A 133,840-nucleotide genomic window follows, 5' to 3' on the forward strand; every position below is an offset into this window, starting at 1 on the left:
TGAAACCTTCGTTTGCCCTCTTGTGGCTACTTGCATGAATGTGCACACACACATAAAATAAAATAAACATTCAATAAATAAAAATAAAAATCTTGACCCCTGAATCTGCTCAGGCCTGCCCTCTCTTGCACCCCCTACCCCACCCCCGTTAAGCAACACCTGGTGCACCTCTGTTCCCACTTGCCAAGGCTTTTTCCAGGCAGCACCCTACTCCCTGGGCATGCATATCTCGCTACCCTGCGACCTATCAGAGCCTCTACAGTCACCTGGGTTACATCAGGCTTCAGTCAGGAACCATGAAGGCAGAGGCCCTGAGTCTTCACCATCAATAGGCCAGTAGAACACCTTGCCTAGGAGGTGAGTGCCCATCTAGGGGAAGTCAAATGCAGTCAGCGCTTAACTTTTGTAGTGTCAAGGCGTCTAGAATCCCAGGAAAGGTAGGCACCGCCTATTCAATGGGTGTTTGTCCTTACATCTTATGTAGCATGCATGGACCATGTGACTACCATACTTGTGAAGAGCCCTGAGCCTGGAGTCCACCCCAATCCGTTTTCATCCTTGGGTCTCCAACCTCTTGCAGTGTGCCAGGTGGAATCTGCGGTCCCGGGTGGACCTGCCCTGGTGCTCTGGGGGCCTCTGCTGCCCTCTCCTGGGGCAGGCAACCCCCACAAGGGCGCTTCTCCTAAGAACTCGGGAGAGAAGGCCAGAAGGCTCACGTCCCTCCGCTTCTGGTTTCAAGAAAGCTCAGAACGCTACACAACGATTGGCTGAAGCCATTTTTCCTCTTCTTCCGCTGCATAGTTGGGGAAATCAAGTCCGGGTTTACCTAAGGCCATGCAGGGAATGCTCAAAGACCGCTAGGGCGCAGTGCTAGCTCTGCAGGCCTGAGCCCTAAGGTGCGGGGGTGGGGAGCTGGCTCAGCCCTGCAGCCGGGCTGCAGCAGGGACAGGCCCGGGTGGGGCTGCCGTTTGCTTAGTCCGGCAGAAGTCCGCTCGCACCCAGCCAGGGGCAGCTCCAACCAGCAGTTGTGGCCGCTGGAGGTAATCTCTGCTTCACGGCCGAGCGCCAGACAAGCTGGAGGACAGCTGCGACCGTGCGCTGGGGCGCAGGAGGCGGGCCGGGGGGCTGTCGGGGCGGCACCACTTAGCGGGGTTTGTTCCCAGTACCTTCCTCGGAGGGCGACATAGGGTGTGGCCGGCAGCCGTGCAACTCGAGCTGGGGCCTTAGTTAAAAATACCCTTTGCCCTACCCTCCGCCTGGCCGGCAGAACCCTTCTGTCCCAGCCCGACCCTTCTCACCCAGACAAACGCCGGGCTCCTCCCGGGGGACAGCTCTGTCTTTTACCACTTTGTCCTCTCTCAGAGCCTGCGGAGGGAGGGACTGAAAGGCACCCTGAGTAAGAGATAGTGGGGGGAGGGGGGAAGCTATTGGGAAGTTGCGGGGGAGATAAGAGAGAGCCTAGAAGGAGCTCCGTAAGAGCCTCAGGAGTAGGTGGAGGACCACGGAGGGAGGGACCAGGGCTGTGGGGCGGTGGAGGGCGGGGTGGAGCTCTCTTCCTGGTTGGGCCCTGCCCTGAGCTGCCACCAAGGAAGCAAGCAGCGGGGACCGCAGCAATCTCCCAGACTCCCCTCCCCCAGGTAAGGAATTGGGTGCCCAGACTAGGATTGGCTGACCTAAGCCACTGCTTCTGGGGCTAGGGGGGCTGTCGCTGATCGGCCGGTGTCCTCTATGTGTCTGCGTGAGGGATAGGGGTCAGGAAGCCGCTCACCCTGTCGCCAGGATCTGGGCCAGTGTCCAGCGCTCTGATGTTCAGCCTGTCTCAAGAGCCTGCGGAAGGGCATCAGTGCCTGGACTTTTCAGCTCCTAGACTGAGGAAAGGGGCAAGGGAGCTAGACGCTTGACAACTTTGTGGAGGGGGGGAGGGTGTGGGGGTGGGTGGGTGAGGGTTACAGGCAGGCACACAGAGTCAGAGATCTTACCTGGAATACCTCTGCTCTCCTACTGTGGCCGGCCTCCACCCTATACCACCTGCCTGGATGGATGACACAGAACTGTCAACCCTCCACAATGGGATTAGGGAAAAGGAGAGGTGATGGCCAGGGTACCTAGAAACTTTACGCACCTTTTCCCAGATTCTGGGAGCCTAACAAGGTGGCTGAGAGTCCCCAGACTCCATAAATGGGTCAGCGGACCGTATCTGGGGAGAAATGAGTCCAGGAGAGCTCATCCAGGTTTGAGTTGTAGCCTATTCCTGGGAAGGCCTGTATTTCTAGTAGGCCCATGTGTCCCCCAGGATGTCAGAGAAGCTCATCACACCTGTGTATTGCACTGGGGTGTCAGCGCAAGTGCAGAAGCAACGGGACAAGGAGCTGGGCCTGGGCCGCCACGAACATGCCATCAAGTACCTGGGCCAGGATTATGAGACTCTGCGAGCAAGATGCCTGCAGAGTGGGGTCCTCTTCCAAGATGAGGCCTTCCCCCCAGTTTCTCACAGCCTGGGCTTCAAGGAACTGGGTCCCCACTCCTCTAAAACCTATGGCATCAAATGGAAGCGTCCTACGGAGCTGCTGTCAAACCCCCAGTTCATCGTGGACGGGGCCACCCGAACAGACATCTGCCAGGGAGCACTGGGTAGGCCCCCGGGGGGGTGGGGTTCTGGGTGTGTTTTTTTTTTTCCCCATTGTAGTTCCCTATTCCCGCTCCATTGGGCTCTGCTCCAGCTCCTCCCTCCTGCAGGCCCAGACAGGCTTTGGCTATCTGCACAGGTGCTGGTTTGCCCAGATTCCTGGGTCTTTTCTGTACGCTGAGGGGAGATGATGGGTACCCAACCCAGGGAATCCCAGGTTGTCCCCAGCACCTCCCCTCCCCAGCACCTCCCTTCCCTGAGCAGATCCACAGCGCAGGCGCCTGATGAGGTCTTTTTATCCCAGGGGACTGTTGGCTCCTGGCTGCCATTGCCTCCCTCACCCTCAACGAGACTATTCTGCACAGAGTGGTTCCCTTCGGCCAGAGCTTCCAGAATGGCTACGCCGGCATCTTTCACTTCCAGGTGAAGGTCCTTGTACCCTCTTGGGGTAGAGGCATAGCTGGCATTAGAGAGATGTGAAAGGTGGGATGGCCAGGGCCACACCCTGTGGGGGCAGCCCTCCCTTTGGAAGGTATTTGACCTCTCTGTGCCATCTCTGGTCAGTCATGTGTAAATGGCTGGGCAGGTATTTCAGCTTGCAGTTTTCTTAGACAAGGTTGTGCTCGGCAGAGGAGGCGTGGAAGGAGAAAGCCTTCTGTGCTTTGGCTGATGACAGCAATCCTTTACTTCACCCAAGCCTCAGTTTCCCCAGCTGAAGATGGAGCGAGTGTCCTGCCATCTTTATATGTCAGTTCCCCCTTTTCCCAACTTCCCTGCTTTGGTGGGCTCTGGTAGAGTCTAGGAGAAAAGACGGACTCAGGATTGAAACCACCGTTTCTTAATGTTTCTCACATTAACCACTTTTCAAATCACATTAGTGCATTCTCCAGGGGGCTGGTGTTGAGAGAGGCACATCCAAAAGTCTTGGTTGAGGCCTTCCTGCCATGATGGTCTAGGCCGTGCCTGGAGGAGTCCCTGTGTCCCTTCCTTCTGCCTAATTAGCCCCCTACGTCACTCTGCCCTAACCCCCTAACCGAGAAGCTGGTATTACTCTGCGCTGAGCACCCTACACCTGCCCAGCTCTACTCAGCCAGACCGTAGACTCGTCTCCCTTTTCCCCGCCCCCTTTCCTCAAGTCTCCAACCCACTCCTCTACAGCTTCTGATTGGTCCATTTCAGTACCTCCTCCCAAATCCTTAATGGGCCTCTTCGTCATTATTCTGGGCTTCCCCGTGTGACAATTTTCAGCGCCCTCGGAAGCTTCTGTCCCTAGGTACCCTGGGCCTGCACCCCACCTCTGCTTCTAGTGGGTTCTTTGGCACCGCTGGGGCAAATCCAGTAATTTCGGGAACCAGCCCCGCCCATTTGCAGTCGAGGGTCTGGGCGCAACATTTTCATTCCACATCTCCCACTTACTTCGGTACTCAAGCTTAAACTAGAAAGACTAGCAGAAGAGGACAGACTTCGGGGTTGCTTTGATGAAGAGCACGGGCTGGAGGCCTTGGTGCCATCATCCTGGCCCGTATCTGAAGGGGAGCCTTGTCCCGTTTCAGTCTTGAGTTATAGGTGTCACCTGCATTATCTTAGATTCCTGTTGGGACGCTAAGGTGTTGTTGCCCCCTTTTTCTGGGTATGGAAACCGAGGCTCAGACTTAAAGCAATGTAAATATCCCATCAATAGTTAGGCTCTTTGTTTAGGGAACAATGTCCAGGAAACAATTGTTCATCTAAACGTTTTGATTACATTGCTTTATAATTTTTGCAGGTGTCTGCATGTGCCTGCGAGCGTACGTACATGCGTGTGTGTGTGTGTGTGCACGCGCGCGCGCGGGCGCGCACATGAGCATTGATGAGGATTAACTGTGTGTCTCTGTGTGTGTCATTCCACCACGTGGACCCTGGAACTGAACACAAGTTTCAGGCATAGTAGCCAGCACCTTTACCATCCATCCATATGGTCCAGATGTGGTTTTGAGGAATTGTGGTTTGGTTTGGTTTTTTTTTTGAGACGTGGTCTTACTATGTAGCTGGTCTGGAACTCACAGTGTAGATCAGGTTGTCCTTGAACTGACAGACATCACCTCCTGATCTCTGAGATTAACGGTGTTTACAGTTGTGGTGCCCGGGTCTGAGGAGAGCTGACTGACCGTACACTCCAGTAGGCATGCTTCTATGAATGTATGTTACCCATGTACCGTGCATGTTGGTCTAGACTCATGCATTTGGAGCTGAGGCCTGGGGGACCCCAGAGCAGGCGCTCACTTTGCCCCTCGCCCTACCCCCCCCCCCAGCTGTGGCAGTTTGGGGAGTGGATAGATGTGGTTGTCGATGACTTACTGCCCACCAAGGACGGGAAGCTGGTGTTCGTGCACTCTGCCCAGGGCAACGAGTTCTGGAGCGCTCTGCTTGAGAAGGCCTATGCCAAGTGAGTAGGATCCCCAGGGCACATGTTCAGCCTCTGGGGGGGGGGGGGAAAGTGGGGGCAGCAGAGGGGTTGCTCCTAACCCTCTCACCTCATCCTGCTGGATGCTACTGACTGACCTGGAGCTGCCCACAGGGTGAACGGCAGCTACGAAGCCCTTTCGGGAGGCTGCACCTCAGAGGCCTTCGAGGACTTTACCGGTGGGGTCACTGAGTGGTACGATTTGCCCAAGGCACCCAGCGACCTCTTCCAAATCATTCAGAAGGCCCTGGAACGCGGCTCCTTGCTGGGCTGCTCCATTAACGTGAGTGATACCCCAGTGCCTTGGCTAGCCCTCATCTCAGCCCAGGCTCTGCCTGAGACACGCCCCTCCTCACCTCATCGCCCATCACCTCCACCCTATTGTCCACCTCCAAGTCCACTCCCTGTCCCCCACTTCTTCCTTCAAACCTCTGGCCTCAGCTGTCACCCAGACTTGCTCCCCAACTTCCTCCTACTCCCTTCCCTCCTTGTTCTTTTCTGTTTGTTTTTACGATTTACTTATCTTTAAGTGCATTGATGTCTTGCCAATGTATGTCTGTGAGGGTGTCAAATCCCCTGGAGCTGGAGTTACAGACAGTTGTGAGCTGTCATGTGGGTCCTCGGAATTGAACCCAGGTCCTTTAGAAGAGCAGGCAGTGCTCTTAAACAGTGAGCCATTCCTCCAGGCAGCACATATACTAAAATTGGGATGATTACTGAGATTAGCAAGGCTCCTTCTCATTATTACCTTGCCCTGTTCTAAGGCCGTCACAGTCCAGTGCTTCTGATAGGATCTCTTTCTACTCTCAGACTTCACCCTCTCCTAGCTCCTCCCTCTCCTAGCTCCTCCCTCTCCTAACTCCTTCCTCTCCTAGCTCCTCCCTCTCCTAGCTCCTCCCTCTCATAACTCCTCCCTCTCCTAGCTCCTCCCTCTCCTAGCTCCTCCCTCTCCTAGCTCCTCCCTCTCCTGGCTGCCCCACAATACCTCCCTGGTCCTGTCCTTAATCATCCCACACCAGCGTCAAGCAGTCTTCCAGGCCGTCCTTGCCAAATACTTGACTGAGCCAAGCTAGGTTCCCAGCACCTGCATCAGATAACTCACAACCTGCCTGTGACTCCCACGCCAGGGGAATCTGATGCCTCTGCCTGCTGAGCGCATCTGTTCTCACACGCACATACCGACACACAGTCCTGGAGACTTAGTTAATTATTAGATAAACTTTTTTTGTTTGGTTGGTTTTTTTGAGACAGGGTTTCTCTGTGTAGCCCTAGCTGTCCTGGACTCACTTTGTAGAACAGGCTGGCCTTAAGCTCAAGAGACCCGCCTGCCTCTGACTCCCTAATGCTAGGATTACATCTGTGTGCCACCACGCACAGCCGAAATAAACTTTTAAAATAGCTTATATGAGCCAGGTGTGGTGGCGCACAACTTTAATCCCAGCACTCAGGAGGCAGAGGCAGGTGGATCACTGTGAGTTCGAGGCCTGCCTGGTCTACAAAGTGAGTCCAGGACAGCCAAGGCTACACAGAGAAACTCTGTCTCAAAAAACCAAAATAAATAAATGAATAACTTTTTTTTTTTTTTTTAAGATTTATTATTTATACAGTATTTGAGCCAACAGGCCAGAAGAGGGCACCAGATCTCACTATAGATAGTTGTGAGCCATCATGTGGTTGCTGGGAATTGAACTCAGGACCTTGGGAAGAACAGCCAGTGCTCTTAACCTCTGAGCCATCTCTCCAACCCCTATTTTTTGTTTTTTTAAAGACTTATTTATTACATATAGTGTTCTGCATGCATGTACACCTGCACACCAGAAGAGGGCACCAGATCTCATTATAAATGATTGTGAGCCACCATATGTTTGCTGGGAATTGAACTCAGGACCTCTGGAAGAGCAGACAGTGCTCTTAACCACTGAGCCATCTCTCCAGCCCAACTTATTTATTTTTATTTTGTGAGCATTGATTGGTGTTTTACATGTGCACATGCCTATGTAAGGGTGTCGGATCCCCTGGAACTGGAGTTACAGACAGTCATGAGCTGCCCTGCAGGTGCTGGGAATTGAACCCTGGTCCTTCTGGAAGAGCAGCCAATGTTCTTAACCACTGAACCACCTCTCCATCCCCCTAAAATAAACTTTTTAAAAAAGGGCTAAATGACTTTGCAAGTTTAGCCCTACTATATCTGTCCTTTTCTCTCTCTTTCTCAGTGCTTGTCCCATCCCTGAGCCCCTCTTGAGTGTGTGTGTGTGCTTGATTATAAGCGTGTGTGTATATACACACTTAACAGTCTGGCCAGCCCTAGCCAGTAGCAGTGTAGTGACTGCACTGGTGGGGTACCCAGGACCGGCCCAGCGCCCCAGGACGGGCAGCATGTGTGTGCCGCAGTGGAGTGGATGGGATAGGAGTCTCTGACAGTTTCTCCCATCAGCTTTTCGGGGGGGGGGGGTGTTGTATGTGCAAAGGCGACAGTCTGAGTCCCATGAATGCTCCAAGCAGGGGTGGCACCTCATCTTCTGACCTCAGTGCACGCTTCCTTCCTTAGATCTCCGATATCCGGGATTTGGAGGCTATCACCTTTAAGAACCTGGTGAGGGGCCATGCGTACTCTGTGACGGACGCCAAGCAGGTATTTCCCCCGGATGGAGCCTGTCCTGTGGGGTGGTTCTTACTTCCATTGCCTCTCTGGCATCTGACCTGGACTGTGGGGGGTGACTTCTGCTTTTGTGACCCCCTGGCGTAGCCATCCTGTGGTATGCGTTGATGCCTGTGTCTAGTGTCTGTGGTTCACATTATCAGCTGCCTCACTAGGCTGTGAGATCCCGGGGGACTGGGACTTGGTGGCTGCTGGGTACTAAGTAGGGCTAGGTGGTAAGGGAGGCGGAGCTGGGAAGGGGTGGCAAAGGGCATGGCGCTGATGTGTGCTCTGGGGAACAGGTGAGTTACCAGGGCCAGCGGGTGAGCCTGATCCGAATGCGGAACCCCTGGGGTGAAGTAGAGTGGAAGGGGCCCTGGAGTGACAGGTAAGCAGCGGGCCCTGGGCACCGGGCAGGGAGGTTTGCGGAAGTCCGGAGATGTCCCTGCCATCTCTGCCTGGGCTCCAGCAGGCTGAGCTGGCCTCAGGGTTGAGTTGAGGGGTCCCATCTTGGGTTTTTTGCCACGACAGAGCCCACCCAGGCTGTGGGGACTCGGGCAGCCTGTGGATACACCCAAGGCATCTGACTTGACCCTGATAATAAGTCATCCCCCTGGCTGGATGTGGTGGTTTGTGCATGTAATTCCAGTGTTCATGAAGCTGAGGCAGGAGCATCACTACAAATTTGGGGTCAGCCTGGGCTGCACAGTGAGTTCCAGCTCACCTACGCTACCTAGTCTTAAACGGGGTAAGAGTATGGTAGCACATACCTTTAGTCCCAGCGGGGATAGGCATATGTGTGAGTTTGAGATCAGCCTGGTCAGTTCCAGGTCAGCCAAGGTTACATAGCAAGACCCTATCTTCAAAAGGAGGAGTGGGAGAAGGGTGCCTGGAAAAATGGCTTGTACTGGTCTACAAAAAGACAGCCACGTGTAGCTACAGCTCCAGGGCAGCTAACATCCTCTTATGGCCTCCACAAGCATTACACTTATGTGCACAAATACACACACATACAAATATATACACATAAACCGGGCGTGGTGGCGCACGCCTTTAATCCCAGTACTCAGCGGGCGGAGGCAGCAAGATTGCTGTGAGTTTGAGGCCAGCCTGGTCTACAAAGTGAGTCTAGGTCAGCCAAGGTTACACAGAGAGACCCTGTCTCAAAAAACCAAAAAAGAAAAGAAAAGAAAAAAGAAAAAGAAACACACACACACACACACACACACCAATATAAACATACACAAATTTACATAATTTAAAAAGTAAAAATTGGCATGGCCTTTAATCCAAGCACTTAGGAGGCATAGACAGGTGGCTCTCTGAGTTTGAATCCAGCCAGGGCTACATAGTGAGACCCTGTCTCAAAAAGAAGAGGGGCCCTTGAGTAGGGATGTATGAGGCCCCAAGAGGGTGGTCCCGGGGAGAGAGCCTGTTGATCTGGGCTCTGGAAACATGTCAGGTTGGACAGGACTCGGGGACAGAAGTTAGATAGGGTCCCGGTGTCCAGCACTGCCAGTACCTGCTTCCCGCAGCTCCTCCGAGTGGAACAGAGTGGACCCCTACGAACGAGAGCAGCTGAGGGTCAAGATGGAGGACGGGGAGTTTTGGTAAGCAACCCCTTTTCTCCACTTGCTCCCCTAAAACCCAGTCCGTGATGAAGGACTATGGTTCACCTCTGCCCTTGGGCCCTTCAGGATGTCATTTCGAGACTTCTTACGGGAGTTCACCAGACTGGAGATCTGCAACCTCACACCGGATGCCCTTAAGAGCCGGACACTCCGCAACTGGAACACCACGTTTTACGAGGGCACCTGGCGCCGGGGGAGCACCGCTGGTGGCTGCAGGAACTACCCAGGTGACCTGAGGCCAGAGGCAAGCTGAGAGACAGGGCAGGGGTGTGAGCAGGGCTATAGCTGGTTAAATCTGTTCTGTCCCTTGGGAGACAGATAGTCATGCTTGGGTGTTCCTCAAATCGCTTTCAGGAATACATCCTTAAATGTCGTTAATGGTGCTAACGGGAGATGCTGGACTCCCTGGGGCCTGGATAAGACAACCTTGTTATCCAAACATCTGATGGCCGCTTTTCCTCATTCCCAGTAACTCCTGACCCACTGACTTCTTGTCCTCTCACCTTTCCATCTCACAAATGGGTGACTGTCATGACTGCTGTGGCATGGCCTCTCTGTCTCCCTGACACCAGCCTTTTTCTCTACTCCAGCTCCACCCCGCCCTACTACAGAGCACTCTAGGGCCTTGACAGTCACTACCCACCTCAACCTGGGATACATCTGCCCCTGCCCAGGCCTGAGTCTCATGGAATTAACTGCTACTGCTGACTCCTGATTTTTTACATTTTGCTCTGTATGTCTCCCTCCCTTCTCTCCTAGTCTGTCTGTCCTGCTGTCTGCTGTCTGTCTGTCTGTCTCTCTCCCCCCCTCCTCTCCCTAGTCTCTCTCTTATTCTCATTTTTGTTTTGTTCTGTTTGAGTCAGGGTTTCAGGTAGCCCAAGCTAACCTTCGACTTGCTATGTAACCAAGGATGACTTTGAACTTCTGGGCCTTCTGCCTCCACCTCCAAAATGCTGGGATTACAGGCGGACATTACAACACCTGGCTTATGTGGGTCCCCTATGGCTGGGACCCAGGGCTATGAGAATGCTAGACAAGCTCTCCCAATTGAGCTACAGCCCCCCCCCATCCCCAGTTATGATTCATCATTTTAACTTTTGTTTGTTTGTTGAGACCGAGTTTCTCTGTGTAACAGCCCTGGCTGTCCTTGACTCACTTTGTAGACCAGACCAGGCTGGCCTTGAACTCAAAACAACTTGCCTGCCTCTGCCTCCTGATTGCTGGGATTAAAGGCATGCACCAACACTTTCCAGTCCATTTAAATATTTCTTTAAATTATATTTATTTTATGGGAGTATGTGTGTGCACGCACAGGTGAATTGCCCCCCCACCACACACACAGGGTTTTTCTTTGTGGCCTTGGATGTCCTGGACTTGCTTTGTAGACCAGGCTGGCCTCGAACTCACAGAGATCCACCTGCCTCTACCTTCCTGAGTGCTGGGATGCTGGGATTACAGGCGTGTGCCACCACACTGAGTTCATCTTGACCTTGCAAACATCCAGTTCCTTGGCCTCTCCTTCTCTGCTCCTGTCACCAGCACAGCCACAGTCCCCACACTGAGCCTGCCTTCCACTGACTCAGAGCCGCTAAATGTAGCTGGAGAGAAACCATACAGCCAAGGCTGTCTTCCCTGAAAATCCACAGCCACAAACCTCTAATGAGCATTTTGCATGATCAGTCCCCAGCATTCCACTGGGAACTCTCCAGTGGCCTCCACCTCTCTCCAGTTCCTGTCACCTAGCTACCTTGCATTTCATTGCGGCATTTCACTTCCTGTGGCAACTCATTCCTGCATTCCAGGGCTTGGGAGGTGGGCCCAGGAGGATCAGGAGTTCAAAGTGAGCTTTTGCTATGTAGCGAGTCTGAGGCCAGCCTGGCCTACATGAGGCCCTGCCAGAAAAGAAAGAGAGAGAGAGGAAGAGGAGAGAGAAGAGGGGAAAGAGGCCTCATGACTTAGGACACCTGAGGTCCCCACCTCTGCGGCTGTGTGTGTGTGTGTGTGTGTGTGTGCGCGCGTGCCTGCGCGTGTGTGTGTATACCTTTGCTCGGGACAGTGGCAGGAGTGTCCCACCTTCTGAGGAACCCTGTTGTTCTCCTATCCTAGTCCCCTTCTTCTCAGGGAGTACTTTGCGCCTTCACCCTTCCTCTCATCCTTGTGTCCTTATGGAAAAATCCCATCTTAAAACATTTGACCCTCTCTTGACCTCCCACCTCCCTCCCCTGCCTCCTCCCTCTCCGGCTCAGGAATTACTACGCTGCCCTTTCCTTCCTGGCGGCACTGACTTGGTCACCTTCACCCCTGTGGTGGGCTCCTGCCTGCATCCTCTGCCTGTCCCCTGGAGAAGCTCACCACTGTTGTGTTGAAACATTCTCCCTGCTTCAATTCTTCTCCAAACCTATGAGTACCAGTTTCCTGTACCACAGCTGAGAGGCCTGTGCTTCCCTCTCCCCGCCTAGCTAGGGCTATTGTACAGTTCCGGTGTCTTGGTTGATATTTCCGGTCCTGGTTTAAACTTCTATTAATCTCTCATTGATGTAAGTGTTATGGTTTTATTTATTTATTTATAGTTTTTTTTGAGACAGGGCTTCTCTGTGTAGTGTTGGTTGTCCTGGAACTCACTCTGTAAATCAGGCTGGCCTCCAACTCAGAGATCCACCTGCCTCTGCCTTGGAGTGCCGGGATTAAAGGCGTGCGCCGCTGCCACCTGTCATTGTCAAGGTTTTATAAGAAGTTCTGTTTTTAGACAAGGTGAATTCCTTCTTCAGTGGTGTCTTTGCTATTTTTCTTTAGGGTTTATTTTTAATTTTGTTTGTTTTATTTTATGTATATGGGTATTTTGCCTGCATGTGTGCCTGTGTACTACATGAATGCCTGCTGCCCAGGAGGGTCAGAGGAGGGACTTACAGAAGTTTGTGAGCCAGCAAATGGATGTTGGGGATCTAACCCCAGTCCTTTGCTCTCGATTGTAACTGCTGAGCCATTTGTCTAGTCTCTCAGCTTTGTGCCTCCCCCCACCCACAGGGAAACAAAATCTGGTAGCCCAAGTTGTCCTAGGGTTCAAGGCTAACTAGAACTCAGTTTGCAGCTGAGGATGACTTTCCCTTCTGACTCTTCTGCCTGTACCTTCTCTTGGCTTCTTTATCTTTTTCTTGTTATTTATTGGGTTTTTGGTTTTTATTTTTTATTTTTTCTGAGACAATGTGTGTGTGTGTGTGTGTGTGTGTGTGTGTGTGTGTTGCTTGCTGTCCTGGAACTCAATCTGTAGACAAAGCTGGCCTTGAACTCAGAGATGCACTTGCCTCTGCCTCCCGATGCTCAGGTTAAAGGTGAGTGCCACTACTCCTGGCTCTTCTTTTATCTTGCCTTTTGTTTTGCTTACAAATTTTAGTATTGGGTTACTAAATCCTTTTCTTCCCCCTTAACAAAAGTTGGGGATTAAGCTGGGCGTGGTAGCACATGCTTTTAATCCCAGCACTCGTTAGGCAGAGGCAGGTGGATCACTGTGAGTTCAGGGCCAGCCTGGTCTACAAAGTGAGTCCAGGACAGCCAAAAACAAAAAACAGAAACAAAAAAACATCGCTGTAAGTATAACTCAATGGCAAATTGTTTTCTGCTAGGTGCAAGGCCCGGGACTCCAGCCCTAGGGTAACCAAAAGTGAATAAATGAAATCTTTTATTTGATAAAGATTTCTGTTTGGTGCCTGTTGGGTGGTGGCTTAGGCTATGGAAGGGTGAGTCAGGAGGACTTTTGTGAATTCATGGCCAGCCTGGAATACAGAGTAAAACTCTGTTTCATAACTAAAATACAATGAGATCTAATTTTGAAATTGGTATTAGATCTATAAACCAATTTGGAGAAAATTGACATTTTTATAATTTGAACCTTCTGATCTCAGAATATGGCATATACACATATATATTTTGTATGTGTGCATTTGTGTGAATGCACTCCTGTATATGCAGGTACCCATGTGTGTGCAGATGTTGGCACATGTATATGCAAGTGGAATTCAGAGGAAAGCATTCGAGGTTCCTCCTCAGCCACTGTCCACCTCATTTTTGAGACAGGCTAGGCTGGCTGTCCAGAAAACTCAAAGATGTGCCTGTCTCCATCCCCTCTGCCCTAGGATTAGAAGTAGACAGCGCCATACCTGGAGTTTTTTGTTGGTTAGTTTTTGTTGTTGTTTTGATTTGTTTGAGACAGGGTTTCTTTGTGTAGCCTTGGCTCTCCTGGAACTCACTCTGTAGACCATGCTGGCTTCGAACTCACAGAGATCCACCTGCTTCTGCCTCCCCAGTGCTGGGATTAAAGGTGTGTGTGTGACAGATGCCCGTTAACCCAGGGTTTTTTTTAATGTGGCTCCTGGGAATTAAATTCACGTCCTGTGCTTGCAGGGCAAGCATTTTGTGGACTGAGCTTTTCTCCCAACACTTTATTCCGTCCTTTAATGCCTTTTTCACAGAAAAATATAATTTTTAAAGAGTTTGCACATCTTTTGAGGCTTGGTGCTCCATGTGTTACCCTCTACTGAAAGCACAGACTGACTGACTACCCTTTCCAAAACTTACCAGGAGCAGCTCAGAATTTATATATCTTTACATATTCGTATATGTATCTAGTTAGAAATCTTTTTTTTTTTTTAATGTATATGAATGTTTTGCCTGCATCATGTCTGTTCACCACACGCAGGCCTGGTGTCTGTGGAGATCAGAAGAGGGCATTGGTTCCCCTGGGTTACGGACAGTTGAGGGCCTCCATGTGGTTGCTGGGAATTGAACCCGGATTTTCTGAAAGAACGGTCATCATTCTTAGCTATGGAGCCAGTTCTCCGTCGGTACTGTGTGAGGTGGGGTGTGTGTGCATGTGCCATGGACAAACATGTGATATATCAGAGGACAATTTGCAAGAGTTTCTTTCTTCTGCCATGTTGGTTCCAGGGATCAAACAGGTTGTTGGGTTTGGTGGCAAGCCCCTTTACCCACAGAGCCATCTTCCAGACCAGTTTCTCCTTTCACAATCCCATCTCCCAGCCAGGCGTTGTGGCACACTCCTTTGATCCCAGTACTTGGGAAGCAGAGGCAGATGGATTTCTGAGTTCCAGGCCAGCCTGGTCTACACAGGAAGTTCCAGGACAGCCAGGGCTACACAGAGAAACCCTTTCTGGAGAAACCAAAGTAAGCAAATAAATAAGTAAAATTTCCTCTCAAATGATACTTATGGATACAATAACGAACAGTTGCCCTTTTAAGTGTCTTTTGTATCTAGACTCATCTCTTGCTAGATTCTTTGTAGTTTACTAATTGGCAATCAAGTAATAATTCACTTCTTTCTTTCTTTCTTTTTTTTTTTTTTTGTGTGTGTGTGTGTGTGTGTGTGTGTGTGTGTGTGTGTGTGTGTGTGTGTTAGGTTCTGAGACAGGTTGCTCTGTGTAACAAGTCCTAGCTGTCCTGGACTTACTTTGTAGACTGGGCTGGCCTGGAGGCCTGGACCTCACAGAGCTCTTGCCTGCCTCTGCCTCCCCAGTGCTGGGATTAAACACAAGTGCCATGCCTGGCTCACCTTTCTTCCTATTTCATTCTTCAACTTTTGTTACTTTTTCTTGCCTACAGCACTGGCTGGGAGAGCAGAGCAAACAGGAGCCCCCAATGAGGGATTCCTGGTTCTGCTTGACGTCTTGTTGTTGCTTAATTTCATAATGTGTTGTTTACTTTTGAGGGGAGAGGCTCGCACAGAAGGTCAGAGGGCAGCTTCTGGGAGCTGGGGCTCTTCTTGCCACCGTCTGGGACCTGGAGAGTGAACTCAGATCATTGTGCTGGATGGCATGTGTCTCCTCAGCCCAGTCATAAATAGTTGTAGGTTTTGTTATAGCAAACTTTTGAGGGGTGGGGAGTGAAGGGCATGTGTGTGGATCCCTTATTCTGTGGTGCTGGAGATTGAAACCAGGGGCGTGTATACACTAAGCAGTGATCTGCCACAGAGCCATGTCCCACCTACCCATCCACTTTTTGTTTGGTTTGGTTTGGTTTTTTAAGACAGGGTTTCTCTTGTAATCCTGGCTGTCCTGGACTCATTTTGTAGACCAGGCTGGCCTCGAATTCAGAGATCCTCCTGCCTCTGCCTCGCGAGTGCTGGGATTAAAGGCCTGCACCACTGTTCCTAGCTTTGATTTTGTTTTTCAAGACAAGGTTTCTCTGTGTAGCCTTGGCTGTCCTGGACTCGCTCTGTAGACCAGGCTGGCCTTGAACTCACAGAGATCCACCTATCTCTGCCTCCAGAGTGCTGGGAATTAAAGACATGCACCACACACTTTTTTTAAAGACAGAATTCTGTGTCCTGGAACTCATGGTTGTCCATCCTTCCCCTCCCAAGGGCTGAGTTGTAGGTGCACCTCTGTGCATGATTTATAAGACTCTAGGGTCCAGGCGTGGTGGCGTACCTCTTTAATCCCTGCACTCGGGAGGCAGAGGCAGGCGGATCTCTTAGTTCGAGGCCAGCCTGGTCTACAGAGTGAGATCCAGGACAGCCAAGACTACACAGAGAGACTCTGTCTTGGGGAAAAAAAAAAGAGGTGTGGGGATGGGACCCAGCACTTTATGCAGTGGGTGTTCTAGGAGGCAAACACTTTACCAGCTGAGCTACATCCCCCACCCTGATGAAAGTTTTCTTTCAAGGCCAGGTGTGGCGGCCCACGCCTTTAATCCCAGCACTCAGGAGGCAGAGGCAGGTGGATTGCTGTGAGTTCCAGGCCAGCCTGGTCTACAAAGTGAGTCCAGGTCAGCCAAGGCTACACAGAGAAACCCTGTCTCGAAAAACCAAAAAAAAAAAAAAAAAGAAGTTTTCTTTCAGTTTTATGTTTTGTGAATGTGTGTGGGTACTTTGCCTGTATGAATATCTGTGTACTACATGTATTCCTGGTGCCTGAGACCGCTAAGCCGTCTCTCCAGCCCTCTGCTTAGACTTCATACAGTCTCTCTCATGAGTGAGCTTTGCTTGGCCGTTCTGTGCTCATACTGACCACGCTGCTGTGGTGCTGTCTCTTCTGGTAGAGCAGCCTTGTTCCTCATGTTTTCTAGGAGAGTTTACACAAGGACAGATGATTTGTTTGCAGAGTGTATGGCTGTTGGACCTGCTCTTCCCTTTTCAAGATTAGCTTCTTTGATTCAGTCCTAGGGACAGTGCCTAGGGCCTCATGTGGACAGAGCAAGTGTGCCATACTGAGATACATCCCTAGCATTCCCTGGCCTATTTGTTTATGTGTTTATTTTAGCATTTATTTATTATTTGTTATTTGATGTGTATGAGGGGTTTTTTTGTTTTGTTTTGTTTTTTGCTTTTTTGAGACAGGGTTTCACTTTGTAGCCTTGGCTGTACTGGACTGACTTTGTAGACCAAGCTGGCCTCGAACTCACATCAATCCACCTGCCTCTGCCTCCCAAGTGCTGGGATTAAAGGCATGCGCCGCCACGCCCGGTTGTGTATGAGCCTTTTTGCTTACATGTATATATATCTGTGCACCACATGCATGGCTGGTGCCCACCACAGAGGCTAGAATCGGGCAACAGATCCCCTAGAACTGGAATTACAGACCATTATATGCTGCATGTGGAACCGGGCATGGTGGTGCATGCTGCACGCCTTTAATCCTAGCACTCGGGAGGCTGAGGTAGGCGGATCGCTGTGAGTTCCAGGCCAGCTTGGTCTACAAAGTGAGTCCAGGACAACCAAGGCTACACAGAGAAACCCTGTCTTGGGGTGGGGGAAACTGCATGTGGCTGTAAGAAGCTGAACCCAGGTCCTCTGGAAGAGCTGCCAGTGCTCATAACTGCTGAGCCAGCTCTCTCTAGCCCCACAGGTGATTTTATAATGATCTAGTTTGAGCACATGGAGGTCGGAGGACAACTTTTGGGAGTCAGTTTTTTCCTTCTACCATGTGGATCCTAGGAATCAAACTCAGCTCATCAAGCTTGGCGGCAACCACCTATACCCACTGACCTAGCTCACCAGCCTAACGTGTTAATATTTATTTCAGTTCTGTTACTTCCTTCCCTTTCTTTCTTTCTTTCTTTCTTTCTTTCTTTCTTTCTTCCTTTTCTTTTCTTTTATCAGACAGGGTAGTCCAGGTTAGCCTGAAATTCGCAGCAACCCTCCCATCTAGTAAAGCTTTTCCCACTGTGGCTTTGAACATCTGAAGAGCATGCTTAACACATTTTGCTTTGTTTCATTGAGACACAGGGTCTCATGGAGCCCAGGTTAGCCTTGAGTGGGCTGTGTAGCTGAGGTTGGCCTTGGCCTCCTTATCTGCCTCTAAGAGCTGGGATTACAGGCTCAGGCCACCAAGCCTAGCTTTCCTTTTTTATTTAGTTTTTCAAGACTCTGCAGCTCACACCTAGGGCCCCAGCCCAGTCCATCGTGCTGTGGTTGATCTTCTTAATAATGCAAAGACTGGCTTGCCCTTCCCTTTATAAGGTGGTGTTTTCATTCTAAACAGTTTCTGCTTACCATAAGTCAACTGTTGTCGCATCCCCACGGGAGCTTGGGGTGTCTATAAAATAATAGTAATTATCACATTATCAGACCTGTCATCTGGCCTCATGTTCTCTACTTAAAATATCTTTTTAAAAAGTTTTTGCTGGGCTAGAGAGATGGCTGAATGGTTAAGAAAGCACACTGTTCTTCCAGGAGACTTCCGGTTAGTTCCTCCTAACTTCCCCTGTGCTTCACAACTGTCTATACCTCCAACTCCAGGGGATCTCATGCCCTCTTCTGCCCTCTGTGGGAACTGCACCCACATGCACACACACACCCACACATGCATTACAACTTGAACAGCAAAAACAAAACAAATACATATTTGTGTGTGTGTGTGTGTGTGTGTGAGTGCGTGCGTGTGTGTGTGTGTGTGTGTGTGTGTGTGTGTACATGTGTGCCCCCATCACCAGTCTTGATGACTGACTGGTCAAAGGCACCAGATTCAAAGCCTCTTGTAAAGGCACTGAGAAAACCAGGCACTGGCTGCTCCTTTGGGGGCTCAGCTTCCTGTCTCTATAGCAGGCAGGCCAACTGCAGCTTGCTTCTTTTTTTTTTTTTTTTAGAACCAGTGCTCCCTGAGTTCTAACAAATGTGCAGCTCCCACAGCTTACTTTTCTTTGTAGTAATTCTGATAATTCACCCACTCCCCTTCTGGAAGACAAGCCCTGCCAGGCCGAGAGGTCACCCCGCCCATCTGCTTTCCTGTCTTCTGACACTCAGCGGGCATATACGTCCACTGTATTGAATGGGGTTATGAATGAGTCCACAGAGGACGTGCCTGAGAGGCTTGGGAAGCCGGCTGCCCTGCTTGCCTCTGACCCCTCTCTCTCCTCTCCTCCTGCAGCTACCTTCTGGGTAAACCCCCAGTTCAAGATCCGCTTGGAGGAAGTGGACGATGAAGATGACTACGAACGTCGCGAGTCAGGCTGCAGCTTCGTGCTGGCCCTCATGCAGAAGCACCGCCGCCGAGAGCGTCGCTTTGGTCGGGACATGGAGACCATTGGTTTCGCGGTGTACGAGGTTAGCCTGAGGGGAGGGCCCACATCCGCCCACTGCAGCGAGCATCCACCGGGGTGGGGAGGTGGGGGGCCGGGGCTTGGGGGTGGGGCATGACACGACTTCCTGAGAGCCAGAGAGTCTCACGGCTGAGGCAGTAGCGAGGGAAAGAACTCCTCCTAGATGGAGCTGCCGACTCCCACTGGGCTAGAGAGGGCAAAGGAAGTGGTTGGCTCCAGGAGAGGAAAGTTCTAGAATTCACCCTTCTCCTAGAATGTGGGCTGCTGCTCTGGGAAGAGGGAGCTGGGTTGATTGCTATGTGTGCCACAGCTTCTGCGGTCAGACTGTGGACTCAGCCTTGGAATGAAGTGGGGTTTTCTGTGAAGCAAGGGTGTGAGCAGAGGCCTCACAGGTGGAGCAGGTGGGGAAGGCCGGCTACCCCAAGAGGGGCCTGCTAAGTTCCTCCCCTGCCCCTGCTTCTCTTTTTAATTTTTTTTGATTTATTTATTTTTTGGTTGTTTTTGGTTTGGTGTTTGTTTTATTTTGTTGTTTTGCTTTTTTGGTTTTTCGAGACAAGGTTTCTCTGTGTAGCCCTGGCTGTCCTGGACTCGCATTGTAGACCAGGCTGGCCTCGAGCTCACAGGGATCCACCTGCCTCTGCCTCCCGAGTACTAGGATTAAAGACATGTGCCACCACCACCGCCCAGTTTGGTTTTTTGTTTTTGTTTTGTTGTTTCTTGTTTCTTCGGGGGAGGAGTCTTCAACATTGGGTTTCTCTGTGTAGCCCTGGTTGTCCTGGAACTTGTTCTGTGGACCAGGCTGGCCTCAAACTCACAGAGATCTGCCTACCTCTGCCTCACAAGCACTGGGATTAAAGGCGGCGTGCTCCACCACACAACCGCTTCTGCAGCTCAAGATAGAGATGTAAACTTCTAGCGCTCCCTTGCCAGGGTAGAGGGGGCCCATGGCCTCGGCCTGTACCCAGGACCCCTGGCAGCAGATGAAATGGAGTCTATGATGTCCCCGGGCTTTATCATACTGTGACTGGCCACCCCAGAGGGAGGCCCAGGAAGTGACAAGGACAGAAACTTCTGCTCTGTCCTTCCACTGGGAGGATAGGTCTGGGACATCACTGGCCCATCTCCTGTCCTCCGGGCTCCCTCCCTAAGAACTCAGGACCTCTACGCAGTATGTTTGTTCTCCCGCCTGGGCAGGCGTGTATTCATTATTCTCTCTGTTTCTCTTACAGGTTCCTCGGGAGGTAGGTGTGGCTCTTTCTCTACTTAAGCGGTTCATCACCCCTGAGCTTATCAGCCTGCCGGGGCCCGGAGAGGAGCAGCATGGCAGAAGTCAGCCCTGCCATACATAAAACATCAGCAGACATCACCTTGTCACTGCCCGAAAAACACTTCCTCGGTTTTTGTTCATCAAATAGGGCAGTCATTGTGACCCTGAGGGCAGGGTAGCAAAGATTGGATTTGAACCCCGGTCCTCAGATCCCCCACTCAGCAGGCACACAAGCCAGGCTCTCTCTTGCTGGTCACACTGAGGAAATGTTAATGAGGTGGGGGGCGGGGTTAGGAGTGGGTGTCACAGGGATCAGTGGTCTACACTCTCTAAGCCCTGCCGGGGGTTTGTACTGACACGTGACACTTCCCAGCTGTGCAGGGTGGTACATGCTCCTGATTCCAGGGCTTGGGAGGGAAAGGCAGAAGAATCAGGAATTCAAGATCACCCTTGGCTGTAAAGCGAGGTCAGGGCCAGCCTAGGCTACATGAGATGAGGCCCTGTTTCAGTGGAGGGAAACGGAGGGAACTAGAATAGCATTTCCTCTGGGGCCGTGAGGTCAGCAAAGTGCCACTGGTCAGGTTTCATGCTAGAGGGGACACAGGGACCACTCCAGGGCACGGGAAGAGCAGTGCATGGCATCTTAGATTCATTTTTGAGTGTGCGAGGCTGACCTTAGGACCTCTCACCGTCGGGGGAAACGCTGGACACTGGGCTACATGGCCCACCTGCATCATAGGTTATATATTTTTATTTTTTGTGTCTGTGTGTGTGTGCGCGCGCGCGCAGGAGAGTAAAGCACATATACCACGTCATGAGTGCAGAGATGAGGGGATAACTTTGTGGCTTGGTTCTCTCCTTCCTCCCTTCACATAGCTTTCGGGGATGGAACTCAGGTCACCAGGCTTGAGCAGCAAGTCTATTTGCTGGTTGAGCCATCTCCTGCATCGCAGTGTTTTAGAGTCCCTTACCTGCAGCCAGGTTGGGTACTTGTGTTTTCTTTTCCTTTGTTTCATTTATTTATTTATTTTTATTTTTGATTTTTTGATTTTTCGAGACACGGTCTCTCTGTGTAGCCTTGGCTGCCCTGGAGTCATTTTGTAGACCAGGCTGGCCTTGAACTCACAGCGATCCGCCTGCCTCTGCCTCCCAAGAGCTGAGATTGAAGGTGTGCGCCACCACGTCTGGCTTACACGCTTATTTTTGAGATAGGGCTTTATGTAGCATAGGCTGGCCTTAAACTCACTGTGTAGCTGAGGGTGACTTTGAGTTCCTGATCCTCTTGCCTCTGCTTCCTGAGTAATGGGATTACAGGCCTGTCTGATTAGCTGGGGGCCAAAACCAGGATCTGGGCTGGTGAAATGTCTCGTTAGACACATTATTCCCCGAGCCGGATGAGCTGAGTTTGATCCCTATGGTGCACACGGTGAGAGGAGAGAGGACAGACTCCTACAGGTTTTCCTCTGACCTCCACTCACACCTCCATCCAGGCATCCCCTTCACCAATCACAAAAAATAAGTGAACTGTGCTGGGGAGGTACCACCTAGTACCACGGAGTCGCATTTCCAGCCCAGGCACTCACGTTGTGCAGATAAATGAACCGAAGAGGTAAGGGGCTTCTCAGGGTCTCGCAGGCTGTGTGCATGAGCTAGCAAGCCAGGCCTTGCAGCCCGGGCTCTCGGCCTGGACCAGCATCTCAGGGTAGACGGAGTGGCCACTGCAGCCCCCGTGCTTGCTTTTCTCCCCCTGCCAGATGGTGGGTCAGCCTGTGCACTTGAAGCGCGACTTCTTCCTGGCCAATGCCTCTCGGGCCACTTCGGAGACCTTTATCAACCTTCGGGAAGTCAGTAACCGCATCCGCCTGCCGCCCGGGGAGTACATAGTGGTACCCTCTACCTTTGAGCCCAACAAGGAGGGGGACTTTCTACTGCGCTTCTTCTCAGAGAAGACTGCAGGGACCCTGTGAGTAGACTCCCTACTCTCTCCCACCTCTGCCATTTCCCCAGGCCCCTCTCACTGACCCTCTTCTCCCCTCTGCAGGGAACTAGATGACCAGATCCAGGCCAACCTCCCCGATGAGGTATGTGGTCCCTTCACCGCCCCTGGGTCAGCGATAGGACAGGCTCCCTCAGAGGAGCCCTCAAGAACAACACTAGTTTCCTGTCTGCCCGAGGTGATGACAGGGTAGGCGGTTCCCAAGCTAGGCCTGTGTCTCTTGTCTCTTCCCGTCACCACCTCACCTGGGTCCTTCATGGTTATCACCTTCTGAGTGGGAAACACAGGTTCAGAGAGGCGGATAGATTTGCCTAATAAGTTCACACAGCAGGGGACCAAGCTTTTCAACACCTCACAGACTTGGAGCCATCATTTAAGCTACGAGACTCCTGGGCAGAGGGCAGGTCCCATTTTACAGGCCGGAAGGGTGAGGTTCAGAGAGTTGAGTGTCCCAGCCCACCTCCAGTGGCTGTCCTTAACAGGCAGGAGCCGGGGCCACAGCATCCCTGAACTGATCTCTCTGTTTTGAGTACAGAAAGTGCTGTCGGAAGAGGAGATCGATGAAAACTTCAAAACCCTGTTCAGTAAGCTGGCAGGGGAGGTAAGTCAGGGCCGGGCAGGAGTGGTAGGATGGGGAGCCCCCTGTGTGAAATGGGGGGAACCTAACAGATGCCATCCTTCCCTTTCCCACAGGACATGGAGATCAGCGTCAAGGAATTGCAGACCATCTTGAACAGGATCATTAGCAAACGTGAGCATCCTCACCCGTGCCCTGTGCCCAGCTCACTCCGACCGATGCGCCCTTGCTCCCCTGTAGAACTGAACCCCTCACCTTGGTCCAAGTGGCTGGTGAGCCTTCCATCGCCTGGCCCCACTCACCACCATCCCTAACCCAGACTCCTCACTAGCTCTGCCTCACTCCATCTTCTCTCTTGAGCTCTGTGGCGTCAGCCAGCCACAGGTGCTCAGTGCTGATGAAAAGGCAAGGTCGAACCTCCAGGCTGGGCCACATGTCTTGGGAAGTAGAATAACACTGAATTCCAGGCCTTGGTTCGGGTGGACAAAGCCGCTCTCCTGGCTTTCCTTCCCTTCTACCTTGGCTGCTGCGTGTAGGTATTAGCCTGCGCTAGCCGCCTGTGGATGCTGGGCCTGACCTCTGACCTCTGCACATCTACCCTGCTGCCCACAGCCAGCACTGCTGGCTCCTCTTCTGCCTAACCTCTTGTGTGTTTGTTCCTCCGTACTTTCTTCCTTTCCTTCTGGGCTGGTCGGAGGATGTGGGCCTGGCTTCTGAGACCGGAAGTGCTCTGCTGTTTCTCAGGATAACAGCATTCCACCTCATGCTCTGCTGGTCTCAGTACCCACAGGCAGGTCTGGAGTCTCCCTATCACCAAGCTCCTGCCATGACTGGTTCTGAAAAACCTCAAGGTTGAGCTCCTGAGACTGGTCCATTCTCCTCCTCCTCTTCCTCCTCCTCCTCCTTCTTCTTCTTGGTTTTTTCTTTTCTTTTTTTTTTTAAGATTTATTTTTTATTATTATGTATACAGTGTTCTGTCCACAGGCCAGAAGAGGGCATCAGATCTCATTACAGATGGTTGTGAGCCACTATGTGGTTGCTGGGAGTTGAACTCAGGACCTTCGGAAGAGCAGGCAGTGCTCTTAACCACTGAGCCATCTCTCCAGCCCCTCTTTTTGTTTTTTTTTTTTTTTTTTTTTAAGATTTATTTATTTTATTTATTGCGTATGAGTGCTTTATCTGCAGAAGAGAGTATCAGATTACATTACAGACGGTTGTGAGCCACCATGTGGTTGCTGGGAATCAAACTCAGGACCTCTGGGAAGAGCAGGCGGCGCTCTTAACCACTGAGCCATCTCTTCAGCCCCTCTTTTTGGTTTTTTTAAGACAGGGTTTCTCTATGTAACCTTGACTGTCCTGGACTCACTGTGTAGACCAGGCTGGCCTTGAACTCATAAAGATCTGCCTGCCTCTGCCTCTGCTAGGATTAAAGGTGTGCATCACCACATTCATTCTTTATCTCTGTCATCTCTCTCATGGGAGATGAGGTCATCAGGTGTGCTGCTCTGTCACTCTACCCTATGTCCTTGACACAGGTCTCTCACTGAACCTAGGACCAAACTGGCAGCCAGCAAGCCTCAGCAATCTTCCTGCCTCTGCCCTCACCAGCACAGCAGTTACAGATTGTGTGAGTGTGTATGTGTGTAGAGTGTGTTTGTGTGTATAAGTGTGTGTGTGTAAGTATGTACATATGAGTGTGTGTGTATATTTGTGTGTGAGAGAGACAGACAGACTGTTATGTGGATGTTGTAGATTTTTTGTTGGTTTGTTTTGTTTCCTGAGACAGGGTTTCTCTGTGTAGCCTTGGCTGTCCTAGACTCACTTTATAGACCAGGCTGACCTTGAACTCAAAGAGATTCGCCTGCCTCTGCCTCCTGAGTGCACATTGTGGGCTTTAAATGTGTTATTATATTTTTTTTATCTTATGTGTATAAAAGTTTTGCCTGCATGTATGTAAAATGCACCACATGCATGAGTCGCCGCCCTTGCATCTGGAGTTCTGAGTGGTTGTGAGCCACCATGTGGGTGCTGAGAATTAAACCCACGTTCTCTGCAAGAGCAGCCAATGCCTCTAACTGCTGAGCTACCTTTCCAGCCATCTTCTTCTTTTTTTCTCCTTTTCTTTTCTTTTTTGGACAGGGTCTATATAGCTAAGACTGGCCTCAAACTCCTGGTCCCCCTTCCTTCTCCTTCCCGTTGCCGTGGTTACAGGCATGTACCACCCTGCTTAGTTTACGCAGTGATGGAGATCAAACCCAGGGCTTCGTGTATGCCAGGCAAGCACTCTACCCTCGAGTGACATCCTCAGCCCTTAGAACCGTTTGCTGTCTGTTTCAGACAAAGACCTGCGCACCGACGGCTTCAGCCTAGAGTCGTGCCGCAGCATGGTGAACCTCATGGATGTATCCTCACAGCTGCTTTTGTCTCTTGTGGAGTTTGGGGTTGAGGAGGATGCTGCCTGCCTGTCCTAGGAGCAGGGGAGGAGCTTGGATAGAGTTGGGAGGGTGTGGTGAGGTAAGGCCTCGTGTTCAAACACCATTCTGGATAGCTTCTAGCTGGCCAGGGAGGGAAACTGAGGCACAGGTCTTGTGGGAAGTGGAGCAAGACCTTGGTCTGCAATTGGCCCCAAGGTGGGCACTACTTTTGCATCTCTCCTCACCCTACGTCACTATATCCAACACAAGAATGCTGGCTGTGAGCTCCAGGTGACTGCTGTTGTATTTCCCCTCTGCAGCTGGGCTCCCTTCTCCCAGCTCCCCCCTTTTACACACCTACTCTAAGCTGTGCAGTTTCCTTCTTTTTTTTTTTTCTTTTCTTCCCCCCGCCCCCGCCCCTGAGACAGTTTCTCTGTTGTAGCCTTGGCTGTCCTAGACTCGCTTTGTAGACCAGGCTGGCCTCGAACTCACAGAGATCCGCTTGCCTCTGCCTCCCTCGGTTTCCTTCTTAACAACTGCCAAGCGTGACGGCAACGGGAAGCTGGGCCTGGTGGAGTTCAACATCCTGTGGAACCGCATCCGAAATTACCTGGTGGGTGATGGGTGGGTCCCTGGCTGGGCTCTCCTGCCCCTCAGTGACCGGTGACCGCAGAGCCCAGGCCAGCTGTGTAGCCAAGCCTTCCTCCACAACTTCCTTTCTGCATGAGGGGGGGGGTGGGGGGGTGGCGCTTCCTGGCCGTTCCCCTCCTCCTCCACTCTCCCTGTGGGCAGGAGGCAGTCATGAGGAGCTGCTGAGTCACTCGGTTCTCGCCCTCTACCCTCCACACAGACCATCTTCCGGAAGTTTGACCTGGATAAGTCGGGCAGCATGAGTGCCTATGAGATGAGAATGGCCATCGAGGCTGCAGGTGAGGCCCAGGGCCGACGCCCACTGCTCCTGAGCCTCAGGCTGCCTGCCTGCCCGCCCGCCTGCCTGCCTGCCTGGCCCTCGGCCCTGGGGGACAGTGGCGATGGGTGATGCTAAAGGTGTTGTGGTTACTAAGCTAAGGGCTTTATCTGTGTTCCTCCCTTTCCTTGCCTTGTAGCTTACCGGGAGCAAAGGTCTTTTAATTAATTTTTGCTTGCTTGAGTGTGTATGTGTGATGCATGTATGTATTTATGTTCATATGTGTGCGGACACACATAAAAGCCCGAGGTTGACATCCGTCTTCCCTCGTTCCTCTTACTGAGGCGGGGTCTCTCACTGAGCCTGCATCTCACAGATTAAGCTAGTTTAGCTAGCCAACTTCCCTGGAGCATCCCACCTGCCTCCCAGAGTGAATGCTGGGATAACTGATGGGCTACCGAACCCGCCTGGGTTTTAAGTGGGTGTGGGGATCCAAACCCTGGACCTCAGGTCTTCGTGGCAGGCGTTTTACCCATTGGGTCGTCAGACAGAGCCCTTCGTTAGCCCTAATGTGAAGAAGAGGAAGGTGATTCTCACAGGGAGAGCAACTGAGTTCAGGACACATGACCAGGGCAGGCCGAGAGAGGACAGGCAGGTTCGGGCTCCACAGGACTCTCCCACAGTGACTTGTGTAAACCCAAGTCCAGGCTGAGACCAGATGCCTAGGTCCTCTGTAGGCAGCTTGTGATCTTCTGGGGTGATGTCTTCACGCACCCGCCTGGCCCTCACTTGCCCAGCCCCTTCGGCTCCCCTGCCGGGAGAAGGGTGACCCTAAATACCCCGCCTAGACCGACTCCGCCTCCACCGCCCTGGCTGGCTGCAGCTGCACCGGCCCTCACTTGCCTGTCCTCTGCCCAGGCTTCAAGCTTAACAAGAAGCTGCACGAGCTCATCATCACCCGCTACGCGGAGCCCGACCTGTCCATTGACTTTGACAACTTCGTGTGCTGCCTCGTGCGGCTGGAGACCATGTTTCGTGAGTGTCCCTCACTGACCCCACTTCCCCACGGTGCCCCCCAGTGCTTCCTCACGAGTCAGTGGGAGACGGAGAGAGAGGCGAATGGGGTGGGGCGGAAGGGGAACAGATGACTCATACGTAGGTACTTGGTGCATGAAGTATAGGGATAGGGGGACCTAAAGAGGCCGCTTTGGGCCGGAAACTTCATGGCTTTAAGGGCCAATAACTTGGGGGTGCAAGGGAGGTGGGAGACAGCTTTGGCTGGATGTAACTGTCTGGTTGGTGTCCCAGACTTAGCTCATCTTTTCTTGCACACAGGGTTTTTCAAAATTCTGGACACAGACCTGGATGGCATCGTGACCTTTGATCTATTTAAGGTGAGATGGCCCTCAGTGTTCACCTGTCCCTTCCAGGGCCTCTAAGTCCTTGGCCTTAGAACCAGGCCTCAAGTCTGGGCCCTAGACCTGGCAGCCGTGGGTCAGGGACTTCTGGGGCCCAGGGAGGGATGAAGAGGGGGAGGCCAGGCTCCTACAAACTAGCGGGAACCAGCAGCCTGGCATCCTGGAGTCAGGGAAATAAGAAAACACAATCCCCCCACCCCCCACCCCCACCCCTTGCCACCCGCTGGGTGCGTGGTGGTGCACGCCTTTAATCTCAGCACTCAGGAGGCAGAGACAGGTGGATATCTGTGAATCTGAGGCCAGCCTGGTCTACAGAGTGAGTTCTAGGACAGCCAGGCTATTACACAAAGAAATCTGTCTCGAAAAGACAAAAAAGAAGGTCTGGCGGTGGTGGCGCACACCTTTAATCCCAGCACTTGGGAGGCAGAGGCAGGGGGATCGCTGTGAGTTCGAGGCCAGTCTGGTCTACAGAGTGAGTTCAGGACAGCCAAAGCTACACAGAGAAACCCTGTCTCAAAAAACAAAACAAAAACAAGCAAACACACACACACAAAAAAAAAAAAGAGAGAGAGAGAGAAAGAAAGAAAGAGAAAAAAGACAGGAGAAGAGAAAAGGAGGAAGGAAGGGAAGGTGGAAGGAAGGAAGGAAGAAGAGCACCCCATCATCAGAAGGTCCCTCCCAGAGAGCCTGAGGTACAGATGGTGGTGGGTGAGCTGTGGGGCTGCAGTCTGTTCTCTGGGATGGGTGAAGAAGAAGGAGGCTGAAGTGGCCGTGTCCTGCTGCTGCTCCCAGTAACCTGTCCCTCTTGCCCTACAGTGGTTACAGCTGACTATGTTTGCATGAAGTGGGGGCTCAGCTCTCATGGCCCGAGTTCCTCCTTTCTTCTTCTGCCACGCCACGCCACGCCTTCCTGCCACGCCACGCCAGACCACACCAGCTGCAAGTGCCTTCCTTGAAGCAGGAAGGCACCTTGTCCTCCTGTCCTTTAGCCCCCCCACTACCTCTGTTCAGCTGCTCTGGGCAGTCACAGGGCCTCCTTGCCCCTGTGGCTAAGGGCTCAGAATGGGCAGCCTTGGACCCTGCTCACGGCTAAAACCAGGAAGGCAGCTCCCTGCTTATTCCTGCCTCTGGGGCAGGAGCGGGTACCCCTGCCCCACTCCCCACTAGTGCCCGGGTGTGTGTCGTCCCTAACCTGTGGAGGCTATAGCCCCTGCCATCTCCTGGACCTGCAGACTTTATAACCACTAGCTAAGCTCACTGTCTGCATCTGGGTTTTGAAGGCCTTGCCTCACCTCGGAAGCCCCACAGCCAGAATTACCTGTGCCTTCCTGTGCAGCAGCCAAGATCCCTGTGCAAACCAACCACACTTCTCCTGCCCCATGGGCCCACCGGGAACTTCCTGGCCTGGAGGGTGCTCAGCCCCTCCCTTCCCCCCTCTCCTCTCATTTTTTTTTTATATTGGCCAATTTCAAGGGAATGCTGGTTGAGGGACTAGTGTACTGGTTATGGAGGACCAGGCGCTGCGGGGGTGGGGTGGGGGGAGGGAGGTCCCATGTTTCAGTGCAGTGGAAAAATAAAATAAAAGGCTGCGCATCTGTCTCTTGGTGTTATTTTCCCAAACCTGCTGCCTGGATTGTACCAGCAAGCCTTGGCCTAGGGACGGCTCATAGCCACATGCCCACCCTTGCTGAAGACTTGGCATCTGGCCATGGCCACCTCTGCTCCCGAGCTGTTGAGAGAAGGCCTGGGCACAGAGTCATGGACTGCGTAGCTCCACTGACAGTCAGTCCAGGTGGCTTTTCTGGTTTTGCATGCCCTCCTTGAGGCGGACCCTGACTTCCTCTTCTGCCGGCTTCAGTAAAGAAACACAAAACCTGGACTTAGCACATACCTGGCCACCAGGGAGCTCCCCAAGGCACAGAGCCTCCCGCCCCCGGCCACACCGGGACACCCTGTAATCCAGCAGTTTATATAAGCTGTTCCGCCTCTGTGGCTCTTCTTACCAGAGATAAGAGTAGGTGGCAGCGTAGAATGAAAACCAGTCACCCAGTAGGACAAAGGCTGCAGGCAGCCAGAGGACACTGGAGGGTCCCGGCTGGATAGATTCGCTTGGTAGAGGGCTCGCCCAGGCAGAAGCAGGGGGCCTAGAAGATTAGAGGTGCCTCACGCCTTTAAACTCAGGAGCCAGAGGCAGGTAGAACTCTGAGTTCAAGGCCAGCCTGGTCTACAGAGCAAGTCCAGGACAGCCAGGGCTACACAGAGAAACCCTGTCGCAAAAACAAAAAGACAGCCGGGTGGTGGTGGCTCACATCTTTAATCTCAGTACTTGGGAGGCAGAGGCAGGCAGACTGCTGTGAGTTCGAGGCCAGCCTGGTCTACAAAGCAAGTCCAGGACAGTCAAGGCTACACAGAGAAACCCTGCCTCAAACAAACAAACAACAAGGGCTGGGTGTAGTGGCGCACACCTTTAATCCCAGCACTTGGGAGGCAGAGGCAGGTGAATCACTGTGAGTTTAAGGCTAGCCTGGTCTACAAAGTGAGTACAGAACAGCCAAAGCTACACAGAGTAACCCTTGTCTCCAAAAACAAAACAAAAAAGAAGAAGAAGAAGAAGAAGAAGAAGAAGAAGAAGAAGAAGAAAGAAAGAAAGAAAAAAAGAAAGAAAAAGAAACAAATTGAAGGAGCCAGAGATGGGGACTACCCACAAGGCTGTCGGGTAGAAATGTAACTGAGGAGTTTCTGATAATTAAAGAGACAGTTTCCTGGAGGCTGGAGAGAAGGCTTAGCATGCCCATAGACACACACAGAGGTATGTGTGTACACACACTCATAAGTGACATGGCACTTGGCAGAAGTCAGAGGTCAGCCTCAGGTGTCATCTTTGAGGAGCCTTCCTCCTTGTCCGTTGAAGACAGGCTTTCTCCCTGGGCCCTGGGCCTCACTGATTAGGCCAGCCTGTCTGGCCAGCAAGCTCCATGGATGTACCTCTCTAGTGCTGGCATTACAAGTGCATGCTGCCATGGCCTGTCCTTTTAAAGTGAGTTCGGGGTTTAAAGGCTTGTAGGTACTTAAGCACTCCACAGACTCGGCTGTCTCCCTAGTGCCCAACCCTTGGCTTTTCTAGCTCAAGAGGTAACAGATGGAGAGAGGACTGGGGGGAGGAGCACCCTGCAGATGTGGGGACACTCAGGCCTCCTGTGAGGTGTAACTGGATCTCTCTGAGCTGCACTATAGCAAGCCTGTGTGGTCCTAACCCCTGGCCTGATCCTCCACCTCCCAGTCCCCTCCCTTCCCTTTTTACATAAGACCTGGGCAGGCTGGACCTAGGGTAGGGCCCTTCACCATGGCTTTCACAGATCTGCTGGATGCTCTGGGGGGTGTGGGTCGCTTCCAGATTATCTATACAGCCTTGCTGCTGCTGCCCTGTGGGCTGCTGGCCTGCCACACCTTCCTACAGAACTTCACAGCTGCTGCACCCCCTCACCATTGCCAGCATCCTGCCAACCACACAGAAGCTACCACCAATGATTCAACGGCCTGGCTGAGGGCCACCATACCCCTGGACCAGGATGGGGTCCCTGAGCCATGCCAGCGCTACAGAGAGCCTCAGTGGGCCCTTCTGAATCCCAACACTTCCTCCCACGGAGTGGCCACAGAGGCCTGCAGGGATGGTTGGATCTATGACCGAAGCATTTTCCCATCTACCATCGTGATGGAGGTCAGAGGTGGGTGGGTAGGTGGCTTGGGGGGCTGGAGAAAGGCTACTGCATAAGGACAAAGCTTAATACCCCTCTCTCCCCAATAGTGGGACCTGGTGTGTGAGGCCCGCAGCCTCCGTGACCTGGCTCAGTCCATCTACATGTCTGGGGTGCTGGTGGGGGCTGCCTTGTTTGGTAGCCTTGCTGACAGGTGAGCCTTTGGGGGAGCTCCTAGTCACCGAGGGAAAGCCCTTACAGTCACCTGCATTCTTTGCTTTTTTTTTTTTTTGTTTTTTTTTGTTTTCGAGACAGGGTCTCTCTGTGTAGCCCTGGCTGTCCTAGACTCACTTTGTAGACCAGGCTGGCCTCGAACTCACAGCGATCCGCCTGCCTCTGCCTCCTGAGTGCTGGGATTAAAGGCGTGCGCCACCACCGCCTGGCATTCTTTGCTTTTTCAAGGCAGGGTTTCTCTGTGTAGCTCTGGCTGTCCTAGAACTCACAGCGATCCTTCTGCCACTGCCTTCCAAGTGCTGGGATCAAAGATGTGCACAGCCATTGCCTGGCTATTCCTTCTTTTCTTTCCTTTTTGTGTGTATGTGTCTGTGTGTGCATACATGCGGTGGGTGTGTGTATGTATCCCCGAGTTTTGAATTTTAATCTTTCTGCCTCCACTTCCCAAGTGCTTGGGTTCTAGTCATGGGCCTCTTCTCAAAATCTAGTCTTTTCCAAATCTCTACCTTTCCCCAGCCTGGACTAAGTCCCTCCGGCTCTGATTTTCTTCCGCACATGCCCTTCTATCCCGGACCAGCCTTTGGCTAGCAGCACTAGAGTCCTGGCAATTGCATGTACTATTTAGAGGGGTGGCTTTTAGTGGGCATCTCATCTTCCCCTTGGTTGCTTTGGTGTCTCCATGGGCTTTGCTCCTTTGGGGGTGTCTGGCCACCTTGGGATTCCCTAACCCCTCACTCTCTGGCTTTAGGTTGGGTCGAAAGGCCCCACTGGTCTGGTCATACCTGCAGCTGGCGGTTTCGGGGGCTGCCACAGCATACGTTGGCTCCTTCAACGCCTACTGTGTCTTCCGGTTCTTCATGGGCATGACCTTCTCCGGCATCATCCTCAACTCTCTTTCCCTGGGTGAGTCCAGTCCAGGTGGGACCCAGGGGGCCTGTGGTCGTGGGAAGGGGCGTGCCACCATCACCGGACAACGTTTAAAATTGCATTTTATTGTAATTCTCATCGAGAAAGCTCAATCAAAACCTCCTACCCAGAGGTCTGGATTTAGAAGACCAGGTTGACACAGACTGTGACCCTGGCAGCAGTGGGCAGTGACCCTGGTGGCCTTTCTTGGCTCTGGGTTTCAGTTTACTAATCTGTGAGCCGAAAGGGTCAGGTTGATACCGTTTGAGAGTTACTCAGCAATAGCCACTAATTGTCCACACTGTGCTAGACCGTAGGATAGGGTGGTCTCCACGGGAGCCAGATGCGGAGGCTCACTCCTGGAATCCCAGCTCTGGGGAGGTAGAAGCCGGAGGATTAGGAGTTCAAGGTCACCCACAACTACATATCAAGTTTGAGGCTTGCCTGAGCTGTAGGAGTCTGTAAATACAAGGGAGCAGGGAGCTCATACAAATAAAATGACCCTAATCTGAAAATTGAAACTCCAAAACTTTAGGCCTGTAATCCCAGCACTTGGGAGACGGAGGCAGGAGGATCACACAGTTGAGGCCAGCCTGATCTACATAGTGAGTTTCAGGCCGTCCAGAAACTACAGAGCAATGAGATATGGGGGGGGGGGGATGGGGGGAAGGGAGGGAGGAAGGGAGGGAGGGAGAGAAAGAGACAGGGTTTCTCTGTGTAGTCTTGGCTATCTTGGACTTGATTTGTAAGCCAGACTGGCCTTGAACTCACAGAGAACCATCTGCCTCTGTCTCCCTGAGTGTTGGGATTACAGGCATGTACCACCATGTTGGGCTGAGACTTTTTTTTAAATAAATAAATAAATAAATAAATAAATAAATAGGGCTGAGACCGCTTTTAAAATAAATAAATAAATAATATGATGGCCCCCAAATGCTATAGAGAGCCCTGAGATTGCCCTGCTAAGCTGCAAACGCTGGTCATTTCTTAGCTCCACGGTGGAGGTTTAAACTCCTGAGTGCTGATAGGAGTGTCACCCTTCAGTGATAAGTGACAAGCTGGAGCCTGTAAGTGGCCCTCGTGGAAAGCGTTTTGAGGCAATAGAGCGTCCACTCTGGGCACAGGGTTGCCACCTGTCTGTGCTGCTTAGTTTGCTTCTGAAGACGTCGCATCCGGCTCAGAACCTGAAGGCCACCACCTTCGGCTTTGATTTCAGGGTGGGAGGAGCTGTTGGACCTACAGACCCAGGTGTACAGATCACTGCCCTTTCCTGCCTCTTTCTGTCCCAGCATTTGAACACTGGAAGGTGCTAAGCACATGTTGGGGCCTCAGTAATCCAGGTTCGGCCACCACCTTCTAGAAGGGTTGGTGTCCAGCCGCAGCTTAGAGCAAGTGCCTGAAGCCCATCAGCCCATCTCATACTGGGATGAACTCTATACCACACACAGACATTTGTGTGCTCCTGAGCAGGTGTGCTCTCATGTACACACACACACACACACACACACACACACACACACACACACACACACGGTCGGGGTGTGCCAACAGAGGACACACATTCTGTCTCAGGATGTGTGGTCTTACAATGAAGCCATTTTAGAGTCTGACGTCCTATAACAAATCCTCTGTTATAGGCCATATAGGAGTGTAGTCTAGGTGAATCTTGGCACGGGGTATAACTTGCCACAGGCATGAAGGAGGGGCGGGGGGACTACACAGCTATGTGGAGGATGAGCTCCTTGAGCTGACTGCCTTTCTTCCACAGTTGTAGAGTGGATGCCCACCAGGGGCCGGACAGTGGCGGGCATCTTGCTGGGTTTCTCCTTCACCTTGGGCCAGCTCGTCCTGGCTGGCGTGGCGTACCTGATCCGCCCCTGGCGGTGGCTGCAGTTTGCTGTCTCTGCTCCTTTCCTGGTCTTCTCCCTCTATTCCTGGTATGTCCAGTGGAGAGAGGTTGGGGTGGGGGCGTGCGTCTGTGTGGCTGAACCATTACAAGGCTCCCAGATAGGTCAGGGTGTGCAGTGCCTGCGATGTGCTGGACACAGAGCAGAGGTACCCTGAGAGCCACGGGGTCCCAGGGTCTCATGGGCAGCCTTTGGTAAGCCTCTTTCCTTGGCATGGGGCTCTGGAATACACAAAACAGTTTTATCTATATCAATTCCAATGTACTTCATAACAACCCATTGCATCTTATAAGAGGAGAACCGAGGTATAGCCCTTGTAAGGGGGGAACCAAGGTACGGCCCAAAAAAGGACCATGATTTTTTTCTTCAAGGCCACACAGATAGGGTAAGAACCAATTTTTCCCCCAAGACAGGGTTTCTCTGTGTAGCCTTGACTGCCCCATATTCACTTTGTAGACCAGGCTGACCTTGAACTCACAGCGATCTGCCTGGCTCTGCCACCGTGAGTGCTAGGATTATAGGTGTGTACTGCTGTGACCAGCTCAAGAACCAGCTTTAATACCAAGTGTGTCTTAGTTTTGAAGGACTCTTCTGTGATTCTCTGTATGATATGATACCAAAAAATTAAAGAAAAATAAAAAGGAGATGGGTGGGCAAGATGGCTGAGCTGGTAAAGGCATTTGCCTTCAAGTTTTTAAAAAAGATTTATTTATTATTTATACAGTACTCATACCAGAAGAGGGGCCCAGATTGCATTATAGATGGTTATAAATCACCATGTGGTTGCTGGGAATTGAACTCAGGACCTTTGGAAGAATAGACAGTGTTCTTAACCTCTGAGCCATCTCTCCAGCTCCTTGCCTTCAAGTTTAACAGCCAGAATTTGATTTCTGGGACATAGTGGATGTGTGTGTGTGTGTGTGTGTGTGTGTGTGTGTGTGTGTGTGTGTGTAAATAATGGTGATGCACACCTGTTTTTCTAACGCTTGAGAGGCAGTGGCATAAGGAGGAGGAGTTTGAGGCCAGCCTGGGTTATATAGGGAGACTCTGTCTCAAAAAGAAGTAACAGCAAAGGGATGTTGGTGGCATGACCTGGTTGTGAAACAGGGCCCCTGCTAACTGCCTTTAGGGTCTGGTAGAAGACAATGAAGGAGAGTCAGGATTGCAGGTGGGAGTGCTCCTTCTGTACCCCAGGTGGCTTCCAGAGTCATCCCGATGGCTCCTCCTCCACGGCAAGTCCCAGCAGGCCTTGCTGAACCTTCGGAAGGTGGCCATGATAAATGGCAGGAAGGAGGAAGGAGAGAGGCTGAGTACAGAGGTGAGCAGTGGGCCGATGGAAGGTGGGGTGGGGCAGGTTTTGTGGCATCAACAGCTTTTGGTCACTCTGGGACTTGTCAGCTTCTCAGGATGTCCCTGCCGTCCTGGTGGAAAGGCTGGCAACACTCAGGGCAGGCAGATATGAAGTTACCAGGAATTAAAGTGAGAGAATCTCTAATGCCACAGAGCCTCAGGATTGTTGGGGTGCATGTTGCAGGCCCCCTCCCACACACACACCACATCTCAAAATCATGCAAACATTCTTTGAGAGCCATCAGTTCCTCTGTTAAGAGGAGGGTAAGGCCAGATGTCAAACACAACTGAAGCTCTGTTTTCCACTGATAAGGTGTCCCCAGCAGGGAAATGGCGTCCCGGAACCCTCCATGGCCCTGATGACACATTCTTCACCCAGGTGGTGAGCTCCTACATCCAGAGTGAGTTTGCAAGTGTCCGCACCTCCAACTCCATCTTGGACCTCTTCCGAACCCCAGGCATTAGAAAAGTCACATGCTGTCTCATGGTGGTCTGGTAGGTGATGGGCTCATATCCAAGACTTTGACCTGACTTGGGGAGGGACATGAGGATGTGCTCTCTGCTCTCTCTCTCTCTCTCTCTCTCTCTCTCTCTCTCTCTCTCTCTCTCTCTCTCTCTCTCTTGTTTTTTGTTTGTTTTTCAAGACAAGGTTTCTCTGTGTAGCCTTCATCCTGGATTTGCTTTATAGACCAGGCTGGCCTCAAACTCACAGGGATCCGCCTGCCTCTACCTCCCCCGAGTGGTGGGCTTACAGGCGTGCGCCACCATGCCCAGCTCAATTTTCGGCTCTTATTGACAAAGTTTGTCCTGAACTAGTCCTAACGCAATGTACAGGTGAGGGTGTGAATTCAGTTTCGTGACACATCTTCCAGCACCTGGCCCTTAGGGCTGGGGAGATGGCTCAGTGACTAAGAGCACGTGTTCTGCAAGTGTGAGGACCTGAGTTCAAATCCCCAGCATCTGTGTAAAGAAGCTGAACATGGCCTGGTGTGCCTATAACTCTAGCTTCCGTCAACCTGATCTCTGGGTTCAGGCATGGAAAGAGGGGAGACGCCGGGCGTGGTGGCACACGCCGTCAGTCTCAGCACTCATCTGGAGTCAATCCCTGAACGAGAAACAAAACAAAACAAGGAATCAGGCTGTCTCATTTATTACTCAAACTGAGAGGGACAGGAGGGGGGTGGGGATGAGGATCCTTAGGCCCCCACAGTGGTGGCCCACACCTTTAATCCCAGCACATGGGAGACAGAGGCAGGCAAAGCTCCATGAGTTCAAGGCCAGACTGGTCTACAAAGAGAGTTCCAGGACAGCCAAGGCTATTACACAGAGAAAACCTGCCTCAGAGGGGAAAAGAAAGAAAAGAGAGGCTTGGTGACCCAAGACCACATCCTTGGCTGAGCCTGCCCTTAGGTGTCCACACACCCTGTCCACACACCCTGCCTTGCCTGTCCTCAGGTGTCCACACACCCTGCCTTGCCTGTCCTCAGGTGTCCACACACCCTGCCTTGCCTGTCCTCAGGTGTCCACACACCCTGCCTTGCCTGTCCTCAGGTGTCCACACACCCTGGCTTGCCTATCCTCAGGTGTCCACACACCCTGCCTTGACTGCCCTCAGGTGTCCACACACCCTGCCTTGCCTGCCCTCAGGTGTCCACACACCCTGCCCACCTGCCCTGCTTTGCCTGCCCTCTAGTGTCCCACCACTTCCTTGCCTTCCTCTTCCTGTTAGAAAGACACAAACCACCAACCCCAAACTCAGAGGTTGAAAGACCTCTTTTGGATCCTTCTAGAAAGAATTAGCAAAGACCTATTTTTGTTAAGAAAAGAGGCAGCAACTCACAGCTCAGTCAGAGTCCAGGCCATGGGCCTTCCCTTCCTGAAGGTTCTCCAACCATCCCAACCCCCTTGAAGCCTCCTGGCTTGGGTAATTTCCGTTTATACAGAAAAGCTTGGGCATTTTGGGGGCTCCCTAGAAGCCCTGGAGCCTTGCCAGGCTGCATCTGGGTCCAATTGCATCATTCCTGGGGAGCAGAGAGAGGCCCTCTAGGCTGGGCTGGGGTTGGGGCGGGGACTTTTGGGATCCCAGGAGGGTTGGGAGGATGGAAAAGGAAAAGAGAACTGATCAGCTTGCACAAATGTCTCCAAACCCTGTTGTTTCCTTTTGTGGCTAATTTCCAAGTTACAAAAACAATGCAAACCCAGTGTACCAAATAAATAAATAAATAAATAATTTTTAAAAAGGTTTCAGGACCAGAGAGATGGCTACAAGCCTGGACTACATGAGACCCCCACCAAGAGGGTGCCTGGGGCAGGGCAAGACTCTGAGGAAGTGATGGCTTGAGTTTTGATCTCAGCACCACCATTTACTGTTTGGTCTTAAACATGTTAACCTCTCTGTCCCTCACTTTCCCCACCAGTCACACAGCGCCGTTGTGACGATAGGAAGAAGAGATTACATAAAAGGGACACCTGCGATAAGAGTAAACATCCTCTGGGCTGGAGAGATGGCTCAGAGGTTAAGAACACTGCCTGTATTTCTAAAGGTCCTGAGTTCAATTCCCAGCAACCACATGGTGGCTCACAGCCATCTATAATGAAATCTGGTGCCCTCTTCTGGCCTGCAGGGATAATAAGTAAATAAATCTTTAAAAAACAAAAAACAAAAAAAAAGAGTAAACATCCTCGGCTGGGCGATGAGGTGCCTGCCTTTGAGGCTAGGGCTGCAGTCAGAGGAGGTGGAACTCTGAGATTCTAAGGCTAGGCTGGTCTACACAGGGTTTGCCAGGCAAGCCAGGGCTACGTGGTAAGAGTCTGTCTTGGAAAAAAAAAAAGAGTGAATGTGCTCTGATTCATGCTTTTCCCTGGAGATTTACCCCAGGGAAGAACACACACACACACACACACACACACACACACACACACACACACACACACACACACAGAGACACGCATGCACGCACATGCACACACATACATGTTCCTATAAAAATAGGTTAATACTCTGTTCTACTTTTTTTTTTTTTTTTTTTTTTTTTTTGGTTTTTCAAGACAAAGGTTTCACTGCATAGCCTTGACTGTCCTGGACTTGCCTTGTAGACCAGGCTGGCCTCAAACTCACAGTGATCTGCCTACCTCAGCCTCCCGAGTGCTGGGATTAAAGGTGTGCGCCACCACCGCCTGGCTACCATTCTACTTTTTTTTTTTTAACTAGCTTTATCATATCTGAAATACCTTTCATCATTAAGCAAAGCCATGGCACATGGTAGATTTGCAGTATATTTGATAAGCCAATGAATGATGAGAGAACAAAGTAAAGAATGTGAAAAGTTGGTCAGGTACAGAGATGTCAGGCAGAAAGGAATCATGGAGAATATCTATCTAGCCCGTGCTCCCTGTGCTGGGATCCAGCTTGACATGACTGCAGCCATCTTGAATGGCAACCCCTGCACAGTCCCCCAGCATGCATCCAGACTCAATAGTGTAAACAAACTTGATTGGGTAGTCAGCCAAGTATTTAGTGCCAAGCACTTCTTAACTGATATTTGATATGTACGTGTTTTTTGAGACCGTCCAAGTACAGTCCAGTTGGCCCCGATCCATCTTGGCATAGCTTAGTGTATACCCCGCTTCCTCCTGTCCCTGGGCACCAAGACATGCCCCCATCTGCACGTCCATAGGAACTCAAAGCTTGCCAATCCTGGACTAGTCTGTCTCTTGGCACCATCTGTCTTTGGTAGCCAATGTTCTCATTTGTTGTTGTTGGGAGGTTTGTTGGTTGTTGGTTTGTGACAGGGTCTTTCTGTATAGCTTTGGCTGTCCTTGGTAGCTGATTCTCATACTGCAGGTTTTTCTAGAACGTTGCCAGTACCGGTCCCACTTGGATGGCACTCCAGGTTGGTCATGGTCCAGTCTCTCTGGGAAGATCATTTCGGGAACAAAAGCATTCCTCACTCTTGCATCCTAGGTGTGCCAACAGCATGCCCTTAGGGCTAGGAATATAACCCGGGGTGCCTTTCTCTGGATGCTCTTCAACTTTCTCAAAGGCCATGTTATGACCAGGCTTTACTGACTTAAAGCAAAACCTACTAAGCTTCGCTAGCTGCAGGCTAGAGGCCCAGCTGGAGGCAGCTTGGGTCCGTGCGCAGCATTCACAAGGCTGAGCCGAATCTTTGTAGCTCAGCTCCTTGGCAGAGCCTTTGGGGAAGAATTCATTTGGCAGGGTCCAGCTCTCTGCAGCTGTAGGGTGGCTGTCTCCACAGACCACTCTCAGTTCCGAGAGACCGTCCACATTCCTGGCCAGGTGGCAGGCTCCATTTTAGTGGAGACTCTCATATAAGATTGCTCTCTGCCTGGGCCAAGTGGCACACACCGACAGCCTCAGCACGTGAGGAAGTGGAGACAGAAGAGTCAGGGGTTCAAGATTAGCCTCTGAAAAATAACCAGGTCAAGTCCACCTCAGACTGTAACGTCTCTTAGGCTCTGAATCTTTGACTCTGTCTTTGACCTGGAGGGCCAGGTTTAAAGGACTCCTGTGATCAGATCAGCTTCCCTCGCACCAACCCCGTTTATCTTCAGTTCAGCTGACATAAAGCCTTCCTTTGTTTGTTTGTTTTTGTTTTTCGAGACAGGGTCTCTCTGTGTAGCCTTGGCTGTCATACACCAGGCTGGCCTCAAACTCACAGTGAGCCACCTGCCTCTGCCTCCTGAACGCTGGGATTAAAGGTGTGCACAGCCAACAGCACTGCCCAGCCCAAGATCTTTTTTACACATGTAAAATCCTTTCAAAACAGCACCTAAGACTGGTGTTTGGATAGCTAGGAGAGGGTTCGTGTAAACCTGGGCCAGGACTAAGGGAGCCACTTTAGACTTGGGCCCATTTCCCACCATCTGTCTTTTTTTTTTTTTTTTTCCGTTTTTCAAGACAGGGTTCTTCTGTGTAGCCTCGACTGTCCTGGACTCCCTTTGTAGACCAGGCTGGCCTCGAACTCACAGCGATCCGCCTGCCTCTGCCTCCCGAGGGCTGGGATTAAAGGCATGCGCCACCATGCCCGGCCCCATCTGTGTCTTTTTTGCTCTTCTGGTTGGGTTCTGTGGGTTTTTGGTGTGGTTGGGGCAGGCGGTTGATATAGGGTTTCTTTGTGCAGCCCTGGCTGTCTGGAACTTAATGTATAGACCAGGCTGGCCTTGAACTCAGAGATCTGCCTGCCCCTGCCTCCTGAATGCTAGGAATTAAGGTGTGAGCCACCACCACCTGGTTTAGGTGAGTGTTTAAGACAGGGTCTCACTCTGTAGCCCAGGCTGGCCTTGCATTTTGGATTGTGCTGCCCTGGCCTCTCCAGTGCTGGCATCACAGGTGCCTGCTACCCTTACCTCGTATTGAAAGTAACTACAGAAATGTTCACAGCTCAGCTTGGCAGCGTTTCATGTCTGATCAGAAACAACACAACTGGGGCTGGAGAGATGGGTCAGCCGTTAAAAGCACTGGCTGTTCTTCCAAAGGTCCTGAGTTCAAATCCCAGCACTCACATGGCAGCTCACAACTGTCTGTAACTCCAAGATCTGATACCCTCACATAGACATAATACAAGCAAAACACCAACGCACACAAAATAAAAATAATAAAGAAGATTGAAAATAAAAACAAGATAGAAGCCAGGTGCATACCTGTAATCCCAGCACTCTGGGAAGCAAAGGCAGGCAGATCTCTGTGAGTCTGAGGCCAGCCTGGTCTACAAAGTGAATCCCGCACAGCCAAGGTACATAGAGAAACTCTGTCTTGAGAGACCAAAAAATAAAATTAAAAATAAAATTAAAAGTGGGGAGTGATTGAGAAAGACACCTGTTGTCAACATCTGTCCTCCACATGCATGTATACACATGCATAAGTGCACCCACAGTCCACACAGTCACACACAAAAATAAATAAATAAATAAATAAATAAAGGTGAGTTTCTGAGACAGGGTCTCACTATGTAGCCCAGGCTGGTCTCAGTCTTGTGATCTTCCTGCCTCAGTCTTCCAAGTGTTGGGATTACAGGCCCAGACTGGCGGCAACTATGGTTCCCGGGTTCTTTAATTTATGTCTTTCTTCTTCTATCTCTACGTTTATCAGTGATTGGTTGTTTTTTGTTTATTTGTTTGTTTTGTTTTTCGAGACAGGGTTTCTCAGTGTAGCCTTGGCTAGCCTGGACTTGCTCTGTAGACCAGGCTGGCCTTGAACTCTGAGAGATCCTCCTGCCTCTACCTCCCGAGTTCAGGGATAAAAGGCATGTGCCATCACCGCCTGCCCTTTGTTTAGGGCTATTTTAACTCCAGCACTGAAGTTGTGCTGACAGTGAAAACTAAGCACACCCCAGAGCTCAGAGCCTGAGCTCAGGGAAGCGTGTGGTGAGAAAGAGCTATGGTAGGGAAGGGCTCCAAAGTCTGAGGTATGGGGGGGCCAGAAGATGCTGTGGAAGGTCTGGGGATTTGAACTCCATGAGGGGAGGATCCCCAGCCACACACCGTGTATCCCTTGCCTTGAGCTGCGGGCGAAAACAGGGCCCTTCTGCCGCCTTTCCCAGGTTCTCTAACTCTGTGGCTTACTATGGCCTGGCCATGGACCTGCAGAAGTTTGGGCTCAGCATCTACCTGGTACAGGCTCTGTTTGGGATTATCGACATCCCAGCTATGCTGGTTGCCACCGCCACTATGATTTATGTGGGACGACGGGCCACAGTGTCCTCCTTCCTCATCCTCGCTGGGCTATTGGTCATCGCTAACATGTTCGTGCCCGAGGGTGAGTCCTCACTGCTGCCCTGTGGTAGCTACATAGGCGCGGGTTCCAGGAGCGGTGGGAGGCCTCCACAGATGGCCAGCAATACACCTATTATTCTAGCCCTTGGAAGGCCAAGGCAGGAAGATCATCAGTTCTAGGTCAGCCTGGACTACAGAGTGAGACCCTCCCCCAAAAGGAATGCAAAGGAGACCTCAGCCACCACCATGCTCTCATGTGGGTGATTTAGGGGCTCTCCTTACCTGCTCTCAGGGTGCACTTCCGCTAGCACCGATCCAAAGCTGGTGCCATAATTTCTTTGAGCACCTAACGTGTGTGTGTGTTAGGTGTGTCAGGGTTTGCACTTTATAAACAGCAGCAGGACAAGCATGTTCGTGACATAATAGCAGGCAGCGCTTATGAACACCACACACTTTGCACTAGTGACATGTGTCAACCTTAGGACACCTTTGACCAACCGTGCAAAGCCATGCTACAGTCTCCCTTACTGATGGGACAGAGAAGGTCAGAAATGGGAGGTCACTGTGACTAAGTCACCTACCTGGGTGTGACGGAAGTGTGACTCCAAACCTTGTCCTGTCTCTGCAGTAGGCTTTGGTGACAGATGCAAATAAGTGAGGAAGTGTAAGTCAGAGAGGAGCAGATTGGGACTTCTGGATCTCTCACAGCAATGCAGTGGTGTGAAACCTAGATAACCTTTCACCCTTCTCTGAGACTGTCTTTGAAGACCAGGCTGACCTCAAACAGAGTTCCATGCGCCTCTGCCTCCAGAGGACAAGGATTAAAGACAGCGCCACTGGCCTTCCTGACCCTAAGATCCCCCAACCTCCCACCACACCCTTCCTCAGCCTCTGCTCCTCAAATCTCCTCCTCCCTCCTCTGCCGATTTAGATCTGCAGACCCTGCGGACAGTGCAGGCAGCACTGGGCAAAGGTTGCCTGGCCAGCTCCTTCATCTGTGTGTACCTGTTCACGGGGGAGCTCTATCCCACAGAGATCAGGTGGGTATGAGGAGTGGTGCCCAGGCGGGGTCCACTCTCCTCTCTCACCCCCGCAGGTCTGACTCTTTGGGGGGCCTGACCCAGCTGCTGATAGGTCTGCACTTCCCACAGGCAAGTGGGAATGGGCTTTGCCTCTGTCAACGCCCGCATCGGAGGCTTGGTCGCACCCCTGGTCACCACACTTGGTGAGATCAGCCCCATCCTGCCACCTGTGTCCTTTGGTGCCACTTCGTTCCTGGCTGGGATGGCTGTCATCTGCTTCCTGACTGAGACTCGCAATGTGCCACTGGTGGAAACCATTGCAGCAATGGAGAGAAGGTGCTCATCCTCGGGCTCTGTGGGGTGTGGGGCCAGATGGGTTAGCCAGATGTCCCTGGGAGTCAGCGAGATCTTCAATGGCTGTGCATAAAATCCTTCTTCTTCTTCTTCTTCTTCTTCTTCTTCTTCTTCTTCTTCTTCTTCTTCTTCTTCTTCTTCTTCTCTGTTTTTCAAGACAGGGTTTCTCTGTATAGCCTTGACTGTCTTGGACTCACTTTGTAGACGAGTCTGGCCTTGAACTCATGGAGATCCACCTGCCTCTGCCACCCAAGTGCTGGGATTAAAGGGGTGCGCCACCACCGCCCGGCTAAAATCACACCTCTGCCTTCCTCTTCCCTGGCTTATCTCTCACCCAGAATAGGCCCAACAATGAAGGAAAAGAGAAAGGATAGAATTAGACCAGGAGACATAGGAAGGGAGGTTGGAGGGGCCCAGGAGCCACACAGTGGTAGAATACTTGGTACTCTGTGGTACTTAGTGACAGAGAACACAGGAAAACCCCAGCACCACATAAACTGGTAGCACGCGCTATTAATTCCAGCTTTTCGAGATAGAGGGAGGTGGACCTCCATGAGCTTAAGGCCAGCCTGGTCTACGTAGTGAGTTCCAAGCCACCCACAGATACCTATGAGACCCAGGTTCTAACAAACAAAACAACTGAAAAAATTGATTAAACATTAAGATTTTTTTCTAAAAATGAAACCAGTTAAGAATAGGTAGGTGGAGCAGGTGTGGTGGTGCTCGACTTTAATCCCAGCACTCAGAAGGCAGTGGCAGGAGGATCACTGTGAGTTCAAGGCTAGCCTGGTCTACACAGCAAGTCCAAGACAGCCAAGGCTAACACAGAGAAATCCTGTCTCAGAAAATTAAAAAAAAAAAAAAGAGTAGTAGGTGGATGGGCACATGGGCAAGTCAAGAAATGACTAAACAACTAAACAGGAGGGTAACAAAAATTTTCAGAATATAACAGATGTTTCTACTTGCCTTTGAGCAGAGTCAAAGAAGGCTGTTCCAAACGAGACACAAAACAGAAGAGTGAAGAAATTTCTCTTCAGCAGCTGGGGACTTCTCCCCTCAAAGAAACCATTTAAGCGGCCAAGCCCCTGGCACCAAGTTGGCTACAGCTCAGCCTGTGCTAGGAGCAAGCATCCAAGGCGCCCTTGGGGTCCCCGGGGCAGAACACCGTGCAAAGCAGAGGACGTCATGGACTTTGTTGGAGAGCTACACCCACGCCCAAGCAGATGTATAGAAAGAGGAAGCAATCCCGCAGGGCCCAAAGGGCAGCGTGCTGTCCACTGCAATAAAAGCACCACTCTTTCCAGGTCCACCAGAGATGCTGAGTCTTTGCAGGGTCACAGTGACATTAGCGCTCCGTGATTTCCCTGGTCAATTTCTTGACACACACTCCCTGCCTCCCCGAAATTCCAGAACCCACTCTTCTTCACTCCTTTTAAAGCATGACCATTCCATCAGACATTATGAGAGAAACACCCATTTTTCCTGTGGGTGTGGTGGAGGGATGGACAGTGTCTTCACAGGGGTGGGGTGGGTCTTCTTGCCTACAGTGAGCCTTGCGGTTGATGGAACAGTTGCTGAGCAAACAGTGAAGCCAGTCTCAGGAATGCGTGGACCTTTGCCTATTGTGTATATCACACACTTTGCAGAAGTGGGATCTGACCCGGTTTCCCAGAAGTCCTAAAAGGGGCAGGCCCCTGCCATTTACACTTTTTCTCTGCATACAGTCCAGACTCTGGCCATCGTCCCCATATCCTTGACCTAGAATTTGCTATATAGACCAAGCTGGCCTTGGACTCACAGAGAACTCTGCCTGCCTCTGCCTCCCAAAATGCTGGAGTTAAAGGTATGTGCCGCCTCACCTGGCCACATTTAAATTATTAATTGTATTCCTAAAGACTCTGCATCTCTAAAATATGGCAGCCATCCAGACTTGGAGGAAGAGGTCAAGAGACTGTCTTGCCCAGAGCAATCTCAAGAGCTCTGACCCATGAGTGCACAGTAAATCCCTTCAGAGTTAGCAGGCTAGACTAGGAAATATCTCCCCCGACACATCAGGTTCTGTGCATCAGGAATTCATAGAACCTTTGTAGCATGCTTCTGGTCCGGGACTTTCTAAAGTCGGCTGTCTCCACGTTGGTTTCACTGCTGCCTCTAATTCCAGCTGTAGGGGCTCTGGTGCCCTCTTCTGGCCTCTTTAAACACTGCAGTCACACTCACACACACCTATAATTAAAAAGTTTAAATCACCCATGGTCATTTGCATCATAAAAATTAGTTACAAAGACTTGTTCCTGGTAAGAGGAAGGAAATGGGCCCTACTTTTTGAAGAGAGGGTTTTTAACATATTTTTAAGCTATTGTGACAAAATTATATAATCAGTTCTTTGAAAACTGCACACACATGACCCCAGCACTCAGGAGGCAGAGGAAGGAGGATCAGAAGTTTGTGGCTCCATAGAGAGTTTGAGGCTAGCACGGGCTACAGGAGACCATGTCTCAAAACTAAAAAGGAAGCAATGTGGAAGCCAGGCACGGGGTGCATACTTACAGGCCCAGCTGTTTGAGCAAAGCTGTAATCCTGCCCTTGGGAAGCCTGCGGTAGGAGGGCTACAGTAGGGTTGAGACCAGGATGGGCTACATGGTGAGTTCCTGTGTCAAAATAAAAGTAGATCAATAAAGTGTAGGGTAATCAGGCTGGAGAGATGGCTTTAGCAGTTAAGGGCACTGACTGCTCTTCCAGAGGACCTGGGTTCAAATCCCAGCACCTACAGGGAAGCTGGAAACTGTCTGTAACTCCAAGATCTGATGCTCTCATATAGTCATACACCACTGGCAAAACACCAATGCAGATAAAATAAAAGTAAAAAAATAAATAAAAATAGGGTAATCTGCTGCTTTCCCCTTAGTGAATGCACTAAAAAGGCCTTTGCTTAGTTTCCTCAGTGCTTTATAGAACACAAGTCACTTTACTTTATTCAACATATTCAGAGTATCATCATTTAAACATGTCACCAGAGGCTGGGCGTGGTGGCGCACGCCTTTCATCCCAGCACTCGGGAGGCAGAGGCAGGTGAATCTCCGTGAGTTCGAGGCCAGCCTCGTCCACAAAGTGAATCCAGGACATCCAAGGCTACACAGAGAAACTCTGTCTCCACAAACCAAATAAAATAAAATAACAAATAATAAATAAACATGTCACCAGTACAAAAATTATTTTTGTAACAGGATCTTACTATATAGACCCTGGATGACCTGGACCTTGCTGTGTAGAAGAAGCTGACCTTGAACTCATAGAGATCTGCCTGCCTCTGCCTCCCAGGTAGAGAGTGCAGCCTATGAGACTGTAAGTCACTTGGCAATGAAGATGTCCACACAAGATTTGTTTTTCAAATATGCTTCCTTTATTCACACAAACATTCCTTATAATATCATGCTAATATAAAAGTTAGACATCCTGCCAGGTGTGGTGGCGCACGCCTTCAATCCCAGCACTCAGGAGGCAGAAGCAGGTGGATCTCTGTGAGTTCGAGGCTAGCTTGGTCTACAAAGTGAGTCCAGGACAGCCAAGGCCACACAGAGAAACCCTGTCTCAAAAAACCAGAAAAAAAAAAAGTTGGGACATCCCACAGGCAGGGAGCAATTGTGTGAGCTGAAAGGACGCTGCAGTCCCCTTGGGGAATCCCCTAAGGACGCCTCCTCCAAAGCTTGCAGGCTTGACCCGTGTCTACCATGAAGTTCTTCAGCTACGGCAGCCTGGGAGGGTGGCACTGATGGAGGTCCAGGAAGCCCCCGAGAGCATAGGCCAGTGCTGACATGGGCTCAGGGACAGAGCCCAAAGTTCAAAGTCATTGAGCCCAGGGCTACACACAGAGTCTCACATTCTGTTGCCAATGGATGTCAACACAGAGAGGCCACGTTTTGCCAGTGTGGCTGTGGGACCCCAGGGACCACACTCAAAGTTCAGATGTTGTATAATTTCACTGGGCGGGTCCCTCTGAGCTCCCAGAGCTCACAGGTTTGGGCTGTGGGCCCACCCACTAGGACATTAACACCACCTTGGGGTTAACTCACCAGCTTATCAAGGCCTGTCCTGGGCTAGGCTCCTATCTGAGCCTGGCAGAGACTCGCTTCTGAGGCCTAGCTCTTATCAGAGCTACTGATGGCAAACTCAAACATCATATTATTTCAAATCCCATGAAATGGCCTTTGAGTTGCACAACATGGCTTTTAAGTTATGTTTGACATTCTCCTGTTACTGTTCTGTAATTATACCAGCAGTAGAACTCATGTTTTCTTCTGTTTTGTTTTGGTGGAGAGGGTGGCACGAGGGTTCTAGTGGCTTCCTCTTTGCCTTGTTGGTCCGTTTCGTTTTCGTGGGCACTCTGGGGTGGGCACCCTCAGTTTCATTCTCCCAGTGAACCAGGATACTGAAATGCAAGGGTCGGGGTTACAAGGGACTCAAATCGAACATGAGTTACAGAGGGTGCAAATCCGCGCTCTGTTTGGGGAGGCTCTCCACTGGCTAAGGGAGCCTAAAGCAGTTTCCTGGACCCTCAGCTTCCTTAGTTGATATGCATCTGCTGAGAGCCTGCCAGGAGCCTGGCGCCAGGTCAGAGCTGGGAGTGTTCTGAGGGGAAAATACCAGTCCAAACGTGAGCGGTGTGCAATCCCAGCGGGGGTGTGGGTGAGGAAGGGGACCCGAGGCCAGGTGGGATGACGCTGGGAAAATACTGCAGAGGTGAGACAAGGAAAGAGGAGCCGGAGTGAGCTCCAGGAGCCGGAGCTGGGAACATTCCAGTGAGTTCCAGGAAGGAACAGTTGGGCGGCCATGCAACAGATGCTCTCAGGTTGAAAGGAAAGGATTGGAGCGATGGCATCGTATATCAATTTGTGAAAGGTCACAACAGCCGCCACAGGGACTGAGCCTGTACAGACGGGGCATGTGGCTGGGCTGTAGGGAGAGAGGGTGAGTGGAAGAGGCACTCAACAGGGGACACGCTTGGCGACCTCAGCCCTGCGCCCCTCCCTGCTTCTCACCGCAGGTCCACCACAGTGCCTCCGAGGCAGCTCCATAGAGTTGTGGCTTTACACCCTTCCTTTATTTTGTTTTGGTTTTGGCCTTTGAGGGTTGCCTAAGAAACGGTACTTTCAACAGGCCTGTTGGTGGCACACGCCTTTAATCCCAGCACTCAGGAGGCAGAGGCAGGTGGATCTCTGAGACTGAGGGCAGCCTGGCCTACAGAGCAAGTTCCAGGACAGCCAGGGCTGCACAAAGAAACCTTGTCTCAAAAACAAAAACAAAGACAAAAACAAAGACAAACACAACAAAACAAAAACCAATTCACTACTTTGGGGCCTACAGAGCTGGTTCAACATTTAGGAGACTTCTGGCTCTTGCAAAGGACCTGGGTTCAATTCCTAGCACCCACATGGTGGCTAGCAACTGTCTGTAACTCCAGTTCCAGGGGATCTGATGCCCTCTTTTGACCTCCTCAACATCAGGCATGAATGTAGAACACAGACACACGTGAAGGCAAAACACTCCTATGTGTAAAATAATAAGAATAAAAAGAAACATGACTTTGTTTTATTTATCCATTCAGCCATCTATTCACTTTTAAGACAAGGTCTGCTGTAGCCCAGGTTAGCCTTGATCTCCTTATGTAGCTAAGGATAACTTCTAGTCCTTTGGCCTTCATTCTAAAGTACTGGGATTACAAATCAGAAGTTGGGTCAACCCAGGGTTTGGTAAATGGCAGGCAAGCACTCTACCAATTGTGCCATACCCCTAGTCTCTTTAAGCAATTGTTAATTGTTCCAAAGGCCATGACTTTGTTTTCAAATCTGACCTCTCATTATCAGAAAAGCCTTAAGCCTCCTCTTCATTGGTGTGCGGCTGCACTAAGGGACTTAAACCCTGGCATTGAGCGACTTTGCTGCCACCTGGTGGCCAAATTCCTGCAGCCCACCTACTAGTGTGAAATACCAGTAAGGTTTTGGGTTGTTGTTGTTTTTTTTTTTTTTCTGTTGGGACAGTTGTTCAATGTGGCGTATGTTGGCTGCCATTTCATGTTACTCTCCTGCCTCAGCCTCTCAAATACTGAAATTTCAGATATGAGCCACCATGCCCAGTTCAATGAGCCTTAAATACACACTTACATGTACCTTTTTTTTTTCCGAGACGAGGTTTCTCTGTATAACCTTGGCTGTCCTGGACTCACTTTGTAGACCAGGCTGGTCTCAAACTCACAGCGATTCACCTGCTTCTGCCTCCCGAGTGCTGGGATTAAAGGCGTGTGTGCCACCACTGCGCGGCTTTTTGTTTGTTGTGTACGCATGTGCACCGCGAGCCTATGGAGGCAGAAGAAGGCGTCGGTCTCCTGGAACTGGAGCCACAGGTGGCTGTGGGTGCCGGAACCAAACCCAGATGCTTTGTGAGGTACGAGGCCTAGCTTCAAACTGTTTTGTTTTGTTTGTTTTCCGAGACGGTTTCTCAGCTTCCTGAGTGCTGGGAGTAAAGGCATGCGCCACCAAGCCTGGCTTTAAACTGTTTTCTTAAAAGGTTCTGTCATTCCTGTGTTCTGTTCTAAGCTCGTGGTGTCACAGGTCACTTGACAATGAATAAAACGAGGAAACAGGGCTGGAGAGATGGCTCAGAGGTTAAGAGCACTGGCTGCTCTTCCAGAGGTCCTGAGTTCAATTCCCAGCAACCACATGGTGGCTCACAACCATCTATAATGTGATCTGATGCCCTGTTCTGGCCTGCAGACAGAGCACTATATACATAATAAATAAATCTTTGATTTTGATGATGATAATGAAATCTACCTGGGGGAGAACACACGCCTCATTTTACTCCCTAAGTGCTCCCCTTCAGTGACTTGCCCTCCGGGTGGCCACTTTGAAACCTCGACCTGGAACTCCTTATTAGTCAGCTTTTGTTTTTGTTTTTTACCCCGGATCCACCAAAACGCCACAGACTCAGAAAACAGGACTATCTATCCCTGTGGATGACAATCGTAACAGCTCTAACAACCTCATTCCCTATGAAAGCCTGTTAGATCCGGATGAAGGAAGGCACAGCAGGCTGAGTAGGAAAGAGCCAACTCGCCCTGTTTCAGCCACTGCAAGATACGGACGAGCAGCGCCTCCTGGCCAGGAAAAAAGGGACAGACAAGCAACGCTGAACTTCACTGAAGAGGCGACGCCTACAACACACAGCCACAGTGCGCGGCCACCTCTCTCAATTTCCGCGCCACAGGTCGCGCAGAGGGCGCGTTCTGCGCAGTCGCAGTGGGAGGACCGGCGCGTGCGCGGGGAGGGCGGGGCTGACCGGGTCCCTGCGCATGCGCGCGCCAACCAAAGCAAACGCTTGGCGGGTTTTTCCTGGCCGCTCTTCTTGCTAAGAGACTAAGCAGTGGCTTTTGGAAGCAAGTTTTCTCTCCGGAACGAGATCTCTCGGTGTTTTTCAAAGTATATCTCGTGACCTGGTGGCTGGAGTCGTCTGAGAGGTTAGGCCAGTGAGTCAGTCTCGTGTTGAAGGGCGGGTCTCGTGCTTGCTGGGCAGACTTGAGCTGAGGTCAGAACCCGGCGGCAGACGCCGGACCCCTCCCGGGTCACCATGGCCGTGTCCACCCAGCAGCTGGCGGAGGAGCTACAGATCTTCGGCATGGACTTTGAGGACTCCCTGATGGAGAGACGTGAGTCCCGAACTAAGGGGGTGGGGTCGTTTCCAGATGCCATGTGCTTGTGGGGTTACCGCTTGACATTGCCGAAAGAGGAGACATTGGAGCCGTTCGCAGCTCACACCTAGTCATCTGCTGACCTATGACTTATCTCATGAAAGCGTTTTTTTTTTTTTAAAGACAGAGACTCGCTGTGTACCCTGGCTGACCTAGAACTCACCATGTAGGCCACTTGGGCTACACAGAGCTCTCCTGCTTGTACTTCGAGTTCCAGGCACGAGCCACCACACCCAGCTACATGAACCTAATTACTTGCACAGATTTCAGACTAAGTTGCGAGCTGCTTCCATCTCACATCTCACTTTGGCAATGCAGTTGAATTGTTGAGTTTTCACTCAAGTCTTTAAGTTCCATGAAAGGCCAGTGTTGCCTGGCTCTCATACTCTGTTTATCCACCGGGAGGGCTAGGGAGTATTTTTTTTTCCACTTTCTCCTTTAAATATTTTTCTGTCCCACCTTCACTTTCATCATGTGAACTTATTTCCTATTTTTCTGGGAAAGTAGAAACATTAAAAGTCTTCTGACCCGATGGTGATGGCACACAGCCTTAATCCCAGCACTCGGGACACAGAGGCAGGCGGATCGCTGTGAGTTCGAGGCCAGCCTGGTCTAGAAAGCGAGTCCAGGACAGCCAAGGCTACACAGAGAGACTCTGTCTCGAAAAACCAAAAGGAAAAAGAAGTTGAAATCTTTTGAAGCTTTTGTGCCTCAGGGCTAGGCGGTTAAGACCATTAGCTGCTTTTCCTTAGAAGACCAGCCTTCAGTCTCCAGTGCCCTAGGGGTCTGCAACTCCCATTCCAGAGGATCCAGTGCCCTCTTCTGGCCACCTCAGGCACTGCATGCATGTTGTACACCTAAGTGCTGGCAAAGTACGCATACATATAAAATAAAGGTCTTTGTTGGTTGGTTGCTTTGTTTAAGAAAAAAGCGGTGCCTGTGAGGCTTAGAAGTTGTTTTCGGTCTTTTGTTGCTGTTGAGATGCAGTCTCACAGTGCTGCTGAACGCAGGTGCCACCACAACAGCCAGAAATGTGCCTTTTGCCTAAAGTGTTTTGTGGACCCAACACCTGACTTCTCTCCTTCCCAGTTAGCACAGGTCTCTTCAGAAGGGTTGTCTATGCCTAATGCGTTACAGTTTCCTTTCTGTAGCTTTTCTGTCCTCATAGATTTAGGGAACTGACCTTTGTTTTGCCAAAGCCAGGGATAAGTTCTTAGTCTCTGTCTTGAATTATCAGAATATCAGCTGCATTTGGCCACTGTTAATTGTAATTTGACAGGGTTTCTCTGTGTAGCCCTGACTGGCCTCAAACTCACAGCGATCCACCTACCTCTGCCTCCCCAGTGCTGGGATTAAAGGCCTGCGCTACCACGCCGGGCTCTTTAAAACCTTTTATTTTTTTAACATATATTTTTGCCTTTTCTTCCGCCATCATGTACCATAAATGCCTGATTTGGTTTTTCACCATGTCTTCTCACAAGACTTTCAGAATTAAGCAATTCCTGGCCAAGAAACAAGAAAAGTTGTCTTGTTCCTCAATAGATTTGGATGAAACTAGTAACAAAATCAGGTCCAACTCCAAGAGCAGACACTGGAGGAGGGTAAAGCTGGGTCTGTGTGGATTCACACAGTGGCGATACTGAGGGTTTGTACTGAATTGTGCTCATCGATCCATCGTGCCAGATGGAGTTCAACATTTTCACCTGGAGACTTGATGATGTCTTAATTGAGGGATGTAGTTTGTCCAGTAATAGAAAAGATGTACTTCTTTCCTTTTTTTTTTTTTTTTTTTTTTGAGACAGGGTCTCTCTGTGTAGCCTTGGCTGTCCTAGACTTTTTGTAGACCAGGCTGGCCTCGAACTCCCAGCAGTCTGCCTGCCTCTGCCTCCTGAGTGCTGGCATTAAAGGCGTGCGCCACCACTTACTTATTTTATGTGAATGAGTGTTCCCCTTCGGTATACAAAGCGCACCACAGGCGTGCAGAACACTGCAAAGCCGGAAGAGGGAGTCGGATCCTCAGGAAGTAGAGCCACCTCTGCCGCCTGTGTGCTGTTAGGAGCACATTCTTAGACAGCTTTGCTGCCACCACTCCAGCGTTTCCTTTGGATTTGCTCCCCACCATTTCTCAGCCTTTGAAGATTCACTTTCCTCTTCCTGTGAATGGCCAGGACTCAGAAACAGAATCACCTCACGCTAGACACGCTCACTCCGTTGGTGACTCGCGCAGTCTTCCGCGATTACGCTCATATATTGAGGCAGGGTCTCGTGCAACACCCAGTCGCTGTCCAACTGATCTGGCTAGTTAGGGGCATTCTTTGTCTCTGCCATCCACACACGACTTTACAGACATGCTGCTGTGCCCACTGCATTGCTGTCCTCACACTTGTGGGGCGAGGACTTTACCTGCTGGCGCCTCTCTCCCTGGCCCCTTGTATTTTGTATTGCCAGCCTCGCCTTAGCCCTGTGGTCCCTTCCCCGCGCTCATGTGTCTGCATCGCACCTTTGTGTGTGTAAGGTACTATATGGTCCTTGCTCTGTCTCCGCCCAATAGTGAGCTTCCTGGGAACAAGAGCTCTTCTTGGTTTTGCTCACTGCTGTGTCCCCATGGCCTGTGGGTGCTGAGTAAGCAGTGACAGGATAACGGCACTGTCGTGCCTCCCGAGAGGCAAGCTGTAGGAGATGAGCCAGGTTCTTACTTGTCCGCTCTCTCTCTCTCTCCACAGTGGCAGAGCTGTGCGTTCTGCACAGACAGACTGAGGAGGCGATGGTAAGCGAGCTTGTGGCCTTCTGCACCAGCGCAGGGAAAGCGTGCCTTACTGTAGAGATCCTGAACTCTTTTGAACATGAGGTAAGAGCAAATGTGAGGGTTTTGTCTTTTGTTTTTTGTTTTTCTTTTTCGACAGGGTTTCTCTGTGTAACAGCCCTGGCTGTCCTGAACTCACATTGTAGACCAGGCTGGCCTCAAACTCAGGGATCCGCTTGCCTCTGCCTCCAGAGTGCTGGGATTAAAGGCGTGCGCCACCACGCCCAGCTGCAATATGCCTTCTTAACCACTGGCCTATCATCACTCTAGTTCTTATGGGAGAAGCTTTTATTTTCTGTGTGTGTGTGTGTGTGTGTGTGTGTGTGTGTGTGTGTGTGTGTGTGTTCCTGACCTCCCCCTGTCTCCCAAATGCTAGGATGACAGGCAAGCTCCACCACACCCAGCCTGTCGTGTTTTTGTTTTAGAGCCTGGGTCTCACTGTGTAGATCACGCTGCCCTTGAACTCACAGGTGCACCCACTTCCGCCTCCTGGTGCTGGCATTAAAGGTTGGAGTGCGGTGATAGCGGGATTGAGCTCAGGGCCTCGTGCGTGCCTGACAAGTCTTTGTTGTTGTTGTTGTTGTTTTGTTTTTTGGTTTTTTTTTTTTTTTTTGAGACAGGGTTTCTCTGTGTAGCCTTGGCTGTCCTGGACTCACTCTGTAGACCAGGCTGGCCTCGAACTCACAGCAATCCACCTGCCTCTGCCTCTCAAGTGCTGGGATTAAAGGCGTGCGCCACCACGCCCAGCCTGGCAAGTCTTCTACCAATGCCCTGTTATCACACTATGGAATAATATATTCACCGTTTTCTATTCCATTCCTCAGGTTCTGAACAAAAAGTTATCCAAAGCTTGGCATGGTGCCTCCAAACCCAGCGGGCACGCCGGAGCCAGGGACATTGTCTCCATACAGGACCTGTATCCTTCTGCTGAAGGTCTCTGTGCTGCGCCACATATGTGCACTCCAATTTCTCAACAGTTGCGTATATAACCTAAAAACAAATGCTTAGCATCCAGTTTCTCGTTTATTCGCGTGTAGTTAATCTCCCTGACCAGTGTCTTCAGAATTGAAGCATCAGAAGAAGAAGAGACACTTTTGAATTCTTACACCACCCCCTCGAAGGTGAGCATCCTACAACCTTACACCACACCCTCGAAGGCGAGCATCCTACAGCTAACAATCCTACTGGTTGCTTGGTAGTGGGGTGTTGGGGGTTTTTTGGTTTTTGTTTGTTTTTTCAAGACACAGTTTTCTCTGTGTAGCTTTGGCTGTCCTGGAATTTGCTCTGTAGATCATGCTGACCTCAAACTCACAGCGATCTCCTGCCCTCTGCCTCCCAAGTGTTGGGACTAAAGGCATGAGTCACCACCAGCTGGCTACAAGTAACATTCTTTTTTTTTTTTTTTTTTTTAATATATTTATTTATTTATTGTGTACACATACACCTGCACTCCGGAAGAGGGCATCACATTACAGATGGCTGTGAGCCACCATGTGGTTGTTGGGACTTGAACTCAGGACCTCTGGAAGAGCAGGCGGCGCTCTTAACTACTGAGTCATCTCTCCAGCCCTAAAAGTAACATTCTTAAAACCATATTGCAGAGCTGGTACACACACCTTTAGTCCCAGCACTTGGGAGGCAGAGGCAGGCAGATCTCTGCCAGTTCTAGAGCAGCCTGGTTTCCCCAAAGAAAGTAAGTTCACAGCTCCCTGTGACTTTCCGCTGCCCTGCTAAGGTTCGGTGTGAACCAGTGTGTGTGACGAGAGGATACGTCTAGCCTGGCCTGCGCTCCTTTCACGTTTGTTCTCTTCCCTGCCCTTCAAGCATACTGAACGTGCCCTCAGCTCCTGGCCTCTTGGTGGGGGTGGGGGCAGCCTGCCTAAGCTAGCCTCCAGCCTCTTCCTCTCCGGGGTCTGTTTTCTGCCTTATCTTACACCATGGACCTTCGTTGTGGTCATTTCGCTGTGTCACAGAGGCTCTCAGACCACGGACATTGCCTTATCCACTGTTCTTTGCCCAGGGCCTGGCCCGTGACAGCTGCAGAGTTAGGGTGTAGCTGAGGAGCCCTTAAGTCTTGTTTATCCTTCGTCTCAGTCATTCTTCCCAGTGAAGCGTTTCCTGAGATCCAGGCGCATGCCCAGGGGATACGTGTTCAGCGTCTGCAGGGCTCGGCTATCCATTCCCAGCAGCCCCCTTAAAATTACCTGAGGAAATGACCCAACTCACAGAATGACATCATAACCATTTATAATCATAAGAAATTAAAGTAATCTATAATACAGCAATAGAGAAGGTGGCATAGAATTATTCACAAAGCCAGACAGTGATGACGCAGGCCTGTAATCCCAGTATTCAGTAGGCAGAGGCAGGTGGACCTCTGAGTTCAAGGCTAGCCTGATCTACAAAGCGAGTCCAGGACAGCCAAGGCTACACAGAGAAACTCTGTCTCAAAAACCAAAATAAAATAAATTATTCACAAATTTAATCAGATACTGTGGGGACCAAGGATAAAGTGTAGGAAAATGCATTTAGAATTCAAAAATCAATATGTAGATGCTTTATGTTTAAATAAGGATAACTAGCTGGGCGGTGGTGGTGCAGGCCTTTAATCCCAGCACTCGAGAGGCAGAGGCAGGTGGATACCTGTGAGTTCAAGGCCAGCCTGGTCTACAAAGGGAGTCCAGGACAGCCAAGGATACACAGAGAAACCCTGTCTTGAAAAACCTAAATAAATAAATTAGGATAACTGTTTTAGTTTATATATTTAGTTGAAAGATATTAAGATACAATTAAGGAATGTTCAAGAATCGTTATTTAGCCAGGTGTGGCGGTGCATGCCTTTAATTCCAGGACTTGGGAGGCAGAGGTAGAAGAATCTCTGAATTCAAGGGTAGCCTGGGCTACGTAGTTCCAGGACAGTGAAGCTTACACAGAGAGACTCTGTCTTTATTTTAGAGGAGGAGCATGCAGGGTACACAGCAGTTACTTTAGAGGACCACGAGTAGAGACATTTAGTGCAAGCCTGATGACCAGGCTCCCACCCTCAGGACCTGCGGAAGGCAGATGGAGGGGACCAACTCCACAGCGTTATCCTCTGATTCCAAACTTCCACGGGGCATCCATGCCCCCACACACTGCGCACACTCTAAAAAGGAAAGAGAGGAAAAGCTAAATCCAAAATCTCGTAAGCCAGGTGTGGCGCTGCACATCTGTAATCCTGCTGCTTGTGTGGAGGAGGCAGGCAGATCAGGACCTGAAGCCTTTAACATCTGAGCCTATGTTAAACAACACAGAGACTCGAGAGCAGTCCCTTCAGGTAAGAGACCCGGCTGCTCTTGCAGAGTGCCCAAGTTCAGTTCCCAGCACTCACATCAGGCAGTTCACAACTGCACGTGTAACTCCAGCTCCAGGGCTCCTGTGCCTCTTCCAGCCTCCCCAGGCACCTCCACCTGCATGCACACGCTCACACATACAGATAAAATATTTAAGCGAACAAATAAAACCACAAATAATATAAAACTGTAGTCTCCAATACAGCTTCTTCATTTTTGTTTTTTGAGTCAGGCTCTAACTGTGTAGCCCAGGCTAGCCCGGGAGTTGGGGAAACTTTGCATTGCAGCTTCTCAAAAGCTAGGGGGGTAGTGGGAGGGAGGGAAGAATGGGAGGAAACAGGGGAAGGGCTAACAATCAAGATGTAATATGAACAAATTAATTTTAAAAAATTTTTTAAAAAAAGCTAGGATTTCAAGTGTCATGCCTGTCTTGGTGGTGTTTGTTCTCACCTTGGGTCCCACAGATGCTACCAGTCGCTGGCTTGGTGGCATTTCCTCCAATGCACCAACAGGAGGAGCCCTTGAGTCAGAAAAGTTTGTGCATCTGAGATGGAGTAGTTCCTCTGGGCAAGACATTTGTCTTTCCTGTCAATCGCCCATTATCGTAGGCTTTCAGGAACGTTAGCTCCTGTGATTGGGTTTCATCCTTAATTCTGGACTTACCTTTGGCTTCCTATTGATGAGCAAAGGAGCAGAAAAGAATAAGTAAAAACAACCAGATGTGACTGTTAGCGAGGTGAATGCTGACTACTCTCTCCAAGTATGAGCTCAACCACCTTATCTGCCTGGAGTTAGTCCAGGCTTTAATTTGGAAAATGTGCGGTAGACTTGGCCAAAAGAAGTGTAATGTGGTCCCATCCCTTCCCAGAAGAGTGCATGCATGCAGGTCAGGGCTAGGTATCACCAAACTCAGGTCTTTAATAAAAGCAGAAAGTGGCAGAGATGCGTGTGCAGGTTGACAGGTCAGGCAGCTGGCCTGGCCACCTCTTTAGGAAATGTTTGCATTCACACAGAGGGACGTGAACACGCGCACACAGATGAATGCACACATACAGATAAACACACACACATGTATACACACAGACACGTGCACACACACAGGCAGAACACTCCATACTGTGGAAGGTCTCTGTGATCACTGCTGGAGCTGGTTCTTAAGGACCCCAGTCCTGCCTGGTGCCCTTTCCTGTGCCACTTTGTCCCTTTTTAAGGAACCGCAGCACTCTAAACTTAATTAGCAAATGAAGCTAATTTTTCATCTCTTTTCTAGGGTCCTAGTAAGCGAGTTAGCAACACCCCAGAAACCCCCCTAACAAAGAGGACTGTCTCCACTCGCAGCCCACACCAGCTCCTCTCGCCGGCAAGTTTCTCCCCGAGGTATGTATTAAATCCGGGCCAAGAAAGCCACACCTCTGTCTGCTGACAAGGCGACTGCGAGTAACTTATTAATAAGAGCTGTGCGAGCAGGCGGCCAGCCACAGGCTGGCTATAAGGCCTGAGGTCCTCTGCCTTGTGGAAAATTACTGTTTCATACAGTGATTAAGGAAACTCTCTTCCCACCCGCTTCTCTAGGGCTCAGTTCCTAGACAGGGAACTGATATCTCCTACTGAAACAGCCTGGCTATTCAGGAGCCCGGGCGTCGGCGCGTCGGGCCACTCAAGGCAAATAGGCTCTCGCTTGCTTCTGCTCCTTTGCATGTGCTTGGTTTGGCTTGGGGTTGGGGTTGGGGTTGGGGTTGGGTTTTTTGGTTTTGTTTTTTTGGCTTTGTTTTGTTTTTTGGTGATCTGAAGTGTTTTTTGAAGGGAAAAGCATGCACCTTTGTTCAAAGCATTGCGTAACCTGTTCATCCCATGCTCAGGTGACAGCTGGCTTCTGAGTATTTTCCTGTCACTGAATCGTTCTTCAGTGGCTAAACTCATAGCTGCCACCACTGTGCACAAATCTGCGGAGATCGCGTGTGACTCTGAGACCTGTAAACGATAGGTCTCCGTTAGAGAAACCCACAGGTGGGCGCTTGACCTAGGAGATGTGCTTGTGGGACTGTCACATCAGGATGGGGCTCAGGGACAGTACTTAGGGAAACACCCAGCTCTGGGTCCCTTCTAAACATGAGAATGCAGGTCTGTCACGCAGAGAGTCAGTGAACCCAGAGTAGTTAGGAGCGCTTGCTGCCCTTGCAGAGAACGTAAGTTCGGTTTTCAGCCTCCACGTTGTGTCTCACAAGTGTTTGTGGCTCCAGGTCCTTGGGCTGCATGATTGCAGATACACACACACACACACACACACACACACACACACACACACACACACACGCACGCAGAACACTCCATACACATAAAATGCAGATTTTTTTTTTTTTTTTTTTGAGACAGGGTTTCTCTGTGTAGCCTTGGCTGTCCTGGACTCTCTTTGTAGACCAGGCTGGCCTTGAACTCACAGAGATCCACCTGCCTCTGCCTCCCAAGTGCTGGGATTAAAGGCATGCGCCACCACCGCCTGGCAAAATGCAGATCTTAAGAAGCAGAAAGGCAGTGACAGAAGCTCTGCAGCCATTGACCGTTGGCGGTCATTGCATCCTGAAGGACAGTTTGGCATCACTGTGGTCCACCTGGTTCAGAGAGAGCTCAAAGCTGCTTTCCTAATGCGCTTTCTAGACTTGAAAGGGTGTCTCTGAAGCCTGTGAGGGTTCCAAAGTTGTTGCAGAGCCATTGTGGGAGTTAGGCTCACTAAACAAGAAGCCTTTAAATCTGACCTGTGGCCATATTTACAGTTGTCCCCTGTGAGCATCTGAGGACATTCGAGGTTTGTGGCACATGTCCCTCCACTGGGGGGGCTCAGAGAAGCTGTTGACTTCCTTGCCTTGCCTTTTTTTTTTTTTTAACGTCCACTAAGAAAGCTGATATCAGAAACTTGGTCTGTATTTTTGGTATTTTTGTTTTTCAAGACAGAGTTTCTCTTGTGTAATCGCCCTGGCTGTCCTGGACTCACTCTGTAGGCCAGGCTAGCCTCAAATTCACAGAGATCCTACTGCTGCTGCCTCCCGAGTCCTAGGATGAAAGGCGTGCACCAAAGAAACTCTGTAATTTACGCAAGTAGCCTGTAAATTATTTAGGAAGAGGCAGTCCTGGACAGAAACACAACCAAGCTCGTTTTCTGTAGCTCGTCTGGGAAGAAGGGTGTGGTCAGCAATTGTGATCATGCCTCACGTGAAGTGAGTCCCTACAGAATCTTCACGTGCTGAGCGTGACGTGTTTCTAGACCTCCCCGTCAGCACTGTCACAACAGGAAGATCAGAAGCTTCCAAGCAGTGCAGCAGCACCGCTGCTTTCTTGGCGGTGCTGTTGACCAGTCAGAGCAGACACGGAATTCATCAGCCTTGGGGTGGGGGTGGGGGTTGCTTGCTACCTGTTAACTGTTTATCTATTGCATCTCTGCCTCTGCAAAGACAAGGGAAAGTATCATTCATTTTGTTGAACTTTTATCTTAGTTGTTTGTCCTTTGAACTGTACTGTGAGTTTTTCATTTGCTTGTGGGTTTTTTGTTTTGTTTTTTTGAGATAAGGCGTTGTCTAGCCTAGGCTGTCCTCAAATTTAACCCAGGATCACCTTGAGGTCCTGCCTTGCCTTCATACTCGGAGTGGTAGGATTGCAGACAAGCCATGCCTGGTTTCAGCTGCACTGTATTTGCTCCGCAGTCTCTGACCCAGTCACTGTTTCAGGATCAAATGACAGCGAGTGACTCACAAGAAGGAAGGGAAATGCTTGGAGCTTGTTATTCAGTCAACCCAGGGTGCATTTTGTTTTGCTTGTTTTGATAAAGAAAAATAACAACCTTTTTTTGTTTCATGTTTTTATGTTTAAACCTGTAAACTTTTATATTCTGGTGTTCCTCAGCACCTCACTTCAGAAATCCCTGAAAGGTCAGTCAGAGTACTCCAGCACTCCAGCTCCAGCAAGACAGCTTGCTCCCCCGCCCCGCCCCCCAGACCTCCAGAGCCTCGCCTTAAGTTCCTTCCTCAGGTAGCCACAGGCGCAGTGACCCTAATCTGTTCCGCTTCCCTTCAGTGTTACTCCCTCCCAGAAGTACAACTCCAGAAGCAACCGGGGAGAAGTGGTCGCCACCTTTGGCTCAGCGCAGGGCTTGTCCTGGTCTGGGAGAGGAGGCTCCGGAAGTGTCAGCCTGAAGGTCACAGAGCCTCTCACTGGCAGCTACAAATCCATGTTTCAGCAGCTCCCGGATATCCGCGAAGGTGACTTGCTCTCCCTCGGAAAGCCTGGTGGGTTGACAGCCCCGTGGAAGGACTGGCCCAGCTGGTGGAATAGTCGCCTGGAGGCCTCTGAATCCAGAAGCTGGCCGATGTCCACATGGGTGCTCTGTCAGTGAAAGGGAGGGACACTGAGGGATGCTGTAGTTCCCCGGGTGTACCACTTCCTGAAGAGCCGACAGCCACCCTAGTGATGGCACATGAGCTGTGAAGGAAGGAGCTCTGGAGTTAGGAACACTGCTGCTTCCTCAAAAACTTTCCAGTCACTCTTGCGTTCCCTACAACCTACTGAAGGGGGTGGGGTTCTCAGTGACGCTCCGGGGCTATGTGTGTGATCTGCTGCATTGTGTCAGGAAACGGACTACAAGCCTGGGGTTCAAACCGGACAGATGCCCGCGCTCCTCAGTTCCATAGAGTGCCCGTGAGGCTTAACGTTGTGTTCTGTGTTTCCTGCCAAGTGAGGTGTCTTAATGTTACCTTCGGGTTGCAGTTCTGATCTGTAAGATAGAGGAGCTCGGCAACGACCTGAAGGAGCACTACAAGATCGAGGCTTTCACCCCACTTCTCGTCCCAGCACAAGTAAGCATTGAAGAGCGCTCACTAATCACCAATGGAGACGGTGCTGGCCTGGTCCTGAGAAACCTGCCGTCCCAGGTGCCGTCACCCTCGGCTTAGGTGACTGCTGCTCTTTCAGTGAAGAAGCCCTTTCCACTCACCAGTGTTCTGCCTCAACATCAGTCCTGGTTGGCTTTGATTTAAAAAAAAAAAAAAAGACATGTGCTCTCTGCCGTATCCCCAGGCTCTCGCCTTCCCCTTGGACTGGGTCTCACACATAAGCAAAGGTTGAAACCTCGTTTGCTCAGAATGGGGCAGATTGCCTTTGGAGAGCCCCCGTGGGCACAAGTGTCTGGGTTCCCGTGGTGAGAGCGGCAGGCTAGGAATTGTGCTCTCATAGTCTGGTGATTCCTCTGGTTTGAGCCCCGCCACCGCAGATATCTGCCTCTGGCATCTAGAGTCACGCCATGCTTTAGTTCTGCTGTGGGGACTTTGTCTGGAGGAGCGCTCGTCCACAAGAAGATGTGTCCTAGATAATTCTTGAATGTGCCTTTTGTCCCATGTTTGTTTCCAAGGAAGAGAGACCATAGATAAACTTTGTCTGTAGGAAGTGTTGGAGAAATTGAGAGGATGTGTGGGGGCAGGGCCTCACATGAGGGAAAAATTAGACTTACTCAGTTTGTTCCCAAAAGTGGAAGTCCTACACAGGAAGCCACCAGGAGAGATTTCCGTTCCGTCTGTGAATAACTTCCTGTGGAAGTGGCAATATGATATCCTGCCTGGCAGTGTGGTAGCCGGGCACTTGGGAGCCCACAAGCAGGAGGACGGAGAGTTCAAGGCCAGCCTGGATTACGTAGCAAGTCCCTGGGGAGAGGCAAGAGCGTGGCTGAGGGTTTGGCTCTGATCCAGACTTCACCTGTTATTTGATGTTAGTGAAATTACCACATGGCTCTGCTGCTTGTCGTGGGTGTAGCCATGTCTGTCTTACGGTGATCCGGAGTGTGGAAGGGTCAGTGAAGGTAGTCTCTTAATAGCTGTGATTTTCCACAAGTGCTGGGGCAGCAGGACCAGAGGGGATGCGCCCACCCTGTGGGCCGCTCAGAGCTCACCTGGCCGGCAGAGGGTGGACCAGACACCGGGAAGAATCTTTGGATCTCGGTGGTGATTTTGTGGTCCCCGCTCAGAATATATGCTGTTAGTGGTTTCGCTGTGCCCTCTCTGACGATGCTCCCATCCGTTGGTAGGAGCCTGTCGTCCTGCTGGGTCAGATTGGCTGTGACAGCAACGGGAAGCTGAACAGCAAGTCTGTGATTCTTGAGGGGGACCGGGAGCACTCCTCAGGCGCTCAGATTCCAGTGGACCTATCCGACCTCAAGGAATACTCTCTCTTTCCTGGACAGGTGAGACTGGAGCCTTCTGGGATGCAGACCTGAGCAGCGGACAGCCATTTCTAGTCTTCCGTCTCTGTTGCCTTGAGATTGGATTGTACAGGCCCACGATTTTAGGGACTGTTTTTTCTCTCCTTGTTCTGACCTTATCTCTGGGTCCGACTGCCCGGGTTCACATCCCAGCTCCACCTAACGAGGTGTGTGCCTGTGGGAAGGTGCTTGACCTTCGAAGCCAAGGTGTCTTCATCCACAAAATGAAACAAAAATTCTTACCTCATGGGATTGCTGTGAGAATTAGGTCATTTGTGTAGAGCCTAATTGTAACTTATACATAACAAATGAAGGGTTTCTTTCATTTGTTTTCAGGAAAATGCCTTAAGTTTATAATTACCAAAAGTGGTTTATCTCAGACCTCTCTTTATCTCTCCTGTTGAGCTGTCTTGCGTTTCTTGTCTTTCAGGTTGTAATTATGGAAGGATTCAACACCACTGGCAGGAGACTTACTGCCACCAAACTCTATGAGGTACTGGGCGGGCCCCTCCCCCACTCCAGTTCGCTTCCGGCTCGGTGTATCCAGTTGTGGTACAAGAAATGGGTCCTTTTCAGTCTCTGCATGTTTGTTAGTCGTTTTTGATTCTAGGGTTGGAACCCACCTGCAAGCTACAAGTTAACAAACTCTTTCTTCTGGAGAGCCGAGCAGCCAGTGTTTTAATCTGAAGGCCACACATGGCTCTGTATCGTTACAGTGTCAATGCAGCTGTAGGCCACTTACAAGCAAACACCTGTGGAGAAGCCCACTAAAACTTCATTTATAAAAATGGCTCCAGCCAAATTTGGCCTCATGCTGTAGTTTACTCGTCTCTGCTTTCCACCGCAGCCTCCAGAGATCCCCCTAGGACACCAGGCCCAGCGGCAGGGCTCCCCTCTCCCCATCCCCCTCCAGCACGCCAATGGTTTAGGCGCCTGCTTTGCATGAGTTGGCCAGGCATTCTGTGAGAGTCTACCGGTGACTTCCGTTGCCTGGTCTGCTTAGTCACATGGCAGCTTCTGTGGGCTCCAGGTTGTAACCCCCCAATAGCAAGGCAGAGACATGTTACCCCTCGTCCTTTCTCACAGTCCTCCCACTGCACACCCACAACACTCAGAGCCACCACTCACCAAGGCTCAGCCGAGCTTTCCTTCCGTTTCAGGGGGTGCCTCTGCCATTCTATCAGCCCACTGAAGAGGATGGAGGTAAGTTGGGGTTCGTTATTCTTCTTACCAACAGTGGGGCTGATAGACAAAGTCCCAGACTATAGTTGCCCAGGCTCAAGGAAGTTCCCATCGCTGTGTGGGAGTGACACGCAGGGCAGTAAGGACACAGCTCATCCGTGAGCTCACAGGCCCTTTCAGGAGCCACTCGTGGGTGGGAACCTCCTGAGCACTCACTGGTAGTTGCAAAGTCTGGGCTCTGACGACACATGTGAGCACCCATGATCTGGACTGCTGCTGAAGAGGCATGTGAAGGGTACTTGGAAAAGGGAACTGATACACACACACATTACAGCATAAGCTTGGTGTCCCACATGGGACCCTGGAGGAAAAAAAGGACGCTGGTGGGGAAACCTAGTCCAGTCAGCAGTAACACACCAGAGTTCATTCCAGTAACTGCTGTGGTGAGGAAAATGTTACTCTTAGAGAGCTCTGGGAAAAGACATGCAAGACTGTGCAGTTCTAAAGTCACTCCTCAACAAAGGTGTAATATGTGGGGCTTGGAGAGATGGCTCAGCTGTTAAAGCCTAGGCTCACAACCAAAAAACTGGTGGCACACGCCTTTAATCCCAGCACCTGAGAGGCAGAAGCAGGTGGATTCTTGTATTGGAGTCCAGTCTGGTCTACGTAGGGAGTTCTTGGCCAGCTGTCCTGGACTTACTCTATAGACCAGGCTGGCCTCAAACTCAGCAATCCACCTGCCTCTGCCTCCCCAGTGCTGGGATTTAAGGCACGGGTCACCACTCCCAGTTTTTTCGTTTTATTTATTTATTTATCTTTTATGTTAACAAACTTTGTTTCACACTGTTTGTAGTCTGGGCTGGAGTTGCTGCTCACCAGAAAGCACTTGTGTAGCATATGTGAGGCTCTGAGGTCAATCCACTGCTACTACAAAAGAAAAGAGGAAAGGAAGGTATTTCTAAGCATCCCTGTAAGCAAAGTAGAGCAAACAGCAGTAAAGATTTTCAATAAAAGCCAGTGCTGGCCTGCCGCCAGTGCCCCATACCTTGATGTGTGTGAAGCCATTCTCGGAGATGACCTGGGATCCGGGGTGAGATGTAGCTCATAACACTACAGCGTTTCAGAGAACGTTTGTATGGGGGAAAGGGAGGCTTTTCCTGGTCTCAGTTCATGGCCGTACTCCTGTGTGGACTGCATGACACTTCCATGGCCCACACAGTGGGGAACATGTTACTTTATAAGGTCAGAAGGACTTGGCTTGCGTGGCTGGGTTCTTAGATGAGGTGGGCAGCGTGGTGGTGAGAACCTTAAGTCTTAGCGCTTAGGAGGCGGAGGCAGGCAGCGCTTTGAAAGCTCGAGTCAAGCCTGGTCTGTGTAATGAGCTGTAACCTGGCCAGGGCTATAGAGCAAGACACTGTCTCAAAAAAGTAAAATAAGGCCGGGCGTGGTGGCGCACGCCTTTAATCTCAGCACTCGGGAGGCAGAGGCAGGCGGATCGCTGTGAGTTCAAGGCCAGCCTGGTCTACAAAGCGAGTCCAGGACAGGCAAGGCTACACAGAGAAACACTGTCTTGAAAACCCAAAAAAAGAAAAAGAAAAACAAAAAAGGTAAAATAAAATATTTGTGGGAATGGGTGGTGGGGTTGTCCAGTGTAATCACATAGGTCCTTATGAGAATGGATGGCAGAAAGCTCAGTCAGGGGGCAGAAGCTTCCAGCTGCTGGCTTTAACGATGCAGCACAGTCAGCCTGCTGACACCTTGACTTCTGGACTTATATTGTCCAGCAATGTAAGATAGTAATTATTTTAAGACTTACTTGATTTTTTTGTTTGTTTGTTTGCGTGTGTGTGTGTGTGTGTGTGTGTGTGTGTGTGTGTGTGTGTACTTGTGAGTGCAGGACCTATGGAGGTCAGAAGAAGGTTTTGGATGCCTGAGGCAGCAGTTACAGACAGCTGTGAGCTGCCTGATGTGGGTGCTGGGCACCAAACTCAGGGAACCAAACTTGGGTCCCCAGGAACAACAATAGTAAGATAATGCTACATGTTAGAAAACTTGTGAGACTTGGGTTTGTTGTATCAGCCACAGGAATAGCTCAGACTGACTTTAAAAACCTAACTCAAAAACTGGACAGGGCTTCAAAACCCAGCATTGGGGTGGGGACACAAGCCTGGCAGCTTTAATGTCCAGGAAGCAGGAGTCCCCAGCAGGGTCGTCCAGTGCCGGGCCCTCCAGCAGAGCCTGCCTTCCTGGGCCTCAGTTCCCCACATTCTCCCAGCACGCTGAATCCCCAGATGGTCCCTAACTTCTCCACAGTGAGAGCACATGTCACTGTCACCTTGATGGTTCTTTCCTGACTGCCACTCTGCTCACATGGCCCAGGTGCACTGCTGGGAAAGTTCCCGCCATGGCCCAGGTTTCTCCCTGCCTCTGTTTCTACTTGGTTCAGTGTTGCAGGGAGCGCGGGGTCCTCACCTTGAATCCCCAGACTTGCACTCAACGGACTTTTGTTGTTTTTGAGACAGAGTTTCTCTGTGTAGCCTTGGCTGTCTTGGATCACTTTGTAGACCAGGCTGGCCTCAAACTCACAGCGATCTCCCTGCCTCTGCCTTCCAAGTACTGGGATTACAGGTGTGTGCCACCGTGCCTGGCTGCACCTGGGGAACTTAATGCAGCAAATCTGTGGCATTTGCCTTCGATGGCCCCTTCCCTGCTCTTTCTCCTCATGACCTTGCATTGCCTTCCATCTCAGATTTTGAGCAAACTATGGTTTTAGTTGCCTGTGGGCCTTATACCACCTCTGACAGCACCGCATATGACCCCCTGCTTGATCTGATCACCATCATCAACCGCGACCGGCCCGATGTCTGCATCCTGGTAGGTCCCCTGGGTGTGCAGGGAGGCAGGTGGGTAGGGGCGATGGAACCGGCCTTAGAAAGAGGTATTAATGATGTTGAAGTTTTTAGGAAATATTGGTCTGTCCTTTTACAAAGATTTTGTTTTGTTTTGATTTTTTTTTTAATTAAGGTTTACTTATTGTTATATATACAGTGTCTGCCTGCATATACACCTGCAGGCCAGAAGAGGGCACCAGATCTCATTATAGATGGCTGTGAACTACCATGTGGTTGCTGGGAATTGAACTCATGACCTCTGGAAGAGCAAGCAGTGCCCTTAACCTCTGAGCCATCTCTCCAGCCCTTGTTTTTAATTCTTTTTCTTGTTCTGTTTTTGGGACAATTTCTCGCTATGTAGCCCTGGCTGGCCTTGATCCTCCTGCCTCTGCCTCCCAAGTGCTGGGATTTTTAAAAATGTGCACCTCTGGGGGGATATGCATAGTCCATACTTACTGAGAGCAGAGCGCCCGGCAATGCTTTCATCTTGTCTGACTTTACAGGATTCTTGCTCTGATCCTAAACTGATCTCTTTATGACCTAAATACTCTGGTAACACAGTGGTCTGTTGTTCTGTAGAAAACAGAAAAGAGCCGGTGTCAAATGGGGCAGCAATGAGTAATAGGGCCCTGGGAGCCCCCTAAGAAAACAGGACTCGCATGCTCCTTGGCCCATTGCTGACTCCCCAGGCTCTCCAGGCAGCTGTGGAGGGACAGGTAGACTCGGACAGGGAACTGCTTTTGGACACTTTGTCTAAAAGCCTTTGCAGACACAGAAGATTCTGATTTGATTCCCGCCTCTGCTCATTTGCAGTGTGGACCTTTCCTGGATGCTAAACATGAGCAGGTGGAGGTAAGTGCCTGGGGAGCAGAGGGTATGGCTGGGCGGTCTCACTCAACTAGACTCTCAGTTTCCCCTTTTGGAGTCTGTATCTGCAGCAGGCTTACATCACCTCTGTAGCTAATGAGGGAAACATCGCCACTGGCCAAGTGTAATAAATACTTCAAATTTGAAGCCAGGGAGGGAATTAGAAATGGGTGGTTCCTTTGTCTCCACCTCTCACTTCTCAGGCACAGCAGCAACAAATGCACATGCGCTTCAGTGCGTCCTGCTGTGAAAGCCCCCTTTGAGACTGACACACCACCTACTGCACTAAAGAGGCAGAAACTGAAATTCCCTTATGTGGCCACAGCCCTAAGCTCATGTCTTAAGGTCCTCTGATACAGAAATAGCAAACGGTCTTTCCTGGGATCTTGGTCGAGGGCCTGGGCCTCCTATCCTTTGTGGCCGGGTGTCTACTCCACAGAAAAAGACTTGAAGGCAGTCTTTATCTTAGACTCTCAGCTTGCATGCAGATTAATTCTAGACTCAGCTCCTTGCAGATGGACAGCCCACTCCAAGCCCCTTGTTTGTTTGGTTTTTGTTTGTGACGCTGGAGCCAGGCTGGCTTAGAATTCGGTCTGTATCCTAGGCTAGTCTGCAGCAAGCTCCTGGTAATCCCGCTTCATCCCCCTGAGTGCTGGGACTGCAAAGCCCCTCTGCCTGGCTCCCATCTCTCCCGTCCCTGTTACCCTCTGTCCACTGTGAGCCCTTCGCGGTCATCTAACAAGCTTTAACGCTGAGCAGACCTGGCGTCTGCTCCGAATTTACCTCCTTTCCTTTCTTGCAGAACTGTCAGTTGACAAGCCCGTTTGAAGACGTTTTCAAGCAGTGCCTGAGAACAGTTATCGAAGGAACCAGAAGGTTAGCATTCCAGATGCTGGAAGAATCTGGAGCTTTCTAGGTCCTTCCAGGACATGCCAGTGGGAAACTGAAACCGCTTTAAAAGCCCTGTTTGTTCCTGTCCTTTCCGTCCGCTAGACCCCTTGAACTTGAGTGCTCAGACAGTGGGTTAAAAGGCGTCTTCGCAAGTCAGATAAACAAACTTGGAAGGACAAACTTCACACACTCTTGTCCTTCGTTTCTTCCTTTTTATTTCCTTTTCTCACTTCCCCTTGTATAAACTGTTAGTCCATGGGAATGTTCCCAGGGTGGGGAAGCCCAGGATTGACAGTGAAGTCCTGAGAGGCCCCAGACCTTTCCTTGCGTGAGGGGAGTGTTTTGGGGTAAGCCCAAGTTCTGTCCCTGAGTCAGTGCTTCCCGTGGCGTGGATGGCTGCCAAGGGCCAGAGCGATGGGTGGGGAGACTCAGCGCGGGTGGATCTTGAATCCTCCACATAGCTTGGAAGACAGGCCTGAAAGGCCACAGCACTGACGTAAGCACTGTGGTTCTAGTCGGGGGCAGGGGGGCTCAGGGTTCCAGGAAGAGTTAAGGCTAGAAGCAGAGGGGCTTTGGAAGCTGACCCCTCAGTTCCTGTCCCTTGGGCCAGGCCAGAACGAAAATAGAGTAGTGGGCGGTCTCCTGGGACTTGTTGCCTGTTACTGAACTTTAAAAACAAACCTGTAACAAAGGTGGTTTTTAAAGGTCTTCCTTCCGCCTTCGGTCCTGAGAACAGATCTCAGGTTGATTAGTTGTAATATGACCTTGTGCTGGCAGCTGGCCTGGAGCCAGGAGACTTGAGCCCCCAGCTGCTTCCATTCCCTTCCCTTCTCAGATGGAGGGTCACATATACCTTGCCTCTTCCCCCAGGTCTGCTAGGGCCCCAGTTGAGTCTATGAAACCTGAGAAATGCCAAGGTCCTCAGAAGACAAGCCTCTGGCCGCCCCAAAGCAGAAGCTACTCTGAAGCGGCACCCAGCGCTGGCTGGTGCTTCCAACGTGAGCTTGGATTCTGATTTGGGTTCTCCGTCCCATGTGCTATTGATGGCAGTGACATAAACAAAGAATAGACTGAGCATTGTCCCCTGAGGTCAGTGCCCAGCACTACCAGGCACTTTCATCTGTAGCTAGTGTGAGCTGCAAAGCAGGGGAGCAGCCCCACCCTGCCAGAGCAGTATGTAAATGGAGCCGGGTCAGAAATGCAGAGCACCAGGCAGATGTGTGCAATCTCCCTTGGGGCAGCGGAGAGCCCTGGTGCACCTCCCAGCTCAAGAGACAAAGACAAGACCCTCCCACCATGATGCTCGAAGTTGTGCAATGCTGCACATCCTTGGAATTTTCTTCCCGGCCCCTCCCCCTCCAGCCAACTCTGAGCCATAAGCAGGGGCTGTTTCCTCCTTAACCATTGCTCTCCTGAAGCCCGTCCTGAGCAGCTGCTCAGTCCCTTTTACCTTCAGACTCTCATTTCTGGAGCATCAGTTGTCCCTTTCAGCTGGCCTAGTGGCCCGACTCTAGCACTCACCTGTTGGGCTTGACAATGTCTGTGATGTTGGTGTCAGAGAGACTGTGAGTAATGTGCAAAGTACCTTTAGGCTCATGGTTCTGATGATCTGTTTACATCACACTTGTCCCCAGTATCCAATCCTGGGCGGTGGAGGGGAGCCGGTGGAGAGCCAGCCTGCAGAGGCCTGGGAGTTTGGTCCTCAGCACCCACATCAAGCGCCCACCTGTACTCCAGCTCCAGGGCATGTTTCACAGTTTAAGTAGGAGAAGGAAGGGGCTGCGAGTGAGCACTATTGGCTGGCTCCAGGCACGCCCTCCCAGCAACAGTTTACGCCTCTTAGGTTTACTGTGGGCCCCTTAGCCAAGGATGGACAAGGGAACCAAAGAAACAGGTTTTCCGTTTTCTCTTTTGTGTGCTTGTGGAAACAGTTGGCCCTGGGAGCCATAGCTTTTCTCTACACTCTGTGTTGTAGCCCTGGGGACTCTCCTGCCCCATCAAGGAGCAGCTGCCTCTGCTCTGTGCAGCGTTTCTCTCACATTAGTTTGCAGCATCACTTCCTGGCATGAGCAGGGAGGTGATGTCCCTCTGGCAGCCTCAGGACCTGCCCAGTTTGCCTCGCCCCCTCCCTGGCTTCACTTTGTGTCCCCTGAGCCACTTGTCGGGAGAACGCTATTGCCCCAAGCAACCTCCACCCTGGAGGGTGGACTCAGACTTGGGCTTCAATCCAGTCCTGAGGCTTCCGTCTCAAATGGTCCCAGTCCGGCGCTCAGGCTAGCCCCAAACTGTTATCTCCCCTGTCCTCCCATGGCTAGGGTTGCCTGTGTGTGCCTTCCATGCCAGCTCTAGGTCCCAGTTCTCCCCCTTTCCCCCCAGACAAGAGCTCCTCCCTGTAGTGAGGTGTCACAGAAAGCAGGGGACGGTGTGTCCCAAGCTATATGCACCAAACCCAGATGGGCACGTGTACGTGGCAGCAGGTGGTCTCTCCCTCTCAGGGCCCTGGGAGACAGTGTCTCGCCACAGTGGGGCACTGCCAGAAGGATGCGCATGCCGCGAGCCCGTGGCCCAGCTCTGCTGACTCGGGCCTTGGCGCTCTTGTGCTTGCGTTTCCACAAAGCAGCTCCGGCTCCCACCTTGTCTTCGTCCCATCGCAGAGGGATGTGCACCATGTGCCGGTGTACCCACAGCCGCCGTTCACCTTCCCTGAGCTCCCCCGCGAGGACAAGAAGGTACCACTGCCCACCCCAGGCAGCAAGCCCCGGGAGTGAGGGCACCACCTGCCTCCTAAACTCCAACAGAGGTGCCTCAGCTTGATACGCGTGGGTCTGGCCTCAGTGGGCTCCGGGCCTCAGGCTTGGTGGGGAGGAATCTCTTACTGCTGTGTGTTCATGTCAGCTCCTCCTCGTTGCAGCGAGTGCAGTTCGTGTCAGACCCCTGCAGCCTCATCATAAACGGAGTAATGTTCGGCTTGACGTCTACAGACCTGCTGTTCCACATCGGGGCGGAGGAGATCTGCAGGTAAGAAGCGATCGGGCCAGCAGCAGCAGCTGGCTCCTGGCACCTTGTCCCTCTCCTCCCACTCCACCCCCACCCTTGACAGTCCTGACAAGGTGTTGTAATAGCCAAGCACACTTTATACCAAAAGCTCGGCCTTTCTGTGCCTGTTAAAAGTGGCAGTCAGGTAGATGTCTTTGTCTCTGTCACTAGTCTACCATGTCTGAGGCCCCAGAGAACCAAGGCTGTTCTGCCTGATTGACACCCAGGCAGTGAGATTCATTCTCTCTCTTTTTTTTTTTTTTTTTGGTTTTGGTTTTGGTTTTGGTTTTGGAGATAGGGTTTCTCTTAGTAGCCCTGGCTGTCCTGGAACTCTCTTTGTAGACCAGGCTAGCCTTGAACTCAGAGCTCCACAGACCTCAGAGAACTCACAGAGGCCTCCTGACTGCTGGGATTACAGACGTGCGCCACCATGCCCAGCTCGTCCTTTTTCTTTACCTTCTCAATTTGTGACCTGAGTGCTCAAGTGTCCCTCTGTAGATTCACCAGAACAGTGACTGTGGGGCCCTGAGAGAACCGGGTCCTGTCAGGACCTGGCGTCTAGGCTTGGCAGTTGGTTCTTCTGTCAGGAAAAGAGAAGGATTAGCCAGAGGTTCAGCAGTTGAGTGTGAGGCAGGGGTTGCCTGGCTGTGTGTGTGGCTCCGCAGTGCTAGACCGTGGCCTCTTGGGTGAGGTGGTGCCGGCTCCAGTGCTGGGGCCTCCTATAGCCTGATTCCCGGGACCCTTCTCTCTCCCTGTGCCCTGTGCCTTCCTGGGACACAGGCAGCTGCTCGCTGTGCCTCCAAGCTTCCCCCAGGGTTGTGTCCTTCCGATTTAGCTTCCCTCGGTTAACTTGAGTGCATGAGTGGTCCTCCCTGAAGAGGACTGACTGAGGAACCCGGCCTCGCCCCCAGTGCTTTCTGCCTTTCCTTCCCAGCTCCTCCGGGACTTCAGACAGATTCAGCCGAGTCCTCAAGCACGTCCTAACACAGAGAAGGTGAGTGTGCCGCCAACCCAGAAGAGTAATTGTGTCAGAGATGTGCCATATCTGACTGTCAGGACCTGCACAGGGCCACCAGGAAATTTCACCATATGGTAACAAAACTGGGATCTGGCCCCTCGAATATAAATGAAAAGGCCAGTCCATCGATGTGGGCAGTGTGCAGACTGGGAGTGGGAGCCTCGCCCAGGGTTCCTAAGTGAGCTCTTTCATCTCTGCAGCTACTACCCACTTTACCCGCCCCATGAGGACATGGCCGTGGACTATGAGAACGTCTATGCCTATGCCCAGCTGCAGGTCACCCCGGATATCCTCATAGTGCCGTCAGAGCTGAGGTACTTCGTGAAGGTGGGTTGGAACTGGCCTTTTCCCTTCAAACTACCTGGCATTCACTCTCCCTGAGTCTGCTGAAAGGGACAGTGTCCTCTTGGGGGTCAACACAAGGGCTGATTGCTGAGGGGTGGGGGGTGGAATGAAACAGAGCCTAGGTGTCACAGAACCTAGGTGTCACAGACAAGAGCCTAGGTGTCACAGAACCTAGGTGTCACAGACAAGAGCCTAGGTGTCACAGAGCAGGGCTTCACCGGGCAGTGGTGGCGCACGCCTTTAATCCCAACACTCAGGAGGCAGAGGCAGGTGGATCAATGTGAAGTCGGGGCCAGCCTGGTCTGCAAAGTGAGTCCAGAACAGCCAAGGCTACACAGAGAAACCCTGTCTCAGAGAAAAAACAAAAACAACAAAACAACAAAAAAAAAAGAGCAAGGGCTTCAGACTATGTCAAGGTGACCTGGGAGCATGTTGCCTGCCTGTCTGCCTTCCCCTGAGCTCTGACCTGACCTCCAGGGGCTCAGCCAATAGTACCTTTAAAAAGCTCTTGATCTATAGGCCCAGCTGCCTCAGGATTAAGTCCCTGGCAGGGAGTCCAACACACCAGTTTTTTCAAGCTGGGTCCAGTCCAGTCTCAAACACTGGTTTGTCTGCTTTTCAAGGGGGAGCATTTTGAGGCAGGGTCTCCACATCCAGGATGTCACTTGTCCTGCCTCAGCCTCCTGAGTGCTGAGGTGACAGTGTGTGACACCCGTCTCAACTCTTAAGTGGCTTCTTCCTGTGGGGAAGCAACAAAGTGTTGGGATCAGTTTTGTCCCCAAGTCTTTTCCCTCCAGGCTACTGCGCTCTCAGTTCTGCCCCAGAGACTCTCCACTTACAAGTCAGCATATCTGCCTGAGTAGTTGCCTTTGTTTCTGTTTTGTAAGACTGTGACAATGTCACACCCAGTTGAGGGCTTCTAACCCCAGTGTCCTTTCTTTCCCAGGAAATCCTTGGCTGTGTCTGTATGAATCCTGGGCGGCTCACCAAAGGACAAGTGGGCGGCACCTTTGGCCGCCTCTACATCTCCAGGCAGCCCAGGGCCATGGACAGCAGAGCCAGGCAGGGCCCGACTGTGGCTGCACAGGTTGTCAGGATCTGAGTCTTCAGCCTGGGTCATGTGGCCTCATGGACACCGAAAGCCCAGGCATGGCCCTCCGATGACCAAACTGTTGGCACCTGACGAGGATCTGGCCATGGGGCCAGGACTGCAGGACTGGGGCCCCTGTGGAGCTGAGCCTTGATCTGAGTCACGCCTCTCACCGCTCTCCTGCCTCACAAGGGAGATAAGGTGTCCAGAAGTGAACCATCTGTGGAGACAGGCTGCCCTGTCAGGCAGAAGAACTTTGTGATTCTCTGTATGAGTCAAACACGGCATTTGGAGAAATATTTTTTTTATTTTTTATTTTTTTTTAGTATAGCTGATTTTAATCTTTCTTCCCCCTTTTTTCCTGAGTAGTATCCTAGGAATGTTGTCTACTTGACCTCTGTCCAGAGAAGGCAGAGCTTTGGTCACACTGGGCTCTCTCCCAGCCCTACCCTGCAGCCTCCCATAGTCCCCAGGCTACAGTTGCTGAGGAGGAAACTGAGCTGCAGAGCCAAAGCTGGCGGTCTGCCTGGCTCTCCCATGCATGCTGCAGTCCCGGCCCCACCTCTCCATCTGGAGGAGGCAACCTCGATGAGCCCTTCCGTAGCCGTAGCCTCTGGTCAGGCAGCCACTCTGCCAGGTCCAGCAGTTGCTCGTACTTGCCTATAGCCCCGAGTTCTCAGGTAAAGTCAGGGTTTGCAGGACACCCCCATACCCCTATGTTCTGGCATCTGGGGATAGACTGCAGAGTTAAATTTGGCACACGTTTCTGCCCCACATAGGCAAGCTGTCCTGCCTCACATGCCAAAGGCAAGGTAGGAAAACCCAGGCCCTAGGAAGCGTGAGAAGCAGCAGTCTTGACTGACAGAAATGGGGCCTCTCGGAGCCAGCCTGTGCTCCCCGCTGACGAGAGGAGGCTTCAGGGAACACGTCATCCATAGTGAGAACTGCTTCCTTTTACCTTTTCTTAAAGACCTTCTGAGTCGGTGTGGTGGCTGTGCTAGCTGCTCTTACATCAACTTGACACGAAAACTAAAGATGTCTGAAAGAAGGGAACCTCAATTGTGGAGGTGCCCTCATAAGATCAGGCTGTGGGCAAGCCTGTTGGGCATTTTAATTAGTGATGGATGGAAGAGGCCCAGCTCACTGCCATCCCTGGGCTGATGGTTCTGGCTTCTATAGGAACGCAGCACCCTCCATGGCCTGTGCATCAGCCCCTACATTCAACAGTCCTGCCCTGTTGAAGCCCCTGTCCATCTTGATTCAGTAATGAGCAGCGATGTGCAAGTATAGGCCAAATAAACCCTTTCCTCCCCAACTTACTTTTTGGTCTGGTGTTTCATCACATCAGTAGAAATCTTAACTAAGACAGTGGTGCATTTCTTTAATCCCAGCACTCAGGAGGCAGAGACAGGCAAATCTCTCAGAGTTTGAGGCCAGCCTGCTCTACATAGAGTTCAGAGAGCCGGGTCTGTGTAGAGACCCTGGCAGGCCTTGAACTCACAGAGATCCGCCTGCCTCTGCCTCCCGAGTGTGCTGGGATTAAAGGTGTGCGCCACCACACCCGGCCTAAGCTTTTGTGTTTTAACCAAGCCATTTCCCTTGCCTTAGAAGCAGGCCTAGGAAGACTAAACCACCAGGCCTCAGTAAACAAGTCCTAGCTGCATCTTGCTGCCGCCCACCCTCGGCCCTTATCATGGGAGTCCTTGGGGCTCTTCTGGGGAGCTGCGGCACTCATCAGTTGTGTTGCTTCTGGAGGCTTGTGGAGAACAGTAATGCCCTGCCCTGCTCCACAGTGGCCAGAGCCCCTGTCTCAACAGCCTCAGCAAGATTTGCAGGCTTAGGTACAAATGGAGACTTGACAGTGGGAGGTTTCAAGTGAGTTCAAGAAGAGAGGCCCAAAAGCAACAGAGAGAGAAAGCAAGTGCTGCTCCCTGATACTAGGCATGAATGGCAGCCTAGGATTGTTGCCTGGATACAAGTCCAGTGGAGCTGGAGATCTGGGAGGGCCAGGCAGGCATTTAAGATCCAAACAAAAAGGTTATGAACTCAGACGTGCCTCTCTGCCACCAAAAGGTTTCTCTTTGCTCTTGTCGGAAAATTGGTGCCAAGTGACTGCCAACTCACTTTCCTGGTCCTCACTTCATCTGTGTCACCAGTCTCCTGCAGCCATCTTTAGAGCTTGCCCGGGTGCCTGCACTTGGGCATATATGATCTTGGAACTGGAGTACTAGTGATGGAGGGCATGGGCTGGCAGGACCCCACCTGCCTTCCGGCTTCCTTCGGTGCATCTCCCCCAGGTCTGGTCTCCAATATGGCCTGACACTAGGGCTCAGGGCAAGTTGATGGCTCTGGAGAAATGGTTCTGCCTCCTAACCCTGGGCATATTCTTCACTCCCAGAGGGAAGCTGCCACCCTCCCTTTAAGGCACGGCTACCCTTTAGGAGTCAAGAAACCCCTTCTCTGGGAGGGCAGAGCTGCTAAAGGGGAACAAAAACCCCTCATAGCTCCCATCTGTGGGAACTCAGTGGAGTTGCCAGGAGCAAAGCTAAGGAATCGGAGCCAGTTAGGGGCACCCAGGGGCTGGAGGACTGGGCCGATGCCAAGACACTGGTCCTCAGCTCCTTGCATTCTCTCCTTGCCTTCTGGAGTTACCCGGAGTAGAGGTTTCCTTCCCCTGACCCCAGTTTCCTTGGCCCTGCCACTTCCACTAGGCTGAATTCTCACATTGTTGGCCCCGGGCCTGCCTGAATCACTTGACCAGTCTGTACACACAGATGAGCTCCTCCCTCCAGAACTTCTAATCCCGCCAGATGGATCTCAACTGACTGTGAATGGAGGGGTTTTTGGTTGGTTGGTTGGTTGGCTTTATTGTGTTGTGTTTTCCGAGACAGGGTTTCTCCATGTAGCCCTGGCTGTCCTGGATTCACAAAGCTTCATCTGCCTCTCTCTCCCAAGTGCTTCGATTCAAGTCAGTTGTGGGGGGGAGCTCTGTAGTTCAGTATGGGGGCACGTGACTATAAACCTAGCACTCAGAGAGGCAAAGGATCGCTGTGAGTCCGAGGCCAGCCTGGTCTACAAAATGAGTCCAGGACAGCCAAAGATATAGAAATCCTGTCTCTAAAAAAACAAAACAAAACAAAAGTGGGTGTGCCACCACCACCCAGCTATGGAATGGTGTTTTAACACTTCAAATTGTGCTTTTAAAAAAAGAAAAAAATTGCATTTTAGGATATATAACAAGCTTCTAATTTTGGAGTTTTGAAAGGCTATTTATCTGACATGCATGCGCCTGAGTGTGTCTATGCACCGTGCGCAGTCATCCAGGGACCTGCAGAAGTCAGAACGACCAGATCTCCTGGAATTGCAAGTGATTTTGAGCTGCCATGTGGGTGCTAGGTCCTCTACAACAGCAGCAAGTGTTATTAACCCCTGAGATGTACCCCCCTGGTTTTTATTTCTTCTTTGGTTAGCTGGTTGGTTTTTTGAGTTTTCTTGAGACAAAGTCTTGCTCTGTATCTGAAGCTGGGACTACACGTGATGCACACACCTGTTCTAGCACATAAAATAAATATTCTTTGTTTTGTTTTGTTGTTTTGTTTTGTTTGTTTGTTTGTTTTTTGTTTTTGTTTTTTTTTGAGACAGGGTTTCTCTGTGTAGCCTGGCTGTCCTGGCCTCACTTTGTAGACCAGGCTGGCCTTGAAGTCACAGAGATCCTCCTGCCTCTGCCTCCCACGGGCTGGGATTAAAAGGTGTGTGCCACCATGCCCCAGGTGGTGCAGGATTTTAATCTGAGCACTCGGAAAGCAGAGGCAGGGAGAGCTCTGAGTTCAAGGCCAGCCTGGTCTGCAAAGCGAATCCAGGACAGCCAGGGCTACACAGAGAAACCCTGTCCTGAAAAAAACAAGAAGCATGGAGCCAGTCTCAGCTGTAAGTCTAAGGACCATGAGTTTTGCTTTAATGTGTAAGGCTACAAGGGTGTGAAGTCTCACAACAATGTAAGCCCGGGGGCTGGAATCTCATGAATCTGCCTCTTGGCATCTGTCATATACTGATGTACTCAGCCACCCTACCAGGATGGCTTTGAGTCCTGGGAACCAGCCCAGCCTTGTGCTGGGGAGGAGAGGAGAGAAGCGCTGGGACACCAGGAGCTGATCTGGTGGGACCCGGGCCTAGGAAAGGCGACCTGGTGGTTACTATTCTAAACTCAGCTTTGGGAGGCTGGCACGGGGGTGGGGGTCATGATATAAACCCAGCCATATAGGAAGCTTTGGGCAACATTTGAACCTAAGAGTTGCAGGGCAAAGGTCAGGATTGGATGGTGGGGATGGTTCTGGCTAGAAAACCTTCAAAGACGATCAGAAGGACAGACATCAAAGAGGACAGACTTCCGAGATGGGCTTAAATCAGCTGTGTTCAGGCAACTGAACACGTAGCCTCAATCGTTCTGCTCCATGTGGGAATGCCCTGGAAATGCCTAGGGGCCTAGAGTAGGCTGTCCTCAGATCAGGCTGAGCCAAAGCCGGCCCCACATTCCCAGCCCCTCCCCCTCCTGCTTCACCCTCCCCCGCCCAACTCCTCCCAGCCCCGAGCCAGCCTGACAGCTGAGGGCCTGCAGCTGCCCTGGCTCAGAGGCCCCTCAGAGGTCTCAAGGACAGCTGCCGTCCATGACCCCACTGACCCTGGTTCCTGGACTCTACTCTCTGACAGCCCAGCCAGTTCTGTCTTCACTGTCCACTCCACACTCCTGATCCTGCCCAGGGCCTCCGGGGCTGTCCCAGCATGCCACAGGAGAGTCAGCAACAAGAATGGTCACTCCCCAGTCCCGGCACGGCACCGTTCAGAGGAAGCTTTGCCACCCAGCAGGAACAGTGTTGGGAAAAGGAGGGCTCCCCTCTGGTCCACTTGTTGCACTGAGGCTGTTCCGACAGCTCTCTTGACAGACAGGCCAAGGTGACCTCTCATAGGACAAGCAAAGATGGACAGCAAGGTCATTCCTGACTCCAAGCAGGTTTCTCCCGAAGCCTGCTGTTCCCCTGAATGGCTGAGGCCCCCTAAAACATCCCTAGTGACAGAAATTGCCCCTATGGATATGTGTCACAGGACTTGGGATCACCCCCATAGCCTGTTCAAGGCTGGCCTTGAATTCTTGCTCCTCCTAACCTGGGTGCTGGGATTACATGGGTGTGTCATCATGCCCAGTTTATCCAGTGCTAGGGATGGGGCCCAAAACCTCTGCCAACTGAGCCCCATCTCCAGCCTTAATTTTTTTTTTTTAACTTTGTTTATTTGGGTGGGGCATGTGTGCCTCAGCATGCATGTGGAGGTCAGAGGACAACTTGTTAGAGTTGGGTCTCTCCTTCCACTATGTCGGTTCTGGGGACTGAGTTAGGTCATCAAGCTTTCTAAGGCAAGTGCTTAAACCTGCTGAGCCATCTGCAGCCATCTTACCGGGATTGGTGTTTGTTTGTTTGTCTTTAAGATTAATCTTGAGCAAGTCCAGGACAGCCAAGGCTGCACAGAGAAACCCTGTCTCAAAACAAAAGCGCATGCCTGTAATCCCAGCACTCGGGAGGCAGAGGCAGGCGGATCGCTGGGAGTTCGAGGCCAGCCTGGTCTACACATTGAGTCCAGGACAGCCAAGGCTAACACAGAGAGACCTTGTCTCGAAAAAACCAAAAAAACAAAAACAAAAACAAACAAGATTAATCTTTATAAGCTAGGTCAAAAAAATAAAATGATTTGTAACTTATGTATGTGGGGGCTATGTGCATATGAGTTTGGGTACCCTAGGAGGCCACAGGGGTCAGAACCCCCCTGGCCCTACAGTTCCAGACAGTTGTGAGCCACCTGATTGTGGATGCTGGGAATTGAAGTCTGAGGGATCAGAAGATGCTCTCCGTCTCTTCAGCCACATCCCACCAAGCCTTTAACAGCAAAAATAATCACAGCTGTCTTGCCACTTAGTTCCTGAAATGCTCCATAGCCTGTCACTTACGCTACTCACCCTTCATCCCCAAGGACAAGGACGGTCTTGTTCACGGGTTCCCTCAGTTGAGATAAAGCGCGTGGCACATACCACATCCCGAGCGCTGGGATCACAGTCTTGCACCATCGTGCCTGGCTGGAATTAAACTTCGACCTGAGTGTACTCAGGTGCTTATCCAAACCATAGCAAGCAGTCTGCAAATCTATTGCCGAAAGAGAAACAGCCAAGGTGCAACAAAAGATGGCTCTCACCCCAAAAAAAGATGGCTCTCCCCAGTTCCTTCAGAGTCCATTTAATCTCCAGCAGTGGGTCCTGCCTTTTCTCTGACTTCCATCTGTGCCTGCAGGATTTGGGGGCTCAACTTGTCTAAATAATTAGCATTTGTGTTTAAAAAAAAAAAAAGGTGAGCAAGGCCTCCATTACTAGCAGCTCTGGGAGTGTTTGTAAAAGCTGATAATGCAGTCAGTCATCCCTGGGAGAAGTGGACGCCTGGAGGTCAGGGGTGACTGAGAAACTGACTCTTGAAACTTCTGAGTTTCCAGCCACATGAAAAGATACTTTGTTGGAAAAGTAATTTTAAAAAAGAAACATGAGTCTGGGTTGGGCATGGGAATGCAGCCTGTGATCCCAGCATTTGAGAAAGAGGCAAGAGAATTAACACAGTTCAAAGCCAGTCATACACTGAGTTTCTTACCTAGGGTTTCTTTCTTTTCTTTCTTTCTTTCTTTTCTTTCTTTCTCTTTCTTTCTTTCTTTCTTTCTTTCTTTCTTTCTTTCTTTCTCCCTGCCCCCACCCTGAGACAGGGTTTCTCTGTGTAGCCTTGGCTGTCCTGGACTCACTTTGTAGACCAGGCTGTCCTCAAACTCACAGCAATTGCCTGCCTCTGCCTCCCGGGTTGTGAGATTAAAGGCCTGTGCCACCACACCCAGCTCAGCCTGCTTTCTTATAGAACCCAGGACCACCAGCCCAGGGGTACCTCCACAATGGCGGGAGCCCTCTGCCATCAATCACTAATTAAGTAAATGCTCAATAGTCTGAATTTTTTTTTTGGTTGGTTTTTGGTTTGGTTTTTGTTTTGTTTTTTGTTTTTCTTTTTTTTGTTTGTTTGTTTGTTTTTGGGTTTTGTTGTTGTTGCTGTTGCTGCTACTGTTTTGTTTTTCTTTCTTTTTTTTTTTTTGGTTTTGTTTTGTTTTGGTTTGGTTTGGTTTGGTTTGGTTTTTCGAGACAAGGTTTCTCTGTGTAGCCTTGGCTGTCCTAGACTCACTTTGTAGACCAGGCTGGCCTCGAACTCACAGCGAACCACCTGCCTCTGCCTCCCAAGTGCTGATATTAAAGGCATGTGCCACCACTCCCGCCCTTGGTTTTTGGTTTTTTGAGACAGGGTTTCTCTGGGGTCCTTGCTGTCCTGGAACTTGCTCTGAGGACCAGCCTGGCCTCCAACGCAGAGCTCTTCCTGCCCCTGCCTCCCAAGTGCTGGGATTAAAGGTGTGTGCCGCCACCACCTGGCTCAATAGCCAGATATTATGGAGGCATTTTCCAATTGTGGTTCCCTCCTTTCAGATAACTCTAGCTTGTGTCAAGTTGACAGTAGTCAGCACCGTGAGTTTGAGGCCAGCCAGAGCTACACAGTGAGACCGTGTCTCTAAAACAGAAAGAATGTCTGGCAATGGTAGTGTATGCCTCTAATCCCAGCATCTCTGTGAGTTTGAGACCAGCCTGGTCTACAAAGTGAGTCCAGGACAGCCAGGGCTACACAGAGAAGGAGGAGGAGGAGGAGAAAAAGAAGAAGAAGGGAGGAGGAGGAGGAAGGAGAAGAAGAAGGAGAAGAAGGAGAGGAGGAGGACTCTAATCGTGGCATGCCTGTAGGAAACCTATTGTCATTCCCAATGCATTCTCTGGCCTTTAGTTACTCAGTAATGAGCCTTTATCTCACAGTGGCAGGTGACAGAAACCATACCAACACCCCAACCCAAAACTGGAACTTTTTAGCTAATATAATAGAAAAATGCTTTGGTCACGTCTGGGACCAGGAACATAAGCAATGTTACAGATTAATTTTTCTGGCTCTGTAATCTTTATTGGGAGACAACTGGGACAGGATTTGTCCAAGCTGACCTTGAACTCACTATGTAGCTGAGCCTGGCCTTGAACTCCTATCTGTACTTCCTGAGTACCGGGATTCGAAGTGTGCACCAACACAGGGAGTGCCTCTGTTTTCCCCATGCTGCTGGTACTCTCGGGCAGGCTCTTTCCTTGTGGAGGAGGAGCTGGCCACCAGCATCCCTAGTCTTGGCCTTTGGAGCCCTCACAGTTCCAGGAAGTTCCCAAGCTGTTGTTTACAGTTACACCCTTTCCGCCCCTGAACTATCACTATGGCTCAGACAGACCAAGTACAAGCCTTGAACCCACTTTTGGGGTTTGGGGTGTGGGGTTAGTCACACTGGAGACCGGAAAGTAGGGAAGCAGCCGCCGGAGCAAGAGCGCCAAATGCCATGCATGAAGAACAAGCCCATGTGTTTCCCTCTGCCTTGGCTGCTTACACTTCCAGGTCACAGGGTAGCAGTGAGGGAAGTCCAGGAAGGAACTCAAGAATCCGCAGTGGAGGATAACCAGGTAGGTTCTCCATGCAGCCTGGTCCCACCTGCTGAGCAATGGTGCCACCCAATAGTCACAGCATGTCCCTGGGCCAATCTGATCTGAGAAATTCCCAGACTGATGCTCCCTCTGCCCAGGTAATTCCGGGTTGTGTTGACAGAAAGAGTAACCGACACACCCCCTCGCTCTGTCCCCTCCTCCTCCGCCTTGCTCTAGCCTACATCTCAGCTCATGGTCACGCCTGTGTGCGCTGAGTCCTCTTGGTTTTGTGTCTCCAGGCTTCCTCCTGTTTCTCGGGAAGCGTCCTTCCTTTTCCCTGCCTAGCAAACTCCAGCTCACCCACCAACCCCTGCTCCACCTCCCCTACCTCCCCTTTCCTTGAAGCCCTGCTAGCCTTCTTTGTTTTTCCACCCCTGGCAGCAAATCCATCTCTGTGGGTCTTTGTAGTGTGTCTGTCTGTCTGTCTGTGTCTATGTGCATGTGTGTGTGTCTTTGTGTGTGTGCATATCTATGTGTGTCTGTGTGCATGTGTAGGTGTGGTATGTGTGTGTGTGTATCTGTCTCTGTGTGTGTCTGTGTGTTTGTGTGTGTCTGTGTGTATGTGTTGGTGTGGTATGTGTGTGTGTCTGTCTCTGTGTGTGTATGTGTGCATGTCTGTGTGTTTGTGTGTGTTTTCATGGTGCTCATGTGAAGGTCAGAAGACAACTTTTGAAAATTGGTGCTTCCAGCCAGGCATAGTGGTACACACCTTTAATCCCAGCACTTGGGAGGCAGAGGCAGGCATATCTTTGCGAGTTTGAGGCCAAGCTGGTCTACAAAGTTAGCCACAGCTACACAGAGAAACCCTGTCTCAAAAAAAAAGGAAAAAGAAAGAAAGAAAGACCAAGTAAGAAAAAAAAGGTGCCGGGCATGGTGGTGTACCCCTTTAATCCTAGCACTTGGGAGACAGAGGCAGGTAGATCGCTGTGAGTTCCAGGCCAGCCTGGTCTACAAAGAGAGTCCAGGACAGTCAAGGCTACACAGAGAAACCTTGTCTTAAAAAACCAAAAAGATGGGCTGGAGAGATGGCTCAGCGGTTAACAGCACTGGCTGTTCTTCCAGAGGTCCTGAGTTAATTCCCAGCAACCACATGGTGGCTCACAAACATCTATTATGAGATCTGGTGCCCTCTTCTGGTGTTCAGGTGTACATGCAGACACAACATTGTATACATAATAAATAAAATGTTTAATAAAAAAAAAAAGGAAAAAAAAGTTTTTTTGGGCCAGGCATGATGGCTCGTGTCTTTATCAGCACTCTAGACGAAGAGACAGGCAGATCTCTGTGAGCTCAAGGCCAGGTTGGTCTACATAGTGAGTTGCAGGACAGCCAGGGCTATATAGAGAGACCCTATCTCAAAAACCAAACAACAAAAAAGGTTTTTTAAGAATGTATGTTGGGGGCTGGAGAGATGGCTCAGCAGTAAAGAGCACTATCTGTTCTTTCAGAGGTCCTGAGTTCAATTCCCAGCACCCACATCTGGTTCCCTCTTCTGGTGTGCAGGTGTACATGCAGGCAGAGCACTGTATATGCAATAAATAAATTTTTTAAAAAAGAATGTATGTTGGGGCTGGAGAAATGGCTCAGAGGTTAAGAGCACTGACCGCTCTCTTCCAGAGGTCCTGAGTTCAATTCCCAGCAACCACATGGTGGCTCACAACCATCTATACTGTGATCTGATGCCCTTTTCTGGCCTGCAGGTGTACATGTAGATAGAGTGCTCATATACATAAAATAAATCTTTTTTACAAGCCGGGCATGGTGGCGCACACCTTTAATCCCAGCACTCGGGAGGCAGAGGCAGGCGGATCGCTGTGAGTTCGAGGCTGGCCTGGTCTACAAAAAGAGTCCAGGACAGCCAAGGCTACACAGAGAAACCCTGTCTCGCAAAGACAAAAAAAAAATCTTTTTTACAAAGCATGTATGTTGGCACACACCTGCAACAGCACCCCTTGGGGACAGAGGTGGGAGCACTGAGAGTTTGAGAGCGGCCTGAGTTGGGGAAGGCTTTCCCTAATAATGACAAGGTGCTCAGGAAGTCCCGAAGGCAGCTCTGCTGATCTTGTCATTTATTTCCTAGTCCAATGACAGCCATGGGGCCAAGACTCCCGAAGGCTTCTGGGAGGAAGTGCCTGGGCTTGTCTGTACTAGGCTAGGACTGTCACCACTCTGGAAAACCCCATGGCACTGGGCCAGAGGCCAAAACTCAAACCTAAAGAAAGTCCCCAGGAAGGCTCTACCACCCAATTCCCAAGGAGGGCTTGAGGGCAGAGGCCACTGTCTTGGGGTGACTCCATGAGGGACTGCTCATCGGGAACCCCAGCCTTGGATAGTCAAGTTCTCCGAAAAGGGTATGAAAAGGGAGGAGGAAAAGGCAGGGCTTGGCAGGAGTCCTGGGGAGGAAGAAAACACAGAAAAAACAGTCTAGCTCAGGCCTGGGCTCAGGCCACAGGCACAGTAGGCCAAGACTGGGGGTGGGGTTAGGGGGGTCGGGCTGGGGGGTTCACACACCTCTTGAGACCTCCATCTTTACATGCAGCTTGAGGAGCTGTGTAAAAAGCCAGTTTAGTGCCTTCCCCGCATGCCCCTAAGAAGACTGTCCCTGTCGTCTCTGTCATCCCAACGGGACTCTCAGAGTCTTTTATTCCCAAAAGGTGGACCGCTGGCCCCAGCACACTGGAGGGAAGAGGGACTCCCTCTTGGTCTCTTAACACTGGCCAGCCTTGGGGGAGGGGACTTCTGACTGTATCCTCCAGGGCCCGTGGAGGTCTGGGCCCATAATGAAGGCAATTTCTAGGAAGAAGTGGCAGAGAGGGTAAGGAAGGACTGAGTCAGTCTCTGTGTGGTCAGCTCTGTAGGGGAGGAAGCTGGAGGGCTGGACCTAGGTCAGGAGGCTATGGGCTTAGAAGGAGGACAAACGCCCTCTTCTAGCGCATCCTGCACTGGCTGCCCTTCTCTGTCCCCGCCCCCCGGCTGCGCTGCCCTTCTCTGTCCCCGCCCCCCCCCCCCCCCCCCCCGCCGGCTGCGCTGCCCTTCTCTGTCCCCGCCCCCCTCCGGCTGTGCTGCCCTCCCCGGCCCCCTCACCCCCCCCCCACTCCCGGTCCTGTCCTTTAGCCACAGCAGTGCCCAAGAACCTTCCCAATAGACACATTCCGTAACCCAACTAGCATGTCCAACCCCAACACAGGGACCACGGAAACACACTTACCTGAGTGTTTCTGTGACAGAAATGCAAACCACACAGGCTGTCCCCAAAAGATTAGGCAATTCTAGATTCCGCCCCTACACACACCTAGGTCTCTACATGCAGCCTGAGGAGCTGTGTAAAAACGCCAGCTGAGTATCTGAAAACTGTGTTTATTTATTTTTTTTAATTTTTATTTTGTCCTGAGACAGGGTATCACTCTGTAGACCAGGCTGGCCTGGAGCTCAAGATGTAGCCCGTGTTGGTCTAGAAATTATGGTAATCCTTCTGTCTCAGTCTTTTGAGTGCTTGGGATTACAGGCACATACCACAGTGCCCAACTTTAAAAATTCCATTCTATAAATGATTAACTACCAGACTCCAAATGGCGATGCCAGGTATGTATGCACAATCCTGACCACTGGGAACCTCTTCAGGGACTCTGTATTTTTTAGCTCGTTCATAAATGGAGGGAAAGCTAAGTGTCCTCCTCAAGCCCTCGCACAGGGCAGAACCCAGGGTCAGGCCATCCTGCGTCAATGCCCAGGTCTTTCTCTTGTTCAGGAGAGCAGCAAGAGCCAAGGAGCCATGCAAGCTTCTCCTAGCCAGGCTGGAGGAGCGCAGTTCCCACAGCGCTCTGCCTCCCTCTCCAGCCTCCCCAGCCCCCTCCACCACCCAGCCCACGACAGAGACTGCCTCAAAGTGTCCTGGGCTGCTTAGAGGAGAGTTCAAGATTTCCCCAACCTTCCGCTCCTGGTACTTCCTGTTTTGTTGCCAGCTCCGGTCCTGGAGGCTGGAGTGCCTGAGAACATCTGGAAGCCAGCTGGCATCCGGCGCCAATCCTCACATAGTTCCATCCCCTGGCAGAAGGCAGAAAGCAGAGTGGGTGGATGGGAAGAGAGAGAGGGAGAGAAAGCGGCCTGTGCCCTCCAGCCCCCTTCAGAGTTGGAGGTAAGCCTTTTGAGGCAGCCTACACAGCCCCTAGCAGGCCCACACTGTTGAGGTGAGGAGTCAAGTCCCTCCACATGCCTTTCAGAAGACATATTCAAAGTATAACCCTCACTGGGCATGGTGGCGCACGCCTTTAATCCCAGCACTTGGGAGGCAGAGGCAGGCAGATCTCTGTGAGTTCAAGGCCAGCCTGGACTAGAGAGCAAGTTCCAGAGGACAGCCAGAGATGTTATAAAGAGAAACGCTGTCTTGAAAAAAACCACACACACACAAAAAACAAAACAAACAAACAAACACATGAAAACAAAAAACAAAAACAAAGTATAGCCCTCACCCAAGCCACAGTGTGGCACAGGACCTTTCCCTGCGCTGTCCTCAGCTCTTCTCCAAGGCACCCAGGGCAAGCCTGACTCGTCGTGGGAAAGTGAGCAAAGAGGAACATCCAGCTGAAGACTAAACCCTGCCTGGTGCGGTGGCGCTCACCTTCAGTCCTGGCACTCAGGAGGCAGAGGCAGGTGGACCCTGAGAATTTGAGGCCAGCCTGGTCTACATAGAGTGTTCCAGGCCTGCCAAGGGCTTCAAACACAGAAACTAGCGGAAAAAGATTAAATTCTAAACTTCCTTTCTTGTTTTTTGCTTTTCCATTTCAGTTGATACTGGAACAGATTAACACAAGCTTGGTGGCTTTAAACAATGCAAACTGGGCTGGAGAGAAGGCTTAGTGCTTAAACTGCGTGCTGCTCATGCCGAACAGCAGGAGTAGAGTACGATTCCCAGAACCCAGCGACAGGTGGTCCTCAATCACCTGTAGCAAGGTCTTCTAGGTCCCCTCAAAGGCAGACATATGCACAAAATTGAAAACAAGAACAGCAGCAGCAGCAACAACAGCAACAACAACAGCAACAGCAGCAACAACAACAGCAACAGCAACAGCAGCAACAACAGCAACAACAACAACAACAACAGCAATAGCAGCAACAACAGCAACAACAACAGCAGCAACAACAACAGCAACAGCAGCAACAACAACAGCAACAGCAGCAGCAACAACAGCAACAGCAGCAGCAACAACAACAGCAACAGCAACAGCAGCAACAACAACAACAACAACAACAACGGAACCACAGAGGTTCATTAACATGTTACGCAGGTCAGAAGTCCAGTGAGGCTAAAGAGAAGGTGTCAGCGCAGCTGTTCGTTCTGGAAGCGCCAGGGCGGGACTTGCTTGTCCTTGTCTTCTCCAGCTATTGGAGGGTTCAGAGTTCCCGGCTTGTGGGCCCTTCTTTCATCTCTAAGAATAGGCACGTAGTATCTTTCTGGCTTGCCCTTTCCTTCCTTCCTTCCTTCCTTCCTTCCATTTTGCAAATTGTATGTATCTATTTACTGGTGTGTGTAGAGGTCAGAAGAAAACCTGAGGACATGAGTCCTCTCCTTCCACGCAGGTCAGCAGGCTCGCGCCTGACGCACCTTGGTTCACAGAACACTTACTGCGCGTGCACAGAACGCTTGCTTACTGCGCATGCACAAAGCCTCAGGCTCTGTCCTCAGCACCGACTGAGCAGCACGTGACCGTGTAAGTCTGTGGTCCCAGCACTGAGAAGGTGGAGGCAGAAGCTGAACATTTCACTGTAGCCTTCCCCTCCTTTTTCTGCTTTTGACCCAGGGTCTCACTATGTAGCCCTGCACGGTGTGGAATTCACTGGCCTCAAACTTGAATAGCCCTGCCTTGCCCCAGCTCGCTAGCACTGGATTGCAGGCACGTGCTGCTAGGCCTGACTTATGGCCCTTCTGTCACTATTTTGTCTTTTTTTTTTTTAAGGGGCCTTATAATTAAATTTGGCTCTTTTAGGACAATCTTTATTTCTTTTCTTTCTTTAAAAAAATTACATTGATGTCGGGAAGTAGTGGCACATGCCTTTAATCCCAGCACTCAGGGGCAGAGGCAGGTGGATCCCTGTGAGCTCGAGGCCAGCCAAAGTGAGTCCAGGACAAAAAAGTTCTCGGGCTGGAGAGATGGCTCAGAGGCAGAGCACTGTCTGCCCTTCCAAAGGTCTTCAGCAACCACACTGTGGCTCACAGCCATCTATAATGACGTCTGGTGCCCTCTTGTGGCCTGCAGATGTACATGCAAACAGAACACTATATAGATAATAATAAATAAATAAATTTTAAAAAAAGAAAAAATGGTTCTCTCTCTTTTTTTTTTTTCCTTCTTCTCAAGACAGGGTTTCTCTTGTAGCCTTGCCGGTCCTGGACTCTCTTTGTAGACCAGGCTGGCCTTGAACTCACAGCGATCCACCTGCCTCTGCCTCCCAAATGCTCGGATTAAAGGTGCGCTCTCCTTCTACACCCATGTAGGCCCGAGAAATCGAACTCAAGTTTTGAGGCCTGGCCTCAAGCACCCTTACCTCCTGCATCCTCACTCATAACTGCCCTCTTTTATTTTTGGACTTGAATTCACTATACAGCTGAGGAAAACAACCGTGAGCTCCTGATCCTCCTGCCTCCGCCTTCTGAGCACTGGGATTACAGACCTGCACCTTGAGCTTCTCTGTTCCTTCAGTGCTGCTGACAGAACTCGGGGCTTCGTGCAGGCTACATAAGCACTCTCTGAACCAAAGTCCAGGCCGAACCCAGGACTGAGCACGGCCTGTGGCTCTTCGGGAGCTTGAACAAGGAGGAGTGTTTGAGCCCAGAGCTCAAGCGACCATATGTCCCCTGGTAGCTGAAATTCCCCCCCCCCCCACATAACAAAATGGGCATAGGTTCCAGAAGTTAAAATGTGGAGATTCGGATCGTGTGTGTGTGTGTGTGTGTGTGTGTGTGTGTGTGTGTTTGTACACCCATGTGTGAGGGGGTTAAGCAGAGGGACTGACATACAGGGAGTCTCGCTGAGCTCCTCACAGCTGTATTCCCTAGCCCAGAAAATGACATCTTCAGGGAAGTATGACTCATAATCCTTCCTCTTCTCCCCTCCTTCCTGGCTTGCCTGACGTGCTCCCCCACCCAGCTTCCTTCCCGCCTGTAGACACACCCCCTTTCCACATTTGCTGTCTGGAAGCCAAGCATCCTGATTCCTCTCCTCCCTGAATTGCCCACCTCTTCTTCTGCCCCACTCCTCTTAGTCCTTATCCACCCGGAAGGGTATCAGCCTGTGCCTGGAACCACAAGTAGACACTCAAGGAATTTACTCCGTTTACTCACAAAACGGAGCATCGAGGCGTTTCCCTCGGTCTGTGTTAGCAACCTTAGGGCCTGCCCTTCAATAACTGTGATCCTGTGGGCCCGTGTGAATGAACGAATTGCTGTACTAGCCTAAATCACCTACCCACCTCAGAAACGATCTAGCAGAACAGCAAACAGAGGCTCAGTCTGTCTCTGATTTTCTGTGTCCCCTCAACCCCCTGGCCCCAAATCTTTCTCTATTCCTCTTTTCATCACTCTTTCTCCTCGGTTAGGGCAAAGTCTTCAAAGCGCTCCAAGTTTGTAAGGAGCCTGCAAAGCTCAGTTCATTCCCCTTGAGTCATAGAACACACTTGTGCGGGCGCCTCCCGGGTCCCATTCCTTCTTACAAGGAAATCCATCCAAGGACGCTCAGAGATTTCTCAAGAATTCTCTCTTCCGGCCTTTGCTGTCCCTGTGCTTCTAGCCTAAAGTTTTGATTCCAACACGCACAGCTGGCGTGCTCGCATCCATCCCTGCTCCTCCTTGGCGACAGCCCTCAGCGGCCGGAGGCTGAGGCTCTGCAGAAAGGAGAACCTGGGCGGTGCCGCTGTGGGCGGGGATGTGTGGGAGGGGTAGGAGAGGAGCGGCCCAGGATTGGCTCCGGGATCTGGGGGCGGGGCTTACAGCCCAGGTCCGCACTGTAAGTTCCCAGGCTCTCTCTGGTGCTCTATCTTAACCGCGCAGCTCTGCAGCTTTGCCGGCGCACCCCAAGGTGAGTTCGGGGTTGGGTTTTGCAGGCCTCCCGTGGCTCCCTGGAGAGTTCCAGCCAGAGTGGTGCTTGGTTCTGGCCCAGACCAGGTCCCTGACCTGGGGCCTGGGTCCCCGCCTCCCTACCCGTGACCTCCCGCAGCGCGCAAAGGCGCTGAGCTGTCAGTCTTGCAGCTCTTGGCTTCACGCAGTGTTCTATGCCAGAGCCCCGAGACTAGGGAGCATCCTCCCCTCGGCCTCTGTCCCCGCCTGGGCTAGAGGCCGTATTTTTAGAGGATGGTGAGATGTACTCCTATCTTTAGCTGCAGTGTTACTGAAACCGATCTGGGCCGCGCTGGGCAACGCTTGGCTGGGGACCTGGAAGGGTCGGCGCGGGAACGCGTGTCAGGGCTGAGCAGCGGGACTCCCGGGAGGGCGGGGGCTTGCACGTCCGAAACCTGGCGGTGCGCCAAGCAGACACTGGGACCTCGCCCAGGCCGGGAAGCTCAGGCAAGGCCCCTCCCAGAGATCGGAGACCCGGACAAGGTCCTCGATCTTTGAAAATCTACCCTCACCACGGTCCTCTTGTGAGACCCAGAGAAAAAGGCCCTTTGGGCCATCCACCTCTGGTACTGGGGCGCGCAGTTCCCCGGGGTGGGCGTCTGCTAGGAGCCGGCGTGCTCAGTGGGACCTTAGAACGACCGGTGATAGCAGGGGCGCGCGCGCCACCTAGCGCCTACCGATCCTGGCACTTCTCTGTGCTGGGACTCAAGAGAGACCGGCTCCCTGCAGGAGAACCAGATTCTGGGCTGGCAGGAGGAGACCCACGTCTGGTGGTTTTTGTTCTTGTTGCAACCACTGCCTGGGAGAGTCGAAGTGCTTGAGGAAGGCCCTGCAGACATTTGCTGAATGTCCTTTGTGACTGTGGATTTATCTATTATGCAGAGGCCCCTCCTTTCCAGTATAGCGATGGGCCAGTTTATTTTAAAGATGGGGAAGGTAAGTTCAGACCTAGAAAGGAAAGGTGCATTGTCCAAGGTTATAGAGCCCCAGGTGGAACTAGATTCCAAACCATTCCCTTGGGCTGGCAAGATGTGTCAGCGGAAGTAGCTTGCCGAGCAAGCTTGTAGATAAGTTCCGTTCCCGAAACACTTGAAGATGGAAGGAAAGAACCAATTCCACAAAGTTGTCTTCTGACCTCCACACACATACTGTACTACACACACACACACACACACACACACACACACACAGTAACACACCCCTCTCTTTTTTTAGAGGCAGTGTTTTAATTTTTAAAGGCAGGCAGATCTCTAAATTCAACTGGCCTGGTCTACAAAGTGAGTTCCAGAACAGCCAGGGCTACTCAGAGAAATTCTGTCTCAAAAAAAAAAAAAAAAAAACCAAAAAACTTTTCAGTAAGTCTTTAGAGAAGGGGGAAAAAAATCACACCTGGGCCACAGCTGGGCATGGTGGCACCTTTTTGGTTTGTTTGTTTTGCTTTTTGAGATTTGAATGCTTGATAGGCTTTCACTACTATCCTGGAACTCACTATGCAAACCAAGCTGGCCTCAAACTCGTAGAAGTCTGCCTACCTCTGTCTCCCAAGTGCTGGGATTAGAGGCATTCATCACCATGTCTGACTGGGCGGCACACTTTTAATCCCAGCACTTGGGAGGTGGAAAAAGGCAGATCTCTGTGAGTTGGAGGCCAGCCTGGTCTACCTAGTGAGACACTGTGCCCAAAGAGGGGAGGGGGAAGGAAAAAAGCCCATTGGAGGGAGGAGAATTTCCACAAACATCCAGAATGGCCAGGGATTAAATGGTATTCTCCATGACCAGAGGAGATCTGCCTCCAGGAAGTCATCTTCTCTGAGGGAGGCCCAGGGTTGCTGTCCAGGGCAAGCCGTAGAGCCGGGATGGCCCCAACTGCTCTTCCCATTGCTGGAGAAAGCTCCTCCTGGCAGCCTTCCCCTAACCAGAGGTCCTTCTTAGAGCTCTGCACACTTGCAAGCTGGGGAAGTGGTAGCCACGGGATACGATTATACAGAGGAAGCCTGGAGACTTGATAGCTTCTCTCCTGTTTCCCATCCATGTCACCACTGGTATGGTCTGGCTGCCTTGGAGCCACATGGACCAGCCTTGGTTCCAGTGCCATCTCTTGCTAGTTGGATGGCCTTGGTAAAGTTCCTTCATATCCTGTGGTTGTAGTACCGCAGCTCTCCAGGACAGTAGTGGCACCCACACAGCGTGCCTTAGAGAGTTCACGTGTAAGGACCCCCATGGCAGGCCGGAGCCCCTGGTCCTGTGGCCAGATCTTCTAGTTAGAGCTGTTGCTTGTTATCCCCAGCTTTCTCCTGGGTAGTTGATGCTGGCCCCGCCCTTCCCTTTAGCCTCTGTTCTCCTCACATCTGGATTTGGGTGGGAACATCTGGCTCAGAGTGAGACAGCTCACAGGGACGCCTGATTTGCTGTGGAAACAGCCAAGCTATCTTGGAGCTCCAGTGTGATGGAGTGAGGGTGGGGGGAAGGGCCTGGGCCAGGCTCTAGACAGATCTCACCCTTCAGCCCAACTCTCCCCCAGTGGAAAGGAAGGAACCGTCACCAGCTTCACACCAGCCAACTGGACAGATACTGTCAGCAGCGAGCCTTGCATTTGGTGTAGCGGTCATAGCATAAACCAGCGATAAGATTCTAAGACTTGGGGTGCATCTTCTTAGGACAGCTTCGAACTCGGCTGGAAGCTACCACTTGCCAGTCATTCCTTTGTTTCCTGATGGCTGCAGGTGCTCTGGAAGACTAGAGATGCCCAGTCTCCATGGCTCAACGTGACTGGCCCAGGGTGTCCGGTCTTGGGGTGGGGTTTCCTGAGCAAAGGGCTGTGCTGGGCTGGGGGCAGTTAGGACTGCATCCTGCCTGCATCCTGCTGCCTCCTTCCTGCCCTTCCTGATCACCCATAGCCTAGGCAGAGGAAATGGCGAGTGCCTCTTCTGCTCAGGTGTGGGCTGGCCTAGGGAAGGCTTAGTGGAGGAGGCTGGGCTCCTCTGGCTTCAGTCTTGGCCCTGCCCCCACCTGCTGTGTGAGCTTTGCCGAGTTTCTTTGCCTTTTATGCTGGATTCTGCATATGGACTCAAATGAGCTTTCAGGGGCCAGCCACGCCCTCCCTACACTAACCCCCCCTCCCCCAAGGAACTGGAGGGGACACCTGCTCCACTTCCTTCTTCATTAATTCAGCATGACACCCATTCACAGTGTGTTTTTTTTTTCTCACCTTAAAAATAGCTTTGCTTGGAAAAACCAGGAAAAAAAAAAAAGCTTTGCTTTTTTTCTGACTCCATAAACAATACTTGTGCAATAAGAAACTGATGGCTGGGGTGTAGCTTGGTCTGATTGTTTGTTTGTTTTGCCTTTTTAGACAGCATCTCAAAAAAGAAAATTGCATTTATATAAAACTCAGAACAAGTGCACACATACTGAATCAGAACAAAACAGAGATGGTTAGTGTGGCCCCAGTGCAAGGATGACATTCAAATTTGTGAAGCATCACACTTTTTTTTTTTTTTAAGGTTTCTTGAGCCTGGTGGCAATGGTGCAGGCCTTTAATCCCAGCAGAGGCAGGCTGATCTCTGAGTTTGGGGCCAGCCTGGTCTATAGAGTGAGTTCCAAGACAGCCAGAGAAACCTTGTCTCACCCCACTCCTACCCCCAGAAAAAGGATTTTTCATTTTATTTTATGCGTATAAGTGTTTTGGCTTCACGTGTTTGTGTGTTCATTTATGCATGATACCTATGGACCCAGAAGAGGGCGTCAGACCCCACGGAACTAGAGTTCCATAAAGCTTGTGAGCAGTAGCCACGCGGGTGGCCACTGAGAGGGAACCCAAGTCCCCTGGAAGTAAATGCTGTTAACCACCAAGCCCATCATGCCTCACCGCATCATCATCATCATCATCATCATCATCATCATCATCATCATCATTATTTTAAATCTGAGTGTGGTGGCACTCACCTTTAATCCCAACACCTAGGAGCCTGATACAGACAAGTCTCTGAGGTCCAGGCAAGTCAAGGCTACGCAGTGAGATTCAGTCCCCCCAAAAAAGGTCTAAACAAGAGAGGAACAGTCAGCCTGAAGTTATACCATCACCAGCACTTAGGCAAACACCCCTTTCCACACGTGCACAATGTACTTGTGTGCTTTATCATAGCGGATCACTCACTAGGACTTAGCTGGAACCTAGCACTAGAGCATCTTTCCTTTGTTTCCTCTCTTTCAACCCATATGATGGCCTTGCTGATTCTTTCTCATTTCTCATGTTAAAAGGGGATCTTACAAGGTAGGCTGGAGAGATGGCTCGGGGTGGGGTTAAGAGCACTAATGGCTCTGTTCTGTTTTTGTTTTGTTTTGTTTTTCCTTCTTCATGACAGGGTTTCTCTGTGTAACAGCGCTGACTGTCCTGGATCTCGCTCCATAGACCAGGCTGTCCTCAAACTCACAGAGATCCACCTGCCTCTGCCTCCCGAGTGCTGGGATTAAAGGCGTGCACTACCACCGCCCTGCCACTGGTGGCTCTTCTAGAGGGCATGTGTTCAATTTTCAGTATCCACATCACAGCTTTCTATAACTCCAGTCCCAGGATGTCCAATACACTCAGTGTACAGACAGACATGTAGGCAGAACAGCCATTAAAAAAAGGGGGGACTGGAGAGATAGCTCAGTGGTTAAGAGCACTGCCTGCTCTTCCAAAGGACCCAGGTTCGTTTCCCAGCACCCACCTGGCAGCTCACAACTGTCTGTAACTCCAAGATCTGACACCCCTACACTAAGGCACATAAATTAAAATTTAAATAAAATATTTTTTAAAAGGGCTCTTAGCTGGGCGTGATGGCGCACACCTTTAATCCCAGCACTTGGGAGGCAGAGATGGGCGGATCGCTGTGAGTTCAAGGCCAGCCTGGTCTACAAAGTGAGTCCAGGACAGCCAAGGCTACACAGAGAGACCCTGTCTCAAAAAACCAAAAAAAAAAAAAAAAAGGGAGCCGGGCGTGGTGGCTCATGCCTTTAGTCCCAGCACTTAGGAGGCAGAGGCAGGTGGATCACTGTGAGTTCGAGGCCAGCCTGGTCTACAAAGTGAGTCCAGGACAGCCAAGGCTACACAGAGAGACCCTGCCTCGAAAAACCAAAAAAAAAAAAAAAAGGGCTCTTAACCACTGAGCCATTTCTTCAGCCTCACTTTTTTTTTTCTTTAAATATAAAGGGTTTATTTATTTTATGTATAGGTGCTCTATCTAAATGTCCACCTCTGTGCCAGAAGAGGGCATCAGATCCCAGTATAGATGGTTGTGAGCCAGCATATGGTTGCTGGGAATTGAACTCAGGACCTCTGGAAGCGCAGACAGTGCTCTTAACTACTGAGCCATCTATCCAGTCCCAGGTTGTGACTGCATTTAATAAATGACACCCTCTCAAGGCTGGAGAGATAGCTTAATGGTTAAAAACACTTGTGGCTTTTGCAGAGGTTGGGTACCCAGCACCCATATGGTGGCTCACAACCATCTGTAACTTCAGGTCCAAGGCATGCAATGCCCTCTTCCAACCTGTGGGCACCAGCCATGCGTGTGGTGCACTTATATACTTGCACTGATACACACACATCTTTAAAAAATGTGCATCCTTCTTTGTTTTGTTTTTGTTTTTTGAGACAGGGTTTCTCTGTGTAACAGAGCCCTGTCCTGGACTCCCTGTAGACCAGGCTGGCCTCGAACTCATCTGCCTCTGCCTCCCAAGTACTGGGATTAATGGACTGGGCTACCACACCCAGCAATGGCATTCTTTTTTTTTTTTTTTAAGATTTATTTATTTATTATGTATACAGTGTTCGTCGTGCACGCCAGAGCCAGAAGGGGACACCAGATCTCATCATAGATGGTTGTGAGCCACCATATGGTTGCTGGGAATTGAACTCAGGACCTTTGGAAGAACAGCCAGTGCTCTTAACCTCTGAGCCATCTCTCCAGCCCCGAGCAATAGCATTCTTTTGATCTTGTTTCCACGTGTTGCTTGCCTCTCTCTGTAGTGTCTTGTGGGAACCCAAAGTGTCCGGTGCTGCTCGCTTGTTTCCTTTTGCTTCTCCAGCTGGCATGCCCTAGCTATGTCAGGGGGGACACGGCGGCCCTGAGAGTTTCAATATTCAAATGGGGATCGTAGGAGGTTTGTGATGACATGTATTTGCAAAGCCTTCAGAAGAATACCAACCACCCAAAAAGCATCTGTACACCCTGCTCCATCTCTCAGTGCAGGGGCTGGGAAGAGGGTCGGACAGATACCATCAGACTCAGCCTGGCTGGTAAGGACCAGACCCGAGGGAGGAGGAAAGGGAACCCTCTGAGTGGGAATAGGTGGATCCAAGTGAGGTGCTGGCCATTCAGCGTTGTTGCCTGGACACCTGTGTTCCCAGCTCTGTACCAGGTTGGGCAGCAGAGGCAGTTTCCAAACTCTCCATCCTTAGTTGATAGGGAATTGAGACCAGTGGTGAGACTCAAATACAAATGTGGCAACTTCTATGTGGCAGCACATGCTGGAGGTCGGGGATGTGAATGCCAGGGCAGGGACGATGAGCAGAGCCAGGGACCAGGGGCAGGAGTTTGTAAGTGCCTAAAGGTCTACTGTTCAGATTCCGGGCCTCTGTTCCCTCTCAGAAGAGACTTGGGGAGGGGTGTGGTGTCTTACACTTTTAATGCCAGCACTTGCGAGGCAAAGGCAGGTAGACCTTTGTGTTCCACATCAGCCTAGGCTACGTAGTGAGCTCTAGGTCAACCAGGGCTAGCTACATAGTGAAACTGTTTCCCAAAAAAAGGAAAAAGAAGGAATGAGGAGGCTTAACATTATTCTCTGGGTCTAAGAAGACATGTACTTTCTATCAGGTGCCCTTGAAGACAGTGCTGATACAGGGAGAGCAGAAAGGAAAAAAAATTATGAGAGTTGCCTTTTTTAAAAAGGTAGAGTCTCAGCCGGGCGGTGGTGGCACACGCCTTTAATCCCAGCACTTGGGAGGCAGAGGCAGGCGGATTGCTGTGAGTTCAAGGCCAGCCTGGTCTACAAAGTGAGTCCAGGACAGCCAAGGCTACACAGAGAAACCTTGTCTCGAAAAACCAAAAAAAAAAAAAAATTTAAATTAAATAAATAAAATAAATAAGTAAATAAATAAAATAAAAAGGTAGAGTCTCATAGCAGGGCGTGGTGGGACATGCCTTTTATCCCAGGTCTCAGGAAAGCAGAGGCAGGTGGATCATTGTGAATTCGAGGCAAGCCTGGTTTACAAAGCGAGTCTAGGAAAGCCAGCCAAAATTACACAAAGAAACCCTGTCTTGAAAAAAACAAAACAAGGGGCGGGAGAGATGGCTCAGTGGTTAAGAGCACTGACTGCTCTTGCAGAGGTCCTGAGTTCAATTCCCAGCAGCCACATGGTGGCTCACAAGTATCTATAATGTGATCGGATGCATACTGTATACATAATCAATAAAATTTTAAAAAAGAATAAAAGCAAAACTGCTGGGCGTGGTGGTGCACGCCTTTAATCCCAGCACTCAGGAGGCAGAGGCAGGCAGGTTGCTGTGAGTTCCAGGCCAGCCTGGTCTACAAAGGGAGTCCAGGACAGCCAAGGCTACACAGAGAGACCCTGTCTTGAAAAACAAACAAAACAAAAGATGGAGTCTCATTGCATAGACCAGGCAGGCTGGCCTCTGCCTTCCTGGTGCTAGGATTGAAAGTGTGATCCACCAAGCCCCACATGAGAGTTGACTCTTTTTTTTAAAGTTATTTTTATTATTACCATGTGTTTGTGAGTGTGGGCACATGCCACAGCCTGCATCAAGAGGTCAGGGTACAACTCCCAGGACACAGTTCTCTCCTGCTGTGGGTTCTGCACCTTGAACTCAGGTCTTCAGGCCTTAACAGCAAGTGCTTTTACCCACCAAGCCATAGCACCTGCCCCTTTCCCCTATATTTTCTCCCATTTTTTGAAGCAGGGGCCCATGTATCTGAGGCTGGCTTCACAGTCAGAGGCTGGCGTGTAGCCAAAGAGGACCTTGCACTCCAGATTCCTGCCTCTTACCTTTCAGGTGCTGAGAATACTATACTGGCTGCACTACCACGCATGCATTTTCATAGCGCTGGAGACTAGACATGGGCTTCCGGCACACAGGGCAATCACTGTAACTGAGCTGTACCCCAACTCTCTTTGTTATGCATTTGTTTTGAGGCGGGGTACATGTAGCCTAGGCTGGCCTTGAACTCCTGATCCTCCTGTCTGTGTTGGGATTATTGGCGTGCACCTCACTTCAGTTTACCGGTTGCTTTGTCTGCTGTCTTCTTGTCCCTGATTTATGTGTCCCTTTATTTCAGCTTCTCAACCCTGTACTAAAGAGAGAATCTTGGAACAAAAAGCAACACACACCGCTGCTGGCGAGACTTCACCTTTCTGCCTCTACTTCTCCAAAACGACTTTCATCCATTTGGGAAGAAAGTAGGGTGGACCCACACACCCTGTCTTTTTTTGGCCTTTAATCTAACTTTTTTCTAATTCTGTGGGCCAACTTTGATCACATTTTACCCTCTAATCTTTGGTTTCTGGCAAGTGTGGACCTCAGCCCTCCGGGGCCAGTGTTGAGAGAGCACTGAGGAGGCCAGTGTGCTGAAGTCGCCATGTCCACCAAGGTCCCCATCTATTTGAAACGTGGCAGCCGCAAAGGCAAGAAAGAGAAGCTTCGGGACCTGCTGTCCTCAGACATGATCAGCCCGCCACTTGGGGACTTCCGCCACACTATTCACATCGGCAGCGGTGGCGGTGATGACATGTTTGGGGACATCTCCTTCCTGCAGGGAAAGTTCCATCTCCTTCCAGGGACAGCAGCGGAGGAGGCCGAGGAGGACGGCGGCTTCGACCTTCCCTTCCAGTTCACTCGCACCGCCACAGTGTGTGGGCGAGAGCTGCCGGATGGCCTGTCACCTCTGCTCAAAAATGCCATCTCCCTTCCTGTCATTGGCGGCCCCCAGGCCCTCACCCTGCCCACAGCCCAGGCTCCACCTAAGCCCCCTCGCTTGCACCTGGAGTCCCCACAGCCTTCTCCAAAGTCCTCCCCGCAGGAGGCAGGAAATGTGGACATCTGGAGGGTGCCAGAGGCCGCCTCGCCCCACAATGGGATGAGCACTGAGCCAGAGGCCGAGGAGCCCTTCCTGTCGCATGCCAGCTCCCTGCTGTCTCTGCACGTGGACCTGGGGCCATCTATCCTGGACGATGTCCTCCAGATTATGGATCAGGACCTGGGCCGTGTACAGATCCCCACATAGAACCATGACTGACAGGCAGGTCACCCAGGCTGTGGTAATGCCTAGAGATATGGATGGATGTGGTCCTGACCTAGGAGTCAGGGTCGCAGGTCCCACCTATGGGTGCTGGCCAGTGACTGTCATTTTGAGCCTTTGTTTTCTTCCCTCCTCCCAGTGGACAGAGTGTATCTTTCTTTCCTCTAACAGCATCCACAGGGGACTCGTGCAGATGTTGCCCCAGAGACTCTTGAGCCCCTTAGGTCATTTAGATCCTCACTGCCAATTGTCCCCTTTCCCTTAGGTCCCTCCCAGAGATGGCTCTGATGAAATGGACCCCACCACCCCCTTTCCAACTACCCTCACCTCTGCATCATTGGATACCCTTCCTGTCCCATCTTTGTGTCTCGGTCTGGGAGCCCGCCATCCAACACCAGACATGTCCTTGTGTCCTAGCCCATCCCGTCCTCACATGACCAGGTGGTTCTGGTTGCAATAAAACATGCTGCTGCTTATAGCTGAGCATCCTGAACTCTTGTCCCTGGGGCTTCCTTCGAGGGCGGGCCAGACTCCTCAAACAGCAGGCTCACATGGGAAATGCTCCACCCTAGAAGATTCCATAGAGGCTGAGCCTAACCTTGAGGGGGGGGTTGGTAGGGGGGGCAGGGGACTGTGCTTAATTCTGCACCCACAGTGAGAAGAAAACAGCTTTGGTTACTTTGTTGTTGTGACGAAACACCTGATAAAACAAAAACAGCTTCAGGGAAGAAGGTCTGTCTTGGTTCATACTTCCTGGCTGAAGGAGTCCATTCTGTTGTGGAGTCATCATGATAGCAGGGTCCTGAGGTCACCTCGTGTTCACAATCAGGAAGCCAAAAGCAACGAACGTGCGTGCTCTGATCACTTTTTCTCTTTTATTCAGTCTGGGACACCACCCATGGGATCTTGCCACCCACATTTCCCCTCCCCGCCTCAGAGACAGGGTTGCCCTGTGTAGCCTTGGCTGTTTTAGAACTCGCTCTGTGGACCAGGCTGGCCTAGAATTCAGAGATCGCCTGCCTCTGCCTATGGTGCTAGGATTAAAGGCGTGCACCACCACCACCACCCAGCTTTGGGGGTGGGGGGGGGGCTTTCCACCACCACTAACTAGATCTGTATGCTCCTTCACAGACCCCTCCAGAGTGTTTCCATGGTGACTCTGATCTCATCAAGTTGACCACCAAAATTAACTACCACCTAAACCAAGTGTCAGTGGTGGACACTGGACAGTGGTTTAGGAGTTTGGCAGGGAGGGGTTGGGGATGGCTCACTACATAAGAATGCTGGCTCGTCTTCCAGGGGGACTGGGTGCAGCTAGACAGTGCTGTGGATTGAACCCAGGACTTCTCGCATGCTAGGCTAGCTCTCTACCAGCTGAGCTACACCTCTGCCCTCCAATTCATGCTATAACATAGCTTTTATATTGCAAAAGGTTGAGATGAGCTGGTAAGGGAATGGCCACAGGAATACACAGAAAGTCTGTACTTGGGAGTGTTTGTGAATAATAAGACGCTGTGTTTCTGACAAAAAGAGAGATGCAACAGCCTGGTCTACAGTGCGAGTCCCAGGACAGCCAGAGCTGTTACACAGAGAAACCCTGTCTCAAACAAACAAACAAACAACAAAAACAACAAAAACAACCAACCAACCAAAAACAACAACAAAAACCCAAACAAACAAAGATGCAATATACAATTGGTCCTGTATATCTATGGGTTCTACATTCATGAATTTGGCCAACCATGAGTCTTTTTTTAAAAAAATTTGCCGGGGGCCGGGCGGTGGTGGCTCATGCCTTTAATCCCAGCACTTGGGAGGCAGAGGCATGCGGATCGCTGTGAGTTTAAGGCCAGCCTGGTCTACAAAGTGACTCCAGGACAGCCAAGGCTACATGGAGAAATTCTGTCTCAAAAAACCAAAAGAGAAAAACTTTTAAAAACATTTACAAATTAACCAGGAGTGGTGGTGCACGCCTTTAATTCTAGCACTGGGGAGACACAGGCAGGCAGAGCTCTGTAAGTTCCAACCATCCTGGTCTACAAAGTGAGTCCAGGACAGGCATGGCTACACAGAGAAACCTGGTCTCAAAAAAGCCAAATTAATTAATTAATTTTTAAAAATTGCCCCTGAGGGCTGGAGAGATGTCTTAGTAGTTAAGAGTTTTTGCTGCTTTTTCAGAGAACACACATGGAATAGATTCACACATACATACACAAAGTAAATCTTTAAAACAACAGCAAAAATAGTAAATCCCTGGCAGTGATGGTGCATACCTTTACTTCCAGACCTTGGGAAGCAGAGGCAGGCAGATCTCTGAGTTTGAGGCCAGAGTGGTCTACAGATCATCAAGTTCCAGGACAGCCAAGTTTACACAGAGAAATCCTGTCTCAAAAAAAAACCAAAACAAAAACAGTAAACTGTAGGCTCACTTTTCTTAACAAATGTATTTTATTACAAACTTATTAACCGAGAGTATCTCACTTATAACCCAACTAACCTAAACAATAGGAAAAGGAGATTAACGAATACAATAATGAAAACATAAAGGATATCAGTTCCAAGAAACAATTCTCCTGGTGTAATCGGCAGGATTTCTTCTGCTGGAACCTGGAGCAACCAGAACCCGGAACTTCAGCTGGAGCCCGGAGCCCTGAAGCTGTTCTCTCTAGAAGCATCTCGAAGTGGAGCGATGAACAGCCAAAATTTTGCCCAGTCTACAAACACCCCGCCTCTTGTCTTTGGCTCACATTTATCCCTCCTCCCAGAATTTGTTCAAGGATGTTTTTCAGCTGCTTAATAACCAGTCTCCCCTACATGGCGGTTCGACTTCTAAGGGGATAAACATCACCTGCTCTCTCACAAGTCTTTTTCTCATTCCCCCACTTGTGATCTAAACAAAAAACATGTTTATCTCTCCTTCAGTAAAATAAAGATCAGGCATGGTGGTATAAACCTTTAATCCCAGTGCTTGAGAGGCAGGTGGATCTCTGTGAGTTTGAAGCCAACCTGGTCTGCAAAGTGAGTTCCAGGACAGGCAGAGCTATGTAGACAAAAAAACAAAAACAAAAACAAAAACCACTGGGATTACAGGCGTGTACCACCGCGTCTGGTTTGTGGGATGTCTTTTTGAGGACTGTATTTGAGGGACATAGTGCCTAGACAAGCTAAAGAGGGAAGGTCCTTACTCCACTTCCAGCTACCTCAGTAGAAGGAGGCGCCTGAGTCCAAAGCCTCAGGTTACCACTCTCACACAGGAACCCCACCTGAGCCTGGTGTGCTTGGGTCTGGGAACCCAAGACAACAGTGTCCTTTCCTGTGGCTCCTGCAGCCTCAGCTTAGGTCTAGAGCGAGGCTGGATAAATAAGGATGTAAGGAAGGTACCTTTCTTGCCACCCCTCCCAAACAGAAGAGAGGCTACCTCAGCTCTGAGGCTGCGGGAGGGGAAGTGAAAATGGCTCCACCAGGGCCTGTAGCTGACACTTCATGGGGTGGGTAGCCAGGTATAAGCTTTGGGGTCCCACTGAGCCAGGGTGACCATGGTAGGACAAAAGAGAGTGTTGGGTCCTGGAGCTGGAGCTACAGACAGTTCTGAGCCTCCGTGTAGGCTCTGAAAAATTTTGTTGTTAATGTCCTGTAGGTTTTTCCATGTAGCCCTGGTGGCCTGGAACTTGTGTAGACTGGGTGGGGTTAGAACTTGTGCCAATTGCCTGCCTTCTAAATGCTGGGATTACAGCTGAGTAACTGTATATGTGTGCGTGTGTACAAGTGTGCAAGCCAGTGGTCAACACTGGGCATCTTTCTCTATCACTCTCCCTCTGTGTGTGTGTTTTCTGAGTTTTTCTTCCAGGCTGCTGGCACCTAACTGAAAGTTTTGATGCTGGTGCGGGATAAACAATAGATAGCAAATATCTCACTTATCAAAAATGATTTCTTGTTTTTGTTTTTTGAGACAGGGTTTCTCTGTGTAGCCTTGGCTGCCCTAGACTCACTTTGTAGATCAGGCTGGCCTCAAACTCTCAGCGATCCACCTGCCTCTGCCTCCCAAATGGGATTAAAAGCGTGCGCCACCACGTCCAGCTCCAAAATGATTTTAAGGCGTGTAGTGATGATAAAATGTGTATTATTCTAAAATATCAAAATAACTGGGCTGGAAATATTTGCTTCTTGAAACTGGAGATAGGAGGGATAGCAGAGAAACCAACAAGGACAAAGCTTTGAGGACTGAGACAGAGGGTGAATGGAAGGCTGGGGTGGGGGTGGGGTGGAGACTTGCAGTAGGACAAAGAGGCGAGAGTCAGTGGCCCATGTGGGTTGGCAGGTCCAATGTGGACAGAGGAGAGCTCTCCATCTATTGAGACAGAGGTCATGGTGACTTTGGTAGGAGCTATTTCAAAAGGTCTGGTAGGAACAAAAACTCTCAGTAAGCAGAGGAGAGCCTTGGAAACACGGCAGTGTAGACTACAGATGGAAAACCTGATTTGAAAGTGAAAAGAAATGGGGTCACAATGGAATGCAGATGGGGTTACGGGGAGTCCTTTTGGATTCTTTTTTGGAGGGGGAAACATGCTTGTACATGTATTTGCATAGCTTGACCCTGAACTCAGAGGGATAGTCACACCAGTGAATCTTTTCTTTTCTTTGGGGGTGGGGGTGTTTCGAGACAAGGTTTCTCTGTGTAGCCTTGGCTGTCCTGGACTCGCTTTCTAGTCCAGGCTGGCCTCGAAATCACAGCAATCCGCCTGCTGCCTCTGCCTCCCGAGTGCTGGGATTAAAGGCGTGCGTGACCACGCCCGGCCAACCAGTGAATATTTTCAATGTGGGGAATGTGCTCAGAAATAGCAGGCAAAGGGCTGGTGGGGTGGCAAAGCCGGCCCAAACCCACAAAGGAAAGAAACGACTCCTGCAAGATGCTCTCTGACCCCTACACTTAATCGAAGACTAGGTTTACTGTCAGAAAGGTATGGTAATTGTCGGAACCCGACAGTTAGGCCAATGGACCGGGGCACCTCTCTGACCTTTCATTACTTAACCCCCCCCCAACCCCCGTCCCTCCCTGTGAGTCAACCATGTGGCTAACGGTCACTGGTGCTCCGTCTACTCCATTCCCGTGGCTTTTTCATTTTACCTTTCCTACTTTCCGACCAAGCCAGACCTCCTTCCTGAGGCTCCGCTCCAAGGAGGAGGCGAGCCTCTAGACTAAGCAGCGGAGAGCAAGTACTTCTCCATTCGCGCCTGCGCACTGGCCTCTCCTGGGCTCCTTCACGCTCGTTCCCCAGCGCTCGCTCTCGTGGGCCAGTGCGTGCGCGTACCCTGGAGCTGCGCCTGCGCAGAGGGTCGAGGACCCAGTGTCCTGAGAAAGCTTAGCGCCTGCGCGTTGTGGGCTTCGGGGGGCCTCCCGGCCTGAGGGAGAGGAACAGGGAAGATGGCGGCTGTGGTGGAGAATGTAGTCAAGCTGTGAGTGGTCGTTTTTTGTTTTTAATTTGTTTTTTCAAATCCGTCGTGGACCGGAGGCTTTGTAAATGAGCCTGGGAGTAGAGAGGGAGGTTCGGGAAGAGACAAGACAGAGAGAAAGACATGCCCGGGAAGTCCTTGCTGTGCGACTCCTGGTAGGGAGGGCAACAGGAGACTCCGGAGAAGACGCTGGGCTTCTTTTGGAAACTTGTGGCGGCCGGGAGGGAGGCACACGGGAGCCCCCGACGGGCGTCCTCTTCGCGGGCTGAGCCCCGAGCGGAGCTGCGGACTGCGAGCAAGAGGCTCTCGGTCCCCGGCCTCTCCCGAGACGCGTCGGTCCCGCGGAGCCGAGCGGAGGCCGGCGGCCCCGGGAGATCGCGGTCCCTTCCCCGCCCACCGCCCTCCCTGGGGCTGCAGGCTCCGCCGTTCCTGGCGGGACCCTGAGATTCAAGCAGCGGGGTGGCGTTAGCCGGGAAATCCGGGGTACCCGAAACCGAGATATGTTCTTGAGAAGAATTGGTCCAAGAGAAGATAGAGAAGGGCCAGAACTTCGGGGAGTGGGGCTCTAGAGGGCCTCCTGGTGTGCAGGAGCCCCGAGGTGGGCGTTCTCTGTCCCCTAAGATGCCTTTGTGCGGGTCAGATTTCGAGCAGAGCTGAAGTTAACGGTTGTCGGCGAACACTGGGAACGGGGACTAGCCTGGTAGCCGCTTCCCTAGAGTTGGAGATGCTTGGGGGTTTGATGCGTCTCTTCCTCCATCCTCCGTGAAGAAGAATCTTGAGTTTTGGAATGGGATGGTTCATGCCAGTTGGACTTGAGAATGACTTTCTCTCTTCCTTTAATGGAGTGATGTAAGGGTAGGAATATTGAAGTGTTCAGCTGTCCAGCCAAAGCTTTTGGATTCTGGTTGACAAAGTAAAGGTTTAGGGACTATTGGGGGGGGGGGCTTCTCATCTTTCTTTGTCGTGTGCCGAGCCCCAGTCGTTCCGAGAGGCCTTTCCTTTTTCTTTCTTTCTTTCTTTTTTTTTTTTTTAAGGTTAAGTTGCTTCTCCCCCACTGCTTTTTACCGAGAATGCTTCCCCACTTCCATTAAGCTAAGTGCCTTCTCTTGTGGCTTTTTTTTTTTTTAACTTGCTTTTGGCTTTATCCTGCTGCCTCTGTCAACCACCCCCCCTCCCAGTACTATTATCTTTCTTTCTGATCTGCCCACTCCAGTTTCCCCAGCTCTTTAGTCTGACATTTCCCTCAATTTAGGAATGAGGCTGGTGACTTAATATTTGTATAGTTTTCCTTCTGGACTCAGATGTTAGTTCTTTGTTACCCTGCCTTTCTCTTTGTTGACCTCCCTACTACAGTGGAAGAGGAAGGTTTTGTTTTTCTTTTTGTTTTTGAACACAGGTTTCCTATGAAAAGAGGAATCACAGTTTTGACCCTGGAAATCTTCCTGTTCTAGAGGAATGTGCTTGCCTAGGTTTCCAGAATTACATGTTAATGGAGCTCTTAGCATTGAAAAATGGTCTTGGAGAAAATGGAATTGGCAACCTATTGGTGTAGGTTTTTATTTGTTTTTTGAGACAGGGTTTCTTTGTGTAGCCATGACTGTCCTGGACTCCATTTGTAGACCAGCCTCAGACTCACAGAGGTCCACCTGCCTCTGCCTCCGAGTGCTGGGATTACAGGTGTGCAGCACCCGCCTGGCTTTGGTGTAGTATTTTAAGTACTGGCTGCTCATTTAAATTAATGAACTACTAACTTGCTTCTCCCCGGTTCTAAGTGAAGAAGACTGGACCACCACTAATATATAATACATGCCCCCACAGAACTTTCTCTCTTAATTTCAATTTTATGTTATGTATGTTGGTGTTTTGCCTGCATGTATGTCCGTGTGAGGGTGTCAGGTCCCCTGGCACTGGAGTTATAGTTGTGAACTGCCATGTGGGTGCTGGGAATTGAACCCCGGTCTTGTGGAAGTGCAGTCAGTGCTCTTAACTGTTGAGCTCTCTCCAGCCTCCAGAAATTTTAAAAGGCCTCTTGACCGTTTATTCTTTCACCCTTTTTACCCTGAAAAGGTGCTTTTCTTGTCCTTTTAAATATTATAGTGTGCTTACGTGCAGTTGACATCACATGTGAGGGCAAGACCACTAGCTCATATTTTTCTTTTATTTTGCCCTGTGAAAAGACTTTCCTGGCTGGGCGTGGTGGCGCACGCCTTTAATCCCAGCACTCGGGAGGCAGAGGCAGGCGGATCGCTGTGAGTTCGAGGCCAGCCTGGTCTACAAAGTGAGTCCGGGGCAGCCAAGGCTACACAGAGAAACCCTGTCTCAAAAAAAAAAAAAAAAAAAAAGGCTTTCCTGTTTTAATTTAATGTTTTTGTCAAAAACGACATCATGATCGAACTTTTCGAGCCAGGGTTTCTCTGTGTAGCTTTGGCTGTCCTGGACTTGCTTTGTAGACCAGGCTGGCCTAGAACTCACAGTGATCCACCTGCCTCTGCCTCCCGAGTGCTGGGATTAAAGGCATGTGTCACCACATGTGAAATGGTTTTTTACAGTGGTCTTATTAGAGTAAATACTAGTCTAAAATAACCATGGCTGCCAACTAGGTTTTAAAACTTTATGAGTTATGTAAAGTGATCCATAGAGTAACTAACAGAAGCTTGAAATTTTTTTGCCACAGGAGCCATGAATTTATGTGTATTCTTGCTCTACACATGCACACACGCACACACAGGCATGCGCTAGTTTGAAGAAGATGGCTAGTTTCCTTCCTAGCCATCATTCCTACTGGAGCACTTGTTTCACCTTTTAGAATCTTGCCTGGGACTGGAGAGATGGCTCAGAGGTTAAGGGCACTGTCTGCTCTTCCAGAGGTCCTGAGTTCAATTCCCAGCACCAGCATGGTGGCTCACAACCATCTGTAATATGATCTGACAGCCCTTTTCTGGCCCACAGGTGTACACGCAGGCAGAACATTCTATACAAACATAATAAATAAATCTTAAAAAAAAAAAAAGAATCTTGCCTGAGCGGCAGGAGCCCCAACTAGCCGGCTCAGCCATTCCTCCCTGCTCCGACTTGGCGGCCTTTAGCCCCCCTGGGCTGGTCCTTCCTTCCATCTGACTTCCAGCGTCAGTATCAATTCCCATCAGCAGAAACAAAGGAGCTGCTGCACTCAGCCTTGTTTACCAAGCTTTCCTGTGGTAAAGACCGTGGCTGCCTCCTAAAGGCAAGCAAATGTGAGCTGCTCTCTTCTGTGCCGTGCAGTCCAACACATCAGTACCTTAATTGCAGTCACTACTGCTCATTGAATCCAGTCAGGCTGGACTTGTAGTGTTGCTGTGTATGGTGTGTCTTTTTTCACTTGCTGGGAACAAGCTAAGCCGTGCAGTAGTCTCTTGTGACTGCCCAGAGGCCCCGGCAGATTGTACGGCAGGGCTTATTGATACACTTCAGTTGTAGGAGTTAGACACAGAACTCCTCCCTCCTCCTCCTCATCTCCATCAGAATCTGGTCGAACTGCCCCAGTCTATAGGAGAGGAATGGAGCCCATAGAGCTTCATGACCTGTCTGTGTCTGTGTGGCGACACAGCCAAGCCAACCTTTTCACTCTCAAGTCCATCCTGATGTGATCTAGACATCTTCATGGGTAATGGGATGCTATGGGAAAGAAGGCTAGAGAGTAGCTCAGTAGAGTACTTGCTTAGTGTACAAGAATTGATTTCCCCAGCACCATATAAAACTGGATGTGGTAGTGCAGGCCTGTAACCTCAGCAGTGGGGAAATAGAGCAGGAAGATCAGAAACTCAAGGTCATTGTTGACTGTATACTGGGGTTTGAGTCCAGGATGAGCTACATAAACCTCTATATAAAAAAGAAGGGGGTGTAGCCAGGCGTGGTGGCGCACGCCTTGAGTCCCAGCACTTGGGAGGCAGAAGCAGGAGGATCTCTGTGAGTTCGAGGCCAGCCTTGTCTACAAAGCGAGTCTAGGACAGCCAGGGTTACACAGAGAACAGGGCTACCCTGTCTCGAAAAACCAAAAATAAAATAAAAGGAAGGGGATGGCCCAAAGGTTAAGAGCACTGTCTATTCTTCCAAAGGTCCTGAGTTTAATTCCCAGCAACCACATGGTGGCTCATAAAAAATGTGATCTAATCCCCTCTTCTGGGCTGCAGGTGTACATGCGGCAGAGCACTGCATACATAATAATAAATAAATCTTTTTTAAAAAAATGTTTGGAGCTGGGCCGAGGTGGCTCATGCAAAACTTTAATCCCAGGACCTGGGAGGCAGAGGCAGTTGTATCTCTGAGTTTGAGGCCAGCCTGGTCAACAGAGCGAGTTCCAGGATAGCCAGGGCTTCACAGAGAAACCCTGTCTCAAAATAAAAAACAAAAGAAAACACAAAAAGACTGAGTATTTGGCTGGGATATAGCTCAGTGGTAGAATACATGAGCATTTGGGGGGCTCTGAATATGAGGCCTAGAACAACAACAATGTTGGTTGGTTGATTGATTATAAATACAAGCATGCTTAGAACCACAAAACCCCTGCTGGCTCTGCAGTTTCCTAGCTTTTCTTTCTTTCTTTCCTTCTTTCTTTCTTTCTTTCTTTCTTTCTTTCTTTTCTCCTCCTCCTCTTCCTTCTCCTCCTCCTCCTTTTTCTTCTTCTTCTTCTTCTTTTTTAAGATTTCATTATTCAAGCTGGGTGTGATGGCACACACCTTTAATGCGAGCACTTGGGAGGCAGAGGCATTTGAGTTCTAGGCCATCCTGGTCTACAAAGCAAATCTCGGACAGCCAAGGCTACACAGAGAAACCCTGTCTAGAAAAAAAAAAAAAGATTTCATTGTTTTATATATGAGTGCTGTATCTGAGTACACCTGCAGGCCAGAAGAGGTCATCAGGTCACATGTGGTTGCTGAGAACTGAACTCAGGACCTCTGGAAGAGCAGACAGTGCTCTTAACCTCTGAGCCATCTCTCCAGCTCCTATCTTTTTCTTAAAGCGTTTAGAGAATTCCCTTAAGATTTCAGATTGCATCTTCCAGAGCCAGAAAATTCTGGGTGTTGGCTGTGTTACAGTTAGCAAGGCCCTGAGATAGGCTTTACTGTAAACATATTTTCTTTTTTATTTAAATAATTTATTTAGATTACTGTAAACAGGCTTTCTATTAGTAATAGTGCTTAGTAAAAGCTTTTAGGAAGTTGGGGACATTTTTCTCCCTGGAAAACTGCAAATTCTTTTTTGTTTGTTTGCTTGCTTTTTTTTTTGTTTGTTTGTTTGTTTTTGTTTGTTTGTTTTTCAAGACAGGGTTTCTCTGTGAAGCCCAGCTATCCTGGAACTCGCTTTGTCTACCAGCCTGGCCTCAAACTCAGAGATCCAACTGCCTCTGCCTCCCAGGTCCTGGGATTAAAGCCTTACATGCACCACCACGGCCTGCTGGAGTCACTTTGTAGACCAGGCTGGCCTCGAACTCACAATGAAGATCCAGCACTCTGCTTTCTGAGTGCTGGGATTAAAGGTGTGCACCACCACACCCAGTTACACTGCAAGTTCTTACCTTGTGGATACACGAATGGTCATACCCTGAGACACTTCTCAGCACTGTGCCTGTCTTTTCCCCCTAAATTTTTTTTTTTAGTTTTGTTTTACTTGTATATGTGTGTACCACATATGTGCCTAGTGCCCTCAGAGATCAAAAGAGGGAGCTAGATCCCCTGCAAGTAGAGTTAATGGACAGTTGTGAACCACTGTATAGATTCTGGGAACCAAACAGCAAAATTCTTCCTCAAAACCCCAACTAGCCAGATATGGTAGCACACACCTGTAACCCTAGCACATGGGAGGTCCAGGCTGAAGTCACCCTCAGCTAGACAGCAAGTTCAAGAACAGCCTGAACTACATGAGCCTTGTATGGGCAGAGCAAGAGTTGTTCTTACAAGAACAAGTGTTGGGTTGTTTGGTTTTTTTTGGTTTTGTTTTGCTTTGCTTTGGTGTTTTGAGTCAGGGTTTCTCTATGTAGCCTTGGCTGTCCTGGAACTAGCTCTGTAAACCAGGCTGGCCTTACACTTATAGGTCCACCTACCTCTTCCTCCTTAAAGGCATGCACTGCCACTGCCCAGCAAGAACAAGTGTTCTTAACTACTGAGCCATCTCTGTTCTTTCTTATTTATTTGTTTGTTTTATTTTTTATTCATTTGTTTATTTATTCTTGAGAAAGTGATGCACCATGTAGCCTTGGCTGGCCTAGAACTCGCTGTGTAGGCCAGGCTGGCCACAAATGCAGTTTCTCCTGCTTCTGCCTTCTGAACACTGGGATTAAAGGTGTGTACCACCAAGTCCAGCTCAATAATAGCTTGGTGTTGTTTGTTTCTGGTTTGTTTGGTTTGGTTTGGTTTGGTTTTTTGAGACAGGGTTTCTTTATGTAATCTTGGCTGTCCTGGACTTGCTTTGTAAACCAGGCTAGCCTCAAACTCACAGTGATCTGCCTGCCTCTGCCTCTCAGGTGCTGGGATTAAAGGCGTGAGCCACCACACCTGGCTCTTGTTTCTGGTTTGTTGTTGTTTGTTTTGGTTGGTTTTAGTCTCGTATAGTTCAGGCTGTTCTTGAACTTGCTATCTAGCTGAGGGTGACTTCAGCCTGGACCTCCCATGTGCTAGGGTTACAGGTGTGTGCTACCATATCTGGCTAGTTGGGGTTTTGAGGAAGAATTTTGCTATTTGGCTCAACTGGCCTTGATGTCGGGGTAATATGTCTGCCTCAGTCTTTCAGTTAGAGGTATGGACCACTCTGCCTAGTAAGAGTTTCATTTTTAGAACTGTATAGCATTGTGGGGTAGATTTACTAATAGTGTGCTAGAAATCTTGTGATGAGTCGTCTGGATCTTGTTTGTTTTTCCCATCTGTCAGAGGAGGTTAATTTCTGCAGTAATGCCTGCAGCTCAGGATGCTGATGTTAAGAGAAGTGCTTACTAAGTAGCATGGGCTAGACACGTGAGGACCACAGGGTGAACAATCATGTCTTCCTATTCCTCCCCCAGTGCTGCCAGGGTGAATCCAGAGCCTTGTATGGGCAGAACAAGCATTCGACCACAGAGCTGTTGCCTTGATCATTTTTCACTCTGTGTGGGTTTAGATTTAAGTCTGACTTGAGAGACTGAGGCAGAAGGATTTCCATGAGTTGAGTACCTGGGCTGCAGAATGAGAGAAACCTTGTCTTGAAACAAAGCAAACATTTTAAAAGGCTTATCTGTGATTATGCACATAGTAAAATGTGTGTTACCGTGGTTATTTATTTGTTTGTGCTTTTCGAGACAGGGTTTCTCTGTGTAGCCTTGGCTGTGCTGGACTCACTTTGTAGACCAGGCTGGCCTTGAATCCACAGCTATCCACCTGCCTCTGACTCCGGAGTGCTGGGATTACAGGCATATGCCACCACTGCCTGGCCTACAATGGTTTTCTATTATCCAGCTCATAGTAACTTGTCTTTCCTCATGTGATGGCTTAGTGATGGTTCTTTATGTCCCTTGAGGCAGAATAAGAGACTAATAACAGAAAAGAGAGCCTCCCAGACTGCCAAGCATTCTAGAGAAGCCATTGACAAGGAAGAGGGATGACTTGACACCACAGCTCTATGCTTTACCTTCCTGCAGCCTAGGGGAGCAGTACTACAAAGATGCCATGGAACAGTGCCACAACTACAATGCCCGCCTCTGTGCTGAGCGCAGCGTGCGCCTGCCTTTCTTGGACTCACAGACTGGAGTAGCCCAGAGCAATTGTTACATCTGGATGGAAAAGCGACACCGGGGTCCAGGTAAGGTTGCAGGCTACAGGGAAGGTGATGCAGGAACATAAGGAAGTGTCTTCTGTCACTTAGGAGACGGGGTAGATGTAAGTGGTCTTGTGATCAGAAGTGGGGAGGATGAAGCAGCGGCACCTGTGTTTTCTGGAAGCCTCTGGAATGAGTGTGATCTTCCAGGGGACCAAGTACGGCTGTGGCACTTCAGCTGACATCTGTCAGTTTTTCTTTCCCATGGAGTATCCTACCCAGCACAGGCTCACCTGTTCTGTATCACCCCCTTGCTCTACAACTCAGTAGAGTTCTTATCCACAAAATATTTACTATCATTTTTTTCGGGCTGGATTAGGGCTTAATTGCTCGCTCTTCTTCCACAGGATTGGCCTCTGGACAGCTGTATTCCTACCCTGCCCGACGCTGGCGGAAAAAGCGTCGAGCCCACCCGCCTGAGGATCCCAGGCTTTCCTTCCCATCAATTAAGCCAGGTAGGGGCTGGAGTACTCACCCAGCATGCACAGGGCCCTGGGTTGATGTCCAGTTTTGCATTAACTGAATGTGGTTGTGTGTTACTACATAGTAACACCATTGAGGAGGTTGAGGCAGGAGGATCAAAAAGTCAAGGTCATTCTCTGCTACATAGAGAGTTTGAGACCCGCCTGGGCTACATGAGAGCCTCAAAATAAAAAACATGAAATTAGCTGGGTGAGGTGGTGCATGCCTTTAATCTCAGTACTTGGGAGGCAGAAGCAGAAAGATTACTGTGAGTTCAAGGCCAGCCTGGTTTACAAAGAGAGTTCCAGGAGAGCCAGGGCTACACAGAGAAACCCTGTCTCAGAAAAACAAAAAATATAGCCGGGCAGTGGTGGCGCATGCCTTTAATTCCAGCACTTGGGAGGCAGAGGCAGGAGGATCTCTGTGGATTAAAGGCCAGCCTGGTCTACAAAGTGAGTCCAGGACAGTCAGGGCTACACAGAGAAACCTTGACTCGGAAAAAAACAACCAAACAAAAAAACACAAAATTATCTCAAAAGAATATGGCCTGCAGAGATGTCCCGGGGCTTCTTGTGTGAACACAAGGACCTAAATTCTAGCTCACCATACATATGAGAAGCTGCATGTGACCAACATGTTCCTGTAATCCTAAGACTATGGAGTACAGAGCTGGTGCTTGAAAGATGCCAGTCTAGTTCAGGGTTCAGTGAGAGACGCCAGAGGAATAAGGCAGAGCGTGCTAGAGCAGGACACCCAGTGTCCTTCTCTAACGCTTGTACCCACATGTACATGCTCATACAGCATACAGACATTTACCACACACACATGCACCAAACTAAATAAATACAATAATCAAGAGTAAATAAAAAAGCAAGGTGCTTACTTCCTAAGCAGGGCCATGCTCTACTAGATGACAAGAGGCTGTTGACCCAGGCTCTGTGTTAGAGTTTGCACATATTATAGTTTCGTCCTCCAGAGAACGCACCATCTTAGGGGAAAGAGGTAAATAGCTGCATCCCAGCGCTGCCTCAACGAAGGTATCTTGGCTCCTGCAGAACAGAACAGATGTGACTGACTTTGACTTGGCCCGACACAGAGTAGACTCACCTTCACTCTTTCTGAGTTTTCTTCATCCTTATATGTTGCAGACACGGATCAGACTCTAAAGAAAGAGGGGCTTATCTCACAGGATGGCAGCAGTTTAGAGGCTCTGTTGCGTACTGATCCCCTGGAGAAACGAGGTGCCCCAGATCCCCGAGTTGACGATGACAGCCTGGGCGAGTTTCCTGTCGCCAACAGTCGAGCACGTAAGGTATGCTATCCTTAGGGCTGATGGCCAGCCTTAGCCTACGGCTGAGGAGAGTGCACCAGTTAGCAGAACTGAAGCAGGTGCATGGGAGAACACATGCTTGTTGGTGTGTACACCCTAGCACAAAAGGTAAAACCAGTGAAGTGGAAGCTGAGGCCCCTGCAGCCATGCGGCTCTGCTGGCCGTGGTCCTGCTGCTGTCTAGTCTTTCACACTCCTTTTCCTCTTCTTAGTCCAGGCTCACTCATTCATTCAAGGTTTTGTTAGAGACCTCAGGTGCCTGGTGTTACTTAGGGGAAGCACACCTGGTTCATACTTGTCAACTGGAAAGTTAATGCTAAGTTTAAAGATGAGAAGTGCTACAGATGAGCCAGGTACCATGCTAAGTGCTTTTCTACATGCGTCCTCCTGTGCAGCCTTATGAGGTAGGTCCTGTAGTTCCCGTTTCACAGACAGGGAGGCAGAAAGAAGGCAGTTAGAGTTTCCTTCAAGGCCACACAAGGAAGCAGTAAAACTCATTGAAACTAGAACAGGAATGTTGGAAGCAGAGCAGGCAGGACAGGGCATGGCTGCCTGCGGTGTCAGGGGGAATCTCTGGTGGACACAGGGTGTTGGGACTCTGAGAGGTGGGGACATTCATTTTAGACTAAGAGAGCAACTTGAAGAAGCACAGAGGAAAGAACGCATTCAAGGAAGCAGGTGTGGGCTTGCAGGCTGAAGAATGATTGTTGTGGGGTTAAGCTCCAGAGAAGCTGGGTAGTTCCACGTGGCTAATTCTACACTGTGAGGGCGCTTTGTATGTGCTTGACTTTTCTGCTCATTCAAATCCTCTGGTCCACTCAGCGGATCCTGGAACCCGATGACTTCCTAGATGACCTTGATGACGAGGACTATGAAGAAGATACTCCAAAGCGTAGGGGAAAGGGGAAATCCAAGGTGAGGCTGCCTGAAGGGGGGTGACACAGGCTGGGTTATGAAGGCCAGTCGCTTTCTGCTTTGCTCCTCTGACCTAGACACCTTAGTGAGGTGTCATCTTCTTTGCTTTTCTTGGCAGAGTAAAGGTGTGAGCAGTGCCCGGAAGAAACTGGATGCTTCCATCCTGGAGGACCGGGATAAGCCCTATGCCTGTGACAGTGAGTGCCTCCTGAGGGTGGGTAGTTCTTGCCTCGGACCCAGCTCCTGCTCTGGATGTGAGAGGAGGGGGGTCATGATCTTGCACTGAATGGTAAAAATAAGCCTGAGTTCTCGTCCTGCCTGCCGACCTCACCTTTGCTTCACATTGGGTGGGACCTGCATGCTCTGGGAGAGATTTCCGTGGCTCCTGGGGGGTGGGGGGATGAGGGAACTCACAGCAGGCAGGGTTGGCCTCATAGTGGGCAGCATCCGGATTCGCTGACCCATCAAGGCAGGGGACAGGGGGCCAGCCCTGAGGGTTAGTGTCTGTCCTCTCTCCCTTTGCTTTGGCTTACCCTGTTCCGTGCCTCCAGCCTGAAGTGCCACTGCTGGGGTTCTCTCTCACTTGCTCTGTTTTCCTGCTGCTGCCGCCCTGTCTCAAATGTATCAAGGCCTTCTTCTCATGACTTTTCTTTCTGTCTTTCAGATAGTTTCAAACAAAAGCATACCTCGAAAGCGCCCCAGAGAGGTAGCTCTCTCAACTTTTCAGACTTGTGGTTTTCCTGTCCCTTTCCCCTCTTCCCCTGTTCCTCCTGCCTTTCTCATTTCCTGTGATGCTAGCTTTGGAATTTCTGCAATGGTATGAGGGTACTGCTGTGGAATCCCGGTTGTGCTTGGTTCTCAGAGTCCTAGCTCCTGTCTTAACCACTGCTTGTCTCCCACAGACTCACTCCTGTGGCCGCTTGGCCTAGTATGTGGGGTAGCTCCAAAGTCTTAACAGAAACCCATTATGAACAGATTCATCTGATGCTCCCCAAAACAGACAGGTGGTCAGCTAATGTTCCCACCTTCATACCCCCACCTCCTCCCATCCTCCTCATTCCTTCCTGCTGGCCCCCTTGCCCCTCTTGGTGTCATTACGCAAGATAAAATGCCATGTAATCTTTCCTTGCTGGTTGGTAGGGGCTGGGCTGGCACTAGTATGGGAATCTAATTCAGTTTCTTTGGGAAAGTTAACCATACTGCACAGTTGGTGGGTGTTCCTCAAGAGACCCACCCTCAGCCCTTTGTCTGTTCAGTTGTGATTAGTATACACAGGGGGCATGAACCTGCCACATTTACATAGATGACAGAGACTTGTTACCTGTCCCCTTGTTTCCTGTCCCCTTTCCACCATAAGGCAAGACCGTAGAACTTTCCTGACTTGGAACTCTCAGACAATGGCTGTTTGGGGCAAGTTGATATAGTATGTGCTAAGTCCTTCCAAAAGCCAACATAGAAAAATGTTGGTAGCTGTGGGTTTGTATTCTAGAGAGAGAGGGGGATCCCAGAAACTAGAGAGGTCCAGGGCCTGATGCTCTTGGCTAAAGGGAAGGGGCCATCACTAAAGCTTGTGCCAGAGTAGAGATGCTGGGGGCAGAGGTGTTTCCATGGGCCTCAGATGGAGCTTCATAGCTTGTCAGAGGGGGGAAATGTGGTCTTTGTGTCCTAACATCTCCAATCTTCTTTCCACCCAGTTTGTGGAAAACGTTACAAGAACCGACCTGGCCTCAGTTACCACTATGCCCATTCCCACCTGGCTGAGGAGGAAGGAGAGGACAAGGAAGACTCCCAGCCACCCACTCCTGTTTCCCAGAGGTCTGAGGAGCAGAAATGTAAGCTGAGGTGTCAGGGCAGCCAATCAGGAGAGGAACCAGGCTGGTTTAAAACCCTCCTCATAGGGAATGTGGGGTAACCCAGAGTTCATGTAAACATCATCAAAATTCTTTTCTTTTTTCCCCATAGCCAAGAAAGGACCGGATGGATTGGCCCTGCCCAACAACTACTGTGACTTCTGCCTGGGGGACTCAAAAATCAACAAGAAGACAGGGCAGCCTGAGGAGCTAGTGTCCTGCTCTGACTGTGGCCGCTCAGGTACCTCCATCCTCAAAGAGTAGGCTGCACTTAGTGCCCAGGAAAGCCAGTGCTGTCACGGCCAGGCAGCCTCCCTTACCCGTTCCTCACCCTGGTCCTGCCGTTTGTCTGACTCACCTCCCCCACAGGGCACCCGTCCTGCCTGCAGTTCACCCCTGTGATGATGGCAGCTGTGAAGACCTACCGCTGGCAGTGCATCGAGTGCAAGTGCTGCAACCTCTGCGGCACTTCGGAGAATGACGTGCGTGCTGTGCCCTCTAAGCCTGCCTGCCTCTCCCCTTGGCTCCCTCCAAAGCAAGCTTTCTGTCAGAGCACACGTGCTCCTCCTTCCTGACCCACTGCAGGGAACTTTATATTTGTGAAAAAAATCTGTTTTTTGAACACCAACAGTCAGTGTTCTTGGCTCTCATGTCACCAAGTAAGACAGAGTAGTTTGCGTTCATAGAGTTTGTGTAGTGGGAGGACAGAGATTTGTATGAGATGCCTTGAAGAAAGTGAAACTAGTGACATGCCAGAGAGTTAGCTGGATCCCATAGAGAGTTGTGATTACATTTGCTTTTGAGATTGGTATTGGGCGTCTGGATGATACAAGGAGCCAGTCCCAGAAGGTATGGCCAGTGCAGAGGCCTTACTAGAATGTATGTCACAGGTAGGTCAGAGGTGGGCATCACGTGATTGTGGGGTCAGAGGCCATTTGTAGGCAGTGAGGAGTCACCCCAGGGCCTGGTGCACCTTAAGCAGGGACTTTGCTCCTAAGCGTCACCTTGTGCTTGGACCTTGGGGATGTTGTCAGAGGCTTTGGGTGAGTGGGGCTGGGTATATGTCCTGTCTTATCTCTTCAAAAGATAACGGGCAGCTTTGTGGAGAGAGATTCCAAGGAAATAGTAGGCTTTGTGATCAGTTAGAATCCAGATAGGTTGAGGTGGACAGATGGACAACTCTCTCAGTTGCCACCAGGCCCTCTTGGAAGCAACAGCATTATCATAACTAAGCTACATAAGCCGTTGGGCCTTTGTTCTTTCTCCTTGCCTTCTGCAGGACCAGCTGCTTTTCTGTGATGACTGTGACCGTGGCTACCACATGTACTGTCTCACCCCATCTATGTCTGAGCCTCCTGAAGGTAAGTGGCCCAGATCTACTCAAAATACTTTACTCAAGAAGGATCCACAACATCCAAGTAAAACATTGACATTTTTTAGGCTTCAGCATTTTTTGGGGGGGGGGGAGGTTTGAGACAGAGTTTCTCAGTGTAACCCTGGCTGTCCTGCACTCGCTTTGTAGACCAGGCTGGCCTCGAACCCACAGTGATCCGCCTGCCCCTGCCTCCTATGCGAGGAGTAAAGGTGTAAGCCACCACACCTGGCTACATAATAACAAAAATTTTTTATTTACTTGGATTACGTCTCAATTGTTACCCCTTACCTGTATCCTCCCATTCCTCCCTCCCTCCCTCTTTTACCCTATTCCCCTGCCCTAGGTCTGTGACAGAAGGGGACCTCCTCCGCCACCATATGGTCACAGCCTATCAAGTCTCATTTTGATACCCTGCCTATTCTTTCTCTGAGTGCCACCAGGCCTCCCTACCAAGGGGAAATGGTCAAAAATGGAGCAGCAGAGTTTAAAATCTTTAAAAAACTTACAAAGTTTAGTAATTCAGTCAGTCACCAGAACTATAAACACTGAGCATCCCTGACAACACTGAAAGCAAGGTGCCTTATCTTGGCTCAGTTCTGTACACTTTCCTAGCATTTTAGTTTAAAGAACTTAATGTGTGTACTTTGTCATCAGTGCTACTTAGAAATAGATAATTACGGGGGCTAGAGAGATGGCTCAGAGGTTAAGAGCACTGTCTGCAGCCAGGCGTGGTGGCGCATGCCTTTAATCCCAGCACTCAAGAGGCAGAGGCAGGTGGATCACTGTGAGTTCGAGGCCAGCCTGGTCTACAAAGCGAGTCCAGGAGCCTGGTCTACAAAGCGAGTCCAGGACAGCCAAGGCTACACAGAGAAACTCTGTCTCAAAAAAACAAAAAACAAACAAACAAAAAGAGCACTGTCTGCTCTTCCAGAGGTCCTGAGTTCAATTCCAAGCAACCACATGGTGGCTCACAACCATCTATAATGTGATATGATGCCGTGTTCTGGCCTGCAGGTGTACATGCAGGCAGAGTACTGTATACATAATAATAAATAACTTAAAAAAAAAAAGAAATAGGTAATTAACAGCATGAAAAAAAGTTGATGTGGAGAAGAAAACTGTCACCCATGAGAGAGTTATCTTCCTTTGGCTAGTCCAAAAATGCACTTGGCAGCTTATCTGACATTGACACTTCTGTTGTAGCTCTCCCAGTCTGATGGAGTGTTTCTTCCCTAACTCTTCCCCATTTGGTGGGAGTTGACCCTGGAGCCTAGGTTTTTCTTCATCTTTAGTGCTTTCCTTTAAGTAATCTCCAAGGTCCTAGAAGTGCTACGCCAATACCAGTGGTGCCACCGAGGAGTGGTTCTTTTCTGCAGGAGCCTCCTCAAGCTGTATCCTGTGCCTAGCACCTTCCTCTAAGGCAGTGGTTCTCCACCTGTGGGTTGTGACCCCTTTTGGAGGGGGTCTGATATATCAGATATCCTGCATATCAGACATTTACATTATGATTCATAACAATAGAAAAATTACAGTTATGGAGTAGAAACAAAATAATTTTCTGGTTGGGGGGGTCACCACAACATGAGGAACTGTATTAAATGGTTGAAGCATTAGGAATGCTGAGAACCACTGCTCTAAGGGAACTCAAAAGGTTGTCTAGGAGGGCCAAGTGTCCAGTAGCTCTGCTGTGCACAGATAGGAGCCAGTCTTCAAATGGGAGAAGTAGTTTACTGTGTGTAAGCTGGCTTGTAAGGCAGGCCAGACTGCTGTCACCCTGCAGAGAATGAGGCCACTGGCAAAGCTGTGAGTCCTTTAGCAGCTGCAGGGCGTGCAGCACTACTGTCTTGACACGTTTCTAGATCAGCTTTGAAGGAAGTCGTACCTTGTGTTTTGTTTAACCATCAAAGAGCACTTCACAGATAAAACTCACCGAGGGCAACAAGGGCTTTCCCATTGACATTTTGTGAGACACTGAGCTAGTAGAGCGCTGCCTGCCAAGCATGTCTTACTGGAACATGAGGCAGCCTTTTTAAGACTTATTTATTATAAGATTTATTATTACAATGTTCTGCCTGCATGTAACACCTGCAGTAGTTTTTATTTTATTTTTTGTTGTTGTTTTGTTTTTTTCTTTCTGTTCTTTGTTGCTGTTATTGTTGGTTCTTTGTTTCGTTTTTGAGGCAGGGTCTTATTAGGCCTGTTACTCCAAAGAAATCTCTCTTGAGTCTGCTCCTCAAGAGCTGCAGTTGGAGGTGTATACCACCGAGCCTGGCTGTTTCCAGGGATGTTGGCACCCATTTCGCTTGCACTGTATTCCAGAGAGAGCTCTGGCTTTCACCAGATTACAAGTAGTTTCTCAGGCCAGACATGGTGGCAATTGGGAAGCAGAGGTGGGCTGGTTAATGTCTTGAGTTCAGAGACAGGCAGGGATGCACAGAGAAACCTTGTCTTGGTGAAAGAAAAAAAAATGTAATTCCTCTGGAGCCTCTTTTTATGATCTTTCTTTTACTTCTGAGGCCATGAAATTCTTTTGTCAAAGGTTTGGGGGGCTGGAGGGATGGCTCAGAGGTTGGGGATGCTGACTGCTCTTCCAGGGGTCCTGGGTTCAATTCCCAGCAACCACATGGTGGCTCACACCATCTATAATGTGATCTGATGCCCTCTTCTAATCAGCACATGTACATGCAGGCACAACACTGTATACATAATAGTAAACAAGTAAATCTTTAAAAAAAAAAAAAGTTGGAGCAGCCAGGCACAGTGGCGCACGCCTTTAATCCTAGCACTTGGGAGGCAGATGCAGGCGGATCTCTGTGAGTTGGAGGACAGCCTGGTCTACAAAGTGAGTCCAGGACAACCAGGACTACAAGAGAAACTCTGTCTTCAAATAAATAAAAAAAAGTTTGGAGCACTTTAAAAACTTGTGTCTGGGCTGGCAAGATCTACTCAGCAGATAAATGCACTTGCAACTAAGCCTATATAACCTGAGCTCAACCCCTAAAACACATGTTGGAAAGACAGAACAGATTCTTACAAGTTGTCTGACTTTCACATGCATGCTGTAGTACATGCACTCAAACAAATTTAATAAATCATAACAAAACAAAACACTTGAGTCTGCCCAGACTGACAGGGTCTGGGTATCTGTTTGGTCAGTGTCCTCCCACTCAATGCTGCCTTTATCTCCATGGAGAGTGGTTGTGTGAAGCGTTTTGTCTGTGTGTGTTAGTGTACTACATGACTGGCTATTGTCCTTAGAGGTCAGGAAAGGGTGTCAGATCCCAGTAACTGCAGTTACGGATGGTTGTGAGCTGCCATGTCGGTGCTGGGAACTGAACCAGATCATCTCTCCAGGCTGGGTTTTCATGGTTTTGAAGACCAAGCAGTTCCCTCAGCTCAGGATAACCATGAAGCTGCTGCTGCAGAACTTGCCCTGTCCTGCCTGGGATGAGCTCTTATTAGTAGGAGGACAGCGGATAGGATCTTGTGGGACTTACCCTGACCCCTCTGCTTCTCTGTAGGAAGTTGGAGCTGCCACCTGTGTCTGGATCTGTTGAAGGAGAAAGCGTCCATCTACCAGAACCAGAACTCCTCCTGATGTGCCACCCAGCTCCCCACATAAGGCTGTTGCTCTTCTCCACCTTGGTTTTCATCCCCTCTCTCTTCCTCTTTCCCTGGGTAGTCCTGCCAACCTGCCTTTGGCATCAAACAGCACAGGGAGGTGATAGCCCTGACTGCCTCTGGCCCCAAGCCCTCAGGGAGTAAGGAGCAGCACGCTGTCCCAGGGCCGACCTGTGGGCCCAACTTCTCTCTGCTCTCTAGGAAGTGCATTCACTCTGCTTGCCTTGGGCCCAGGTCCCTGGTAGTCACAGGGTCCAAAGGGAGTCCTCAGAAGGAGTATGAGAGCAGCTCACTTGTCTCAGGCCTGGCCTAGCCCCTCTCCCTCTGGTTTCCAGGGCTTTGCCCCAGAGGTGAACCAGGCCAGGCCTTTGCTGGGAGCAGCTGGAGAGAACAGGCTGAGGTGGCACGTGCCGGGACCTTTTCATGGCCCTTGTTTTGCTCCCTTTTGCCTCCTGCCAAAATAGTCCCACATCCTCTATCATGCTCCATGGGGTTCTGTGCTCCAGCCAGGACGCTCTCGGGCACCTGGTTCTGCCCTGCCCTGCCCAGTCCCACAAGGGGACAAGCAGCTTCAACCTGTCCTTCCTGTGTGCGGCTGGCTTGCTCACGGGTGCTCTCTGGCAACCCAAACATTTCTCATCCTCAGAACTTCCTGTCCTCTGCCTCCTTATTCCCTTTGATTTTGTGGGGAGGGGGACAGTGTCAGGGCTGTGCCAGCAGCTTGGGGGCCACAGGGAGAAGTTGGATAATGTGCCTGTTTTTTAACTCGATAAAAAAGCCTACCTCCAAAATCCCCTTTTTCGTTCTTTCCTGGACCTGGGCATTCAGCCTCCTGCCCTTAACTGACTCAGGAGCCTCTGCCTCCTGCCTGTGTACCCTGCTCTTAGGTCACAGGGAGGTCCCTTTCCATGCACGCTAGCTAGCAGCTGGTAAGGTCTTCACACCCTGATTTTTCTGTTTCCTGCTTAGTGGGACTGACATTAAGTAGGAGGGGACAGTCCATGCCAGGATAGTCTGGAGTGGCCTTCTCCCTTGGCTGTGGGCAGGCCCTAACTGTTGTTTTCTGCAAAGTTGAGGCCCCCTCCTTCCATCTTTAGTTCCTGTATTCAAAACATTAGTAGAAATAAACATTTTTACAGAGCCCTCTGCTGAATGGTTTGTCTCCTGACTCCTTGTTGAAATGGCATTTCATTTCAAACTTACTTTCTTAGGACGTTGAGGGGTTTTTGTTTTGTTTTGTTGTTTTTTTAATTGAAACAATTTTTCTCCTCAAATCAATGTTTATGTTAAACTCTACCATGTAAAGCAGATATAAATTAGCTATTTTGCTAGTTTTGTTATGTAGATTCAAGTTATAACAACTTACTGTTATAAAGATGAAGCTGTTTTGATTAATACAAAAATTGGGTTAACTTTAGCACCCGGTTTATTCCTGTGCTTTTAGCTGGTTGAGAAGACTGAATGTGGCTGTATAGATAGAGGTGTGGCAGGTCTGTGGCATTGTCATGTTAGTGGTTAACTTGGGCCCAAAAGCTTGTGGTATAAATTCAAAGGATTGAAGCAGGCCCTGGAGAGGTAGCTCAGCAGGGAAGAGGAATGCTCACTGTTTTTGCAGAGGACCAAGTTCAGTTACCAACACTCAAGTCAGGTGGCTCACAACTGCCTGTAGCGCCAACTCCAGGGGGACCTGAATCTTCCTTCTGTGGCTGCCTCGGTCACCCACATTCGTGCATGTACCCACCTGCTCACCCATCTCCACACAGGCAAACCAATGTCACAGAACAAGGAGAGCTTTTAGACAGGTGATACTGGCAGCTAGGAGGAGAGTAACTTCAAATCTTGTCATCAGAAAGAAGTACCTTTCATTGCCTGCAGTATTGCAAAGCTCCAGGGCCAGAGCTGTCCACTAGAGCATTCCAGCATCCCAGCATTCCCACAGTGCTTCTGTGCAGACAGACAGTGAGTTCCTCCAGGCAAACTAGTACTTTGATGTTACATAGTGGATCTTAGGTAGCTCATTTGAGTATGAATTGATGTGAGCTGGCCATGGTGGCACAGTCCTTTAATCCCAACACTCAGGAGACAGAGACAGGTGGATCTCTGAGCTCAAGGCCAGGTTGGTGTACAGAGCAAGTTCCAGGACAGCCATGCTACATAGGGAGATCTGCTTTTTGTTTTTAGTATTTATTTTATTTATATGAGTGCTCTGTTTTCATGGACACCAGAAGAGGGAATCAAATTCCATTAAAGGTTGGGACTTGGACTCAGGACCTCTGGAAGAGCAGCCATTGTTACCACTGAGCCATCTCTACAGCCCAGGAGATCCTGTTTTGGTTTTGGTTTTGGTTTTTTGTTTGTTTTTAAGGAAAAAAATGTATATGGGTGTGTGCACATTAGTGCAGAGGCCAGAGGTGGGTATCAGATCCCCTAGAGCTGAAATTATATGCAGTTTGAGCCTCTGCCGTGGATGCTAACAACTGAACACTGGTCTTTGGGGGGAATTTTTTGTTTGGTTTTGGTTTTCTGAGGCAGGGTTTCTCTGTGTAGCCTTGGTTGGCCTAGACTCTCTTTGTAGACCAGGCTGGCCTCGAACTCACAGAGATCCGCTTGCCTCTGCCTCCTGAGTGCTGGGATTAAAGGCGTGCTACTACGCCTGATCTTTGCTTTGTTTTCAATGAGAGTTTTGCCTGCATATATGTCTGTGTACCAAGTACATGAGATAGCATGGAACTGGAGTTAAAGATGGTTTTGAGCCACCATATGGGTGTGGGGAATAAAATCTAAGACCTTTGGAAGAACATCCTAGGCTCTTAATAGCTGTGCCATCTCTCCTGCTCCTGAACTTTGGCCTCCTGTAAGAGTGGAACGCTGAGCTATGTCACCAGCCAGCTCCGTTTTGAGATTCTATGTAACTAAATGATGATAGCTCAGCCAGTAAAAGCACTTTGAGTGTAAGCCTGACTGCCTGAATCTGTCCCTGCGTCCCAGAGAAGCTGGACGCTGCTGCCTTGTGGGTCTTTTTGTTGTTGTTAGAACTTTATTCAGGGACTTGGGGGAACGGTTGGATGAGCCCACGTCGTCTGCTCTCCTTCGCAGGGCAGATCTAAGAGCACCTTGTGTGTCTTTTATCCCAGTACTCCTAGAGGGACATGGAGGTGGAGACAGAATCTGCTGGAAGCCTAATGGCCAAGTGGGTTGGAATATGCCACACAGCAAAAGCCTGCCTCAACAAGGAAGGGAAAAACAAACAAAAAACCCCAAAGTTGTTCCCTTATTTCCATACTAGTACCATCACATGTGTGTACCTACGTACATAACTTCTTAAAAGCATATAACCCCAACACTCGTGCACACAAACACAGGCATTTGATACTGTTTTGTCTGCTATATAGCCTAGGATGGCCTCAAACTTGTGATCCTGCCTCACCCTCGTGGAATGCTGGCATTACAGGCTACCATGCCTGGCATGTTTTGTTTTGTTTTGTTTTTTAAATATATATAAAGATTCAGTTAAATACTTAACGTGTCAGCCAGGTAGTGGCAGCGCATGCCTTTAATCCCAACACTCGGGAAGCAGAGGCAGGAGGATCTTCATGAGTTCGAGGCCAGCCTGGTCTACAAAGGGAGTCTAGGACAGCCAGTGGGACACAGAAACTTTGTCTCAAAATAAATAAATAAATAAAAGTCATCTGAAGTGTCCTCATTTTTTTTTTAGAACATCCTGAAGTCATTGTTGCTGATTGCTAAACCAGCAGAAATGTTCTGGCTGGGTTCTGAGATGTGCACTGCCTGTCCGGCTATTTAAGCCAGGCAGTTATCCTTGGCAACTGAGGAGTCTTGAGGGCCAAAAAAGATGTGCAAATGCGACCACTAAAATAGATTTAAGAGGAAATAGGTTTGCAGGAAACGACACTTGGAGACATTGACCTCATCCGCTGGTAAATAAATACATGTCCTATGGAAAGGACAGAAAAGGAGGGTCCTGGCAGCTTAAAGGGCAGGGAGGTTAACATCTACACCTAGTTCAGACCCAAATGTCACCAAGGAGGGAAATTACTAACAGAGGAATTTAGATCTTGCCGTGAGGCACCAAAATTGATTTTAAAAATAAGTCTTTTCTCGCCATCTGTATGTTCTGTAGCTGGTTGGCGGGACCGGAGGCCAGGCTGTCCACGGTAACTAGTTTTTGTGACTTAAAGCTTACATCCGTTCATTTTCTCCGGGTGGGCCGGTATACCTGTTTGGTACCTCGTGGGGATGGGGTCGAAGCCACCTGGGTCACCGCCTTGGCTCGCCGGTCGGTCAGCGAGAGAGAGGTGCTAAGGCCAGGTCCTCCCGGCTGGACTTTGGCTCAGACTCCCGCTCCTACGCGCGGGAAGCTCCTCCCACAAAGGGCAGACAATCCGCTACTTCTACAACGTCCAATCAGATGCAGCCGAAGGCGGGACAAGTTGCAGCTGACGGCTAATCAGAATTGTGGAGGCGGGGCTGTGAAGGGGCCGCGCCGCGGCTTTTCCAGCCGTGAGACAGCCCGGCGCGGGCGGCGCGCTCTGGGTACCGATGTGCGCGCGCCCGCCGTCCGAGCAGCCCCGCGGCGCGCTCTGCCCTCAGGGTCGCGGCGCCCGTCCCTCTCTGGTTCTGCTGTAGCCTAGCACACCGAGGCCCGGGAGCCTGACTGGGGCAGGGACTGGAGCCGCGGGACGGCTTCTGGAGGTGGGTGCGGAGCGAGAGGCCGGGCGGGCTGGTGGCCGGGCGGGCTGGGTCGACGCCTGGGGTCAGTTCAGCCCACTGACTAAGGGTCAAAGCGGGGCGAGCCGGGGCGCGCAGCCCAGCTCTGGGACAGCCTGCGTCCCGGCCGCTGCTCGCTGCTCTCAAATAATCCCTCCAGGACACCACCAGGCAGAGGACACTCCTCCCCTTTTTGCCGCCCTCAGCCTCCTCACCCTGTCGCCCTTTGTCGCCTTGGCATCTTCACTCTCGACCCTGCCCTTCACTTCCCTTCAGGCTGGACCATTGACGAGCCTCACCACGTCACCTCACCAGCACCAAACTGGACTAGCGCCTTCAGACCCTAGCCATCAGGCTTTGTCATCTGCACCATCTCACCTGTTCTCCTCAACTCTGGCCGTTCAGTTCACCACCCGCCTCCATTCAACAGCCTCATCAAAATTCAACCCAGGCCCTCCTCCCCATCTCCTTTCAGGTCTTCTTCTTGGCACCCTGACTGTCCCCTCCACCTGCCTCACTCAGCCTCAGCCCCAGGCCTGTTGTTGCTCCTTTGTTGTCTCCACAGCAGTCTCCTGGTTGTCCTTGGCTTCTAGGCAGCCTTCCACCCCATCAATACCAAACCCCAGCCTCTCAATACCAACTCCCTCTGCCTCTGACCAGAGACCTCCTGCTGGCTCTGTCCTGGCACTCTTTGGATGGGGCCTAGCCCTCTCTTCTCTCAGCCTGGCCAGCCCCTTTCTCTTTCAGCTGATCTGGTCTCCCCTAACTTTCTGCCTTCCCGCTGACTGCCCTGTCCTCGCGTGTCTTCCGTCCCTCCTACCCTCCGCCTATGGCGCCCTCTTCTTTCCTCCCCCAGCAGGTTCGCGGGAAGTCATGGAGTTGAACACCAAAAAGAAGCTTCATGCCCTGTCCCTGGCTGAGAAGATCCAGGTGCTGGAACTCTTGGATGAGTCTAAGATGTCCCAGTCAGAGGTGGCCCGGCGCTTCCGGGTCTCCCAGCCCCAGATCTCACGTATCTGCAAGAATAAGGAGAAGCTGCTGGCAGACTGGTGCAGTGGCACAGCCAACCACGAGCGCAAGCGGAAGCGTGAGTCCAAGTACAGTGGGATTGACGAAGCTCTGCTCTGTTGGTACCACATTGCCCGAGCCAAGGCCTGGGATGTCACCGGGCCCATGCTGCTCCACAAGGCGAAGGAGCTGGCTGATATCATGGGCCAGGATTTTGTGCCCAGCATCGGCTGGCTGGTCCGCTGGAAACGCCGAAACAATGTGGGCTTTGGGTCCCGCCAGGTCCTTGTCCCTCTGTTGCCCCCTGAACCACCTCCCTCGGGGCCTCCATCCCAGGCCCAAACACCTCTTTCCCTTAAGGACTTCTCACCGGAAGATGTTTTTGGCTGCGCTGAAGTGCCCTTGTTTTATCGGGCAGTGCCCGGCAGAGTGTTTCAATGTGACCGGTTACAGGTACTGCTGTGTGCCAACAGCAGAGGCACAGAAAAGCGAAGAGTATTTGTGAGTGGGCTCCAGGTTGCCCCGAGATGCTTCTTTGGGGTCAACAGTGAGGCACTACCTGCCTCTTATCACCCGGACCTAGCAATCCCCTGGTCAGAGTGGCTGGCACAGTTTGACCAGGACATGGGACAGCAGGGCCGACGGGTAGCCTTGCTGCTGGCTGCCAGAGTGGCAGAGGGATGGACCAGCCCTCCCGGGCTCCACCACGTGTGTCTCCTGCCTCTCTCTGCCGCCAGCACCACACCTTCTCTGCCTGGTTCTGTGGTTCTGGCCTTTAAGGCCCATTACCGTCACCGTCTGCTGAGCAAACTGGCTGCCGTGCAGAGCGGGAAAGGGGGCGCCTCGCTCGCTGAGGCCAGGGCCAGCATCACAGTTTTGGATGCTCTGCATATGGTGGCTGCAGCTTGGGCCAAGGTACCTCCTCGGCTCATTTTGAGCAGTTTCATTCAGGAAGGGCTTGCTCCGGGCAAAACACAGCTATCCCTGGACAAAGACACTGAGATGTCACCTGTCCCTAGTGGGCTGAGCCCAGAGGAGTTTTCCCACTTTGTGGACCTGGAGGATGAGGACCCAGGGCCTGGGGTGTGCAAAGAAGAGACGGGTACTGAAGACAGTGGGAGGGAAGAAGATGGCTTTGAGGCCCTGCCCACCAAAGCTGATGCCCTGAGGGCACTGTGCACCCTGAGGAGGTGGTTGGAATGCAACAGTGCCTCCCCAGAGCTCTTTGAGAAGTTCTATGACTGTGAGGCGGAGGTGGAGCGGCTCTGCCGTCTATGAGGAAGCAGAGCCCACCCACAAATCCTCTTCACTTTTCCCGTTTCCCATGGAAACGCCTCTCCAGAGGCACACTGGCTCTTTCCTGTGGAAATAGTGTGTGGAGGGTGTAAAAGGGAAGGAAGTTGGGACACAAAGTCTAAGGTCAGAGTAACACTTGTTCAAGCCTAGAGTTTCCACAGGTGGAGCCTCGAGAGTGGGAATCTAGGCTGTGTCCCTTCTAGGCCCTGGTGGAAGTTCAAGAGCTTTCAGGGGAGTTAGTCTTAATAAGGTAGAACCCAGAAAGGTGGGCTTCCTGACATCGGCCTGTCCCTTGAATTTCATGTCAAAAGCAATTTTGCTTCTGGAAATAAAGTTTCTTAACCAGAAGGGAGGTCGGAGTGTGGGTTTTTTGTTTTCATTCTTTCTTTTTGAAACAAGGTCTCATGTAGCAAGCCTCAAACTTACTGTGTAACTGAAGTTGATTTTGAACTTTGAAAGTCTTCCCCACGCCCCAAGCCCCCACCAAGACAGGGTTTCTCTGTGTAATAGCTCTAGCTGTCCTAGAACTCGCTCTGTAGACCAGGCTGGCTTAGAACTCCCAGAGATCCACCTGCCTCTGCCTCCCAAGTGCTGCGATTAAAGGTGTGTGCCACCACCGCCCGGCAAATTTTGAAAGTCTTAATTTGCTTGCCTTCCTCTCCTAAGAGCCAGGACTATAGGGATCTCCCACCATACCCTGATTTATGTGGCACTGGGGATTAAACCAAAGCCGGAGCTTTGTGCGTACCGAGCTAGTACTGCACCAATTGAGCTAACGCCTCCTCATGCCTCCCCAAACCCCTGCTTCTCAAGGCATGGTTTGCGTGAGAGAAGAGTGAAGTCTTTCTTTTTCTTTCTTTCTTCTCTATTTTATTTTATTTTGGGGGGGGGGGCCTGAGACAGAGTTTCTCTGTGTAGCCCTGACTAACCTGGACTCACTTTATAGACCAGGCTGGCCTCCAACTCACAGCAATCCGCCTGCTTCTGCCTCCTGGGTGCTGGGATCAAAGGCGAACGCCGCCTCGCCCAGCTGAGTGAAGTCTTTTTATCAGAAGGGATCCTTCACGCAGGGACCCTCCTCTTGGGCCGCACCTATGAAAAGGAAACGTCAAGACAGGTCTCAGGTGTCAGCCTGTGTGTGGTGCAGTGGCTGGAAGCAGCCTGGGCAAGTGAGATCTGGAGGGGTCTATAGTTTTTCATCCGTTTATCAAGACCTCCTACGTGACAAGATTGCAAAGGTGATATCTCTGCCACACAAGACCAGAAAGCAAAGCCAGACTTCTGCACAGTGCTTTGGTTCCACAAAGCCTAGGGAAACCCAGTAGGGATGAGCTATTGTTGTTGTTTGCTTGGGAGTATTTTCAGTTTTGAGACAGGGTTTCGCTGTGTAGACCAGGCTGGCCTAAAGCCTTTAGAGATCCACCTGCCTCTGTCTTCTGAGTGCTGAGATTAAAGGCATGTTTCACCGGGGCGCATTGGCGCACGCCTGTAATCCAGCATTCAGGAGGCAGAGGCAGGAGGATCTCTGTGAGTTTAAGGCCAGCCTGGTCTACAAGTTGAGTCCAGGACAGCCCAGGCTACACAGAGAACACACATGCACACTTGCTACCATGCATGTGTGGAGGTCAGAGGACAACTTTGTGGAGTTGGTTCTCTTCTTTCACCTAGAAACTCAGGTCTTCACGCTTCTCTGGCAAGTGCTTTTACCTGCTGGGCCGCTCACCACCCAGTGTTGAGTTTTGATATGTAGACCTCAGAATAGAGAGAAAAGTGGGAAGGATGGCAAGCCAAAAAGGCCAGCAAGCAAACCCAGCTTGGGTTCGAGTCTGCCTGGTCCACAAAGCTAGTCCAGGACAGCCAGGGCTACACAAAGAAACCCTGTCTCAGAAAACCAAAAACAACAACAACAACAAAAGGTCAGCAAGCATAGGGCAACTGGCCTTGAGGGGGTACCCCTGAGTATTGTATATATGGGGGTGAGATGGACTGAGAGCCCCTGAACAGCTAGCAACCCTGTCTCCCCCCCCACCCCAGACAGGGTTTCTCTGTAGCCTTGGCTGGGATTAAAGGCGTGGGCCACCACCATGCCCGGCTTTTGTTTGTTTTAATCTACAGAAGAGGGCATCAGATCACACTATAGATGCTTGTGATCCACCATGTGGTTGCTGGGAATTGAACTCAGGACCCCTGGAAGAGCAGGCGGCGCTCTTAACCACTGAGCCATCTGTCTAGACCTAGCAACTCTGTCTTAACAGTTGCTGGCTATCGGTGTTTACAGTGTGATACTGTAATGTGACACTTAACTGGGGGCCGTTTGAGGTCTAGTATTCTGACCTATGACCAGGTCATTCATTACAGGGGAAACTTGTTTAGATTGGCAGACACCCTGTGGCTCTTGTCTGTTTCGTGTCAAGTCTGTCAGTCACTGCGGCACTGGGACCTGGACTGTGTTCATCCCACTGAGTAGCCTGAGGAAGAGAGATGCTGGTGTGGCATAGAGGGGAACAGTGTGTAGATAAGTTCATTTATTCAGTCAGTGTTGAGAAGGAAACCAGGACCACTAAGCCCTTTTTTTAGCAACAAGGTTTCTCTCTGCATCCTTGGCTGTCCTGGACTCACTCTGTAGACCAGGCTGGCCTCAAACCCGCAGAGATCCACCTGCCTCTGCCTCCGGAGTGCTGGAATTAAAGGTGTGCACCACCACGACTGGCTGAATTTTCTAAAGATTTATTTATTTTTACTTTATGTATATGAAGGCTTTGTGTGCACACCTACATGTGTACCATACCACATTTGTGCTCGTTGGAACCACTGGAACTGGCGTTCTGGATGGTTGTGAGCCACCATGGGTG

The 133,840-nt window shown here is 50.6% G+C and overlaps 6 protein-coding genes and 2 long non-coding RNA genes across 17 annotated transcripts; 6 read left to right on the top strand and 2 right to left on the bottom strand.

Moving 5' to 3' along the window:
* The first annotated feature begins 244 nt into the window (after window positions 1-244).
* Window positions 245-29,065, top strand: CAPN1 (calpain 1). Of its 3 annotated transcripts, none has more exons than XM_084760577.1 (21): window positions 245-357; window positions 2,294-2,631; window positions 2,931-3,049; window positions 4,918-5,051; window positions 5,184-5,352; window positions 7,618-7,701; window positions 8,010-8,095; window positions 9,243-9,317; window positions 9,405-9,565; window positions 18,716-18,891; window positions 20,117-20,128; window positions 21,909-22,117; window positions 22,196-22,235; window positions 22,686-22,751; window positions 22,844-22,901; window positions 25,065-25,129; window positions 25,686-25,754; window positions 25,992-26,070; window positions 26,967-27,083; window positions 27,384-27,442; window positions 28,283-29,065. In XM_084760577.1, the coding sequence occupies exons 2-21, from the start codon at window positions 2,295-2,297 to the stop codon at window positions 28,307-28,309; spliced, it is 2,142 nt and encodes a 713-aa protein (XP_084616703.1). In that variant the 5' UTR covers window positions 245-357; window position 2,294; the 3' UTR covers window positions 28,310-29,065. The 3 variants fall into 3 exon arrangements, with proteins under 3 accessions (XP_084616703.1, XP_084616704.1, XP_084616702.1); XM_084760578.1 differs by lacking the exon at window positions 245-357 and adding an exon at window positions 565-1,040; XM_084760576.1 differs by lacking the exon at window positions 245-357 and adding an exon at window positions 1,115-1,637.
* Window positions 29,066-30,809: 1,744 nt separating this feature from the next.
* Window positions 30,810-44,742, top strand: LOC311585657 (solute carrier family 22 member 20; the record flags this gene model as incomplete). Its single annotated transcript, XM_084761111.1, has 10 exons — window positions 30,810-31,184; window positions 31,272-31,375; window positions 32,144-32,298; window positions 34,070-34,238; window positions 35,403-35,526; window positions 35,938-36,053; window positions 42,122-42,336; window positions 43,225-43,333; window positions 43,445-43,651; window positions 44,646-44,742. 10 exons carry the CDS (start codon window positions 30,810-30,812, stop codon window positions 44,740-44,742), a joined length of 1,671 nt encoding a protein of 556 aa, XP_084617237.1.
* Window positions 44,743-50,976: 6,234 nt separating this feature from the next.
* POLA2 (DNA polymerase alpha 2, accessory subunit) lies at window positions 50,977-76,418 on the top strand. 4 transcript variants are annotated; one of them, XM_084760979.1, is made up of 18 exons: window positions 50,977-51,368; window positions 54,134-54,258; window positions 55,038-55,129; window positions 55,277-55,334; window positions 58,816-58,922; window positions 61,611-61,795; window positions 62,301-62,389; window positions 63,610-63,765; window positions 64,214-64,276; window positions 64,944-64,986; window positions 67,715-67,839; window positions 68,670-68,708; window positions 69,526-69,599; window positions 72,232-72,343; window positions 72,526-72,632; window positions 73,585-73,644; window positions 73,869-73,982; window positions 74,960-76,418. In XM_084760979.1, the coding sequence occupies exons 1-18, from the start codon at window positions 51,290-51,292 to the stop codon at window positions 74,982-74,984; spliced, it is 1,653 nt and encodes a 550-aa protein (XP_084617105.1). In that variant the 5' UTR covers window positions 50,977-51,289; the 3' UTR covers window positions 74,985-76,418. The 4 variants fall into 4 exon arrangements, with proteins under 4 accessions (XP_084617105.1, XP_084617103.1, XP_084617104.1 ...); XM_084760977.1 differs by having other exon boundaries at window positions 50,978-51,368; window positions 73,869-73,995; XM_084760978.1 differs by having other exon boundaries at window positions 50,980-51,368; window positions 72,235-72,343; window positions 73,869-73,995.
* On the bottom strand, window positions 65,001-69,612 carry LOC311586203. Its single transcript, XR_014775478.1, has 3 exons — window positions 69,507-69,612; window positions 68,313-68,429; window positions 65,001-65,892 (listed from the first exon to the last, which is right to left on the bottom strand). It is a non-coding gene; the product is annotated as an uncharacterized lncRNA (long non-coding RNA).
* Window positions 76,419-85,762: 9,344 nt separating the features above from the next.
* LOC311589953 lies at window positions 85,763-86,980 on the bottom strand. Its single transcript, XR_014776704.1, has 3 exons — window positions 86,932-86,980; window positions 86,235-86,516; window positions 85,763-86,116 (listed from the first exon to the last, which is right to left on the bottom strand). It is a non-coding gene; the product is annotated as an uncharacterized lncRNA (long non-coding RNA).
* Window positions 86,981-91,698: 4,718 nt separating this feature from the next.
* CDC42EP2 (CDC42 effector protein 2) lies at window positions 91,699-101,610 on the top strand. Its single transcript, XM_084761809.1, has 2 exons — window positions 91,699-91,795; window positions 100,173-101,610. Exon 2 carries the CDS (start codon window positions 100,473-100,475, stop codon window positions 101,115-101,117), a length of 645 nt encoding a protein of 214 aa, XP_084617935.1. The 5' UTR covers window positions 91,699-91,795; window positions 100,173-100,472; the 3' UTR covers window positions 101,118-101,610.
* Window positions 101,611-106,427: 4,817 nt separating this feature from the next.
* DPF2 (double PHD fingers 2) lies at window positions 106,428-125,109 on the top strand. Of its 2 annotated transcripts, XM_084761343.1 has the most exons (12): window positions 106,428-106,586; window positions 114,229-114,389; window positions 114,752-114,859; window positions 116,015-116,178; window positions 117,018-117,110; window positions 117,229-117,307; window positions 117,775-117,816; window positions 118,805-118,942; window positions 119,073-119,201; window positions 119,330-119,442; window positions 120,240-120,321; window positions 123,857-125,109. In XM_084761343.1, exons 1-12 carry the CDS (start codon window positions 106,555-106,557, stop codon window positions 123,931-123,933), a joined length of 1,218 nt encoding a protein of 405 aa, XP_084617469.1. In that variant the 5' UTR covers window positions 106,428-106,554; the 3' UTR covers window positions 123,934-125,109. The 2 variants fall into 2 exon arrangements, with proteins under 2 accessions (XP_084617469.1, XP_084617470.1); XM_084761344.1 differs by lacking the exon at window positions 117,775-117,816.
* Window positions 125,110-128,464: 3,355 nt separating this feature from the next.
* On the top strand, window positions 128,465-131,336 carry TIGD3 (tigger transposable element derived 3). Of its 4 annotated transcripts, none has more exons than XM_084770231.1 (3): window positions 128,465-128,669; window positions 128,961-129,159; window positions 129,541-131,336. In XM_084770231.1, the coding sequence occupies exon 3, from the start codon at window positions 129,558-129,560 to the stop codon at window positions 130,968-130,970; it is 1,413 nt and encodes a 470-aa protein (XP_084626357.1). In that variant the 5' UTR covers window positions 128,465-128,669; window positions 128,961-129,159; window positions 129,541-129,557; the 3' UTR covers window positions 130,971-131,336. The 4 variants fall into 4 exon arrangements, with proteins under 4 accessions (XP_084626357.1, XP_084626358.1, XP_084626360.1 ...); XM_084770232.1 differs by having other exon boundaries at window positions 129,544-131,336; XM_084770234.1 differs by lacking the exon at window positions 128,961-129,159.
* The last annotated feature ends 2,504 nt before the right edge of the window (window positions 131,337-133,840 follow it).

The sequence above is a fragment of the Acomys minous genome (genome assembly GCF_964271855.1).
Source record: "Acomys minous genome assembly, chromosome: 2".
NCBI lineage: Eukaryota > Metazoa > Chordata > Mammalia > Rodentia > Muridae > Acomys > Acomys minous.

Coding starts and splice junctions, on each gene's coding strand:
- CAPN1 (XM_084760577.1), top strand. CDS start 2,295: ATGTCAGAGAAGCTCATCACACCTGTGTATTGCACTGGGGTGTCAGCG. Junction 9,566..18,715: donor TGGCTGCAGGAACTACCCAG/GTGACCTGAGGC, acceptor CTCCTCCTGCAG/CTACCTTCTGGGTAAACCCC. Junction 26,071..26,966: donor AATGGCCATCGAGGCTGCAG/GTGAGGCCCAGG, acceptor TCCTCTGCCCAG/GCTTCAAGCTTAACAAGAAG.
- POLA2 (XM_084760977.1), top strand. CDS start 51,290: ATGGCCGTGTCCACCCAGCAGCTGGCGGAGGAGCTACAGATCTTCGGC. Junction 69,600..72,231: donor GTTATCGAAGGAACCAGAAG/GTTAGCATTCCA, acceptor GTTTCCACAAAG/CAGCTCCGGCTCCCACCTTG. Junction 72,633..73,584: donor GGGGCGGAGGAGATCTGCAG/GTAAGAAGCGAT, acceptor TTTCCTTCCCAG/CTCCTCCGGGACTTCAGACA.
- CDC42EP2 (XM_084761809.1), top strand. CDS start 100,473: ATGTCCACCAAGGTCCCCATCTATTTGAAACGTGGCAGCCGCAAAGGC.
- DPF2 (XM_084761343.1), top strand. CDS start 106,555: ATGGCGGCTGTGGTGGAGAATGTAGTCAAGCT. Junction 117,817..118,804: donor CTCGAAAGCGCCCCAGAGAG/GTAGCTCTCTCA, acceptor CTTTCCACCCAG/TTTGTGGAAAACGTTACAAG. Junction 119,443..120,239: donor GCGGCACTTCGGAGAATGAC/GTGCGTGCTGTG, acceptor TGCCTTCTGCAG/GACCAGCTGCTTTTCTGTGA.
- TIGD3 (XM_084770231.1), top strand. CDS start 129,558: ATGGAGTTGAACACCAAAAAGAAGCTTCATGCCCTGTCCCTGGCTGAG.